The following is a 129502-nucleotide window of genomic DNA, read 5'->3' as shown; positions in this document are numbered from 1 at the left end:
ATTGTAGAGCAGCATGATCTGTGCGGATGATAAATGGAAGCCCACATAGTAGATGTTTAAATGCTGAGGAATGACCACTTCAGGTCAGGAGGAGCCAAAACAGGAGCCTGGCTGAGGGCTTGTTTAAGGCCACTAAAGGCCTCTTTACATTCCTCTGTCCAGTGACAGGGCACATCCGTGTGCAATAGATTATGTAGAGGTGCTGCAATTGTGGCGAATCTATACTAATTAAAGGCAAAGCCCTCACTGACTGACTGACTGACTGACTCACTCACTCATTGACTCACTCATCACTAATTCTCCAACTTCCCGTGTAGGTAGAAGGCTGAAATTTGGCAGGCTCATTCCTTACAGCTTACTTACAAAAGTTAGGCAGGTTTCATTTAGAAATTCTACGCATAACGGTCATAACTGGAACCTACTTGTGTACATATATACCGGCCATAGCCTGCAGCTCAGTCGCTGTGTGAGGCGGAGTTGCATCCCACATTATCACACCTTCCACATAATTGAGTGCCTGCCCATATAAGGTAAATATTCGCGGGTGAAGGACTGTGCTTATGCAAATAGAAAGCAAATGTTACGTTATTTTTAAAATGTTTCCTTTTCTTTTTCATAACTTCTTTAACACACTTCTTCTCTGCTGCGAAGTGTGGGTATTTTGCTAGTCCTGGGATAAATCTGTGGTAATATGAGGCCAAGCGCAGGAATTCTTTAACTTGACATCAGTCACTCGGTTCTGGCCACTGCTTCACAGCATTTACTTTTCCCTACCTTTGTGGCTGACTTCATGACCCAGAAATAAAGTTTATTGTCGCATCAAGTGGTATTTTTCTGGGTGAAGCTTTAGTCCTGCACTCCGTACCCTCTGTAGAACATCCCCTAGGGTTTTAAGCGGATCTTCAAAAGTATTCCCATGCACTAGGAGAGCATCCAGGTACCCTAAACACTGTGTAGGTGGAATCTCAGCAAGCACTCACTCCACCAAGGGTTCAAAAGTCGCAGGAGCATTGCATAGTCCAAAAGGCATGACCCTGAACTGCCACAAACCTAGCCCTGTAGAGAAAGCAATTTTTTGGTTGTGCTTGTGGGGTAAGAGCCACCTGCCAATACTCTCTGCAAAGATCCAATGATGAGAACCAAGCAGACCCAGCAAGCAGTTCAAGAGACTCATCAATCCAGGGTAGAGAATAGGAGTCCTTAAGTGTGACACCATTTAGCCATCGGTAATTAACATAAAACCTCTAGCTGCCATTTTTTTCTTTACCATTACTATTGGTGAGGCCCAATGGCTTTCAGAAGGTTCAATAATACCTGCATTCTTCATCTCTTCCAGGATCTAATTTGCTGCCTCCAGCCAGCCCAATGGGATTTTGCATGGAGTCTGTCATATACGGGGGGCATCACCAGTCACGATATCATGCTGGACTAGGTGGGTTTGTCCAACATCAACTGAATTGGTAGCAAAACAATCCTCATACCTTGTTAACCTTGCCTGCAGGCGCTGGCTTTATTCAAAATCAAGACCCTCCTTATTGGCCTCCCAGATCACTTGAATAATTTTCAACACATGAGGTACCACAGTTTCTTTGCAGCATGAGGAAGGGCTGTCTGCCTGAACGGGACAATGTGGAGGTTCTGGTGCGCCTCCCGCATCAAGAGGCTGGAATGTGGTTGTACAGCAGAAAGGGCATCCAGTTGTGGTGATTTTGTGGTAGGAGATTGGTTTTCAGGTGTGACAGGCTGGACCAAACTTAATATAGCAGCCATGGATGATTTCTACAAAGATCTTGAGGAAGATGTTAAAGGTAGGATAGAACCCCCAGCCAAATGCAGTGTTTCTGTCTGTAAATTGATACTGGCACCAAGGTTCCGCAGAAAGTCCAGTCCCAAAATATATGAATCCTCCACTTCAACTACCCGAACTTCATGTTCTCCGGTCTAGCCAGTCAATTCCAACCGAGCAACCCTAGTAATATTTCTGTTGTCTGTCGTATCTTACGTAAAGTTTTTCTTATACCAAAATTCCCAATTCCTAGGGCCCCAAGGTGATCTTTGGAGAACTTGCCCCATGATGTCTTTTGGAACCACAAGTTGCCACTGCAATTCACCAGTGGCAGGTACACACACACATATATATATATATAAAGTCAATGAAACTTATGGGATATTAATCCGGTCAGTTAAGTAGCAGAGGGGGTTGTTAATCAGTTTCAGCTGCTGTGGTGTTAATGAAATTAACAACAGATGCACTAGAGGGGCAACAATGAGATGACCCCCAAAACAGGAATGGTTTAACAGGTGGAGGCCACTGACATTTTTCCCTCCTCATCATTTCTGACTGTTTCTTCACTAGTTTTGCATTTGGCTATAGTCAGTGTCACTACTGGTAGCATGAGGCGATACCTGGACCCTACAGAGGTTGCACAGGTAGTCCAACTTCTCCAGGATCGCACATCAATACGTGTCATTGCCAGAAGGTTTGCTGTGTCTCCCTGCACAGTCTCAAGGGCATGGAGGAGATTCTAGGAGATAAGCAGTTACTCTAGGAGAGCTGGAGAGGGCCATAGAAGGTCCATAACCCATCAGCAGGACCAGTATCTGCTCCTTTGGGCAAGGAGGAACAGGATGAGCACTGCCAGAGCCCTACAAAATGACCTCCAGCAGGCCACTGGTGTGAATGTCTCTGACCAAACAACCAGAAAGACTTCATGAGGGTGACCCAAGGGCCCCATGTCCTCAAATGGGCCCTGAGCTCACTGCCCAGCAGCATGCAGCTCGATTGGCATTCGCCATAGAATACCAGAATTGGCAGATGCACCACTGGTGCCCTGTGCTTTTTACAGATGAGAGCAGGTTCACCCTGAGCATGTGACAGAAGTGAAAGGGTCTGGAGAAGCCATGGAGAACATTATGCTGCCTGTAACATCATTCAGCATGAGCAGTTTGGTGGTGGGTAAATGATTGTCTGGGGAGGCATATCCATGGAGGGTCACACAGACCGCTACAGGCTTGACAAAGGCACCTTGGCTGCCATTAGGTATCAGGATGAAATCCTTGGACCCATTGTCAGACCCTATGCTGGTACAGTGGCTCCTGGTGCACGACAATTCCTGGCCTCATGTGGTGAGAGTATGCAGGCAGTTCCTGGAGGATGAAGGAATTGATACCATTGACTGGCCACCACACTTTCCTGACCTAAATCCAATAGAACATCTCTGGGACATGATGTTTTGGTCCATCCAATGCCACCAGGTTGCACCTCAGACTGTCCAGGTGAGCTCAGTGATGCCCTGATGTCCAGATCTGGGAGGAGATCCCCCACAACACCATCCGTCATCTCATTAGAAGCATGCACCGATGTTGTCAGGCATGTATACAAGAACACAGGGGCCATACAAAGTGCTGCGTACAATTTTGAGTTGCTGCAATTAAATTTTGGCAAAATGGACTAGCCTGCCACATAATTTTTCACTCAGATTTTTGGGCGCCTTTGAATTCAGGGCTCTGTAGGTTGATCTTTTTATTTCCATCAAACGATGTGGCATCCTTTCGTTCCTAACACATTACCCAGTCTATATCAGTATACATATCCAGGAGGATTTCTTTTTCCCATTGAGATCTGATGTGTTTTCAAAGTGTTCCTTTAATTTTTTTGAGCAGTTTATATATATATATATATATATATATATATATATATATATATATATATATATATATATATATATATATATATACTGTATATACAGTGGGTACGTAAAGTATTCAGACCCCCTTCAATTTTTCACTCTTTGTTATATTGCAGCCATTTGCTAAAATCATTTAAATTATTTTTTTCCTCATTAATGTACACACAGCACCCCATATTGACAGACAAAAAAAGAATTTTGAAATTGTTGCAGATTTATTAAAAAAGAAAAACTGAAATATCACATGGTCCTAAGTATTCAGACCCTTTGCTCAGTATTTAGTAGAAGCACCCTTTTGAGCTAATACAGCCATGAGTCTTCTTGGGAAAGATGCAACATGTTTTTCACACCTGGATTTGGGGATCCTCTGCCATTCCTCCTTGCAGATCCTCTCCAGTTCTGTCAGGTTGGATGGTAAACGTTGGTGGACAGCCATTTTTAGGTCTCTCCAGAGATGCTCAATTGGGTTTAAGTCAGGGCTCTGGCTGGGCCATTCAAGAACAGTCAAAGAGTTGTTGTGAAGCCATTCCTTCGTTATTTTAGCTGTGTGCTTAGGGTCATTGTCTTGTTGGAAGGCAAACCTTCGGCCCAGTCTGAGGTCCTTAGCACTCTGAAGAAGGTTTTTGTCCAGGATATCCCTGTACTTGGCCGCATTCATCTTTCCCTCGATTGCAAGCAGTCGTCCTGTCCCTGCAGTTGAAAAACACCCCCACAGCATGATGCTGCCACCGCCATGCTTCACTGTGGTGACTGTATTGGACAAGGGATGAGCAGTGCCTGGTTGTCTCCACACATACCGCTTAGAATTAAGGCTAAAAAGTTCTATCTTGGTCTCAGCAGACCAGAGAATCTTATTTCTCACCATCTCAGAGTCCTTCGGGTGTCTTTTAGCAAACTCCATGCGGGCTGTCATGTGTCTTGCCTCTCCTCAGTGTGTGGAGACCACCAGGCACTGCAACAATTTAAAAAATTCTTTTTTTTGTCTGTCAATATGGGGTGCTGTGTGTACATTAATGAGGAAAAAATTAATTTAAATGATTTTAGCAAATGGCTGCAATATAACAAAGAGTGAAAAATTGAAGGGGGTCTGAATACTTTCCGTACCCACTGTATATACTGTATGCCCATAAATATTTGGACAGAGACAACTTTTTTCTAATTTTGGTTCTGTACATTACCACAATGAATTTTAAATTAAACAACTCAGATGCAGTTGAAGTGCAGACTTTCAGCTTTAATTCAGTGGGATGAACAAAAAGATTGCATAAAAATGTGAGGCAACTAAAGCATTTTTTTAACACAATCCCTTCATTTCAGGGGCTCAAAAGTAATTGGACAATTGCCTCAAAGGCTATTTCATGGGCAGATGTGGGCGTTCGTCATTATGTCATTATCAATTAAGCAGATAAAAGACCTGGAGTTGATTTGAGGTGTGGTGCTTGCATGTTGAAGATTTTACTGTGAACAGACAACATGCGGTCAAAGGAGCTTTCCATGCAGGTGAAAGAAGCCATACTTAAGCTGCAAAAAGAGAAAAAACCCATCCGAGAAATTGCTACAATATTACGAGTGGCAAAATCTACAGTTTGATGCATCCTGAGAAAGAAAGCAAGCACTGGTGAACTCAGCAACGCAAAAAGACCTGGACATCCACAGACGACAACAGTGGTGGATGATTGCAGAATCATTTCCATGGTGAAGAGAAACCTCTTCACAACAGCCAACCAAGTGAACAACACTCTCCAAGAGGTAGGCGTATCGATATCCAAGTCTACCATAAAGAGAAGATTGCATGAAAGTAAATACAGAGGGTGCACTGCAAGGTGCAAGCCACTCATAAGCCTCAAGAATAGAAATGCTAGATTGGACTTTGCTAAAAAACATCTAAAAAAGCCAGCACAGTTCTGGAAAAACATTCTTTGGACAGATGAAACCAAGATCAACCTCTACCAGAATGATGACAAGAAAAAAGTATGGAGAAGGTGTGGAACAGCTCATTATCCAAAGCATACCACGTCATCTGTAAAACAAGGTGGAGGCAGTGTGATGGCTTGGGCGTCCATGGCTGCCAGTGGCACCAGTGTTTATTGATGATGTGACACAGGACAGAAGCAGCCAAATGAATTCTGAGGTGTTCAGATACATAGTGTCTGCTCAAATCCAACTAAATGCAGTCAAATTGATTGGGTGGCGTTTCATGATACAGATGGACAATGACCCAAAACATACAACCAAAGCAACCCAGGAGTTTATTAAAGCAAAGAAGTGGAAAATTCTTGAATGGCCAAGTCAGTCACCTGATCTTAACCCAATTGAGCATGCATTTCACTTGTTGAAGACTAAACTTTGGACAGAAAGGCCCACAAACAAACAGCAACCGAAAGCCGCTGCAGTAAAGGCCTGGCAGAGCATTAAAAAGGAGGAAACCTAGCATCTGGTGATGTCCATGAGTTCAAGACTTCAGGTTGTCATTGCCAGCAAAGGGTTTTCAACCAAGTATTAGAAATGAACATTTTATTTCCAGTTATTTAATTTGTCCAATTACTTTTGAGCTCCTGAAATAAAGGGATTGTGTTAAAAAAATGCTTTAGTTGCCTCACATTTTTATACAATTGTTTTGTTCAACCCACTGAATTAAAGCTGAAAGTCTGCACTTCAACTGCATCTGAGTTGTTTCATTTAAAATTCATTGTGATAATGTACAGAACCAAAATTAGAAAAAAGTTGTCTCTGTCCAAATATTTATGGACCTAAATGTATATATGTATATACACATATAAATATACATACATATACATACATATTTATATACATAAACTGCTCAAAAAAATTAAAGGAACACTTTGAAAACACATCAGATCTCAATGGGAAAAAGAAATCCTCCTGGATATCTATACTGATATAGACTGGGTAATGTATTAGGAACGAAAGAATGCCACATCATTTGATGGAAATGAAAATGATCAACCTACAGAGCCCTGAATTCAAAGATGCCCCAAAAATCTGAGTGAAAAGATTATGTGGCAGGCTAGTCCATTTTGCCAAAATTTAATTGCAGCAACTCAAAATTGTACGCAGCACTTTGTATGGCCGCTGTGTTCTTGTATACATGCCTGACATCATCGGTGCATGCTTCTAATGAGATGACAGATGGTGTTGTGGGGGATCTCCTCCCAGATCTGGACCAGGGCATCACTGAGCTCCTGGACAGTCTGAGGTGCAACCTGGTGGCATTGGATGGACCAAAACATAATGTCCCAGAGGTGTTCTATTGGATTTAGGTCAGGAAAGTGTGGTGGCCAGTCAATGGTATCAATTCCTTCATCCTCCAGGAACTGCCTGCATACTCTCACCACATGAGGCCAGGAATTGTCGTGCACCAGGAGCCACTGTACCAGCATAGGGTCTGACAATGGGTCCAAGGATTTCATCCTGATACCTAATGGCAGCCAAGGTGCCTTTGTCAAGCCTGTAGCGGTCTGTGTGACCCTCCATGGATATGCCTCCCCAGACAATCATTAACCCACCACCAAACTGCTCATGCTGAATGATGTTACAGGCAGCATAATGTTCTCCATGGCTTCTCCAGACCCTTTCACTTCTGTCACGTGCTCAGGGTGAACCTCCTCTCATCTGTAAAAAGCACAGGGCACCAGTGATGCATCTGCCAATTCTGGTATTCTATGGCGAATGCCAATCGAGCTGCATGCTGCTGGGCAGTGAGCTCAGGGTCCATTAGAGGACATGGGGCCCTTGGGTCACCCTCATGAAGTCTTTCTGGTTGTTTGGTCAGAGACATTCACACCAGTGGCCTGCTGGAGGTCATTTTGTAGGGCTCTGGCAGTGCTCATCCTGTTCCTCCTTGCCCAAAGGAGCAGATACTGGTCCTGCTGATGGGTTATGGACCTTCTATGGCCCTCTCCAGCTCTCCTAGAGTAACTGCTTGACTCCTAGAATCTCCTCCATGCCCTTGAGACTGTGCAGGGAGACACAGCAAACCTTCTGGCAATGACACGTATTGATGTGCCATCCTGGAGAAGTTGGACTACCTGTGCAACCTCTGTAGGGTCAAGGTATCGCCTCATGCTACCAGTAGTGACACTGACTGTAGCCAAATGCAAAACTAGTGAAGAAACAGTCAGAAAAGATGAGGAGGGAAAAATGTCAGTGGCCTCCACCTGTTAAACCATTCCTGTTTTGGGGGTCATCTCATTGTTGCCCCTCTAGTGCATCTGTTGTTAATTTCATTAACACCACAGCAGCTGAAACTGATTAACAACCCCCTCTGCTACTTAACTGACCAGATTAATATCCCATAAGTTTCATTGACTTTATGCTATACTCTGATTAAAAAGTGTTCCTTTAATTCTTTTGAGCAGTATATATACTGTATACAATAAAGGCCACTAGAAACTAAAATTATTTTGATTTTTGTAAATTCCCGCCAGCATAAGTAGAACAAACTTAGCAGCATTAGTAGAATTGTTCTTTTTTATTGTTAACGTTGTAATTTATAGTGATTCTGAATTTCTCTTTGGGATTAATAAAATTTATCCAATCTAATCTGCTGTGATGTCCAGGGTTTATTCCTGCCTTGTGCCCTATGCAAGCTGGGATAGGCTCCAGTACCCTCTCCCCCAAATCCCCACCCCAACCACCATGATTCAGTTCAGGACTAAGCAGGTTAGAAAATGATTGACTAACTAATCTAATCAAATCTAAGTGATGCTGCTGGATTGTATTTCCTGTTTTGAAAGTATTTAAGAGTGATGATTCTGCCTATCCGTTTTCCAAACCTGTATATCCAGGGGAGGGTTTACAGGGCCACTGGAGCCTATCCCAGCAATCTCTGGGTAAAAGGCCAGAAAACCACCTGGAAAGAGCACCAGACCGCCACGGTAACCAAAACACACACCTACATACACTCACTAAGGCAAATTTAGCAATGCCAGTCCACCCAACCTGAATGTCTTTTGACTGTGGGAGGATACAGACACAGACAACATGCAAATTCCATGCAAGGAGCACCCTGGGTTGCAAACTCCAGTCTCCTTACTGCAAGGCACCAGGCTGCTAATGAGCCACTGTGCCACCCTCTAATGATTCCATTATTCTGATATTCTTTCTGAATTCTATGACGAGCACATTGGTTTTGCTGACATTAAGGGTGAGATTGTCAACAGGTAGACCACTTCTCTAGAAGCTCTCTCATTATTGTTAGTGATTATGCCTATGGTGGTGTTACCAGCATATTTAACCCTTGTAGTGCTGATTTGTTTTTTCTTTTCTCCCGGGACTGAATATTTTTCCAAAAAAAACAAGTTTTCTGAAAAGCGCACAAAGCAATAGTTTCTCATATAAATCAACACAAAATGTCTGTTGCTGTGAGCTATGCCCTATCACAGTGTGTTAAGGGGTCTCTGACTGCTGCTGCCGTGTCAGTGGCTACACGGGGGTGTGGGCGGGTTAGCTGGAGACTGATCAGCTGATGCTGGTGCCTCACTTTCATTTTAGATCTCAATCTCCAGATCACTTGCACCAAAATCAGAGTCCAACAAGTCAGTGTCCAATTCAAAATAATAAAATATACGCAAAAAGTCATCCACCTAGCATTTTGACCTGCGCATTTGCTTTGCTCTCTTGCCAGATGCTGATGCCATTCTACACGTTGTTTATACTACTCACGTACATGCAGGGATTCAACGTCAAATCAACAAGTCTGACATTCTTCCCAGCAATGAGGTTCTTCCTTTAAAGTAAGGGAGCTTTGTCGACGTTTATGACTGGTTGTCACCCTCTATGCAAATATCTGTCCTAAACTCCATTGTCAACAGAAGTTGACATCTGGCCTAAAAGAGTTAATGACAGTGTTAGAGCTGTGTCTGGCCACAAAGTCACAGATGAACAAAGAGTACAGAAAGAGGCTCAGCACACTACCCTGTGGGGTGTCTAGAAGGATTGTAGGGTTTGCGTTTCATTATTTGGGTCTCTTGCTTTCATGGCAAATTGTGCTGTTAGTCTGTACTGCAGTTACAGTTATTTGAGGTCTGCCACAGTGATCCTCTCTTTTGCTAGCACAAAATAGTCTTTTAAGTGTAAGGGATCTAGCAATTCTTTGCTTAGCAAGATGAATGATGTTGTTTTTACGTGAAGTTTCTTTTGCTTTGTGCTGTCAAAAAGTAGCCTTGGGTACTTTTCCTTGTGTCACCCCAACAAAATATCAGCAATTCACCGAGCATTAAACATTGTGTATTACATTTTATTTGTCTGGCTTTGTCATGGCATATACAGCAAATCGCCATCATGTTGCTGACTTAATCAGGACAGAGCATATTTTTAAAGCAGGAAGACCTTGAAATTTCGCCAACCAGTGTGGGTTTCTAATATTTACAGGGACACCCCAAAGGAGCTAAAAATAGGGCAGTTCTGCCACAAATCTTTTTATCTCAAATTATAGAGGCCCTTGCCTCTGAGGATAATAAATAGAGTACATTTGAGAAGGTTACATTTTTTTTCATTACAGCGTTTTATACAAGTGGTTTATTTAACAATATTTTAGATAGATAGATAGATAGATAGATAGATAGATAGATAGATAGATAGATAGATAGATAGATAGATAGATAGATAGATAGATAGATAGATAGATAGATACTTTATTAATCCCAAGGGGAAATTCACATAATCCAGCAGCAGTATACCGATACAAAAAAACAATACTAAATTAAATAGTAATAAAAATGCATGTAAAAACAGACAGTAACTTTGAGTAATGTTAGCATTTACTCCCCCGGGTGGAACTGAAGAGTCGCATAGTGTGGGGGAGGAACGATCTCCTCAGTCTGTCAGTGAAGCAAGACAATGACAAAAGTCTGTCACTGAAGCTACTCCTCTGCCTGGAGATGACACTGTTCAGTGGATGCATTGGATTCTACATGATTGACAGGAGCCTGCTCAGCACCCGTCGCTCTGCTACAGATCTTAAACTGTCCAACTTTATTCCTACAATAGAGCCTGCCTTCCTAACAAGTTTGTCCAGGCGTGAGACATCCTTCTTCATTATGTTGCCTCCCCAGCACACCACCGCGTAGAAGAGGGCACTCGCCACAACCGTCTGGTAGAACATCTGCAGCATCTTATTGCAGATGTTGAAGGACACCAACCTTCTAAGAAAGTATAGTCGGCTCTGACCTTTCTTACACAGAGCATCATCAGTATTGACAGTCCAGTCCAATTTGTCATCCAGCTGCACTCCCAGGTATTTATAGGTCTGTACCCTCTGCACACAGTCACCTCTGATGATCACGGGCTTCATGAGGGGCCTGGGCCTCCTAAAATCCACCACCAGTTCCTTGGTCTTACTGGTGTTCAGGTGTAAGTGGTTTGAGTCGTACCATTTAGCAAAGTCTTTGATTAGCTTCCTGTACTCCTCCTCCTGCCCACTCCTGATGCAGCCCACAATAGCAGTGTCATCAGCGAACTTTTGCACATGGCAGGAATACGAGTCGTATTGGAAGTCCGATGTATATAGGCTGAATAGGACTGGAGAAAGTACAGTCCCCTGTGGTGCTCCTGTATTGCTGACTACAATGTCAGACCTGCAGTTCCCAAGACGCATATACTGAGGTCTGTCTGTAAGATGCCATCAGGTATGAATCTACTCCCATCTCTGTCAGCTTGTCCCTAAGGAGCAGAGGTTGGATGGTGTTGAAGGAATTAGAGAAGTCCAGAAACATAATTCTAACAGCACCACTGCCTCTGTCCAAGTGGGAGAGGGATCGGTGTAGCATATAGATGATGGCATCCTCCGCTCCCACCTTCTCCTGGTATGCAAACTGCAGAGGGTCGAGGGCGTGGCGGACCTGTGGCCTCAGGTGGTGAAGCAGCAGCCACTCCATGGTCTTGATCACATGTGACGTCAGAGCAACAGGCTGGAAGTCATTCAGCTCACTAGGATGTGATACCTTTGGGACTGGGGTGATGCAAGATGTTTTCCAAAGCCTCGGGACTCTCCCCTGTTCCAGGCTCAGGTTGAAGATGCGCTGTAGAGGACTCCCCAGTTCCAACGCACAGGCCTTCAGCAGTCATGGCGATACTCCATCTGGACCCACTGCTTTGCTGGCACGGAGTCTCTTCAGCTCTCTGCTCATCTGTGCTGCTGTAATTGTGGGTGGGGATGTGTCACCTATGCTGGTATCAGCAGAAGGATGGTTGGAGGATGCAGTACTCTGAGGTGAGAATGGGTTAGGGTGGTCAAACCTATTAAAGAAGTTGTTCATCTGGTTTGCTCTCTCCACGTCTCTCACGATGGTGGCACCCCACTTCGAGCTGCAGCCAGTGATGATCTTCATTCCATCCCACACTTCCTTCATGCCACTATTCTGCAACTTCTGCTCCAACTTTCTCCTGTACTGCTCCTTCACTGCCCTGAGCTGGATTTGGAGTTCCTTCTGCACGCGCTTGAGCTCATGCTGATCACCGCCTTTAAAAGCCCTTTTCTTCTGGTTCAAAAGGCCCTTGATGTCACTTGTAATCCATGGCTTGTTGTTAGCATAGCTGCGTACTGTTCTTACTGGAACTACAATGTCCATACAGAAGTTGATGTAATCAGTTGTGCAGTCAACAGCCTCTTCAATATTCTCACTATGTGACCCCTGCAGGATATCCCAGTCCGTAGTTCCAAAGCAGTCTCTCAGAGCCTGCTCTGCCTCAGGGGACCACTTCCTGAATGATCGTGTGGTTGTAGGTAGCCCCCTCACTCTTGGTTTGTAGTGAGGCTGAAGCAGAACCAGGTTACGATCTGCTTTCCCAAGCGCAGGCAGCGAGGTGGCGCTGTATGCGTCTTTAACGTTTGCATACAGTAGGTCGATAGTCCTATTTCCCCGGGTGTTACAATCCACATACTGGGAGAAGGCAGGTAATGTTTTATCCAGTGTTACATGGTTAAAGTCTCCAGAAATTAGCACAAGCGCCTCAACTGCGGAATAGATGATGTCACCCGCTATCTCCGCGTTCGCTTGAGGGGGGATGTAAACAGTAACAACAATGACGAGTCCAAACTCTCTGGGCAAGTAATAGGCACGCAGACTTAGTCAAAATACATGCACTTGAGGCAATGCAAGCATACATCTGTAGGAACTGACATGTGAATTATGTGCCATCAGAAACATTTTTGACGTTATTTACATTTGTTCAATGTTGATCCCCAGTTCTATCAGAATTCTATCTGATCGCCAATTCAATCAGTAACTTTGTTATCTCCATTCTGCATGGTGTTGAATTCATTGTTCTTACCAATGACAAGCTATACTAGTCTGGGTATGTACTGTGTATAAGTCAGGGAGACTGTTCCTTTAATATGAACAGTGACATCCTTTACGTGTTCTATAACGCAGTGAAGGCCAGCGAGATATTCTGTGCTGTGGTGTGTTGTGCTGGTAACATCACTTCAAGAGAGGCCCACCAAATCAACTCCCTAATTAAGAACGCTGAGTTATAGGATACAAACTGGACCCGCTGCAGGTCGCAGAGAAAGAGAGAATGAAGGCGACCCATACCAGTGGTAACACCCCTTTATAATGCCCCAGTGTGAGTGTTCTTTTTATCGTTACCCATGTCAGAAATATTCTTTTCTCTTAGTAATTCCGAAGTGTATTTTTTGCTTTTTGTTTTAATATGTATACATTGACCCTCTGTACAAAGCTAAATTTCTTGGTTGGGACAAACAAAGTACCATCAATCTATCTATCCATCTAAGAGAGCCAAGGCCGGGTGGTATAAGGAGCTGATCTTTAAACCTCAAGGTTGCCAGTTCACTTCCCACATCTGACTCACTGTGAAACCCTGAACAAGTCACATCACCCACCAGGTGTCTCCAATTCTAGAACACCAATGTAAACAACTACTGTATACTACACCTTTGTTCTAGCGAGGCACCGTGAGATGATGTTTGCTATGGAAAGTTGCAATAGAGATAAATAAATCTTAATAAAAACCCCTGTAAAGTGCTGATAGCTGAGCAAAGACACAATCATAGTTCTCCTGAGTGTGACATTAAAATCTTAACTACATGTAGTTTTTCACATTGCTCATCTTCAATGAAAAAAATGTCTTTACATGTGACATAAGTGTGTTTCAAGAAATTATATTTTGTTAACAGATATTTAGCACAAGTACCACAAAGTTGTTTAATTTTTATTAGCTTCAGGATAGATGCATCCACCTAAGAATAAGTGTCTGTGTGTCCATACAGTTGCTGTGTCTCTGGTGTTCCAAAACATGGCAAATCTCAAATATTTTTATTTGTAATATACAGTACATTGCATTTATCATTCCAACAGATGGCGCATTAACACAGCTTTTATGAATCCCATACCAAATCGCATCTAGCAGACACATATGCATTGCACCAGGCACTGTAAACATTAACACTGAGGTCTACCTTGATTACTGAGATTTCAACCCATCTTAGATGGGTAGCACAGCTAATTATCTATAAAACCACAAATACATTTTTGAGTGCCTGCTAATGTCATTTTTTGGAGGAGAAATATCAACAAATAAAGGTAAATTAAGTATTAGGCAATGCAACTTTAAAAACCATAAGCACAACATTCAAACTGGCTTATATATTCTCAGTTTGTCAGAGTCAGAAGCACAAAAAAAGTAGGGGATAAAAGAAGTGTAAAGTTCTAATGTCTTAAAGAAGTTTCTAGTTTTTTTTTTCAGGAGGGAAACTGAAAAACTGAAAGCATCTGCAGAAGGTAGCCAGAAGTTTTTGGGAGATGGGATTACCCTTTCCGGCAACATGATCCAGGGGATTTATAAAGGAATAACTCCACTGAAAGAGCTCTGTTAACTTCAGAACTCCAAATGGAAATGACGTGTGCCAAGAACAAACCCTAAACGTAGTATCTGGAACGTGATGAGAGAGAGGACTGTACGGGAATAGAGAAAAAATGTGCTTGAAACTGCCTGCCTGTTAAACTATGCCACACTGACTTTATTTTAAATGTGCCAGTACAAATGAAGAAGTGAAATTACTGTATACCATTTTAACTTTATATTTTGTTCTCTGGTAACAGTTTATGTATAAAAAGTCTTCCTTCTTTGAACCAGATATCCCCTTAAGATTTTTAATATGTTTAACTAATTTTGGACTTTACATAAAGTTTACATTACTAAAATATACCATTTATCTGTATGCTGACTGGTGTGTTTAAAGTGCTTCCTATTTATTGTATGTAAATAAACCTAGTTGACTAAAGGAAGCTTTCTGTTAAGTTACTTCAATCCATGTTGCATTAAACAAAAGCACATGGGACTCCTCCAGTTGGTGTAAACACAGGACATCCATTTTGGAGTTCACTTATAATGGTGGTTCAAAACTCATCCTTTATCTGCTAAGTATTTTCTGTAACAGGAGCCTACTCTTTAGACCAGTTAATATGCCTGCTTAAATAGCTGTATTTTCTGTTTGAAGTGACTTTGTTACTTGTCCAAAACCTAAAAATAGAGAGCCCTAGTATAGGAGAAGGCCATGATAGTGTGTGAAGACTCAGGATTTCAACTTATAAATTTCCCATATACAGTCAATTCCTGTTAATCGGACCACATCGGGACGCTATCATTTTGGTCCTAATAACCGGCTGGTCCGATTACACGAACATGCCCTATACATGTGCAACCAAGATGGGACGTGCTATAAGTAACATTAAAATGTCATTATGACTTTTATTGTGCTGCACACACGTATGGCGAACGTACAAACAAGGACTACATACATGTACATGTACGGTTGCTTACAGCTTTGTTTATTGAAAAAGAAATCTACAAATTCTTTGAAATGATCTACACAACACTCAGTATGCGAAGCACAATAAAAAAGGTTACATTACCAAATTCCAGTCAACATTTGAAGAACTTGTCTAGTGTGATCTGAAGCATTCTGTTTACGCACTGCACTTGTTTATGCTCGACTTCATGTCACCGGCTACTGGGCGGTCCGTTTTAGGAAAGAAAGGGCAAGCATGTTCACCCCCACTGGTTTGCACTTGGTACAAATTTTCCGACTTCCTGACCTTTGTTAAAAGCATAAATTCTCCTGGGAGCGGAGCAGTAGTGTGTTAAAGAAAGAAAGAAAAGGAAACATTTTGAAAATAACGTAACATGATTGTCAATGTAATTGTTTTGTCACTGTTATGAGTGTCGCTGTGATATATATATATAGCAAAATACCCGCGCTTCACAGCGATGTCATGTGTTAAAGAAGTTATGAAAAAGAAAAGGAAACATTTTAAAAATAATGTAACATGATTGTCAAAGTAATTGTTTTGTGTATTTGGCGGCAGCGTCCACGAAGTTGTTTTCGTCTAGCTGATTCAGAAAATGTACCACGACATCTGACACGCCTCCTTTTTACTGTTTTCTCACAGCTTGGATTGCTGCTGTCATATATATATACACACACACACACACACACACACACACACACATACATACATACATATATATATACACATACATATCTTTATATCTACATATCTATATACATATCTACTAGGGCTGGGCGATATATCAAAAATTTATCGTTACCGAAATTTATGACTCTCATCGACGTCATTTTGCCCATGTCGGTAAATTCGGTATTTTAAAAAAAAAGAAAAGGCATGTGCAGGTTGGCGATGTTCATGTCCCTTTAAGACGCTGTGCTACGTTACAGACTTGACGGGGTGGAGTCACATGACTCTACTACCTGTAACAAGACGAGACACGGGTGAACAAATGGAGGACGATTTAAATGTTGAAGCAGCAGCGACGAAGGTAGAGCTGGTGGAGGAGGAAGAGGAGACGCTTGTTAACAAAAAAAATGCATCTTTAATCGTTTGGCAACATTTTGGATTCAACAAGGATGATATTGATCAAAAAATTGTTAAATGTAAACTCTGCAAAAAGACTGTTGCGTCAAGTCAAAGTAACACAACCAACCTCTTCCACCACCTGCAGCACAACCATGTGATTCAATTCAAGACATAAAAAGCTAAAAGCGAGAAGAGATTAGGAGGACCAGCAAAACGCCTTCCTCCACCAGGCAGCGGTCAATAACCGAAGCATTTGCTAGTACTCAACTATATGAGAGAACTTCAAAAGATGGCAAGAAATCACAAATGCTATAGGCTACCACATAGCAAAAGACATGGCTCCTATTGCTACAGTGGAACGCAACGGGTTCAGACACTTCATGAAAATAATTGACAAGAGATACGAACTCCCATCACGAAAATATTTTTCAAAAACTATCATTCCCAGCATGTACAGCACAGAGAGGAAAAAGGTTGCTGCTGAATTGAGATACGTTAAGCGCGTTGCAGCCACATCCGATCTCTGGTCCAGCCGCACAATGGAGCCGTATATTAGTCTCACAGTTCATTACATCGACAACAAATGGGAGCTGCGTACCAGAGTGCTCGAGACGGCCTATTTTCCATCTGATCACACGGGGGAGATGGTTGGACAGGGGTTGAGAGCGATGCTGTCTGCATGGGACATCAGTGAAGAGGACCTTGTTGCTATAACAACTGACAACGGCCCAAATATTGTGAAAGCTGTCAAGCTCAATAAATGGACACGGGTGCAATGTTTTGGGCACAGGCTGCACCTGGCAGTCGGTAAGTGTGTACATCTTAATATATTTGGGTGGTGACATCTGGTGTGTTTTAAAGTGACTTTAATTCTGTGTGTCATATTCAAAATTGAAAGTATTAATGTTTGAATAATGTTTATATAGGCATAAAAATACTTAAGACTGCTGAGCAGCAGTGTATCCAGAAAGTTTTTACAGAAGACTTATTGTGAGCCAGTGTTGATCATGTTGTGCTGTGAAATGTAGCAAAATACATGATTTTTAAAATGTTTTATTACTGTGCCAACCCTTTTAATTTTGTAAATATGGTCTGAGAGGTCTTATTTAATTTTACTTTATTTTGCTTGCTTTATTTGAGAATTAGACCATGAATTGGGGTGATGTTGGGTGTGAAGATTTGGATAGATATGCTACCTCAAGGCCTTAGCAGAGATAGGCCTTTGTCCATGATGGCATTACATTTGCACAATCATTGTTTACTTTGTGAATAGCCAATGTGAAACATATTTATTATTAAACTATTTTGTTTACAAGGGATACACATTTTTTAGAGAGCATGGTTACATATTGTATCCTACACTTTTTATTTTGTTCAGTTAATAAATCTTAACCACTAAAAGTACTTACTACTATTGTCTTCATTTATTTTCAGTGACATTTTACAGTCCTTTAAAGTGGTAATAATATAATTGCAATGAATAGGTCTAGGGGGAATAATATTATCAAAATAACTGGAGGAACTATGCTGCCTGCCACAGCCCCATCAAATGAAAAAAAAAAAGTTTGTTTTTGGCACTTGGGTGGTTATCGCCCATTTATCGAGGTTAACTATCGAGGTTAACTGCTCAATTTATCGTATATGATATTGATTTTAGGCCATATATATATCTACATATACACACACACATATATATATATATATATATATATATATATATATATATACATACCTATCTACATATATATACACACATACACACACACACAAACATATATATATGTGTGTGTGTGTATGTATGTATGTGTGTGTATATATTAGGCCCCGCCGGGCGGAGCCGGCCGGGACGCAGGAGGACGTGAGGAGGGCTTGTGCCTCCTCCAGACCGCGAGGGCGTCCGTCCCTGGTTCTGTTGGGGCCACGGGTTGAGGGCATGGAAGCCCTTCCCTGTAGGGGCCCGTGGTCACCGCCAGGCGGCGCCCCGATGCCGGTTTATCCCGTGCGGTTGCCGGTCGGGGCAGGAGGCCCGCCGGGGCGCTTGAGGACCGGAGGAGGGCGAGTGCCTCCTCCAGACAGAGTGGGGGCGTCCGTCCTGGTTAGGCAGGGGCCCTCAGGTACAGGGCTTTGAAGCCCAGCCCTGTAGGGACCCATGGCCACCGCCAGGCGGCGCCCCGGTGCCTGATTATCCCGGGGACCCCGACACTTCCGCCACACCAGGAAGTGCCGGGGGGAAGACATTGTGTGGCGCCGGAGAGCTGCCAGGAAGGCAGCCGACACTTCCGCCACGCTGGGGCATGGCCAAGGATGGAGGAAGCACCTGGGGCTCATCCGGGGCATTATTTAAGGGGCGCCTCCCTCCAGTCATTGGTGGAAGTCGGGTGGAAGTGGACTGAGCAAGAGGAAGGACTGGAGGCGGCCAGGAAGGCACAAGAGACTGTGGGCCTGGACTTTGGGGAATTCGGTGCAAGAAGGCACTGGGGGTGCACGTGAGCCATTTTATAGATAATATTAGTGCAAATAAAAGTGTGTTGGGTGAAACAATGTTGTCCGTCTGTCTGTGCCGGGGCCAGGCTTCACAATATATATATATATATATATATATAATCTAGATAGGTGTGTATATATATATATATATATATATATATATATATATATATATATATACACACACATACATATATATACACATAAATACATATATATACACATACTTGTGTGTATGTTTGTATGTGTCTATATGTGTGTTTATAGCTTTGGTCACTGAGTGCAAGGGAAAAATAATAAAATATAGTGTATAAGTTATTAAACAGTAAAACATTAACGTTTTAAGAAGTACAGGTACATTGAGCACTACTGGAGTGGTTATGGTAAACTACATTTTAAAGACTGTGTAACACAACAGGTAAGTAACTAACAGCAGCTAAAATATATATGGATCATCTCTCGGTAGTAGATCCCTTTTGAAAGGCTACACGGCGGCTGTGGTATAGAAATAACATTTTCTATGTGAACGTTCAAATTTGTGCCTCTGGTAATGTGCCTTACCGGCAATTAAAGAAAATTATTTTTGTGTCCTCTGCACTGTTAAGAGAGAAAGGCTTTGGTTTGGGATAAAAGGTGTAAAGAAAGGAAAGTTGCCTTTTTCTTTTATATACCATACCATACCATATTTATTTGTTGAGCGCTTAAAAACACAGCATTACAACTGACCAAAGCGCTGTACAGTTACAACAAGCAGGACTAAAAGCAAAATATTAAAATAAACATTAAGAGAGAATTAAAACAGAGATACTAAAACAGGTCAAGGGACCAAATAAAATAGAAAATAGCAAAAGACAAGTGGAAAATGAAACAGGTTAAGAATTAAAAGCCAATGTGAAGAAGTGCGTTTTTAGGCGAGATTTGAATGTGGCGACTGAAGCGGCTTGCCTAACCACTAAGGGCAGGGAGTTCCAGAGCCTGGGTGCACAGACGGAGAAAGCCCTTTCACCACGAGCTTTAAAACGTGCCTTGGGAACGGTTAGGAGCAGCTGATCTGTGGATCTAAGAACACGAGGGGGATTGTGACAATGGAGCAAGACACTCAAATAGGCGGGAGCTAGACCGTTTAATGCCTTATAGGTTAGGAGGAGAATCTTAAAATCGATTCTGAATCTAACCGCAGCCAGTGAAGGGTTTTCAAAATTGGTGAAATGTGTTGGATTCTGCTACTTCCAGTTAGAAGCCTTGCAGCCGCATTTTGAGCCAGTTGGAGTCTAGAAAGTGTGGCTTTACTGATACCAAAAGGCAGGAATTAGAGTAGTCAAGCCGGGACGTAATGAATGCATGAATTACTGATTCCAGGAGGTGGTTAGAAAGAATAGGCTTGAGTTTGGCGATTTGCCTTAGATGGAAAAAGCAGGATTTTACTGTGCTGTTGACTTGAGCATCCATTTTCAGGAACGTATCCATTTTGATTCCAAGATTGGAGACAGACGAAGTTACTGGAATGGGAAGAGAAACGAGGCCAAGGGGTGGAGCCTGTTTGCAGTCGGGACTAAAAACAATGACCTCGGTTTTGAATCGTTCAGGTGAAGGAAGTTTACAGCCAGCCAGTCCTTAATGTCAGATAGGCAGTCGAGGAGAGGTTTGGTGGAGTCAGTTGGCTTGAGGGAGAAATAAATTTGGCAGTCGTCAGCATATAGGTGATATGAAATTGCATGCTTTCTAAAAATTGCACCTAAAGGCAGGATGTAGATTGAAAAAAGTAGTGGCCCTAAAATGGAACCCTGGGGAACCCACATGGGAGTGGGACTGATTCAGATGAAAAATCGTCTAGCATGACTCTGAGAGTCCTGTTGCAGAAATATGACCTGAACCAGTCGAGGGCTAAGCCAGATACACCAGCCCAGGATTGAGTCGGAGATCATGATGTCGTGGTCGATTGTGTCGAAAGCAGCAGATAAGTCGAGAAGAACCATAACCACGTGGAATCCTGAGTCCAATGCCAAAAGGACGTCATTTAGGACACGTAAATGCGCGGTTTCTGTGCTGTGTTGGGGCCTAAAGCCTGACTGAAAAGATCCATTACCTGATGGTCCTGTAGGTGATGAGTTAATTGCTCATAAACTACTTTTCTAGTATTTTGACAAGAAAGGTAGCTTGGAGATTGGACGAAGATTGGAAAGAATGGCAGGGTCAAGATCAGGTTTTTTCACAATTGGATGTACAACTGCGTGTTTGAAAGCATGAGGAACTATAGCCGAGGATAGACTACTAGTTATGATCTTTAGGACATCATATCGAATCACAGGAAACACATCTTTCAGCAGTCTGGACGGCACCACATGTCCGGAGAGCCCGAAGGCTTCATTGAGGCAACGATTTTTTCCAGATGGGGGAGCGAAATAGGTTCAAAGCTGGTGAGGGAACCGTGCGCAGGAGCGGCTAAATCAACAGAGCCAGAAGAAGAAATGGAGATCTGGGATCTAATGTTCGTGACCTTATCCAGAAAAAACGTGAGGATCTGATTACAAAGAGCAGTGGAGGCAGCAGAGAAAACAGTTACGGCTGGAGAGAGGACAGCATTTAGTGTTTTGTATAAGACACGTTGATCGCCAGAGTTTTTTGAGATGATGTCAGCGAAAAAACGGTTCCTTGCACCTCTGACCACTCTCTGGTATTGGGACCACGCGTCTCTCATGCAGTCGAAGGTAACAGTGAGACCATCTTTCCTCCATTTACGTTCTAGCCGCCTACAGTTTTGCCTGATGGAGCGAGTTTGTTCATTTAGCCATGGGTCATGCTTGACTTTGGATTGTCTCCGTTTGAGTGGGGCTACGACATCCATCACAGAACAGCAGGAAGTGTGGAAAGTTTGCAATAAAACATCAGCATCCGTGGATTCACATGATGTGAAGATTGGTGAAAAAGCAGCTGTAAAATCTTCAGCAGCAGAGGGGAATGACACGGAGGGACGAGTGGTGGTGGATTTACCATGCTCAACAGAGACCAAATCCAGATTAAACAGAACAGGCGAGTGATCAGAAAAGCTGGGAGGTAGAATGTCCAAGTCACTGATTCTGAGACCGAGAAAGAACCAGGTCCAGTGTGTGAACCTGTCCATGTGTTGGTCTGTTCACTAGTTGAGAGAGACCAAAGGAGTCAATAATGTCCAGAAAGTCTTTTGCTAGAGGATTAAGGGGACAGCAGACATGGACATTAAAATCACCCAAACAAAGGAAGCGATCATATCTGCAGGTAATATCAGCCAGGAAAGCTGCAAATTCATCTAAAAAGTTCTTATTGTATTTTGGAGGCGATAAATGAGTGTGCACAGCAGCGGTGGTGAGCAGACTAGTTCAAACATACTGAGCTCAAAAGTTGAAGGGGAAAATGAAAGGGGAAAGGAAGGGCGGTTGCAAATAAAATCAGATTTAAATAAGGTCAATAAGCCACGCCCGCTGCGCTCTCGGCGTGTTGATAAAGGAACATCCCGGAGGCAAAACTTCAGTGAGTGGGAGCGTCTCCCGGTAAAACCAGGTTTCAGCGGTACATAAAAATCCAGGCCATTAGAAAGAAAAAGTCTTTCAGGATGAAAGTTTTGTTCACGACGATCTGGCATTTATCAGCGCGAAACGAACCAGCTGGGAGGACGTCAACAGAGATGTACCAGCCGTGGCGGTTGATATTGTCATGATACGGCGTAGGTTGTTAAAGTTCACCCCGGCAGCGGTGACGGAGCGAGGCAGGGAGGTACATCGAGCGTCCGAGGGCAAATGGCATTCCGGCAACATTACCTCATGTTGGGAGCCTGGAGAGTTGTTCCTAGAGAGGATCCGGGAAGCTCGGGCGAGCCCTGATGCCACAGCGCTTACCCCGGCGGCGGCGTTTCCATCGGCGACCGGCCAAGCCGTAGGCAGTGATGAGGAAAGCTGGGACTTCCTCAAACAGTCGGCCAAAGGCTTGACTGAACTCAGGGGTCAGATGTTGAGAAATCCCCACACTCGTTCGAAGAGCCAGAAGGGTGAGGCGATCATAAGAAATGATCGAGTCAAGAAGAGCATCACAGGAACAGGTAAGCCGAGGAAAAAGCAGGACTAATAAGAAACAAAAAAGCCAGAGCGGCTGGCGTGCCTCAACAGTCGGCCATCTTGTAAATCATTATAGTATATATATAGTATAGAGATGTGTTCATGAGGGCGTTATGATCGCCTTTTGGGGACAGTCGCGTGGGTCTTGTGTAGACTAGTGAGGCGTCCCGCCATTAATCAGCTGTGATGGCACTGTCAGTCCTCCACTCGTGTGTGTGTCTTCATAATCCGTGCCGAGGACCTCATAATCGTATACGTGCAAAGAAAGTGTGAATCGCCTTAATATTATTTTGCCGTGGTGTAGAAAAGGGGTCCGTGTTTGCACTTGTCTGGGCTATAGCTCAGGGGGCGGATGAAAAAAATTAAAAGTGCTCACTTTGACTTAAGGCAGAAGCGCAGTCAGCGTCTCAAAGGCCGGCACAGCTATGCACTTGTGCGCTGGCTGCTCGACTTTTGCTGGGCAGGAGACCCCTTTTGTACACACGTTCATGATATCAAAAGTCTCAGTGCTCTTTGGAGGTAATTCATCTATACTAATAAAAGGCAAAGCCCTCACTCACTCACTGACTCACTCACTCACTGACTCATCACTAATTCTCCAACTTCCCGTGTGGGTGGAAGGCTGAAATTTGGCAGGTTCATTCCTTACAGCTTCCTTACAAAAGTTGGGCAGGTTTTATATCGAAATTCTACGCGTAATGGTCATAACTGGAAGCAGTTTTTCTCCATTTACTGTAATGGAGATGAGCTTCAACGCCGTGGGGAGTTTCGTGTGACATCATCACGCCTCCCACGTAATCACGCAGTACATAGAAAACCAGGAAGACCTCAAAAAAGCGCTCAAGAAAACATGCATTATATAATTGAGAAGGCAGCGAAACAATAAGAAGCGAGCGAGTGACATATAGAACCATATTCATGAGTTCTGCTACTTCGGAAACAAAGCACGATGTAAACCTACACTTTAAATTAAGTTCATAGACAGGCTGCGCTGGCGTTTGTAATTTAGTGCCTGCCCATATAAGGCCGTCCGTCAGCGGCAATCCAATAGCAAACTGCCACGGGTAAATATTCATGGGTGAAGGACTGTGCTTATGGAGAGGAAGATGAGATGGTCAGGGTGGTGTTTGACACAAACTCAGCGAAACTGCGAGAGAAAGTTTTAAGTGCCAGGACTAAGGTAACATTAAATAAAGCTATGGACATAGCACGAGATGGCACCAGCACAGCTGGGAACCTTCGATGCAAGTACACCGAGTGGCTCACGTGAACTGACGCAGTGCACAGATAAAAGCAACAGTTCCAAAGAGCTGAACAAAACCAATTACACAATTGAAAAGGCAGCAAAAATATGAAGCATCTGATAAGCATATTCATAAATGCAGCTGCTGTGGAAACAAAGCACACGGTGGAAAAAGTCAATGTCCCGCTAAAGGAAGACAGTGTAAAAACCCGTGCATGCAGTGTGTCAGGTCTCAGATAAAGAAGAAGACGAGCTGTTTATTGATGCAGTAAGAAACGAATCGATGAATGAAAACTGTCATCTTTACAACGATTGACAAACACGGAATGTAACTTGAACACAACACATCCTACAAATACGAACCTGATTGAAAGAAATAATGATAATCAAATCCTTGATGACAGCAACACTCAGTAACACTCACAAAACAAATACTGTATATTGACAGTCATGTTACGTTATTTTTAAAATGTTCCCTTTTCTTTTCTACCTTTTTTAACACACTACTTCTCCGCTGCGATACGCGGGTATATATATATGTATATATATATATCCCGCTCTACATACTCGAATAATGGATACTGTATTTGCCATCAATGATTGTTTTGGTAAAGCCATACTCAGTGTATTCATTAGATGAACGGTAAAAAAGTAAGAGCGAGGGGAGGATGACTCATTGAGGCATGCAGGCTGTAGTGTCGTCAACTCTATCTGAATTGCGATCACATTTGAAAAATATATCTTTTCAAGTTCTATTTAGTCCATATGTGTCAAACTCAAGGGCCGGGCCACATCCGCCTGGCGTGTAATTATATCCGCCCGAGATCATTTTATATACTGTATTATTGTTATTAAAGCCGGGTATATGAAGCGCTGGTAACACAATAAACTACAGATCCCATAATGCAGCGCTTCAGCTGCCTTGCCGGTACACTTACCGCTTACTAGAGTTATTGCGCACTGAGTTTGCACGGCGCTTTGGTGACTTTGAAGAACAAAAAAAGTCCGTCTACATGCGGCTCGAACCTTGTGCATGTTTGGTAGCACATATCTGTGTGAGAAGCTCTTCTCAGTGATAAAGACTAACAAAACAGCACACAGGAGTCGCCTCACTGATGAGCACCTGCAATCCATCCTGAGAATCTCCACAACACAGAACCTCACACCAAACAGAAACGAACTTGTGGCCAAAAAAAGATGCCAGGCGTCCAGCTCTAAAATGACATATGAGCAAAGACAACTAAATGATTTGATTTGTTATTGCACGTAAGAGCGGGAGTCAACCGTTTTAACAAACAGCGTATTGCACTGATACGAAATAGCTGTGTGTGTATATATATGTAGATATGTATGTATATGTATATATATGTTTATATGTGTGTGTGTATGTATGTATATATATATATATATGTATTTGTGTGTATGTATGTATATGTGTGTATATATGTGTGTGTATATATGTAGATATATATGTATGTATATATGTGTATATGTATAGATATGTATATATATATATATATATATATATATATATATATATATGACAACAACACTCATCACTCACAACAGTGACAAAACAATTACATTGACAATCAGGTTACGTTATTTTCAAAATGTTTCCTTTTCTTTTCATTGCTTCTTTAACACTACTTCTCCTGCGCGCGGTATTTTACTAGTATATTATATATATAGAAAATACCGCTTCGCAGCAGAATAATGTTGAAGAAATGAAAAAGAAAAGGAAACATTTTAATAATAACGTAACATGATTGACATTGTCATGAGTGTTGCTGTCATATATATGCCTGCCTAAATAAGTCACCCTCGCTTCACTCTTACTTTTTACTGTTCATTTAATCATGGCTAATGGTGGAAAAATTATAAAATGGAAGGAGGATGGCTTTATCAAAACAATTATTGATGGCGAACCGATTATTCATAAAGCTTGAATTGGTGATCTGTTTTTCTGTGTTAACCTCATATTTTTTCATACTTCTTCTCAAACTAAGGTGGTGCGAGGGTAAAATGAATCAGGATGCGCTGATCAATGTAATCGGTGTACCAGGAAATCATGAATTGACAGAAGTTCCCCTTTGCTTGTAATGCAAAGTGTGATTAAATGCATTATTTTTAACGCGTTATGGAGCACATGCATCGAAGCTTCTCAGCTGTGCTTGTGCTAAGAAAAGGAAAGATTTTAAAAATAACGTAACACGATTGTCAATGTGACCTTTTGTAAGTAGTGCCTGGAGGATTAAGTGTGGAGAAACTCTAGAGACAGCGTGTGTATTAACTTGTGGATTTTTCTGTGAGTATTTGGTGGCAGTGTGACGAAGTTGCTTCGGAAGACAGCGTTAGCCAGAGCTCAGCTCAGAGCGAAATTAGGTAAATGGGAGGGAGATGATGGCGTGACTCCCCCCCCGCCTTAACTGTCAATCCCCCACAAACACAGTCTCTCGGATTTTGCATAAGCACACCCCTTCACCTGCAATTTTAACTTAGTTACAAAGTGATCAAAACTCTCGTTTATATCCTGCGTCCTCTCATTAAACTTGTATCCCGCATTACCTGTGGGCATGTGAAACGCCAGTGGTAGGCTGTCTATGAACTTAATTTAAAGTTTAGGTTTACACCTTGCTTTCTTTCCGAGGTAGCAGAACTCATGAATATGGTAGTATATGTCACTTCGCTCGCTTCTTATTGTTTCGCTGCCTTCTCAATTATATAATGCATGTTTTCTTAAGCGCTTTTTGGAGGTCTTCCTGGTTTTCTATGTACTGCGTTGACAGTCAGGTCACGTGATTACGTGGGAGGCGTGATGATGTCACACGAAACTCCGCCCCCCACGTCTTTCCAGCTCAACTCCATTACAGTTAATGGAGAAAAATACCTTCCAGTTATGACCATTAGGCGTAGAATTTCGAAATGAAACCTGCCCAACTTTTGTAAGTAAGCTGTAAGGAATGAGCCTGCCAAATTTCAGCCTTCTACCTACACGGGAAGTTGGAGAATTAGTGATGAGTCAGTGAGTGAGTGAGTGAGTGAGTGAGGGCTTTGCCTTTTATTAGTATAGATGATCTGTTTCGGTTCTTTAGGATTCAGTTCAAATAAGCGGCTGGTCCGATTAACCAGTGGTCCAATTAACCGGAATCGACTGTATACAGCAGTAAATACAATAATAGAATCACTGTGGTTGAGACTAAAACATACAGATATGCATTTTTGTTGCCTGAGTGCCCCCTAGTGGTCACAGTGCTTGTGCTATCAAACAGTTTGATAATTACCAGTCAAATATACACTCACCTAAAGGATTATTAGGAACACCTGTTCAATTTCTCATTAATGCAATTATCTAATCAACCAATCACATGGCAGTTGCTTCAATGCATTTGGGGTGTGGTCCTGGTCATGACAATCTCCTGAACTCCAAACTGAATGTCAGAATGGTAAAGAAAGGTGATTTAAGCAATTTTGAGCGTGGCATGGTTGTTGGTGCCAGACGGGCGGTCTGAGTATTTCACAATCTGCTCAGTTACTGGGATTTTCACGCACAACCATTTCTAGGGTTTACAAAGAATGGTGTGAAAAGGGAAAAACATCAGTATGCAGCAGTCCTGTGGGCGAAAATGCCTTGTTGATGCTAGAGGTCAGAGGAGAATGGGCCGACTGATTCAAGCTGATAGAAGAGCAACTTTGACTGAAATAACCACTCGTTACAAACGAGGTCTGCAGCAAAACATTTGTGAAGCCACAACACGCACAACCTTGAGGCGGATGGGCTACAACAGCAGAAGACCCCACCAGGTACCACTCATCTCCACTACAAATAGGAAAAAGAGGCTACAATTTGCACAAGCTCACCAAAATTGGACAGTTGAAGACTGGAAAAATGTTGCCTGGTCTAATGAGTCTTGATTTCTGTTGAGACATTCAAATGGTAGAGTCAGAATTTGGCGTAAACAGAATGAGAACATGGATCCATCATGCCTTGTTACCACTGTGCAGGCTGGTGGTGGTGGTGGTGTAATGGTGTGGAGGATGTTTTCTTGGCACACTTTAGGCCCCTTAGTGCCAATTGGGCATCGTTTAAATGCCACAGGCTACCTGAGCATTGTTTCTGACCATATCCATCCCTTCATGACCACCATGTACCCATCCTCTGATGGCTACTTCCAGCAGGATAATGCACCATGTCACAAAGCTCGAATCATTTCAAATTGGTTTCTTGAACATGACAATGAGTTCACTGTACTAAAATGGCCCCCACAGTCACCAGATCTCAACCCAATAGAGCATCTTTGGGATGTGGTGGAACGGGAGCTTCGTGCCCTGGATGTGCATCCCACAAATCTCCATCAACTGCAAGATGCTATCCTATCAGTATGGGCCAACATTTCTAAAGAATGCTTTCAGCACCTTGTTGAATCAATGCCACGTAGAATTAAGGCAGTTCTGAAGGCGAAAGGGGGTGAAACACCGTATTAGTATGGTGTTCCTAATAATCCTTTAGGTGAGTGTAAAAGCTTAAGCCATGACCCTCATCAGGAAAAGTTATTAAGAAAAAGGAGAGGAGACATAACTGCTTAGATAATTAGCAATGCAATTCAAAACAACAGTGAACAGGAAAGGAACAATAGTTAGGAAACAACAATAACCTGCTGATATTTCATGAAGTCTCATTAAAAAGGTGTTCCCACTTATGCAACTGAGACATTAAAAGTGTGGTTTTATTTTTCTTCCTAAAACATATCTATTTGTTTTTAATTTACTTGCAATGGCTCTGACAGATTCAGAAAGGGTTTCTATCCACAGCTTGTAGAGTTTATGAACAGCCAGTCATACAGAAATAGCACATGTATTGTTGCATGTAAGAGTATATGGTTTATGAATGAACTATAATATTTCTCATAATGGTAGATAGTGCTGTGTTCTGACATTTTTCAGGTAGGGAAGAAAGACATTTAATCACAGTTAATCACTAAGCATGGTGTGACAGAGTAGCAACGTGTTGTTTTTTGATTAACACATGCAAGTAAGAATTTCACTGAACTCTGCACACATCACAATAACGACACTAGAAATTTAAATAGCACCTAGAAAAATACATTTGCCACCTTAAAAGTGTTCACGTTACTGTTATGCAACATTCTATAACCAGTATCAGAAACAGACTTTAGATAAGGTGTCCCTAATACGCTGTACTTACCATGCTTTAAGTGCACAACTGTAATTGTCATTCCACAATTTTTATAAATGTGCATGTATATAAATTGACATGTTTGCTGTTACAATAAATAGTACAAGCCATTATGATAAAACTGCAGTTTTAGCAAGTTTCTTTACCTACAAGCCAGCCATCACATGCAGAACCATCAGCAAGTCTTATAATGAGCACTACATTGTTGATAAATAAATGATTCATGTGTTTACCAAGGTCACCAAGGCATAGATTTTGTCAGCCTCATCTTGGCATCACAAGTGACATGTGCATTAATGGAATATCACTCTTTATGCTAAACAAAAGCAACATCATTTTTGCTAGGTGCCCTCATTGCACTAAGACTGCAGTCAATTGCCACAATTACATTAGGAAATCTGGACACTGCTGTATGTTTCCTTTTTATGTTGATACAGTGCATCCAGAAAGTATTCACAGCGCATCACTTTTCTCACATTATGTTACAGCCTTATTCCAAAATGGATTAAATTAATTTTTTCTCAGAATTCTACACACAACACCCAATAATGACAACGTGAAAAAAGTTTACTTGAGGTTTTTGCAAATTTATTAAAAATAAAAAAACTGAGAAATCACATGTACATAAGTATTCACAGCCTTTGCTCAATACTTTGTTGATGCACCTTTGGCAGCAATTACAGCCTCAAGTCTTTTTGAATATGATGCCACAAGCTTGGCACACCTATCCTCGGCCAGTTTCACCCATTCCTCTTTGCAGCTCCTCTCAAGCTCCAGTTTGGATGGGAAGTGTCAGTGACAGCCATTTTAAGATCTCTCCAGAGAGGTTCAATCAGATTCAAGTCTGGGCTCTGGCTGGGCCACTCAGGGACATTCACAGAGTAGTCCTGAGCCACTCCTTTGATATCTTGGCTGTGTGCTTAGGGTTGTTGTCCTGCTGAAAGATGAACCGTCGCCCCAGTCTGAGGTCAAGAGCGCTCTAGAGCAGGTTTTCATCCAGGATGTCTCTGTACATTGCTGCAGTCATCTTTCCCTTTATCCTGACAAGTCTCCCAGTTCCTGCCACTGGAAAACATCCCCACAGCATGATGCTGCCACCACCATGCTTCACTGTAGGGATTGTATTGGCCTGGTGATGAGCGCTGCCTGGTTTCCTCCAAACCTGACGCATGGCATTCACACCAAAGAGTTCAATCTTTGTCTCCTCATGATCTGAGAGTCCTTCAGGTGCCTTTTGGCAAACTCCAGGCAGGCTGCCATGTACCTTTTACTAAGGAGTGGCTTCCGTCTGGCCACTCTACCATACAGGCCTGATTGGTGGATTGCTGCAGAGATGGTTGTCCTCTCTCCACAGAGGACCACTGACAGAGTGACCATCGGGTTCTTGGTCACCTCCCTAAGGCCCTTCTCCCCCGATTGCTCAGTTTAAATGGCCGGCCAGCTCTAAGAAGAGTCCTGGTGGTTTCAAACTTCTTCCACTTACGGATGATGGAGGCCACTGTGCTCATTGGGACCTTCAAAGCAGCAGATATTTTTCTGTAACCTTCCCCAGATTTGTGCCTCGAGACAATCCTGTCTCTGAGGTCTACAGACAATTCCTTTGACTTCATGCTTGGTTTGTGCTCTGACATGAACTGTCAACTGTGGGACCTTATATAGACAGGTGTGTGCCTTTCCAAATCATGTACAATCAACTGAATTTACCACAGGTGGACTCCAATTAAGCTGCAGAAACATCTCAAGGATGGTCAGGGGAAACAGGATGCACCTGAGCTCAATTTTGAGCTTCAAGGCAAAGGCTGTGAATACTTATGTACATGTGCTTTCTCAATTTGTTTATTTTTAATAAATTTGCAAAAATCTCAAGTAAACTTTTTTCACGTTGTCATTATGGGGTGTTGTGTAGAATTCAGAGGAAAAAAAATGAATTTAATCTATTTTGGAATAAGGCTGTAACATAACAAAATGTGGAAAAAGTGATGCGCTGTGAATACTTTCCGGATGCACTGCACTGTAAGTACAACCACACCACACCATACAGAAACAGAATGTAGCACCCTGGCAGTCATTTATGGCTTCCAGCACAGTGAGTATGATAGAGTTGAAGCTTGGCCAAGATATTCCTGACCTGTCAGCCAGTTTCATCTGGTATGTGCCTGTTGCCAGATCGACAGCCACTGTTAAAACCTGCATATAAACAAGTATAGTTCAATTTCGGGCAGTCTGTCTTTTTAATGCCAGGACCAACTCGATACACTGTGTAGTTCCAACAGAATGGATCTTGAAAGGTCTAGTTCATGGGTCAATGACCATCATAGGCAAAAAAAAAAAAAAAATCTGACAGTTTCCTAAAGGCTCATTCCCTTCATGCAGTATATGACTGTTTGTATACTCTTCGACCCATGCCAAACAAGCCATGTTGTGTCAAATCTTTGAATAAGATATAGGGCAGGGTGGCGAACTCCAGGCCTGGAGTGCTACAGTGGTTACAGGCTTTTATTCTAACCCTTTTCCTAATCAGTGACCAGTTTTCACTGCTAATTAACTTTTTCCCATCACTTTAATAGCTCTGTTAGAAGAGTTCAGTCCTCTGAGTTGATTCCTTTCTTCATTAAATGACAGCCAAGCAGAAATGAGATGTGAAACGAGCTAACAGATGACCAGCTAAACTGGGGTTTCAAACTCCAACCAGTTTCACTCCAATCACTTTCTTAATGAGAACCCAATTCTTGCTGTTAATTAAACCCGTTATTTAATTCCATGGCTTGTTGCTGCTCTCATTCTGCCACAGCACACATTTCGAAAACTGTTGTTTTTCTGTTCTTTCTAAGAGCACCGTCAAAATGTTTTGGTGACCTTAGAGATCATCCTTACCAAGACCATCACCTCTCCTTAATTTCAGATATTGTGTAATGGGCACAGGGGAGCTGGTCATGTGCTGGCTTGTTTTGTGTCTCATTATTGTTTGGCTGCTAATTAAAAAAAAAGAAACAATGGGGCCGGAGTCAAGTTAATTAAAAGAAATAATCAGCAGCACAAACTGGTCACTAATTAAGAAGATGGTAAGAATGAAAACCTGCAGCCACTGTGGCACTCGAGGCCTGGAATTCGCCACCCCTGATATAGGGGATGATATGTATAGTTTTCTGTATGCAGGGAGTGAATTACATCTGTGTTTTTACTGTGCTTTGGTTTCCAATTCTGAGAAATGACAAAAAGTACCCAATATAAACTGATGAAAAATAAATGTTCTTCAGTGAAAATGCGCAGCATTGGTCTATTTAATGAATTAAAATTGAACCTAAATATTATAATCATCACTTTTTTAAGTGTAACATGTTTGTCACAGCAACATACGTTATAATAACGGCTCAGTGATATCAATTATTATACATGTGCGCCATAATTTGGTTTGGCTGCTTTTTCCTTACATAATCAAGGCTGTTGTCATTTCCCAGTTTTCTTGAAATTTTGCTATGGCAAATGCCAAGGTCTGCGGGAAAAGCTGTGTAAGCACATTGAGCGTCTTTTGTGTGTATGTGAGTTTTATAAATCTCACTCCTGAAATGGCCATGCAAAGATTTCATATCAATTGAGAATTGTGGCTAAACATGAAAATGGGCATTTACTCATAATGCCAAGACAACCTGCCAGAACTTGAGCAGTTTTGCAAAAGAGAATGGGAAAATGTTACAGGTCCAGATGTACAAAGCTGATAAGAGACACAAGACTGTCATGGCTGCCTAGGCAAACAATTATTCTGTGTTTTATATTTGTAATTAATTTAGACCACTTTGCAGAGTTTTCACTTTGATAGTGAAAAGTCTTTTTTTCTGTTGATCGGTCAAAAAAGTCAAATTAATTCCAAGTTTATAGAACAATAAAATTTGAAAACATCTAAGAAACTGAATATTTTTATAGGTACTGCACATGTTGTATTTTATGCAAGTTGTTTATGTTATTTGCATTGTCACTATTATGCAATAAATAATTCCTTTGCTACTATGTACTTAACAAGACAAAAGAACATGAACCTGAATATTGTTTTAAGATCTAATTAAAAACTGAACAAAGGGTCTGATTTGATTCGTCTTGATTTTAACAACAGATGAAAAGTCGGTTACATAGTATGAGTTCACTTGTGGCACCCAATGTGTCTGCTTACTTTGACTTTTTTTTTTTTTTTTTAATAAATATGGTATAAGAAAAGTGGCATTTTATGAAAAGCACCCGTTTAATTTTGAAAGTTGTTTTAAGAACCTTTTTAATAAGTGAAATACAAATTATAGTACTGAGATGGAATAAGGCAATACATTTGAAAGATACACATTTAAAACTGTCATAAAGTCCAACATGCTAACTACCATAAATGTTAAGACTGTGTTTGACCACGCTCTAGATCATAGGAACTTAAGTACCATAATTTAACAGGAAAAAAAAAAAAAAAAGATAATGAAAAACTGTGGCCATTTTCAAACTTTTTTTCTACAGTGACAGAACCTCTGCCATTCTCATAGTCACTTTTGTTACATCTCCTACTTCCACACAGTGTGACCCACAAAGTGAATCCTCATCATGTCTTTGTGTATAAACTTGGGACGCTCAGACAGAGGAATCAGATCTTCAATTTGAGACTCTTCAGAGTGACTGACAGTTATGGTCTTCACATCACATACTGTCCAAACACTGCTGTGGAATTTCTGAAGCAGGACACGCAACTTGTGCTCATGGATCAATGGATCCAGACTACAGTTGCTCACAGAACATTTCAGAACAGCTTTATTGTCATCTTTAACAACACGCTCAGTAAAGATAGGGTTATAGTGATGATAACCATGTACATAAACAGCTTGCTGCTGTTCCTGAACAGTGATTCTCTCTCCTATTGGATAGAAAGTAATACTCCATCTTGTCTGCTGTTGGAGAAACCTGGTTGTGAACTGCAGCTGAACAGACTGTTTTGTCAGACTATTATACCCCGATATTTCAAGTGGACTTCCATTGTTGCCGGCCAGGTAATGTCTCATATAAAACTGATCTGATGCAACATCATAACGATTCTTAAGTGTCTCAAAAGGAACACAGTTGGCTTCAAACACAATCATAATGCGTAACTGTATTTTTGATTGAATCCCTGGATCCAGTTTTGTGGAATCCATAAACTGAAACAATTCAACAGGCTGAATCATTGGAAACCTTATCTTTTGTAAAACCTCATCTGCTAGGTCAGGATACCACTCAATCCAGCATACGACAGCCTTGAATAGAGAAAATTCACTTTCTACCACAAGATCAGATCTCTCCAAAAGTTCAATAAGGTGATCAAATTCAATGGATGTCCACTCAGGGGAGTTGATGACCAGGTCCAGATTCCAGGCTACGAACTGATCACATGCTTCTTTGAGGTTTTTTAGGTCAGTGAGTTTGGCATATCTCCTCCATGACACAGCATGGTTAAACTGGCTCAAGGCAGCTATATTTTTCAACATGAACTTCTCACAGCTCTGTTTCAATTCTGGCACATCGTACTTATCAGCTAGAATGTGGAAAGGAAGAACATTGTCAGTACTAATTTCCACAAAGCCAGTGTAGAAGTACTTTAGAAAGTGTTCTAGATAGGGCAAACACTGCTCCTCTTCAGTAAGTGAGATGGTTTTCAGTTTCGAGTCTGTCCAGTGAATGCTGGACAGCATTGTGTGAAAAACACTACTCTGAGTAACCAGCATGAATTTATGGACTTTAAAGCTGAGAGTTTCATTGATGACAATTTCTACATCACTGAAATCTTCTTTATTGAACTGCTGTGAAAGAAGTCCAATAAGATACTGCTGATGATTCAGCATCTTAGATGGCACAGTAGGAAATGATGCCTAGAGTAAAAAAAAAAAAAAAAGGTTTAGCTAAATTCTGTACCAACTACTAAAAATTACTGACAAAACAATATAAAGAAATGTAACATAATCAAGTGGCCCTCAAAGTGGAATGCGTCAAGTAGGATCTAGCAAGTTTTTCAGCTATCAAGGCCACACTGCAATGATTACGGATTTCACAATCATTTAACTTATTTACCGAAGTGGATCATGGTTTGTGGGAATCTCTACTTAAATTAAGAGACTCCATACATCAGAATATGCTTTCGCAACTCCCTTAGCCACATCCCTTTAAGTCAGTACTGTTTCCAATACAGGGTAAGGGTAAAGAAGCTACTTCACAGAACCAGTGTCCTGGGTTTGAATCTTTAACCTGGTTATTGTCAACATGGAGTCTGCACATTCGCCCTGTGTCTATATGGAGTTCCCCTGCACTCCTGATTTTTGGCATATCCCGAAAGCCATGCACGTTAAATTGCCAAATTGTCCCGATTTAGTGTTGGTGTTTGTGTGTGTGTGTGTATGTTTATGTGTCCTAATACAGACTGTCACTTAATCTAGAGCAGGGGTTCTGAACCGGGGGTATGGGAACTAAATGCTGGAGGTATGGGACTTGATCTCTGGGTACTGGAATTTTTTTTATTTAATGTATTAATTTATACTTGGGTAGTACGTGAATGGAATACGATAGAATCTTCGAGAACATGTGACATTTCCTGCAAATGCTTGTATTTAATTTTACACGTGTGTATTTACTACTACTTCAATTTTAAATTTAATAAGTTTATTTACTGAACAAGCTTGTATTTACTCGTTTATTAGCAATGTACGTATCTCGAAGACTAACAGAAGCGCATTTTGCATTGTATATAAAGGAGGCGACTGCACGCCGCCATTCATTCTGTATTTGATTACCGTTGTGTACATAGCTCTTTTTGAAGTTTTTCTTTTTTCCCTTTTACAGATTTTCTGCAAAATGCCATATGTCAAAAAACGGAAGTGGAATGATTCATATGTTGGTTTTGGCTTCACCTGTATGACAGAACAAGATGGAACTGAAACACCCCAATGCATGATTTGCAATTTGGTAATGAGCAATGCAAATTTGAAGCCATCAGGACTGAGGGAACATCTCCAAATCAAACACAGTAATCATTTTGGTACATCGATTGATGCTTTTAAGTTGAGAAGAGTTTGTTATGATCAGAAAGCAACTCTTTCATCATATGGGTTTGCTGCTCCTGGAAAACCTTTTTTGGAAGCCTCCTACAAAGTTTTGTACAGGATTGTCAAAGAAAAGAAACCCCACGATTGGGGAGACCCTTGTGAAACCTTGTGTGTTGGAGATAGCAAAAATTCTGCTGGATGCCGTGAAGCAATTGAGTCAGGTGTCCTTTTCCAACAATACTGTACACCAGAGAATTAAAAACATGTGTCAGGACATAACCCAAGTTGTCAGCGACATTAAACAAAGTCCTGCAAAAATCAGCATGCAGATCGATAAATCAACTGTGTTTCAAACCAGTCAATTGCTTGTATTTGTACGCTACAGTTGTGCTTGAAAGTTTGTGAACCCTTTTGAATTTTCTATATTTCTGCATAAATATGACCTAAAACATCATCAGATTTTCACTCAAGTCCTAAAAGTAGATAAAAATATTATACTTGGTCATTTATTTATTGAGGAAAATGATTGAATATTACATATTTGTGAGTGGCAAAAGTATGTGAACCTCTAGGATGATCAGTTAGTTTGAAGGTGAAATTCGAGTCCGGTGTTTTCAATCAATGGGATGCCGATCAGGTGTGAGTGGGCACCCTGTGTTATTTAAAGAACAGGGATCTATCAAAGTCTGCTCTTCACAAAACATGTTTGTGGAAGTGTATCATGGCACGAACAAAGGAGATTTCGGAGAACCTCACAAAAAGAGTTGTTGATGCTCATCAGGCTGGAAAAGGTTACAAAACCATCTCTAAAGAATTTGGACTCCACCAATCCACAGTCAGACAGATTGTGTACAAATGGAGGAAATTCAAGACCATTGTTACCCTCCCCAGGAGTGGTCGACTAACAAAGATCACTCCAAGAGCAAGGCGTGTAATAGTTGGCGAGGTCACAAAGGACCCCAGGGTAACTTCTAAGCAACTGAAGGCCTCTCTCACATTGGCGAATGTTCATGTTCATGAGTCCACCACCAGGAGAACACTGAACAACAATGGTGTGCATGGCAGGGTTGCAAGGAGAAAGCCACTACTCTCCAAAGAAAACATTGCTGCTCGTCTGCAGTTTGCTAAAGATCACGTGGACAAACCAGAAGGCTATTGGAAGAATGTTTTGTGGACGGATGAAACCAAAATAGAACTTTTTGGTTTAAATGAAAAGCGTTATGTTTGGAGAATAGAAAACGCTGCATTCCAGCATAAGAACCTTATCCCATCTGTGAAACATGGTGGTGGTAGTATCATGGTTTGGGCCTGTTTTGCTGCATCTGGGCCAGGATGGCTTGCATTCATTGATGGAACAATGAATTCTGAATTATATCAGAGAATTCTAAAGGAAAATGTCAAGACATCTGTCCATGAACTGAATCTCAAGAGAAGGTGGGTCATGCAGCAAGACAACGACCCTAAGCACACAAGTCGTTCTACCAAAGAATGGTTAAAGAAGAATAAAGTTAATGTTTTGGAATGGCCAAGTCAAAGTCCTGACCTTAATCCAATTGAAATGTTGTAGAAGGACCTGAAGCGAGCAGTTAATGTGATTAAACCCACCAACATCCCAGAGGTGAAGCTGTTCTGTACGGAGGAATGGGCTAAAATTCCTCCAAGCCGGTGTGCAGGAATGATCAAAAGTTACCGGAAACGTTTAGTTGCAGTTATTGCTGCAAAGGGGGGTCACACCAGATACTGAAAGCAAAGGTTCACATACTTTTGCCACTCACAAATATGTAATATTTGATCATTTTCCTTAATAAATAAATAACCAAGTATATTTTGTCTAATTTGTTTAACTGGTTTCTCTTTATCTACTTTTAGGACTTGAGTGAAAATCTGATGATGTTTTAGGTCATATTTATGAGGAAATATAGAAAATTCAAAAGGGTTCACAAACTTTCAAGCACAACTGTATGTACATAAAAAGAACATCGAGGAAGAGTTTTTATTCTGTGAATGACTTGAAACAACAACCAAAGCAATTGACGTATATATTTGGAAATCATACTGGCAACTAATATAAGGAATGGTGATGATTATTTCGACAGTCCAGTAAAGGGGGTATGGGCCCATATTGAACAATCCATTGGGGGTCTTGAGTCATCAAAAGGTTAAGAACCCCTGATCTAGAGCGATCTCCTACCTTGCTGCCAGGACATGCTCCAGCACACGTGACCCTGAATTGGATTATGTGGATTTGAGAATGTTACGTTATAACTCTAGTGGTCCACTCAGTACATTGAACTTATTCTTCACCCGCCAGAAACCATTATTTAATAAACTAATTAATTAATTAAATTAAGTATTAAGCCCTGTACGTGTATGGAGTTTGAATGTTCTCCCTGTGTCTGTGTAGGTTTTCTTCTCATATGCCAAAATATGCATGTTCAATTAAATTTGATACTTCTGACAACTCTGATCGGCTCTTTGATAGCTCTATACCCATGAACAAGATTAAAGTCCAGGTTCTTGGTTTTCCTGCCCATGCTACAGCTTGCCTACAAATTGAATGTGTGTCATTTATGAATTTACACAATTTGGCTTCACCAATGGCATTTATTCGCATGTCCACAGGCTAAACAAATTCTTGAAACTCTCCCTCTTTACCTTTCTTCAAAACCCCATTCCCACCCAACCTTCCCGTAATTCCACCTGCAATACTACCTTGCTATTTGCACCATCATAAGCTCAATGGGCTTCTTTTATAGTACGGATGAGAGTTGAAAACAGAGCAATTCACAGAATCGGTGTGAGGATGAATCAATCAATGTGAAATCAACAGAGGCCTCCAGACTGACCATCTCTGACTTGCTTCATACTTTATGGAAACAATGCTGTTGTATCCAATAATTTGTTTGCCAAATGTAGGCTTGTATCTTCATTAGTTTTTTGAGATATTAAGACTTTAAAATGGGGATGTGGCCCTGATTTCACTGCAGAAAAATTACAATGCTCCAGAAGTCATAACTTTTGAATTGTTAATGCTAGATGTATGGATATTCAGGTGTTGTTCTTTAGTAGTCTTTAATTTTGAAAACAGTTGCTCCAGAGGTGCACCTTTGCCAATTTATGGCTTTCTGAAAATGGTGTAAAAAAATCTTTTGTGCTATAGAGCAACTTTGGCCCTCTATATAGTGCCCTCCATTATGCTTTCTGAAGGTTCAGTGTAAACAGTTGGAATGAAAGTACATCTCATTAGTAAAGGTTGGTGCTTTTAAAGGTTCCATGTGAGAGGAATGAATGTGACTGTACTGTCGAGGACAGAATACAAGTGCATCATTAAGGACGCCTCAACATTGCATTGTTACAGAAGGAGCTACAAAGCCAAGACACGGACAGTTACTAATCTCCAGGACAATACTCCCAGAAAAGAGACAACTACAATATATGATCTGATGTGGCAGAATGAAAGCACAAATAAGCTAATAATTTAAATAAGTTCCATTAATGTATGGCTGGCTGTATTTAAGTAATTGGGCTGTGCAAAAACCTGCAGCCCTCCTGGACTGAACTTGAGGACTTCTGTATTAAAGTAACAATTTATACTTCTGTGGTGTTCAATCTTGCTTTGCTCCTGTTTGCTTTTTGTGATTGCCCCCTCTCTTCAGTTTAGTTCAGTAATTTGTCAAACTCGGTTCCTCTCCAGTCAAGTGGATTACTGGTCACTACATTGGAATTTAAATTTACTTTGATTTCAACCTGTAGAGAGCTTGGATGTCAAACACAGTTCATAAAGGGCCACAGTGGCTATAGGGTTTCATTCCTGCCACTTTCTTCATTATTAACCAATTACTAATGAGGGAATGCACCATGTTGCCTTAATTTGAACTGACTTTTTAAAATGTTTTCTTTAACAACTAATCAAACAATAATGTGACATAAAGTGAGCCAACAGATGACCAGGAGAACTTAGATCCCATTTGCCACTATGTCTTTCATACAATATCTGTTAAAACAAAATAACTGACAAGAAAAAAAAATGAAGGTCTGCTCTGAAGCACAAAACATTTGGATGGCGATTTTAGAAAAAGTAAAATCAGTTTTGGAAATTACTGGTGTGGCAGAATGGCAGCATTATTCAGCCATATAATTAAATAGCAGGCTTCATCCATCCTCTGAACCCACTTTAGCCTGAGCAGGGTCAAGGGGAAACACAGGTTTTTATGAATGCTTAATTAGGAAATTACTTGGAGTGAAAAGGGTGGCCCTTTACTTTAAGATGCTCAAGTTAGCTGGTCATTTGTGGGCTTACTTTGTTTACCCTTATTGCTTGGCTTCTGGTTAAGGCAAAAAAAAAAAAAAATTAGGCAAGCCAACCATAAGTAAAGCAAAAGAATTGATAAATTAGTAGTACTAACTGATTACTAATTAAGAAAGTGGCAGTAACAAAAACAGTGGCCACCCAGGACCTGAGTTTGACACCTCTGCTGTAGAATCTACCTGTGGCCATTGTAATCCTTTAATTCCACACAGCTTGTGACGTGTGCCACTTCTGCTTCTGGCCCAATATTATTCAAAAATTCAAAAAGCCATCTTGAACATTTTGTAAAATGTCTCTATTTATATAATGCCCCCAAATTTCTGTTAATGGGTAGAATTCAAAAAGATATACAAAAAACAAAGTTCTGAAGATGTACACATTGGACAAGATGTAAAAAAAAAAACTATATAAACATTGGTTCCAATATTTCCAGCATCAGTCCCTAACTAGGATTTAGATTTCTCCAAGATGCCCCGAATATGTTTAAGTAGATAAATTAATAAGTTGTAACAAGTTCTAACATGCGCCATATTAGATTAGAATGATATTGCAATAAATAACCATAGAAAATATTTTTAAACAGGGACAATATACTGTAACTGATAAACCATGAATATCAGGAAGTGTATTTCGGACTCTTCTAGTCGGAACCGTTTTTATAAATGATAATACATTTAATTGTAATTAGACTTTACAAAACATTAAACCATACATTTTCAAAAACTGTTCTTACCATATGGACAATTAATTCCGTAATACAAATCCACCACGATGTTTGCCTGCTTTCACTTACTGGTTCCAGAAAGGTTGTCGACTGACTCCGCCTCTGCCAGCAACCGAAATGAAACTGCTCAATTACTTGGTACTTATAGGGCACGTGCCATGAAGCGCACCAGACTTGTTTCTCTGCCAATGCGTTTGTTAACTCTTAAAACAAGTAAGCTCCTTCAACATGCTGCTCCATTTCTCATAATAATTGTACGAGTTTTCCTCCCAGAGGTGGGGCTATGCTGGTGTGTCCCGCGATTCCTTTATTTCCGCTCTATGGGCTTGGCCTTTACAAGACGGGTGTTGTCCCGCCCACTTTGTGTCTTGGATAGATGTAATTGGCTTAGAAAATTAAGCGCGCTGTGCGAAGGTTGTGAGGAGCTGACGCGATGTGGAAGTCACCTATTTGGGGATCGCTCCTCAGGTATGGGCCTTTTATTACGGTCTTCGTAGGTGTTCCTTCTGTTTGGTCACCATTAATTATGATAAAAAATAATTGCATCGGGCGCCAGTATATATTTAATTTAACTCATTTTAATGGAAACATACGTATATGTAGCTTGTCTAGCTGGGTATGTGCACATATTTCCATTCTTTGGCAACTTGGAGGGCTAGTTGAAGCAAACAGTCTCAAAGCTTCTTAAACTGTATGATGAAATGAACAACTGGTAAACAGCTTACATTCGGTGCCGCAGTTGAGTACTTTTTGCTATTTTGACTTATAAAGCATTAGTCATTTTCCAACCTTAGCTAGCGTAGGTTAAAAGGCAGGAACAAACCCTGGACAGGGAACTAGTCCATCACAGGTCAAACACACACATGATCACACACATACACACGCAAGCCAATTTAGCATTTCCACCTTACACAACAGGCATGTGTTTGGACAGCGGGAGGAAACCTACACAGACATAGGGAGAACATGCAAACTCCACACAAGGAGGACACAGGATGCAAACCCAGGTCTCCTTACTGCGAGGCAGCAGCACTAAAGTAGTAGTGGCTACTTTAACTGGGATGGGATTACGGGAAAAATGTGTAAGGGAAGAAGGGACTAAGGTTTGTCAGTTGGATGAATCAGCTAGCATGCATCAGCTAATGGATAGTGTTTTTCATCCAAATAGGTTTGCTTAATTACAACTTGCATGGTTTTGGTGCTTTTGTATGTTTAAATCTTAAATACACATTCTGCTCCAGTCCTCTGTAAAGAATGCTTTGTAAGAACAGATTGAATTAAAGTCAAATACAGACTGGGTATAAAAGCCACTAAAGATGAAAGTTTATTCCATTATCAGTTTTTTGGCAACACTGAAGAATGAATGGGATGTTTGGCTGAAAAGAACATGCCAAAAGCAGGGCATCACTCTGATAGTAGGCTGTTAGTGGGAGGTAAGCCCAGCACATGTGTGGGATGCCCTAAATAGCAAGATCAAGGTCAAGATCAACTACATGCTTCCAATTTTAATATCAACATTTACTTTTATTGCTTTAGAACACAGCTGTGCATTTGACCTCTACAGTCAGTAGTTTGTTCAGGCAGTGTATAAAGAACTGGACTGTGTAAGGAATGGGTTGGGCACGGGTGCAATGCTTGGGGTACCAGCTTGTCAGTCCCCTTTTAATTGATGCAGAAAATTTGAGTTTTAACAGAAACTTGCATAATTTCTGACAAATAAAGGGCACTGGGTAGAGGAAGTCACTCTAACTCTTTCAGTCAGGTCCTTCAAATGAATGCCCACTTCCTCTTAGCAGGCTGAATATACTGTATAGTGAACATCCCAGAAGGGATATGAGTTTGAAGATCGGGCAGGGGCATGGTCACATATCCTTGGGTGCTTATACTTTGGAACTGCAGGCAAAAAGAAGGAGGAGATTAGCGACAGGGCCCCTTCTTGGTTCAGGGTAGAACTGGTTACCTCAACAGAATTGTGAACATTATTTATGTATCTCTGAATCTCAAATCCTCCATCCTGAAGCTCCAAGTAGGTGAATCTGACTCCAATGAACTCAGACAGAATTTAGCTGCAGAGCTCCGCCTGGTGGTTAAGATTAGAGTTGTGGAAGGGTTATTTGATTTAGATAACTCCAGATACTTGAAGCTCTAGGGTGGAGGCTCAGGGCTGCAGAGATATCAGTCTCTTAAAGATACCCACTAAGTGTATATGTGTGACACCTGTAAATCACCTGGTTGTTGGTTCAGTTTCCCCATTGATTTTGTTCCAATTGTAGAAAAAAATATATTCAGTATATTTACACTACAATAAATATACACACAACCTTTGGAGTGAGGTTGTTACACTCACTGATCATGACACCTCAGAGTGGTGACATTGCATATTGATTAGCACATGCAAGTAAGAATTTTACCATCCTCTGTACACTTGACAATAATTACCCTGTAAACATGGGGCATATTGTCACTGGAGCAAGGTTATTAAAGTTTTGCCTTTTTATATTAGTTATTTTTATACTTTTTCTGACCTTACTTGTAAATTCAGTTTAATTTTAGTTTTCCTTCATCGTGTATTTTTAGTTTTAGTTTAGTTTTTATTTCACAAAGACATTTCTGTTTTATTTTTATATCTATTAGTTTCAGCTTTAGTTTTAGTAATTACTCGCTGTCCCCTGCAACTCTGCCCATGTAGTAGTGAAACAGGACAAACTATAAAAATCAATAAAAAAAATTTTTTAAATGTAATTTGTATTTAGAAGAGCCTATATTGATAGCTTTCATATCCGAGGGCCTCTTCATATGCAATATTTTTGGTTTTGCTGTCAGGGGCTAGAATGTGGCTGTGAGCTCTGGCCAAGGGGAAGGTAAGTACGCTCCAATGTCAAACGTTGCCACTGTATCTGATTGTGTTCACCTCTGATGGGAGAGGGTCCCCCGCGTGGGGAGAAGAGCACCTGGCCATGATATCTCTTGCTATGAGCAGCTACCCTCTAAAATGCATGTAGCTGTGATCTCTGTTTCAAAACGTCAAAAGTTAGTCCTTAACAATCTCTAGATGATAATATCTCCTGAACAAACAGGTATCGCTAGCTAAGTGGAGGCAAGGTACGCTACAACACGTTTCAAGTGGCTGACCAATTCAAACGGAGGTTGGCCTACTCCTGAAGTCCTGCCTCCCCATCTCCTTGGCCTGCAGCATCAGTTTCGGATTTGTGCAAATAAATTGGTGCCACAAGCAAACTATGATACGTAGCGCAATGAGAGAAGTCGCAAAATTGTTCCAGCAAATTATAGAAAAAAACCAATCTACAGTAAATCTGTTCAGTAGTTCTATTGTGGAAAGCAGACAAACATATATTCAGACAGACAGATAGCCATTGGATTTTATATATATAGAGATGGCATGGTTAAAGAGCTACTATGGAGTTTAGTTTTGTGTCACAATCAGACAGAGCTGTAGACTAAATGGATTTAGATATGTTAGTGGAAGCTTACTATACTACATGGTTTACTATCTGGTTTTGGTTTTGACTGATAAAAACAGATACTGAATATGAACAACTTTATACAATTTTATAATTTTTTAAATATTTTCTAAGTCATTTGTGCTGAACAAATGTGTGCTGATTGTTGGCACTTTTTATCTTTTCCTTTTATTGCCCAGGATGGGCCAATTTGTAATGCAATTTAGGTGAATTGTACTCTAAATGTCTATACCAAACAACATATCTCGCTCCAAGACAATGTGCTTATAATGAATGGCTTCAATATTGCATTCAAAAATCTCCCATATTGGGCTTTTTATTTTCTTCCAGCCATATTGAGCTCTGATTTCATCTCAGGCACAGACAATTTATAGACAGAAATGTGCCACCTGCAGGCCTGAAAAGATATAAAAAATTAGAAAACAGATTCTACTGTTTTCTGACAGGTATGATCATGAAAATCATGGGGGCTTAGGAGGATCAGGGCTCTTAGGCTTGAATCAGTGTGTAGACCCCACCTAGCTGTATTGAGGGAAACACAAGTATTTAGTGTCAAGGTTAGGGGCAGTGAAACTTGAATAGCCCATGCATAAGAACAATAAACCCTTAATGAGCAGAGCAAGAGCATGTAATAGGTGTATGGACAGGCACTAAACAATAGGGACAGCATCTGAGATTATTAATAATATATACATTACCTACACCTGTTTATCCAGAGCAGGATGGCAGGAAACCTGGAGCTTACCCCAGCAGGTTTGGGTGCGAGGCAGGAAAAATCCCGGGTATGCAATATGTATGATAAGGCTGATGTTAAGAACAAAAAGAATATGATATTTCAACTATTTGTTTTGAGAAAGAGAGAGAGAGAGACAAATTGAAAAAGGGGGAGAAATATTTTAAAACATAATTCTGCTACTGGATTATTTTCACAATATCAGGTATTTTGAACTGTGAATATAAACTAAAAAAAGATAAATTAATAAATATAGAATAAATACAAAAACACATTAGTAGGTTTAGTTTTTCACCAGTTGGCAGACTCTCTTTGCCTACCTATGTGTAGTTCAGTAGAGACATTGCCATCTCAGGAGTTTTGCAAGGTTTGTATTGCTTCGTTATTAAACAACTTTATTAAAGCAAAAGTGATTGGTCAGCAACAATATGGTGATCTTGTATGATGACCTGTTCAGTGTCTCAATCAGTGCCATTTTATATTCAGAAAAGATTTTTCATGTGCAAAGTGACAGGTGAATTATTGTCAACAAAACACATGCACCTGAGAAATAAACTGAAACGTTCCTTAGTCGTGATTTTTCTGTCCCTGTGGTAAAGGTTTTGTTGACCAGCACAGTTCGATTTCAGCCATTTGAATTACATCTAGCACAATACAACAAGCACAAGAAAGGTGGCAAAGTAAATCACTTTCTATTTCACATGCTTTACACTCCCATATTCAGCTTGCTCTGTCACTGCAAATGCTGTGTGAACACCCGCCCTCTGTCACCAGCCGCCGTTCACTGGATGAATACATGCGGGTGGCTAGTGGTGGATTACTTTCTGTTTTAGAGTTAAAAGTTGCAAGGGTTAAAGACTAATGGCATCAATATTAATTCAAAAATGAAAACTAAATATAATGTGCACTTTTAGAGACTACTATAAATCCCTATATACTACTGAGTTTAAAGAAGACAATATACAATCTAATGCATTTCTGGATAAATTACAGATACCACAAATTGACGCTATTAGTGTGGAGGAGCTCGATAAACCTCTGTCATTATCAGAATTACTGGATGCTATAAAGTCACTCCAAGGTGGAAAAGCAGCAGGCCCTGATGGCTACCCTGCAGAGTTTTACAAGAAATTCTCCGCTCAGCTAGCTCCCCTCCTATTAGCAACATTTACAGAAGCCAGAGATAACCAATCTCTTCCACAAACCTTTCGCCAAGCACTAATCACTGTCTTTCCAAAACAAAATAAGGACTTATTACAATGTGCATCATACAGACCAATTTCACTTCTGAATAACGACGTTAAAATACTCTCTAAAATCATAGCTAGAAGGATGGAGAAAGTGCTCCCCTCAATAATATCACAAGACCAAACTGGATTTATTAGGGGCCGACACTTATCTTCAAATCTTGACGCCTGTTTAATGTAATATACTCACCAACTAAATCAAACACCCCAGAAATATTATTATCATTGGATGCAGAAAAAGCATTCGACATGATTGAATGGAAATACCTTTTACTATTTTGGAGAAGTTTGGGTTTGGCCCGAACATTTGTGCATGGATTAAATTACTGTATACTAACCCAGAAGCTTCAGTTTGCATCAATAACATTTGCTCAGACTACTTTAAACTAGAGCGTGGCACAAGACAAGGATGCCCTTTGTCACCACTGCTGTTTGCAATTGCCATTGAACCACTGGCAATACATTGTCGAAATACTGATCAGATAAAGGGGATTAGCAGAGAAGGACTGGAACAGAAAATCTCATTATATGCAGATGACATGGTACTGTATATATCGGACCCAGAAAATTCTGTGCCTGCAGTCTTAGCAGCACTCACAGAATTTCAAAAGCTCTCTGGTCTCAGAATTAATCTGAATAAAAGTGTACTCTTTCCGGTGAATTCAAGCATATAATATTAGATTAGACACCCTTCCTTTTATCATTGCAGAACAGTTTAAATACCTCGGGGTAAACATCACAAGTAAACATAAAGCTCTTTATCAAAAAATTTATCGTCTGTATGGAAAAAATTAAACAAGACTTGCATAGATGGTCAACCCTTCATCTCACACTAGCTGGAAGAATTAACACTGTTAAGATGAATATTCTTCCTAAGCTCCTTTTTATTTCAAAACATACCAATATACATTAATAAATCGTTCTTTAAGCAATTAGATTCAACAATAACCTCATTTATTTGGAATTCTAAACATCCACGCATCAAAAGAGCGACCCTACAAAGACAAAAGGCAGAAGGCGGCATGGCTCTACCTAACTTCCAGTTTTATTACTGGGCGCAAATATACAGTCGATAAGAACCTGGACACAAATAGAAGAACATACACAGGCATGGACCGCAATAGAAGTAAAATCCTGCAGTACTTCTTTGTATTCCTTGCTTTGTGCTCCAATAAACACACGTTATCGGCAATACACTAATAACCCAATTGTGCTCCACTCACTTAGAATCTGGAACCAATGTAGAAAGCATTTTAAGACGGAGAAGCTTCTTTCTGTGGCACCTGCAAAAGAACCACCTCTTTCAACCCTCACAAACATATGCAGTTTTAATATCTGGAAAAATTTGGAATTAACTTGCTTAGAGATCTTTATATAGACAACGTCTTTGCATCCTATGAACAATTACATTCCAAATTTAACATTCCAGCTACAAATTTCTTTCACTATCTTCAAATCAGGAACTTTGTTAAACAGAACCTTCCAGATTTTCCTCATCTTGCACCCTCATCCACGCTGGAAAAATTATTGCTCAATTTCAAGGAGTTAGACTCCATCTCTACAATATATAAAATCCTTTTACAATCCCTTCCTTTCAAAGATCCAAGAGGACACTGGGAAAATGACCTCTCAATTAATATATCAGAAAAGGAGTGGAAAGTAGCAATGCAGAGAATTCACTCAAGCTCCATATGCAAAGCATACAATTATACAACTCAAAATTATATATCGAGCACATCTGTCTCGACTAAAACTCTCCAAAATGTTTCCAGGGCATGATCCAACCTGCGAACGTTGCAACCAAGCCCCAGCCTCACTAGGTCACATGTTCTGGGCCTGCTCCAAATTAACATTATTCTGGACAAAAATTTTAATTACCTCTCAGACAGTCTTGGACTCACAATCCCTCCTAACCCATTAACAGCTGTGTTTGGGGTTCTTCCAGAGGGTCTTAAAGTGGAGAAAGACAAACAAACTGTGATTGCATTCACTACACTGTTGGCACGCAGACTTATTCTGATAAACTGGAAGAACCCAAACTCTCCTCTTTTAAGTCAGTGGGAAACTGATGTGTTATATTATTTAAAATTGGAAAAAATCAAATACTCAGTTAGAGGATCTGTGCAGACTTTTTCAAAACATGGCAGGATCTAATCAGTAATATTTTGAAATGATTTATAAAGCACAGAGAATTTGTTGATTTAGGTATTTTTAAAAGCCTTAAATTTTACACGTTTGGCTTGCTCTCTCTCTCAAGGGTGGGGATCGATCTGTTCTTAGCATAATTCTTTTTTTTTTTGTAAAACTTGATTGCTATGTATTGATTGTAATAAAATTAATAAATAAATAAAAAATAAAAAAAAAATGAAAACTAAAAATATTTTTAGTATATTATTATTTTATTTCAGTTAGTCTTTCCAGCTACTTTAATAGTTTATTTAGTTTTAGTTTTTCATTTCGACTTTGTTAATTATTTTATTTAAGTTTCTGAAAATGTTTTTTTTAATAATAGTTTCCGTTTTTATTTTAGTTTTCATTAAGTATAATAACCTTGCACCAGAGGTAGCAGAAACTGTTTGTAGGGGAGTTTAGAATGCACTTCAAAACTTTTCAAATTTAAGTATATTTATATTTAAACTAAATAAAACAAATTATGCCTTGAACTATGCCATTTAGCACCTGTGTTTTGCATTTAACAACTGCACTGCTCACTTTTATAAACTCTCTAATTGAAAATGGCAAGTACAGAAGAAGGTTGGATGGATGCTTATTTTTATGAATATGACATCTCTTGCACATTATAACAACAAGGTATGTTCTATATGGAGCAGTTTGTTTGCACAGTATTAATCTAAGTAAACGGAACCACTGGTTCTCTGTCCAGAGCTTATTCCTGACAAGATGCTGACAAGATATTGATTAGGTAAGTATATAAATAGATTGATGGCTGGACCTTCCTGAGTTGTTAAAACAACAATACTGACACATTCTAAAATGAGCATAATATGATCTTTAAGGTTTCAACTGTTAAAATCTTTTAAAGAGTGTTTTGGCCTGCAAACACAACATACTACTGAATGATTGTCCACTAGAGTGCAAACAGCTTTAATGGCATGACTGTTTTTCTATGAACAAACATGATATTCTTGACAAGCTTTAGTCAGGTTTTAGAACAAATCACAATACAGAAACTGCACTGGTTAAAATATTAAATGACTTGTTAATGCAGACAGAGGCCGTTTATCTGTTCTTGATCTCTGAGACTTGAGTGCGGCATTTGACACCATTGATCACAGTATTCTTATAAATCACCTTAGCCAGTGGGTGGGCCTCAGTCTTACTTAACAAGTCAAAGATTCTTTGTTAGTTGTGGTGATTGTACTTCGGAGACCCCGGATATTGTACATGGTGTACCACAAAGATCTATTCTGGGCACACTGCTCTTTTCAGTCTACCTGCTTCCATTAAGTCCAATTATCTTAAAGCACAAGGTGAGCTACAACAGCTATGCAGATGACACACAGCTTTACTTACCGCTAGCGCCTGATGACCCTGATGCTCTTGACCTTCTGATCTGATGTCTTAGCAGTATTTCCAAAAGGATGAGTAATAATTTTCTCAAACTAAATAAGGGCGAAACAGAAATATGAGTGATTGGCAAACATGGGTATACTGAGGATATTAGAAATAAACTTGATCAGGTCAGGTCAGGTCAGGGAGCATGCAATTCTGACAGCTCGGGATCCTGGTTGGCAACCCCCCCAGGCAGACTCGTGGTCCAGTCTTACCACCCATAAATTATAGTCTATCTGCTGCAGCCAGGTGTTATATGGGCGTCCCCTTGGCCTGGTCCAGCTACTTGGGCCGTCAACAACGAGGATCATGTGAGTCGAATCACGCCACATGGCTGTAATGCTGTAACTGACGCTCCCTCACAATGCAGGTAATGTGCCTCATTCGGACAACTGCTCATTGAACACAAAAGTCATACCAGCATTACCCAAGGATTCTCCAAAAAGACACAGTACTGAAGGAGTCCAGTCTTCATCTCAGGTAACTGGACAGTGTCCATGTTTCGCAAACATAAAAAGAGACAGGAAGCACCAGGACTCTAAAGACTTGGACCTTTGTCCTTTTGTGTAGATATCAGAAGTGACACACACCCCTATCCAGCGACCTTATGACTCCCCATACTCTCCCAATCCATCTATAGGAAGAGTCACCAGAGACATGAATGTCACTGCAGAGGTAAGTAAACCTCTCGACGAGGTCGACACTCTCTCTGCAGACATACACACTGATGTTTGTGCCCAAGAGGTCATTAAATGCCTGGCTCTTGGTTTGTATTCAGGACACTCACCAGTCCAGACACACACTCCTCGCTCAGTCTCTCAAGAGCCCCGATCAGAGCCTCCAATGACTTAAAGATCACAGCACCATTAGCAAAGTCAAGATCAGTGAATTTCTCTTCACCAACAGATGCCCCACAGCCGCTGGACCCCACAACTTTGCCCAACACCCAGTCCATGCAAGCATTAAACAGAGTAGGAGCAAAAACAGACCCCTGACCAACCCCAGAATCAACTGAGAATAACACAGAGGTCCTGCCTCCACGCTGCACAGCACTCACAGTACCAGTGTACAGGCCGGCCATGATATTCAGCAACCTTAAGGGGATCCAGCAAAGTCTCAGGATGTCCCACAGGGCAGATCGATCAACTGAGTTGAACGCTTTATGAAAATTGACAAAGGGTGCAAAGATACTCTGCTGATATTTGTGTTTGTGCTCCATGAGAACCCTCAGTGCCAGAATGTGGTCGATGCTTCTTAGATCTAAAACCAGACTACTCCGGTCGCTGGTAGGTGAGCAAGTGATCACAGATCGTATTGAGGACGCCCCTAGCAAAGACCTTACCCGGCATTGAGAGCAGTGTTATCCCCCTGTAGTTGCCGCAATCCAGATAGGTAAGACAAGTTCTGTTTTTCAGTCAGTTGGAATTATGGCCGTTTCCCAAATGGGAGCAAAGACTGCTTGCAATGCCAGGAAGGCAACCTTACCACCAGCCTGGAGAAGTTCACCCGGGATACTACAGATCCCTGCAGCCTTCCCTTCCATCAGCTGGTTCACCACTTGTGTAATCTCAGTGAGATTGGGGGGTTCACAGATAATTGGAGGATCAGCCTCAAGAACCACAAACCCAGAGATATCCAACATCTTTGCTGGAAGATCAACTTTAAACAGCTGCTCAAAGTAGCCAGCCCAGCGGGTCACAACTGCATCGACTGCCACTCTCCGAGGAACAGATTCGGATGTGCATAATGCTTTAATTCCTCTGTAATCAGGAGATGGGTAGCTAGACCACAAATGGTGTGTCACTTGCTCACAGATTCTTCTCTAACAAATGCCTCCTTGTCTGCCCTCAGAGCCGTCCTTCTCAGTTCCTGGTACAGACCAGAGTTTCCAGAAAGCCGAGCGCTGCGATTCCTCTTGATGATATCCATGGTGCACTCTGAGATGAAACACCTCCTTCTGGGAATACCGGTAACACCAAAACAAACCTCAGCATCCTTCATGGTCTTATTATGGAAGGTCTCTCACATCACATTTGGATCAGCAGTCACACCCAAGTCTGCAACTTCCTCACACAAACTGCTTGGAAACTCATTATAAACAGCCTGATCTTGGAGTCTGGCCAGATCCACCCTCATTCTCCTAGTAGGTGGTAGCTTAATGGACCGAAGCTGCATCTTCAGATAAGCAACAACAAGTCTGTGGTCAGAATTCACAAACTGGGCACTTCTGTAGGCTCTTCAGTTCTGTAGGAGCCTCCAGCATCTCTTTCATTGAACCACCACTATTGGAGTACCAAGTCCAACAATGCGGTGCAGGGCGCTTTATCGCTCAAGTTTAAAAATTAAGGTGTAGGAGCTAATTATGGACTCTGACCTAAACTCTAAGTCTCATATTAATCATGTTATGAGGACTGCAAAAGCCTTAAATAATCTGCTCCATCCTACATTTCAGAATGCCTCTCACCTTACAGTCCAAATCGTAACCTTAGATCTTCAAATGAGGATCTGCTTAGAATTCCAAGAGCTAAACTTAAACGAAGTGGTGAGGCAGCCTTCTGCTGTTATGCACCTAAAATCTGGAATAGCTGACTGATAGAAATTTGCCAGGCTAATATGATGGAGCATTTTAAAAACTGCTAAAGACTTCTCATTTGAACACGGCTTTCTCAGAGCTTCATTTTAGTGTAACCCTGATATTCTGTATATCCATTGAATTATCATCTTTATCATGGCTTCACAATCCATACTAACCCCTACTTACTCTGCTGTTCTTTTTCTGTTTTTCTGCGCCACCACCACCTGATCACGGCACCATGCAGTCCCTACACTGATGGATTGAAGGCCAGCGGTCCACATGACCAGCATTCTAATTCTTCCACATGAAGCCTGAAGACCATGAGGACTGATTGAGATCATTGATGTCAGGTAGAATGCACAGTGTGGGCTGGGTGGTCTCGTGGTCTCGGAACTCCTCCAAATTGTTTTTTCCAGCCTTCTGGAGTTTTTTTTCTGTCCTCCTGGCCATTGGATCTTACTTAATTCTTTGTTACTCACCACTGTTTGATCTTATTTTTATATTTATCTTGTTCCATTCTTCATCCTGTAAAGCACTTTGAGCTTCATCATCATTTGAATGAAAATGTGCTATAGAAATAAATGTTGTTGTTGTTGTTGAACATACATCTCTTCTTTTAAAATGTACATTTAAACTTGCCATAGTTCACACTTGATTTCAGAGAACATTATATTCCTAAGATACAGTGCTTGTTGCTGGTAGGTGGCAGAAGTCATAGGTCTAGACCACTGTTCATATAGACCCTGGGGAAAGGATAAAGACCACCACTTTCATTTATACTGCACTCTAAAATTGTAAAAGTAAATGAGGGTGAAACAAAGGGTTGTTCACTTGTATACACAACAGAGAATAAACAGTGGTCACAAACCATACAAATAAAGATTGTACTGGTTTCAAAATGTTAATTCTAACTTATACAGTCATGTGAAAAAGTAAGTACACCCCAAGTACATGTTTAAATTTTTCTACATATTTAAAGAGGCAAACATTAGATTTCATGCACATAAAGTGCCTACTGACAAAGGTGATATCATTGAACAAATGACACATAACATTGATATGGTATATTCATTCTCATAATATAAATGCAGATTTTGTGATCGGAAAAAGTAACTCCATCCCTACATTTATCAACACTTCAGATCGATTAAAACAGAATCAGCCATTCTAGATAAGGCACCAATAATTAGAACCTACTTAGGAAGTATGCAGGTGGACCCTGTCTTATTTAAACCAGACATATCCAGGGTCTGGCATTCTCTTTGCTATTGGTATGTGGGGTGTCATCATGCCAAGATCAAAAGAGCTCTCTAAGGCCCTCAGAAAGAAGTTTGTGAATGTCTATGAGTCTGATGTGGGATTTAAAAAGATTGCCAAATTATTGAAAATCAATCTTTACACTTTAAGTAAAATCTACATGTGGTATAGATTTCAAACAACTGTAATTTGTCCAGGACTGGCTAGCCCAGCAAATTCAGTCCAAGAGCTGGGCTTTTGATACTAAAAGTCTTCAAGAACCCTACAATTTTTTCACAGGATCTACAGGTAACATGTACACGCATGTCAATCAGAATTTGTTCAAATTTGAGCTGCATATAAGGTTTGTCAGGAAAAAGCCTTTGTTGTCCAAAAAGAACATTAGAGCAAGACTGCAGTTTGCCATTGACTATCTAGGCAAAGACCAACAACAACAACATTGACTTATATAGCACATTTTCATACAAATAATGTAGCTGAAAGTGCTTTACATGAAGAAAGAGAAAAAAAGACAAAGTAAGAATTAAAATAAGAGAACACTAATTAACATAGAATAAAAGTAAGGTCTGATGGCCAAGGAGAACAGAAAAAACAAAAAAAACTCCAGACGGCCGGAGAAAAAATAAAATCTGCAGGGGTTCCAGGCCATGAGCCCGCCCGCATTCTACCTAACATAAATGATTAGTCCTCATTGTATTCAGGGTTCTCATGGAAAGCCTTGATGGTGACGGTCACGTGGATTTCTGGCCTTTAATCCATCAATGTAGGGACATCATGGTGCTTTGATTAGGTGGTGGTGGCACAGATCCACCACAGAAAACCAGAAAAAGCACAGAAGAAGGAGTAGGGGTTAGTATGGATTTTGGAGCCACCATGAATAGTAATGATAATTAATTGAATATACTGTACAGAGCATCAGGATTAAACTAAAATTAAGTTATGAGAAAGCCATGTTAAAGTAATGTGTTTTTAGCTGTTTTTTAAAGTGCTCCACTGTATTACCCTAGCGAAGAACAGTCCTTCTGGAATAATGTGTTCTGGACATATGAGTGAAAGGTGGAACTGTTTGGCCACAGTAACAGTAGACATATTCAGCGCATACCACGGACAGCATTTCATAAGAAGAACCACCTATCAACTATGAATCATGGTGGTGATAATGTTATGGTTTGGGATTGCTTTGCTGCTTCAGGGTCTGAGCAGCTTGCAGTCATCAATTCAACTGTGAATGCTGCATCATACAAAAGTGTGCTTGATGAGATTATGAGACCATCTGTCCAAAAGTTGAAGTTAAACCAGAAATGGATCTTTCAGCACAAAAATGATCCAACATACACCGGCAAATCCACCAAGGAATGGCTCAAAATGAATAAATAGAGGATTATAAACTGGCCTAGTCAAACCCTTGATTTAAATCCAATTGAAATGTAGGGGGATTTGAAATGAGCAGTACACAAATATCATGAAACTGAAGGAATTTTGCATGGTTGAGTGGTCAAATATTTCATCAAGCCAGTGCCAAAGACTAGGGGGCAGTTATGCAAAATGCCTACAAGAAGTAATTTTTGCTAAATTTAGCAATACCAGTTTCTGAGGCCTAGGGTGGACTTATTTTTTCCCCTGTAGAACTTTATATGTTTTTAATTTTTTGTTGAATAATTGGTTGAAAATGCCAGTTTTCCTTGTGGTTCTGCTCACATACATCACCTTTATCTGTAGGCACTGTTTGCATGAAGATCTACTGATTATCTGTTCAAATATATTGAAAAGGTCAACAATTTCCATGGGGTGCATTTACTTTTCATATGACTGTGATACTTTAAACTTTGGCCCTAACAATTGAAAATTGGATATTGTGCATACCAGCGAGTACTGCACGTTAAGCCACATTTACAAGTTAGAAAATGTATGCACAGCTAGGGTTACCATCTTTCTCGAGCCACAAAAGAGGACACAAAAAAAAAGAAAAGACTGGGTCTTCCCCCTTGGAGCTGTCCTCATGTCAGAGTGGGGTTTTTCTGTGTATAAGAGCAGCGGATAGGGTTGATGTGTCAAACTGGCAGTTTTATTAAATCTGCATAGACTCTCAGATAGGCATCTAAACAGAGGAAAACCTGGATGTATGGTGACCTCACATACGGCATAACATTCAAGTGCATTTGGGGACTTACTGTAGTTAACTGATTTGAAATTTGGAGCATTTTACATTTTTTAGTTTAGTTTAGACTCAGTATCACATTTTTGTTTATTATGTTTATTAAATATTTCAGTGACAATGAGTCATTTTCAAAAATTACAGCAATAATCGTGAATACAATTATATGTGTTAGTCGAGTACATTAAATGCATGCCTTTTCTTTTAAACTTTTTCTTCTTTTATACCTGTGGAACTAAAACAAAGAGTAAAAAAATAGTTTCAGGAATGTCTCCATTAATCTAACCCTCTGGTTGAAATTGATTTATCATCTATTTCTAAAACTAAGAACAGAAATCTACAGATACTTTATCTCCTTCTTTGGTACATTTTCCTATTAAGGTAGATAAACTACACAACTGGATCAGCAACTACCTCTGCTGGATGCTTAATGCTTAATGGATTGGGTCCTTATAAAATAAATAATAAAATTAATGAGCAAATGCTTACCTTGCCTCTTTCTTTATATTCTCCTGCCCACTACTGTGGATATGGAGGAGCTGAGATGAGATGTCCACCAGTACCATAAGAAATTAAAACTTTTAGATTATTTTGATTGTACAGCAGAACTTCTTTGTTTATGGATCCCTCTACACAAGTTCCTAAAATTCTATGATTAGCCAGCCAATATTTGATTTCAATAAAAATAATTGGCATTCTTTAGACTATATGACATACCACAGTACTACAACGGATAACCTAAATGAACAGGAAAGGGCTTCTTTGAAATACTTACGCATAAATAAAAATATCATAAAAAAACTGGCTGACAAAGGTTCAATTACGGTTATTTTTGCCAAATCACAATACTTATGAGGTGTGATCATAAAATATGGTGAAAGTTTAAAAAAATATATAAATATTAATGTAAATGATACATTGCCATTAATCCCCCTCAACATACTCCCTCTCACTTTGAGCAGACTTATTCCATCGTTCTTGCCACTTTCTGAAACAGTTCTGGAAGTCCTCTTTTGTGAGTGTCTTTAGTTGTGCTGAGGCATACAGACAATTAAATAACAGAATGCATTATTTATCTCTCTCTAAACCATTGCAAGAAATAACTAAACAGAAACTTTCAGTGATTCTGTCTAAACTTATGGAACAACGATATATCAACCTCAAAAAAAAGAACATTTTTATAACCTTAATTCATAATTTTGTGGGCTAAAATCCATAAATCACCAGATTCATGGACAGTCCCATATCAGATCTCCTCAGGTAGGCCAATTGTATTGGAATGTTCTTCCAACTCTTACTGCATATCAGAATATACTGATTATTTTCTAAATCCATTGTCGCATAATAGTTATAATAGGGATACTTTTCACATTTTGCAGGTTATCAAACAACATTGTCTCCCGTCTCACTCCTTAATGTTCACATTAGATCCTGAATCATTATAGATGAATATTGATATTCAGTTAGGATTATAATCAGTTTCTAATATTTTTCATAGGTTTCTTGATCCAGAACAACTTGATCAATTATTACATGAATTGTTGGAGATAAGTTTAACAAACAATGATTTTGAATTTGATGGAGAGATGTTTCTTCAAATACATGGGACAGTTATGAGGAAGTTATTTGCGCCCACTTACGTAAACATCTACATGCCCGAGTGAGAACAAGAAGCCTTTCAGAAATGCCCCCATCTTCCTTTTATCTATTGTACAATACAATACAATACAATTTATTTTTGTATAGCCCAAAATTACACAAGAAGTGCCGCTATGGGCTTTAACAGGCCCTGCCTCTTGACAGCCCCCCAGCCTTGACTCTCAAAGAAGACAAGAAAAAACTCCCAAAGAAAAAAAACCCTTGTAGGGAAAAAATGGAAGAAACCTTGGGAAAGGCAGTTCAAAGAGGTAAGTTGGGCGTGCAGTAGGTGTCAAAAGAAAGGGGGTCAGTACAATACAATACACAGAACAGAGCAAATCCTCAATACAGTATAAAAATAAAACTTTTAGAAGTACGGAGCAGAATTTAACAGTAGATGATATCACATAATACGATTTGGATTTGTTTAGAGTCCTGGAGACCTCAGCCATCAAGCTGCCACCCCCATTTGGCCATTCCACAGCTGAAACAGCGCTGGGCCAGCCTACCCGATGAAAGGACCGCTCTTTCCCATGATTCCTGTGATCCTCCATCAGGGATGACTTTATCTTAGGCAGGTAAAACAACTTGGCAGGTGGGCTGTGGCACCAAGTGCCACATTTGAGTACCGAGAAGAGAAACAGAATAGGTGAAGGTTAGTATCCAATTATACTGTAATTATCGTGTTTCTTATGTTTTAGTGCTAATGACTAACAACAGAGATGCAGTCTGTACAGCTAATCAGCAGCTCTAGTCAGGATATGCTAAACTGAAGTAGTGAGTCTTCAGCCAGGATTTAAAAGCTGAGACCGAAGGGGCATCTCTTATAGAAGCAGGCAGACCATTCCACAGTTTAGGGGCCCTGTAACTAAAAGCTCGACATCCCACTGTTATTTTATTAATCCTTGGAATCATAAACAAACCGGCATCTTGAGATCTTTATGTGCGCTCTGGTTTTTAAGTCAAGATTAGTTCAGACAATTAAGCCGGACCTTGGCCATTTAATGCTTTATATGTTAAAAGGAGGATTTTTAAATCTGTCCTAAACTTAACCCGGAGCCAGTGTAAGGATTTAAGAACTGGAGTTATGTGTTCGTATTTTCTTGTTCTTGTAATAATTCTTGCAGCAGCATTTTGGATTAACTGGAGGCTGTATAAAGAACAGTTTGAACATCCAGTGAACACCGCATTGCAGTAGTCAATCCTACTAGAAATAAATGCATGAATTAATTTCTCACAATCCTGTTTATTTAGAAAGCACCTTCATTTCCCAACATTTATAAGATGGAAGAAACATGATTTGGACAACTTTGTAATATGCGCTTTAAATGACATGTTAGAGTCAAAGATAACTCCCAGATTGCGGGCTGATTCAGTGAAATTAATGGGGATTCCAACTGAGCTAAATGATGACAGAATATTATTGTGATCAGCGTCATTCCCTCCAACAATTAACATCTCTGTTTTATCTGTATTTAAAGACAAATAGTTCTCATCCATCCACTCCTTTAATTCACTAACACAACTAATTAAAGACAACATCGGAGAAACTTCATTTGATTTAAACGAAAACTATATCTGGGTGTCATCTGCATACAAGTGAAAATTAATATTATGTTTTCTAATGAGAGATCCCAGTGGAAGCATGTAAAGTGAAAACAGTAAAGGTCCCAGTACTGAGCTCTGCGGGACACCATATTTCAGCTCTGTGTATAACATTGTCGGGCAACCGGTGCGGCGTGAAATTTTTTAGGGGCGCCGCGAAAACTTTTGTAAAATATTTAAAATTGCTAGTGTTTTTGAACTTTTGGTTGATTAAAAAGATAATGTTTAAAAAGAAAATTTTATGTTGGAAAAACAGGGCAGTCCCTCAGGTGCACTACGAAAGAAAATTTTTGGACTTAGTGCGCCACAACTCAAAAAAGGTTGCCTTTCACTGGTGTATAATGATGGAATACTGTCAGCACATTTCTGTACATATTGGAATCGATTTGATAAATAAGAACTAAACCAAGCAAGCACAGTGCCTGTAAGCCCAACATCATTTTCTAGCCTGTGCAGTAAAATAGAATGGTCAGTGGTGTCAAATGCTGCACTTAAGTCTAACAATATAATTACATTGGAGTTTCCTTCATCAGAGTTTATCAGAATATCGTTTTCAACCTTCATTAGTGCCATTTCTGTACTATGACCACTGCGGAAACCAGACTGGAATTTCTCAAATAAATTGTAATGCGTAAGGTGTGACTGAAGCTGATTGGCGACTACTTTTTCTAGTATTTTAGAGAGAAAGGGTAAATTTGAAATAGGCCTATAATTATTTAGTATGTGTGGGTCTAGATCTGACTTTTTAAGTAATGGTTTAATGACTGACACATTTAGTGCATCAGGTATCGTGCCATGCAATAATGAAATATTGATAATGTTTAGAATAGGCTCTGCAAGAACATCCATGGCACTTTTTACTAGTTTTGTTGGCACTGGATCTAGGGAACAAGTAGTGGGCTTCATTTTAGAAATTAAAGTTAAGACTTCCTGCTCAGTTACAGGCTTAAAATGACTAAAGTGCTGAATGCAATGTGCGGCAGGGTCTGCTAAGCTAGTATTTGATTTGTACTGTGATGCTGAGATCTAGGATCTTGTATTTTTAATTTTCTCATTGAAGAAGTTCATAAAGTCTGTACTACTAATTTCTGTTGGTATTTTGCACTGTAGATCTGAATTCCCATTTGTTAATTTAGCCACTGTTCTAAACAGTACCCGAGGATTTTTATTATTGCTATTTATTATTGTAGAATAGTATTCTGAGCGAGCTTTAAAGAGGGCTTTTTTATATTTATTAACACTCTCTGTCCATGCAATTTGAAAGACATGTAGCTTTGTTGTTCTCCATCTGCGCTCTAGTTTTTGACACTCTAATTTAAGAGCTCGAGTGTTTTCATTAAACCAGGGAAAGAGTTTATTGTAAGTATCTGGATGATATTTTTGGAGTATGCACTCATGGTAAACAGGAATTTGATACTTTTTCTTAGAAGTCCTTAATTCCCATCATCTATCAACTTGCAGGCAAGAATTGGCTTTGGTTTGATACCTTTTCTGGATACAGAGATTGTTTTTCAACTGATTTCTCTTACCCAATTTATTTTAGAACAACAGATATGCATGCCCTCTTGCAGACATCAAGGTTTCACCCTAGACATACCTTAAGAGAGATCATCAAATCACAACTTATTCAGTTTTGTAGAATTAATATTTTCCTTTCATGACACACAACAAGCTACTCATGTTTTATTTGTCTTTAAGGAAGAGGGGTTACTCTCGAAGATTTTTGAGGGAAATGCAAATGGAAGTGGGACAAAAATATTCACAGTATTTGGATAGAGGATATCTTTCTCTCAATAATAAACATGTAGAGATTCCACAAATCCCAATACAGGACGTTTGCTCTTTATCTGATGATAACTACTCATGACTCTTTTTCTAATTCTATGAATGAGTTAACTATGTCTTACAAAAGGAATAATTCTGGGATAAACTCATTTGGACTATTGGTCATCTTTGGCTGTCCTTTCTTCTTTGCTTATCTCCTACTTGCATTTATAAATCTTTGAATATGTTCTCTGATTTAAAATTTGAAAAACAGTCACGTTTCATTCTCAAGCCTCTCTGGGTTCTCCTTTGCCAATTTGGAACATGGGCCTGATCCCTCCTACAAAACACTTTGAAAATTCTCTTGATGCTTTGTCAGGGGCTTTAACTTATAGCCTTACCCTCCCAAATGCTAATCCTAAAAATAATTGGAACAATATCATTCAATTGACCCTTGATCTACTATAAACCTTAACACCAACAGTTCTAGGGTAGGTTTTAACCTTCCTGACTTTTTATTTGACTTTAACTAATTTAAGTTATATTATATTTTCAGTGTGTGTTTGGAACAGCTTTGATCCCAAAACTGGACAAAGGGAGCAAGATTTGAGTTTCTCTGATGTGACTACCCCACTCCCTTCCTCAGACTTTTTTCTGGTGCAAGGCAACAGATTAAACTCCCTATGGTTTTTATTATTTTCGACCCAGGTTCAAAAAAACATTAGCATTACATAAACATTTTCTACATTTCCAGAAAACTTTCCACCTCTTACAAAGGTTTAAATTAATAATAGATCTTCTTATCCATGCTTCATGTATGACCAAAAAGAAAAAATTGCATGGGAGATTCTGTGTATTCATAAAATTATTATTTATAATAGGATGTCCAATATTGAAATACAAATTTTCCAAACTTTTCAGTTGCAGTCTATCAATTTTATCTTTGTCATTCAGTGTAGAGAATGTGTGGCAACTAACGTTAGAGAAAGTAAAAACTCACTCAGTGCTAGATTCATTCAGCATCTGAGGTTGATTGAGAATCAAACAGGCTACTTTATATCAACATTTCTGACAAGACTCACATCATTCAGTTAGGTTACAACATGAGAGCTTCTGGAACAAAACACGACTTCTTAAAAAAGAGAAATTGAATAGAGGAATTAGATACATTTTTTTCCTAATAAATTGAATGAAAGATAAGACTTGGGAAATAAATTATATTTTTATTGTATTGTTAGTTTCCTAGATAATTAAATTACCTTAGGCATATTTAATTTTTAAATCTGAGGTAGTGGTTAAGGGGGTGGCATGGTTGTTATTAGTGCCCGAGCCTAGTTGCAAAGCTATTATCCCCTACCCTAATCCTAACTCTTTTTACAAATTAACAGTTTTTAATTGACAGTAGCTTCCTGTTCTCACTTGAATCTTGTAAATAAAATAGTACTGCTATCTCTAAAATGTTCAACTTATTCTAAAGCTCTTATCATTATATACCATCTGTACAACTTACCTCTGGAGACATAACCCACTAATGCTACAGGATGAAGAATGTACAAAGTTTTTCTCCACAAAGATTGATCTGTTTATCTCAAGAAATATCTGCAGGTAAAGCCCTTGCAAAAAGTTTAGAGAAGGTAACCCCTTTCATAATACATCCAGACCAAACTGGTTTCATTAAGGGGAGACATTCATCCACAAATTCACGTAGATTACTCAACTTAATAGACTTTTCTTATAGCAGAAACATGGAAACCAGTATATTATCTCTCGATGCAGAAAAGGCTTTTGATAGAGTTAACTGGAAGTTCTTATTTGCAACTTTACATAAATTTGGTTTTGGAAACTTCTTCATAAACTGGTTAAAAATATTATACAGTTCACCAACAGCATGCGTCAGGACAAATGACCAAACATCAGATAGCTTTTTTCTTCACAGGGGGACCAGGCAAGGATGCCCTCTCTCCCCCTCGCTATTTGCTATCTTTATTGAACCACTAGCAGCAGCAATCAGGCAAACTACAGTTATTAAAGGCATAAAGTGTAAGAACATAGAACATAAAATCAGTCTTTATGCAGATGACGTGTTACTTTTTCTTCAGAATTCTCAATCCTCTCTCTCCCAGGCAATTGAACTAATAAACTCCTTTTCAAGAGTTTCAGGTTATTCAATAAACTGGTTAAAATCCACAGTTCTTCCAATTAATTTCTCTTTTGTCAATTCCCTTAATACACAATTGGAATCAGGGAATATTACATACCTGGGCATTCATGTCTCTCCCAGGCTGGCAGATCTAACTAAACTAAACTACATCACACTATTATAGAAAGTGGAAGATGATCTTGCTAGATGGAAATCCTTACCAATATCACTTATGGGGAGGGTTGCCACAATTAAAATGATGGTTTTACCAAGAATCAATTACTTATTTTCTATGATCCCAAACAAGCCATCATCTGATTGGTTTAGATCCCTGGACTCCTCCATCACTAAATTCCTTTGGAAGGATAAACCTCCACGAATTAGCTTAAAAACACTACAGAAGACCAAAGATAGAGGAGGTTGGTTACAACATAACCCGCTGGATGAGTCCTGGTTAGATGTAGAACAGACACTTTGCCATACTATAGAGCTTTCGGACCTACCGTTTATTAGCTCAAAAATAAGAAAGCATGAAAGCTTTAAAAGTATTAATATCAGTACCTCACTGACAGCATGGTGGGAATATCTAAAAATGACAGAGTCTTCATTAATTCCATGCAGACGCACACCCATCTGGAATAATCCTGACATATTGCAAAACAATAAAATGATGAACCTCCCATACTGGAAAAGTAAAGGAATTCTATACATGGAACACATATTTGAAGGATTGGATTTCATTCCATTTAACAGAATAGTCTCCCAATTTGGGATAGACAAGAATAGATTTTTAGAATATCTCCAAATTAAATCAGTAGTTAAAGAAAAATTTAAGTTAATAAAGTAGAATTACAAACACCATCATGGGTATTAGACTTCTGTAATCTCAAACACCCCAAATTACTGTCTAAAGTATATAAAACATTGACCAAAATAGATGATACAATAGCAATTCCTATAGGCAAATGGGAGGCGGATCTATTAGTTAGCTTTGATCAGACTTTCTGGTCCCAAACTTGTTTAAAAACTTTTAAAACGATCAGAAACCCCAATTTACAATTAATTCAATACAAAATTCTACACAGAGTACACTATACAGGTCATCGGATGATCAGGATGGGATTTGTGCCATCTGACACCTGCACACACTGCACAGACAACATTCCTGACAGTTATATCCACGCACTGTGGTCATGTCCACCTGTTCAGGGATTCTGGTATAGAGTATGTGAAGACCTGTCAAAGTGTCTGAAATGTGATATCCCAACTTCCCCCTCATTTTGCTTGCTGGGGAACCTAGAGGATGTCCCGATTGAAACAAATTTGGTTCACGTGGTTCTCACTGCCATATGCATCGCTAAGAAAACTATCCTCATAAACTGGAAAAACAAAGATAATCTTTGCATTAACCAGTATAGAAATCTTTTATTGGATCATATTACACTTGAGACAGCCTCTGCCTCCACTTCAAATCAATCTCTCTGGGCTCCTTTGATCGGTTCCATCACATAGCGATGATGGAGGGTCATTGATATGGTCCTGCGGGATGCTGTGGTTGATGTGGTGGAGAGTCTGAGCTTGGAGTATCTGGAGGATCCCTGGGGTGGGTTCACTAGGGGAGTCTTGGGCTGGGGGGCTGCTGCCCGACTCTGGTGGTGCTTGGGTTGCCTCGGGTGGTGGGCTTCGGGTGGATCTGCTGGGGTGGTGTGGGTTGGTGGCCTCAGACTCCGTGGGGCTCTGTGATGCTGCTGCTTTGGCCATGGCTAGATGGGCTGGGGCCTCCGTGCCCCGGGTGGATTTTGGGAGCGGAGGTGCCTATTGGGGCCAGTAGGGGAGCTGGCTCCCTGGAGGGCTCAGGCCCCTCAGCCGTTCCTCCCCATCCTCAGACATTTCCCTCCTCCTGCTCCTTCACATCATCACACAAACATGCACATAGGGGTGTGGGTAAGTCAGGGGGTGCGGGTATGGATCCCATTTCCGCAGTCCTGTGGCAGCCTACCCCCCAATTTTATTTGCACATTAAACACTTCCACAAACAACATTCCACACAAATGCACACTTAGGGCCTTGGGAGTGGGCACACTCAACGGCATCCGGTGGGGGGAAATTTCAGCCTCACTCCAGTGCGGTGCCCACTTCGATTTTAAACTGCGCCTAGTCACGGAGAGTTTTGGGGGGGAAGTGGGGCTGTGTGTTGGCATCAGCTGGTGTAGGCCACATGGTGCCGGCACTGCCCACGCCCCCCCAACCACAAAATGCACCTTATCAACACACATCAACATTACATTAGAGCAGGTGGAGGGAGACTAGAGGTCTTATTACACCTCTGTTCTCAGTTAGCTGCCCGGGGCTGGAGGCTAGGAGTGGGAGCTGGCCGTCTGCCTGTGGTCTGGAGTGGTGGGTTGCTTTGCTCTGCGTTGGACGGGGGTGCCTGCTCAGTATTACCCCTGCGGAACGGGGCTAGGTCTGGCGTCCAGGAATGGTTGTACCTCAGGTACGGCAGCACCGGGACCAGAGTTAGTAGGGTGTGTATGAGGAGTGTGAATGGGTGTCTGGCGTACATCCTTGTAAGTCTTGGGTTGTATGTGTATGTGAGAGCATGAGGGAGGGAGTGTATGACTGTGTTTGTGTGTGACTGTATATGTCAGGTGGGGTTTTGGACTCCTCCCCTCTCCTGGGACATCTGGCAATGTTACAACATCTTCGCCTACCCTCCCCCTGCCTTAAGCATCTGTCTGGTCGCTCCCGGTGGCTTCCTGGTGAGATCTGGTTCCCTGGGCTCTGTTGGGTCCTCGGCGGGGTGGGTCGCCATTGGGTCCGGGGTTGCTGGGTTCCGGGCACGGCCGAACAGGACACGGTAAAAAAAAAAAAAAAAAGGAAACGTTCAAAGCATTTCTAAGGGAACAAACCATTTCACATATTTCTCCTAAAAATAAATTGCAGCATAGATAGGTAACAAAGCTGATCAACAATTAGCAAGATCAGTAAACCATGTGCTTTGCAAAAAATAGTTATCACTACAAACACAATTTAACATTGTGACTACAGCATGCCATTATCTTTGTGAACATTGAGCAAAGGCATTACATTGGAACTAAAATCAAAATACTGTATATAAATGTACTAACATTTTTAAGGAATACTGTCTTTATATAGTTTGGAGTGTAAAAAGGAGAGGCTCCTTAAAAATATTTTGATAAAAATACTACAAATCCCTAATGGTCTCTAAAATTTAAAATTTTACACATTCACCACTGAGCAGGAAAGCTGCATGGCCAGACAAATATCCAATGGAATTATATAACATTTTTTCTGGTTGCTGAGCTCCAATAATGCTGATAATATTTCCAGAAGCTAGAGGACACAACAAGACCAGTGCCTCTTTTGAATAATGATGATAAGATCCTGGCTAAAGTTTTAGGTAAAAAATAGAATTTCATTTGCTTTCTCCATGAAACTAAAGTGGTTAAAAATTTGAGAATCATGCCTGTCCCTGTGAGACTTGTGGTGCTAGAACTCAAGCTGGATCTGATTTTAGAAGTACAATATAATTCTAACTTGTATGTGGCTAAAGCCTAGCTAGATAGGAATCAGTAAAGCTGGAGAACTTGAATGATTCATAGTCATTTTTTTCAAAATTAAGTTTTTGCTGTAGTATTTCATTATTTATCTGTAAATGCACCTATGTGTTTATTAAGCCCATTTATTCCACTGAAAGGTCTTGTGTAGCAGATGACTATCTTGACACCATACAACCATGAACAGAGCACTGGTCCATCAGATTATAATACATCTATCTGCTTGCAATGTAGATGCTGCTCTGTCCATCAAATCCCAATACGTATATCTTCTTGTGACGTAGATACTGCTCTGTGTTATATAACAGAACACTAAAGAAGTCCTAAGGTGCAGAGACAGTACCAAAGAGACAACACTGCCAATAAAGGGTACCAATCTGGAAACCATATTATTAGTGGAATAAAACTCTTTATTGTATAAGAAGTCAAAATAGTACAGCTATTAAACATTTGGGTAAACCTCTGAGATTTTAATATGTTTACATGCAAGTACTATTCAATAATTGCTAAATTAATAGTGATAATACAAAATCTCTTTCTGGATCATGACTCTGATTTGAATGCACATATAGAATGAGACTCAGAACTTTCACCATCATGGCAGACTCTTTTTACAAGGTTGGATATCTTGTTCACCCTGGTTCATTTTATATACCAGGTAAGTCTTTCAGTTTCTCTGAATCCCATATAAGATCTTTTTCCTTTCAAGTTAATTTTTCCACTGTGGACAACTGTGGGACCAAATAGAGTCATGCTTATAATGTGAAGCATCCATATCCACCAGCTGGTTTTGAACCCAAATTTGACCTAAGCAGCCTTGGAAATAGTTCCTCCCACTATAGGGACTTTCCCCTCTTGGATCTGAGAATAAAATGTATAAAAAAAGTTAGTCAAATTCAAAACTTCATTGTCTAACAGGATTTAAAAAGGCATAGAAATATGTTTGTTACAATCCTACCTACATGGAGTACAATTAAATTTAGGAATATTTGTGATGAGCTGCCTCTTTGCTTTACGGTTACTGTTATTATAACACATGTACTGAGGTAATTTACAAGCAATTTTACACAAGACCATGGCATACCATAGATATAGTATATGTTGTGTGTATCATGCAGTATATGACAATGGATAGTCTTGACCTATTGCTTGGAATGGAAACATCGAGTAGGCTAAAACTATACATTTAAGAGAGTCCTGAAGCAAGATATCTGGGAGCTGATTTTGTCTCTTCATTTGTAAGATGCAAGAAATACTACAGTACTGAGGCTCAAAGTCACTTTTAAACACTACAATATGGTTATAGCTGCAAAGAAGTGACCAGGTTCAATTGGACGTTTATAAAAGTTACCAGGAGTACAGAATATCCTATACTATGTACATTTTTGTCCTATATGACAATGGATCATCATTGTCCATTTATTTTAATGAGAAGTAACAATGGGCGCTACTAGCATTCTTTAAGTATATACAACTGTGATGGTATGGGTCAGCTCCTTGCTCCCACTTCTGTTTTGGGAGCTTCTTGAACCAGACACCATCAATTGTCATGACTGGGATGAGCTGAGGAGATGAGGACAAACATACCAAGCAAGGGGTTGGTGAAAAAGTGCTTGAGTGCTTTTATTAAAAATAATTCCACAAAACAAGGTTTCCAAACAGAGCAGGGCTCAAAATGTCAATAAATAAATAATCCACTAAAATAAAGGAGAAGTGGAGGTTAAAATCCAAAAATTAAATCCATCAAAATGAGGTTAAAAATAGTGCAAGAAACTGTCTTTAAAATCATGAGCCCTGTGGCCTTCCAGCAAAGGAGGCGTCAATCTGGCAATTCAGCCCACCATCAGTGCTGCTCCTACGGGCCCCTGTAGCCATCTTGAGCTCCCAGCAGGGCTCCAACCCCCAAACCTCCAACTCTCGCTACCAGGCTCACGCCCTTGCAGTCCAAGACTCCACGCAGGGCACCTCACTGAGCCACTCCTTCCTCCGCAGCTGTGCTGCCTCTCTGTGGTGAGTAGCTCCAACTGAGCAGCGTGCGTTGGTCACACCAGTTTCCGGGTCACTCATCTAGAGTGACCATCATTTTCTAAGCACTGTCCCTCAAAGGACTTCCCGCCGGCTGTCTATCTTTTCTCTCTTTCTTTCTCATTCACACGCACTTGATCTCTCTTGCTCCTGCTTTCTCTCTCTATTCTTTAACCTCCTCTCTCTTCATTCCAGTTCTCCCTCATCTCTATCCGATCAGCATTTTTTGACCTTTTGGTTCTTCCCCTCTTTTCTCGTGTTGGCTTGTTCTAATAAGGTTCCGTGGGTACAGCGCGTCAATTGCACACTGTAGCAAGCCAATAAAGCAATTGAGGCAGACTGCATCTTCATGTTCAGGTGCATCTCGCCCCAATTACTTGTCCAACTCCCAAGAACTGAAGAAGCGCGCACTCCAATGGAGAATGAACCGGCCAATTAATTATTTATTAGAAATGGCCACTTTTTATGAGCCGCAGGCCCACTATACCACAACCACCTGTGTTAGTATTGGATGTATGTGAGCTTCTTTTGTATCATCATATTTACTAGTAAGGTAAATTAATTGTTATGAAGCATCAAACAGCACTTTGTGTTTTAAAACATTTTAATGTTTGAAGAAGCTTGTGAGTATAATTTTCTGTCCCTGGGTTTTTATTTTCTGTTTAGTTTCTTATATTTAGTTTTGTATTTAGTATCTCTCTTTTGTTAACCATTTTGAATTTTCTGTGTCTTTTAATTGTAATAATCTGCTTTACACTTCCCCTTAATGTAAAGCCCAGGTATAAGGGCTCTCACTTTGATGCAGGTGGACTTCCATTGGGTCATTCACTTGAGGCTGTCCTATTTGAGGGTTTTGTAGGCCCCAAGGAAACAAGTGTCACATTGAAAATGCCCACTTTCCTTTCATCCCAAAATCTGAATTATTTAGTTAGGCCTTTAAATGCTGTTTGGGCTATATTTCATTTTGGCCTTTTGTATTGCTCCATATAAATGCTTGGCCCCTTATTTTTATACTTTGACTTTTTTTTGCTTGGCCTTAATAGTATTTGTGCCCTTTTTATGCTTTTTGAATAGTATTTAACAAGTTTGTTAGAATAAATGATAAATAAGAATCTCATCGTTTTGGGGCTCATGGTTCTCCTTTCTGCTTTATATCACAACAGTTGTGCTTTGAGAAGTTAGACATTACAAATGTTAGTAAGAGCTCATAATTCCATGTCATGTTTAAATGTATTTAAGTGTTAACACAATAATTTGTTTGAGAAGTACCAGGCACTGCTTGAAATCTGAGGCTATATAATTTTGACAGCATGTATTGATTACATGAATGTCTGTGGGCTTTATTGTGTCATATCAAATTGATCAGTAACATAAAGGAATCACTATTAAGCATCCAGCAGATGTTTGTATGTTTATCTTTTATAAGAAAGCAGTTTAGTCCTAGGACCGAACTTTCAATGAGTAGATTTTTATCTTAGCATGTAACTATTACCAAAGCAACCATGTTGTTTATGTAGAAATGTCACTTGTAAAAAGCTACTGAATGCCCCCATGCTTTATAAATGTTTAAGCTATGAGAATATGGGCTGTCTCTGCCTATTGTCTTAAATGAAACATCACAAAGGACACATCTGAGGAGCAATCAAATAATCGACTTTTGGAGTCTATGTGTAAATGCATTGACCATAATTAATGTGTATTAGGAAATTAAACTCTTATAAACTGCACAGATGTATGGGTAATGCCAAATGTTTACTTTCTGGTTATTCTGAAAGAACATTGACTTCAGCCTAGGACATTTTGCCATAGAATGTAAGACATTAGGATGAAGCCTCATCTGTTCTGGTAGCCAGTTTAACTGGCCAGCTGGTTTGTACATTCTTTTCAGTTAATATTTTTATTTAGTTGAGGATCATTTAGTGATTATGTTTACGTAAAAATAGAGCGTGTAAGTATGGAGGCAATGAACTAATGGGTTAGAAAATGGATGATTTGATAAACAGTTGGGATTATTATTATTATTACCACAAATTCAGCATGCTGGCATGCTGGACTGGTGTGGCAGCCAGAGGTACATAGTACCAGACAGGAGTTTGGCCATAAAATGCCCTGACAGACTATGCACTGACAGTAACAGCTGTGATAATAATTCATACCACACCCTGCATCACATATCAAATTACCAGCCCATACCGGGTGATCCACCGATGAAAAGACTGGCTCCTTCCTGCCAGACCTGCTTCCAGTGAACATAGTCTTCAAAGTCACGCTGCATCTTCAAGTCACTAATCTGTACTTGGATTTCATGTTCAGAGACATTCACAGAGAACCTGATTTCTTGGCATTTATGATATAATGTGTGAGGTAAAATTAACTCCACAGTGCCAGTTTTCACTTGAATTAACTCACTCTGTTCAAAGAAAAAGAAGAAAAGTGCAGTCAGCTGGTTTCTGGAGTGGGCTCATGAATTTTATAGGTTGTAAATTCACTCAGGTTACATACCACACACACACACACACATATATATATGCTGGTTCATCCCGTGTGGCCCTCGGCCGGGGATGGAGCCCGGCCGGGACGCCTTAGAGGACCGGAGGAGGGCGTGTGCCTCCTCCAGAACGAGTGGGGGCGTCCGTCCTGGTTAGACAGGGGGCCTCGGGTACAGGGCTTGGAAGCCCAGCCCTGTAGGGACCCGTGGCCACCGCCAGGCGGCGCCCCAGTGCCTGTTTATTCCGGGAGACACGGACGGCTTCGGGTGCGCAGCGGCACTTCCGCCACACAGGGTGTGGCCACCGTTAAGTGCCGGGAGCAGCTGGAGCCCATCCGGCTCCCCATAAAAGGAGCCGCCTCCCTCCAGTCAGCGGTGGAAGTCGGGAGGCAGAAGGACTGAGCTTGTCGAAGGACTGGAGGCGGCCAGGAAGGCACAAGGACTGTGGGCCCTGGACTTGGGGGAATCAGTGCAAGAGGCACTGGGGCGTGTGAGTGCACGAGACGTTTTATACTGTACATAGTGTAAATAAACAGTGTGTTGGGAGCAAAAATGTTGTCCGTCTGTCTGTGCCGGGGCCAGCGTTCACAATATATATATATGTTATATATATATATATATATATATATATATATATATATATATATATATACATATATATATATATATATATATATATATATATATATATATATCTTGCCTACAAATTCACATGAATTAAAAGCCATGTAAACAGACAGAGTGGGGCAGAATTTAAGATGAGACCTTTGTTCATGCATAGAGGCCTGATGTAGCTAGAAGTCATGCACCGGACCAATTCTTACATACTTGAGTACAATAAAGTCTTACTGCTTTTGAACTGTCAAAGTACACTGTCATCAGGTCTTCTAGGTCTTTCGTGGTAATAGTTACTAAAGTTCCTTGCCACTGATCTGGTCGAATTATCATCTCGATGTTCAATGTCCAGTCCTCCATAGCCTGAGGGAAATCTGCAATAGCAGAAAAATCTATACATAACCAATGACTAATGTTTTTAGTTAAAGCAATTGCTTTTATTACAGTCTATTAGATACATACCTATCTGTCATTAACTAAATCAAATATGTTCTTTAATCTCAACTTACCAAAACTGCATATCTAAAATGTACATATCCCTTTGAGCTATCTTTCTGAGCTTCTGAAGAACAAAAACCGAAGTTTGCTTCTTTTTGATTGGTAAGATAGTTCAGCTTGAGTTCATTTTATTTAATATAAGAATCAGAAAAGAAATAAGTGACTCAACATGCTACACTGGCACTTCTGTCACCAGTTGACTTTTGCTTGGTTACCAAAGTGAGTTTAAAGTGTCTGGAATAGTCCAGAGTAGTCTACTGTAACGTCGGAATTAAAAAACAAGAAACATCCATTTTAAACACTGTTCCTAACCATTGCTGTGGAAAACTGCCAGTCCTTCTCCAGAGAAATAGCTGCCTCTCGAAATGTGAGTAAAGCAAGGCTTGGTGTTGACATCAAGGTTCAAGAGCGAATCTGTGTCTTGGTCCAGCCAGTTCCAGTTTTTCAGACAACCATCCATTTGTGGCTTCAGCTTGAGAGTGAGAGAGAAAGAGAGAAGAAGAGTGACCAAAACTGAAAGTTAAGTGGAAGAAGATGCTTTTTTCATGTATGCATAAATGCTGTGCATATCAGACCTATCTTTCTGCATATTTTATAGCACCCATTACATTTGTCTTGCTTGTTAGAGACAGCTATAGTAATCTATTATGAAGACACACTTTAAGGTTTATCAACATGCTGAACAATACACCACACAGTAAAAACTTACAAGCATAAGGGCTTTTATCTAACAAACCAACCATGGTTGAACTTCAGGAGAAACATGAAACAATAAACAACCTCCTCACTTGGGCCTTGAAAAGTACCATTTGCACATTATAGCCAATGATGTGCTAGCTTACCCACATCTCCACACACCAAACTCCTTATACCATCCTATACTGTTTTCTTTATCACTGGCTGCCCACTGATGACTTTAGCATCTGCAGGTTGATCCAGGTTTGCCTTTTTTGGAGACCTCTTAAACTCTAACTTAGCACCATTTTAGTGTTACTGTACATTAGAGGCTCCCCTCATGTGCTGTTTACTGGAGACCATATTCCTGGTTTGAAACACGCTACAATATTGTTTGGTAGCAGTCCAGAGCCTCTAGGTTTTCTTCACATTATTTTAATGACACATGCTACATTTGCCACACTTAGCTATACAAATGTGTTATGGGTGGCATACTTCTAATTTTTGTGTTGAACTGTACATACTTGTAAAGGTTTTTGCATTAGATAAACTGGGTTGATGGTTTATTAGGTACACCTGTCCAGTAATGTGGTGGGTGTCCTTTATCCTTCAGATTAACATGTATACATCAAGGTTTGAACTCTACAAGATGCTGGATGTGCTTTTAGTTGCAAAAGAACAGGAAATCTAGCAAATCAGAGGAGGCCATTTAGTACAGCAAGCTTGTTTGTTTAGCTAATAGCTAAGCAGATCCATTAACTCATCCAGACACTACTTAAATGTTGTCAAGGTTTCTAATTCAACTACATCTTCGGCAGTTTGTTCCAGAGTCCCACAACTCTTTGCATAAACAAGTGCCCTTCCCTTTAATTTCCTCTGCTGCCCTCAACTACGTGTTCACTGTGTGGATTAGGTCACATTGCATTCTCCTTGTTAATTATCTGAGTATGTCATATTATGATGTTCTTAAATTTGGGGATGCACCTTGTTGCTCTCCTCTGCATGGTTTCAAGTGCTGCTATGTCTTTCTTGTAGTGTAGTGACCAGAACTACACACTATACTACAGAAGTGGTCTTACTAGTACCTTATATAGTTGCTATAATAGGCTGATTGCTGTTTTATTTGTCTCACTTGTTAACAGATGTATTCACTGTTTTAATGGCTCCTTATTTGCAATAATACACAAATGACAAAGGAGCCAACATCCATCTAAATTGTTTCCATTTACACCTGCGTAGATTTATTATGCACTATTTGGTTTAATAAAACATTTCATAGAAAAATGTGACAAACTGAGATAGTTATCCATTTTAGGCTTCAAATCCTTTGGATAATATTCTTGGAAAGGAAAACAAATCTACAGTATGATAAGAACCTAACATTGCAGACTAACAAACTATAAAATTAAATAAGGTCTGAGACTGGGAAGGATTGGTTTCTAATTAAGCCGACTGGGCTGGAACGGGAACCTGCAGCTACTGCGGTCCTCCAAAACTAACACTGCCCATCACTGGCTTAGATTATGAAAATGTATCAACATAAACTTCTAAATCCTTTTCAGAGGTTGCTTCATGTAGGGCAGTGTCTCCCGTCTTGTATTTACAACTGACGTTCCTTCCAGGAACAGTCCAAGAGCAAACCCCCTAGGGACTCCACTGAGGACCTCACTCTAGATGGAGCCGCCTTCTTATCTGTTTTCTTTGTCTCCTACTGGTTCACAAACTAGAGATCCAGTTTTGTAAGTTGCCTCTGATCCCTACAGTTTCTAGTTTTAGAAATAATCTGTGGCATGGGACTGTATCAAAAGCTTTTTGTCAACAATTGTAGTTGCCTGCTCAAAAAAATGTCAAATATTGGTTTGGCAAGATCTTCAACTTATAAACCCATGCTGAATGTTATTTAGAATGTGACTTTCGTATAGTTTTTTTTTTCTAATGTATTTCTTATTATAGTTTCCATAATTTACATAGCACAGAAATGCAGTAAGTCGTATTGGTCTATAAATACCAGGATCCATTTTGTCTCCCTTCTTTCAGACTGGACTCACATTTGCAACTTTACAGCACTCAGGTACTTGTCCTTTCTCAAGTGACTGCCCAATTTTGCCTAATAAATGTTTATAGATGACATCTTTCATTACTTTCAATACAACTGCTGAAATCCCATCAGGTCCAGGGATTTTATTAGTCTTCAAAGTAACAAGGGCATGAAGCACATCTGACTCTCTTTTGAAATCTATGAATGCTTAGCTTGTTTTTACTCCTGCATGGAGCATTCCTTTTGCTACCATGTTTTCAGGACAGTTCATTGCCCATACTTGTCTTGTAAAATAGTGTATGCCTGAATTATCTATCTAGGGTAAATAAATCATAGCCATGAAGGGTTAAAATTGGTCAGCAAAGGTGCACAAATATGTGTCACCATTCAGACATTCTTCAGTGGGTATCAGAAGCCCTAATCTATGTCAGGAAACCATTCCCCATACTATCAGTGTTGCCATCAACCATGTACTCTTGACACTAAACATTTTGGTTCCATGGGCTGCTCATATTGCTTGTGACAAATCCTTCCAACAACATCATTCAAAAGTAACATGACTCAAGAAAGCCTTGTTCATTCCTCAACAATCCAGTTTTGATGCTTCAGTTCCAGCTGCGGACACATTCATGTTGTGTCTCATCTGGGACAAAGTCCAGTAAGTGGCATGTTCAAAGATTACATTCTACACACTAGTGTTTAATCTGGATTGGATTTGCCTGGTTGTGGTCCATCTATTTCTGTGTATGATTGTTGCCATTCTTCTTTGACCCCTCTGATACACAGACTGTTTTTGACCACACTATCCTCTATCACTAATAGTTTTTTGCTTTTCACAATCATTCTTAGTAAACATTTAAAATGCTTATATGTAAAAGTCCATGACAACACACATTTGGCAGATCTTTGAACCAACATATTTAGCGGCAACTATCATGCCATGTTCACAGTCACTAATGTGACTTGTTTTGCCTGTCCAGGTGCTCAATTGAAATGGTGACCTGTCTGATTTATGCCACACAGTGCTATCATGTGAAGTATGACATGATGGAATGGAGAATTGAATTAATGAAGGTTAATTGAATTAATGAACACTACTGAAAGGTTTTCATTTCCTGCAAGTGCCTGTTTTAATAAATAGCATACAGATATATGATTTAGTGTTCTATCTTTCCAAAAATTCCTTTGCTAAATATGATGTTTCAAGAGGAGCTCAAGAAAGTGACGCATAAGAGAGACTGTACGATTGTCGCTGCACCACCTGGCATTGTTAATCTTGGGCATAATAATGAATATCAATTATAGTAGTTCTTTGGAATTTGACGTGTTTCATAGATGCTAGATTAAACTGCCATCCATTTTCAAAGCAGCATATCCAGATCAGTGTGGTTGACAGTTGGTGCCTATCTTAGCCATATTAAGCTAAATGGCACATACACACAACAACAACAACATTTATTTATATAGCACATTTTCATACAAACAGTAGCTCAAAGTGCTTTACATAATAAAGAATAGAAAAATAAAAGACACAATATATATAATATATTACACACTAATGTACGATATAAGACACACACACTGACCCACATTCCACATCGGGCTAATTTACACCTGAGTTAGATACATTTGCATACATCATCACAAGACAGATTGTGACGTTTGATATCTGGATCCTCATTGGCACTGCTCCATGGTTCAAGAATGGCTCATCAGATATGGCCTGAAATACTGATACTTGATACACTACTTTAGTACCTGAGATTCTGTACATGCACATAATAAATGGTTCCTTTGGATTTTTTGGTGGTGGCCTTTGCCTTATTCATTGTCAATTAAAAGTCACATTGATCTTTTTCTGTAAAACTCAAGTTAAGGATGCATTTGAGCTTCATCAGAATCTTAAAAGCTGTGCAATTCCAGGTTGCACAATTCACACGGCGGCAAAGTATTTATTGAATAATGGATGATGATTGCTGTATCTTAAGATGGGGGTAGTGGAAGCTAATTAGTGAGTACCCCTAATGGTATGCTGCAGTGCAGTGGTCATTAAGGAAGTCTCCAGAGTCTTTGTTGGGAATGCATATTATTCAGTGCTTCTGTCTACAAGACTTCTAGGCCTACAAGCTGCAGCCAATATGGATGTAAATAAAAGAAAAGAGAAAAGACTTGTTCATCAGTTTAAAAACCATCATATCACCATCCCTAAAAAAACTAAGTGTAAAGTCATTGCACAGCACTGTGTCTTTGAAGAAATCTGTAAACACTTACTGGAGTGAACAAGGGAGATGCATTCTGGGGCTGCCCACCTAGAAGAATCCTCATGGCATCCACATTACCTTGTTCATGGCGCATTACATGTAGTTCCAATCGGAGGACTGACTTGTCGTCCACTCTTAAGACAACACCTTCTTGTTCACTTTTTAAGTGGATCTGATGAGAGAAGCATATAATGTTGTTCAAAATTACACAGACTTAGCTCAAGGATCTAATAGACACTTCTATCAGATAAATCTGAATTCTGTGAAGTCTGCTGTGTGCCTCAAAGGTAGATTACTAGGCATTAGGTAATATGGACTTTTCTTTCCTTTCTGAGTAATGGGACTAAAAGTGAGCACCCTGGCCTGAAAAATATCCCTTGCCAGCCATTTATGTGACACATTTTCCATTTTTCCATCACAAATACTTCACTATTAAGGCTGCTGCACCAAGAAACTCACCAGGACATACTGTAGAGCCTGAATGTTGAGAAGATAATAAAAGTAAAAGGAAACTGCAATGTTTATTATAGGAAGAAGTCAAAATCTACTTACCAAATGCCACTGTCCATCATTCACAATTGGTCCACCAGACACAGTTGCCCGGACACCAGATTTCCCGATTTGCATTTCTACAATACCATTTCTCAGGCCTAGTATAAACCACTCCGTGGCATTGTTGCCATCACCATACATGATAATCCCTTCGGGGTCAAAGGTCCGGAATTGGAAGTAAGACCTGACACTGTGAGCAATAGGATATTGGGATGGGGGGTAGGAAGGGAAGAACACATTTGGTTATTTGCTTTGCTGTCTATTTACTTCTTTCCATTTAACACATAGCTGAATTTTGCAAAGGACAACTTCTCAGCCTCTGTTTTACCTTCTTAATTGGATGTTAGTGTCTTTCAATAAATTAAAGGCCTTCCTTTATTAATTGTGTTGTTCCTCGCTGTTACAATTAATAATCTATCAGTTACATCCTTCTTTTTTGGTCCAGGCAACCATTTTTTAAAACCCTCAAGAAAACAGTCCAAACTCAGTGCAGACCAAGAAGTGAAACCAGGTCCATGGAGCTTCGTAGTATCAGTGTTAACCACTGTGTTTCCCATCTCAGATTATGCATTGATGTATTTTCTCAGCCTATTTATTCCAATTCAAGGTCATGGAAAGGCAAAACCTCTCCTGACAGCATTAAATACAGGACTGGAACCAACCCTGGTCAAGATGCCAAGCCAATGCAGTGTTCGAGTACTCAGAGAAAACCTATATGGATGTAAAGAGTGACCAAGAATTTAACCAAGGTCCTAGCAGCTATGTCCCTCCATTTTTACATTTAAATTTACATTGTGATCCTGGGGTGAACTTAGAAGGGAGGGGACCACAGAACCTTTAATATGTAATGTCAGCACGTTGGGAGATGCCTAAACTTGAGTAGGCACTACACATTAGCAGCAAGTAGTGCAAAAGTATACAAAAGGTATATGGATACCAGCAATAATCAAAGAAAGAGAGACAGAGAGTGACAGTATGTAATGCCAAAGTGTAGAATTATGCTTGATGGCCATGAATGCACAGTATGCCATGTCTGATATTAAAAGCAAAGAGAGTCTGAACAATTTCATCTATCTGTTTCGAGAGAGATAGAAGGAAAGAAGGACGGAGAAATATTTAAAAATATTGTTCTAATACCTAGTTATATTCACAATATCAGGTATTTTCAGTGATTAAACTAAAACTATGGGGAAAAAACCCTCAAAAGATTTAGCTTTTTACCAGTTTGCAGGCATGTCAGGCTACCAATAAACTTCAGTAGAAATATGACTGACTCAGTCATTCAGTGGGATAAAGTTTGTATCACTTAATCATCAAACAATCTTTCCAAACAATGTGATTTGTTAACAATAAGATTCTTCTCAGATAGAGAACAATTATATTTTCAAAAAGGATTTGTCACAAATGGTGTTTTGTTAAAAAACGCAAATACCTGAGAAGCTGAAGCGTTTTTCACTCGTGATCTGCATTCCATTAGATGTTTCACATAAAGGTTTTGTTGACCAACATTTCTAGGTCAGGCTATTGAATTATTGTATAGAATAAGTGCAAGGAAAGCCAGCACCTTGCCACGACTGACTTCAGGCCATATGAAGATCTTAGAATTAGGTTTCAGTGAGCAGTGCTGGACATGTTTCTGTGCTCATCTGTACTGTTACTTATGAACAGAAAGAAATTCTATAAGGGATCACAAGTATCTTTTAAATGTGTTTCTCAGTCTTCCTCTTCTGCCTCATATCTCTTTTTCCATTCCATTCCAAGTGTTGGAAGTCATTTCAAAGCACAAGGGGCCATCCAGATGATGTTGCCTCTTGATGGGTGTTGAATTCATTCTGCCCTTTTTCCAAGCTGCACTGCTTAAAGTGCTCAGCCCACTAAGCATCAGAATTTTATGGTCTTAATGTATACAACCATAATGATTGTAGTGCCCATGGTAGTGGGGTTTAACCTTGTATGGCTTTTAGCATGCTGCCATAAAGTTTATGTGCCCTTTGGAAGTACTTCTTGTTCATGGCAGTTATTTGGTGTCTCCTTGTCTTACTATTGTATTGCTCTGCTAACATTTCCTACACATTGTGAATGTAAACCTGAATTCTGTTTTTGCTATTTGGTCATTGTGTTCAAACCTTCTTTGAAGGTGCCTCTTCCAGAAGTACCAGATGAAGCATCTTAAAACATAATTCCTTTTGCTTCTTAAGCTTAATATTAAGATAGTACCACTTTTTTTATTTTGGGCCAGGCAGATGCTTACCTGAATCTGCTTGCCATTTATAATGATTTCCCACCCAATTCCAGAAACGTTAACTCTTTTTAACTCTGCTTGGTCTTTGTATTACTGTGTTCATTTTGTAAATGATTCTGTTCCCTTGTTTTTTATTTGATTAGCACAGTATAAGAAGTAAAACAGTACCCATCGAGAGAGGTGATACGTGACATGTTGGCTACTATTGTGACAAAAGGCTTGTCTGTCTCCCAGGTGCGTCCAAGGTTGAGCAATTCAGGTCCTGCTCCAGGAGTGATGTCGTGAAGGCATTGGCTCACCTTGTAAAAGAGAGAAAAAATGGTTACGATTTTAAGAACTTATATCAGACCTCGTCCCCCTTACCATTCTTGCCAGTCTCAATACTATATTGTGCCATGATTATTACATTACCTTTACATTTCATTATTTAGCTGATGCCTTTATCCAAGGTAAATTACATCATTTTTTTTATCTTACAACAGATTACAACAGATTTTATCATTTAAAAGCATAATCCCAACAATCTATTGGATGGCCTTTAACAGTTCCTGAGAGATGGAGTGACTGTAGGTTTTTGTTCCAATCACTTTCTCCATTAGTAACCAATGACAAATGCTAATGGAGCATGCTATGTTGCCTAGATTTTAATTCACTTGAATTTTAAGTGTTTCATTTTGTATTAAACTAGCTGCCAAGCAATAATGAGATGTAAAGTGAACCAACAGATCAGGCTAACTTAGATTGTGTAATAACTGCAAAACTGATTGAGACTCCAGACTTGTTGGTCGTCAGTTTGCTTGCTTTGCATCTAAATAAAACATGAAATCTGACAAACTGGGGAGACCATTCAGACTGTAACTTAGAATATCTGAACAACATTTAAAGCAATTGTTTGTGGTCATTTCAGTTTTCATAAAGTTAAAGGGACTAAGGATCTTAATATGAAACCTTGAGTGCACAGGATTAGGGCTGTCAAATTAGCCAAAAATTAAGGTTAAAATATTCAGATTAAAAATAAGTAAATATTCAAATATACTCAAACGTAGCCTTAATACTCTGGGAACTGCATATATATTTTACTGTATGTGCTTTTTAAATATCTTATTGTTTATGTTTTTAATTTTCTGCTGGTAGTGCATCTACCATGTTTATGACCTGTGCAGATATGTTTAACATCAGTAGGAGAAAACTGCAACCCTTATTATAACCCATTATTATTAAAATAATGTTAGCAATTTACCTGTAAAATGTGTGGCAAGCAGCCCGGACACAGACAGGCAGACATCGTTATAAGTCACCCAACACATGCTTTATTTACATCTATTATGTACAGTGCCGCACACAACCCCAAAACTCCCCCAAAGTCCAGTCCTATCCAAAATACCCCTCTCTCTTCAGGCTGCCTCCTATCCTCTCCTCCCGAGCTACGTCCTTCTCCACTCCCGACTCAAGCCACTGAATGGAGAGAGGCAGCCCCTTTTATAATCACCCGGATGTGCTCCAGGTGCCTCCTGATAATCTTCCTCCGGCACTCCCCAGTGTGGCAGAAGTACCAGCTGCGCACCCAGAAGCACTTCGGGTGTTCCTGGTCGTCTTCCCCAGGAGGACCAGGCCTTTCCAGGCATCAGGGTGCCCCCTGGCGGTGAGCACGGGCCCCTATAGCGTTGAGCTTTCAAGCTCAGTTCCCGTGGTCCCCAAAGCCACTAGGGCATTTGCCCCCTCATGGTCTGGAGGAGGTGTAATCCCTCCTCCGGTCCTTCTGGGGATCCCGGCTGGGTTCCACCCCCAGCCGCTTGCCACAAATGTAATATACATACCTTAATGAATTTCAAAATAGAAATGATATAAAGTATACATGCTAATATTCTAACAGCACACAGCTCCAAGAGGATAGCCAGTCATAATCATCTGTACGTACACTGTCTCTTCTATTGAACTGAATTGAATTCCTTTATTGTCATTGTATGATACAATGAGATTCAATACGCAACTACTCCATAAGCGTATTTTCCTATAAAATGATAAAAAATAATAATAATAATAATAATATAATAAACAGTGAAAAATATACAATATGAAAGCATAAGTAATATACATGTAAATATAGTAAAGATGGTGTAAATGGTTCATAAAGTTGCTCAGTTTGTGCAATATTACAATTGTAATGCAAGTTTAGAGTGAGGTCATTGTAATTATAAGTACAAACAGTTCTACCAGGAGAATTTGATGGACTAATTGTGAATGTTTATAGCTGTTGGGATGAAACTGTTTCTGAAACTCGAGGTCCATGCAGGAAAGGCTCTGAAGCATTTGCCAGATGGGCGAAGTTCAAATAGACTGTGCAAATGGTTGAGTGGTATCCATGTAGATGCTGGTGGCTTTCCTGAAGTAGTGTGTGCTATAAATGTTCTCCAGGGCTGGAAGCTGCATCCTGATAACTTTCTGTACTGTCAACGCAACCTGTGAAGCTGTGATACCAGACTAAATGCAACAGGTTAAAAAACTCTCAGTGGTGCAATAAGAGTAACAATGCTAAAGCAGCTATGGTATTTGGAACAGTTTGTCCATTCCGTGCACCATTATATTTTTACAGAATGATTACAATCAAGGGCCTTAAATTTGTAATCAATATGCAATTAAGTTCAGTGCATTTGATGCAGCCCGCATCATGATGTGACTCTAAAAAAGAAGGACCACAGAAACAGTAGTACTGCTTTGATGATGGTGGCTGCCAGTTTGAAAAACCAAGCAGAAAAGTGTACGCATAGTGTTAAGGCTGCCATGAAAATTTTTATACATCAAAGAGTGAGCGTGGAAGTGGGAGTATGCAACATTTATATGCATACTCACTGTTTCTACATGAGGCCCACAGTCTTTGGATCTAACAAATTGCAGTCAGCACAACATACAGTTCATTATCTAGGACACCATAGGTTCATCAACCTGCATATCTCTGAGTTTACCCCTTAACAGGGATGGCTAGATGGCGTTGAAAGTCCTGGAGAAATTTTAAAACATAATCCTCACAATGCTTCCAGTTTTGTCCAAGTGAGAATAAGCCTTGTGGAGCAGATAGATAATTGCATCCTCCACTCCAATGATTGTTCAACAGATAAATTGCAGTGGATCCAGGTGGTCTACCCCAAGAGGACTCATATAGCCCAGGACCAGTCTTTCAAAGGTCTTCATGATATGAGATATAAGTGCCACTGGCCTATAATCATTTGGTGAAGAGACATCTGTCTTCTTTGGAACAGGAATAATGCAGTATGTTTTCCTCAGCAATGGCGCTTTCTAAAGCATTACAGACAGACTGAACAGGCGACAGAGGGCACCACAAAATTGGTAAGCACAGGCCTTAAGAACTAAAGGACTAACACTATTTGGTCCCACAGGTTTTCCAATGTAACTTCCTCAGTTGTCTCCTTACTTGGCTGTCCGTTACTAACAGGTCACACTGATGGTAAGAGGTTTACATGTCACTGGCCATTCCAGTTGACATGGTAGGAGTTGTTGATATAGTAGGGATTATGTGGGGAAGATTGGTCGTCTGAAGAAGGTGTAATTGGGAGAGAAATCTACTAGAAAGACTCTTTGTCACTGGATTGGAATTCTTTTCTCTTTTTTCTCATTCAGGAGTCCTTCTAGCTCCTTAGTAATCCAGGGCTTGTTGTTTGGAAAGCAACACACTGTCTTTTTAGGTACCTCTGTGTCGATACAGAAATTAATATAATCTGTGATGCAGTGACATGATTCCTAAATATTGTCTTCATTTGACTCAAACATCATTTCCCAGTCTGTCATTTGGAAACAGTCATTCAGTGCCATTTCAGCCTCTAGGCTCCACTTCCCTACTTTTCTTGTGGTAACCAGCTTGTAGCTGGGAATAAAATTAATCAGGTTGCCTAAAGGAGCAAGTAGATTACATTTTAACATTTGAATAACACAGGTACAGCTTCTTATTTCTTCAAGTGGAACAAAACACAAACTGATAGAAATTTGTCATCATTCATTCCAAAATTACCATATGTTATAACTGCAGGGTCAGAGTAAGTCATCATTAACGTGTTGACAGAATAAATCATTTCTGTTATTAGGTCCCCATTTGCAGAGGGAGGGATACAAACATTAATAAGGATAAGGCAAATTACCTCCCTGTGCAAATAAAGTGGATGAATTTCAACACCTAGAATTTCAATCTCGAAATTACAAACTATAATTTTAATTGTAACATGCTCCCTTTTACAACATTCCTCATTCGTGTAGATGACCAGTTCCCCTTCTGTCTTTTTTTCCACTCCACACTGTGTTTCCATCTTCTTGAATAAGATGAAATCCATACAACTTTAAAACAGTGTCAGGTATATCAGGTTTAAGTCAGCTCCCCATAAAGAGCACTATAAGTGCGCTATAAGCACAGACAGTTTATTTATCTTATTAGAGAGGGATCAAACATTTCCCATTACAATAGATGGTAGACCATTTCTAAAACCTTTTCGCTTTGCTTTTACTCTTGTGCCAGCACATAGCCCTCTCTGTCTGTGGACAAACAGTTCTTGCGATAAAGTATAGCTGAGCTGCTTAGGCACTCACAATCACAGTGAAAGCAGCTGATTACAGGAGTATTTAATACACCCTGCTTTTATTTTCTCAGTGTCTCTTAATGTTTCAGGTGGTACAGACATAAGGGAGCCTTTGGGTCCTCTGCATGACTCCATCCAAGTTTGCAGTATGTTGCAAGTGCAGTCTTGACAAGCCGGCACCTTGGAGAGCATGCATTGCAATTCGTCAGTAAATTTAAAATCCATTTATCAGATTTCTAGTGGCTACTATCAGTGACAAGCCTGAAGCCAGATCAATTCCAAACCATAGAATATGATGTTGCCCACTCTTGCTTTAGAGCAGTAGAATCACTTCTATCGTGACATGTAGCGTTTTCATAACTTTTTTCTAATATCGAAAACACTTCCTACTATTTTCTCATAATCTTCTCAAACACTGCTCTGTGGTCTATTTTTTGATAAATCTTAAATTTTTACTATAAATGTTGTCATCAACTTAACTCTTTCAGGGAGGATGTAGACTTTTCTCAAAAAGAGGGGTTGACAGTGGTAGTCAACCATAAATGGTGATAACCACCATTCATTGTGTTTCTGTAAATGTTTTTCCAAAGAACTTGGATGAGAAAGACTCTGCAGGTGTATGTGAAAACACATTCAAATGTATTTCCTTATTCATCAAATTATCAGTGATCAGCCTATCAGTCAACATTGTTTTAAAACTAGGGGCATTCATTTTGGTTATGTCAAAGTTATAATACCAGTCCAGCATAGGAAAGAATCGTTGCAGGGAGATATAGTGAAGATTTCATTTTTAAATATGAGGTGTGAGACTTGCCCGGACACCACCAGTCGGAGACCACATCTTTATAAAATTCACACGTTTATTAAACATAATAAACACAGTCCCGAAACACCACACAATGCTCACAAAGCAATAATCACCACAATTCTCTTCAATAACTCTGTCCTTGGTCTCCAATCTCCTCCTGGGAGCTTCATCCTGCTCCCTCTCCCGACTCTAGCTCCCAGATTGTTGGCAGGCGGCGCCTTTTATTCCTGCCTGGATGTGCTCCAGGTGCTCTATCCGGCAGCACTTCCTGGTGTGGCGGAAGTGCTGCCCTTTGCACTGGAAGCACTCCGGGCGTCCCTGGTAGGTTCCTCCGCCATCTTGCAGAGTGTGGCGGAAGTAACTATTTCCAGGTCCCACGAGGTTTAAGGCACCCTCTGGCGGTGGCCACGGGTCCCAACGAGTTATAATCTTTCCTCTCTTTTCCCATAGTCCTTTCCTGTTCCAGGGCGGTTGCCCCCGCCCGGAAGCTATTCTTGCCCCCTTCCAGTCCTTTTAGGCATCCCGGCCGGGTAAGAACCCCAGCCATCTGTGACAGAGGTCAATATCAATATATCAATATCTCCTGTATTTAAAATAATTTTTAACCTCTTTTAACTAGGAGTTTTTTTTTCTTTTTTCAGAAACATGTTTTTAACACTGGTGAGTATGGACAGATGTCTGAATTATGTCCTCTTGATTATAATTATATTGATAAGCTTTGGACCAGTGGTTATAAGGCATACATTGCAGCTCTTTTCAAGAACTGCTCTAAATGTAGCAATATTATTATCGTTAGATTTTATTTTTTTGAAGAACTAATTCTTATAATCCTTTAATCAGTGTGGTTGATTTACAGTATTGTCCACCACAAACAAGTACATATTAGGCAAGAGTTTTCAGACTTATTACTTTCTATTATCAGGTATGGTAGAGTTCTCGTTGCAGGAGTGTAATCTCAGTGTAGATTATGTTGCTCATTCTGCTGCATTTATCAGTCTTTTAACCTAAATCTGCATGTGTGGCCCAAGCAATAGTCATGATCTCACTCCTTAAATATATATATATTTTTTTTATATCTTTGTTAATCCAGAGAGAAAATGGTCTTTCATGTGACCTTTGAGGGTCAGAGCACAGGGGCTGTCATGGTATAGCACCCCTAGAGCAATTTTCAGGTTAAGGGCCTTGTTAGGCTTTAATCTGAGACGTTTAATGTTAAATTATTTCTTTGTTTCTGACCGTCATGGTTTGATGTTTTAGGTAGCTTTTCCAGTTAAATCTGTTCATTTAGATCATACCTTTTGTACTCACACCATTACCTCACACACTACATTGAAGTTTATGTCTTTACTGACAGTATCACAAGAACATTCATGGTAGTTATCTTGTACAAACAATCCAGTGCATAATTTCAGTAACATCTATATTGCATATCTTTGGATCATTTTAAAACCATATCCAAGTCAGAAGCAAAGAAATCCCCTTGTAATAAGTAGGACATTCACAATTTTAAAAAGGCTGTATGGGTCAGAAGACTTACAAAACTGAGTGCTGATTACGATCGTTTGAAGCATATTTTAACTTCATATAATACAATGGTTAAGGATGTGAGAGCTAAGCGTCTATTTCACTTAATAGTTTCAAATTATCACACGGGTTTAGGTTAACTGCAGTTAACAGTCTTATTAACTACATGTCAAATCAATCAATCAATCAATCAACATTTATTTATATAGCACATATTCATACAAAAAAATGTAGCTCAAAGTGCTTTACAAAATGAATAGAAAAATAGAAGACACAATAAAAAATAAACATAAGTCAACATTAATTAACATAGAATAAGTAAGTTCCGATGGCCAGGGTGGACAGAAAAAACAAATTAAAAAAAAAAACTCCAAGAGCTGGAGAAAAAAAATAAAAAATGGTGTCCTCGATTACTCTATTGCTGTTTCTGAGGGATTTATAGACATTTTAGGGAAAATATTAACGACGTTAGATCATGATTATTCACTACATGCCTTATGACAATGTACCATACCCTAGTCTCAACATCTTGTCTAACTTTTCACCAGTTTCTATACGTGAACTTTTGGAGATTGTGAATCAAATGAAAACTGACTCCAGCCTCATAAATGTTTTACCCATGAGTCTTTTTAAAGATGCCATTATGTCTGTTGGCCATGAATACTGCAGTTTATTCTATTTGTGTTATTCATTATCATAAGATAACCTCCATTCACCTCTCAAGACTTCATGAATAACTTTAGATCTACCTCTAGGCTATCTTTCATTTCTAAAATCCTTCAGAAAGTGATAGCAAAACAACGTTTAGCATATACGTTTTTGAAGAATTTCAATCAGATATAGAAACTGCCCTACCAAGGATAATAAATTAAGAGCAAATTCGGTGATTATTCTATGAAAGTGTTACTCAGTTTAAGCATAATGTTTAATACTATTTTGACTATAATGTTTAATTAAATAGATTGATCAGCTCTGGAGTGGTTCAGCTCTTATTTAGATAGATAGATAGATAGATAGATAGATAGATAGATAGATAGATAGATAGATAGATAGATAGATAGATAGATAGATAGATAGATAGATAGATAGATAGATAGATAGATAGATAGATAGATCTTTATTGTCATTGTCACTTTTACAAAGGATCAACAAAATTGAAGGTGCAGTCAACTCAGTGTAAAGGCGTAACAGTCAAAAAGACAAGAAGAGAGAATATAATAACAAACCGAATAGTAATAAAAGTACTTTACAAAATATACAAACTGCATTGGTTGACTTAAGGTCTATATTGGACGTTGGGAGAATGATATGGAGCAGTTTTATTCTGAGTTCAGGGCCATGATTGCTTTTGGATAAAGGCTGTTTTTAAGGTGGGTTGTCCTGGTTTTCATTGCTCTGTATCTCTTGCCCGAATGCAAAAGCTGGAAGGGGCAATGTCTGGGATGTGATGAATCCTGAGAAATGTCTATTGCTTTTTTGCAGCATCGGGAGATGTAGATTTGTTTCAGAGTGGGGAGGGTATAACCAATTGTTCTCTCCGCTGTCCTGACGACCCTGTGGTGCGATTTACTTTCTGAGGAAGTGTATCTGCCGTACCACACACACAGTCCGTACGTAAGCACACTCTCGATGGAATAGTGACAAAAGGCAAGGAGCAGATTTTTGGGGAGATGGTTCTTTCTGAGGATTCTCAGAAAATACAGTCTCTGCTGCACCCTCTTCAGCAGCTCCTTGGTGTTGGCGCTCCAGGTCAGGTCATCCTCCAGCTCAATGCCCAGAAACCTGAACACTGGGACCCTCTCCATACAGGCCCCACCAATGATGAATGGCTGGATGTAAGTTTTGTTTTTTCTAAAGTCAATAACAAGCTCCTTCATTTTTGTGGTGTTGAGGAGCAGGTTATTGTCTCTGCACCATTCTGACAGCCGCTCCACCTCGTCCCTGTATGCCAGCTCACCCTCCATGCCCAAGAAGAGTCCAACCACCGTCGTGTCATTCTCAAACTTTATGATCTTGTTGCTATGGTGAGTGGGGACACAGTCATATGCGTGGAGGGTGTAGAGGAGTGGGCTGAGCACACAACCCTGCCGTGTGTTGAGAATGAGAGCAGTGGAGGTGTGGGGACCCAGTCTGACCCTCTGGGAGCGACCAGACAGGAAGTTCAATATCCAACTGCAGGTGAGTGATGGAAGTCCCAGATCTGCCAGTTTTGACACCAGTTGTTGTGGGAAGATGGTGTTAAACGCCGAGCTGAAGTCCACAAAGAGCAGTATGGCATAACTCACCTGCCGCTCCAGGTGGGTCAGGGCAGCATGAAGGGCTGTGGCCACAGTGTCCTCCATGGATCTCTTTGCTTTGTAAGCAAATTGAAATGGGTCCAGGTCTGCTGGCAGGCAGGTGATGATATGACTCCGCACCAGTTTCTCAAAGCACTTCATGAGGACATATGTGAGTGCCACTGGGTGGAAATCATTTAGACTGTTCGTGATGGATTTCTTTGGCAGCGGAACAATGATGGAGGACTTGAGACAGGATGGGACAGTGACCTGGGACAGGGACTGGTTGAAAATCCTAGTGAAGATTCCAGCCAGTTGATCCGCACAGTCTTTCAGCACCCGTCCGACCACACCATTAGGTCCTGCAGCCTTCCTCGGATTCACCTTCCTCATCACCTGCCTCACCTCACACTCTTCCACTGTGAGTATGTTGCTGTTGTGGACAGGCGGCTGTAATGGAGCTGCTGTTGGTGTCGCCTCAAAGCGGGCAAAGAAGATATTCAGCTCCTCTGCCAGAGAAGCGTCTTCCTCAGTGGCCGAGGAGTTGCTAGATTTGTAGCCGGTGATGTGCTGGGCACCCTGCCACACCTGCCTGATGTTGTTGCTCCTCAGATGGTCCTCTATCCTCCATCTGTACGCTGCCTTGGCCTATCGGATGCCTCTCTTCAGGTTCGCTCTAGCTACACTGTATAAAGCCCCATCCCCAGACCTGAAAGCAGTATTCCTGGCTTTCAGCAGACTCTGGACATCCCTTGTCATCCAGGGCTTCCTGTTAGGAAAAATCCTTATGTGTCTGTCCCTGGTGACGTTGTCCGTGCAGAACCTGATGTAATCCAGTCTTGGAAGTCTTGGTGATCGAAAAACTCCCAAACGGTTCTCTGGAAGCAGTCCTGCAACTGTTGGGAGGCCCCCTCCGGCCATATGGTAACAGTCCTGGTCATAGTGGGAGCTTGTTTCCTGAGGGGGGTATATGCAGGGATCAGAAGCGGGGACTTGTGATCAGATTGGCCAAAGTGTGCTAGGGGTTTAGCCCTATAGGCCTGACTGATGTTTATGTAGAGCTTGTCCAGTGTTTTTACTCCCCTGGTTGCACACTTTATATGTTGATGGAATTTGGGGAGAACTGCTTTCAGATCTGCATGATTAAAGAAATGAAGTGAACAGCCTCAGGATACTTGCTCTGTTTACTGCTGATGGTGTCATGCAAAAGATCCAGAGCCGAGTTAGCATTAGCATCTGGTGCTATGTACACAGCGTTGAATTCACTGGGGAGGTATATGGGTCTGCATTTAATTGTCATAAACTCCTCGTCTGGAGAGCAGTGTCTGGTGACTATGGTGAAATTTGTGCACCAGTTATTTTTCACATAAATGCACAGCCCCACTCCTCCTTTCTTACTGGAGCTCTCTGATCTGTCTTGCCGGTGTGCTGTTTAGCCTGCTATCTCGATGGCCTTGTCCGGTATGAGTAGATTCAACCACGTCTCTGTGATCAGCAGTTTGCAGCAGTCCCTGATGATCTTTTCCATTGCAGTCAGCAGCTTCCACTCGTCCAGTCGCCAGAAACCTCACATTTGAAGAGAAAATGCTTGGAAGCGGTGGTTTGTGTGGCTGCTTCCACAGGTATCTGTGTAAATATCTGAACCACCTCAGCAGCTCTACTCCGAACCTCTCGTAGATATCTGTGCTTCTCACCTGTCTCTAAGGGAAAGCCCAGCCAACCTGTGGAGAAAGCTAATTTTGGCCGCTTGTATCCACAATCTTGTTTTTTCTTGTTTTTTTTTGGGTCATAACCCGAAGCTCATGACGATAGGTGAGAGTAGGGACGTAGATCAACTGCTAAATTTAGAGCTTTGCCTTCTAGCTCAGCTTCTTCTTCACCACTATGGATCAGTATAGCTACTGATCTGTCTGTTGATCTCACCATCCCTTTTTCACTTGTTCATGAACAAGACCCCAGGGTACTGTAACTCTTCCAATTGAAGCAGTAACTTTCCTCCCATTCGGACAGAATAGTCCAGATTTTTCCAACTGAGCACCATGGCCCCAGATTTGGAGGTGCTGATCCTCATCCCTGCTGCTTCACACTCCAATATATGCTAGAGTTACAGCTCGATGAATTGTGTATATAGAGATTTGTGTGCCACTGTGACCCTGGGAGCTACAAAACCATTTTACAAAAATGTTGGAATGCTGTGTAAAATTTAATTGAAACAGAAAGCAATAATTTGCTAATTGTTTAAACCCATATTTAACTGAAAATAGAACAAAGCCAGCGTAACAAATCTTGAAACTGAGAAATTTTATTGTTTTATAAAAATTATGTACTCATTTTGAATCTGATGCCAGCAACACATTTCAAAAAAGCTGGGATGAGGGCACAAAAGACTGGAAAAGTTGTGTGTTGTCAGTAAGTAATGCTGAACGATATATACAGGTTTTGGAACAACATATACTGCCATCCAGATGATGATCCAAACTACATTCTGCAAATTACAACAGCATGGCTCCCTAGTAAAAGGGTCTGGGTGCTAAACTTGCCTGCCTGCAGTCCAGACATGTCACCCATTGACAAACTGCTGAGCAGCTGAAATCCTATATTAGGTAAGAATGGGATGGCATCCATCCATCCATTATCCAACTCGCTATATCCTAACTACAGGGTCACAGGGGTCTGCTGGAGCTAATCCCAGCCAACACAGGGCGCAAGGCAGGAAACAAACCCCGGGCAGGGCGCCAGCCCACCGCAGATGAGAGAACATTTCACTTTCAAAACTATACTAATTGTTCTCCTCTGTTCCCAAACATTTACAGAGTGTTCTTAAAAGAAGAGGTTATGCGACACAGTGGTAAACATGTCCTGTCCCAACTTTTTTGAAACTTCTTCAAAACTCAGAAGGAACATGTACTTTTCAAAAAACAATAAAACTTCTCAGTTTCAATATTTGCTCTGTTATCTTTGTACTATTTTCAGTTAAATATGACATGATTTGCAAGTCATCACATTCTGTTTTTATTTATAATTTATACGGCGTCCCAAACTTTTTTGCAAATGAGGTTGTGTGTTGTTTGTAGCAGAAGCTCCTGGTAGAGTCTCTCAAGATAATGGTCCAGGTTGAGGGGGTCAGACAAAGACTGATTCACACAGCCCCTAATGATGATGGCCTACAGGTCATGTCAGGTTAGGGAGCATGCACTGGTACAGTGCGTTGCCACACCCACCACACGACGAAACTGCTCGGGATCCCAGTTGGAACTTTAGGAGGTAAAGGGGCTAGCTGCAAAGTGAGCTGGATGGTGGCAGAAAGCAGACGTCTTAACAGACTGGAACTCAGACACATAAATTAACTCTTGGGATATGGATCTAGTTCATGTTGTTAAGCAATTCAGTGGTATGCTTGGGAGTAGACATCTACTCTCTAACCATGGGCAATAAAAATCGGAGCAATTGATTTAGATCTAAAATTTTAATAATAAGCAAATTAAAAAAAAGTGTCTTCTTTTTGAAAATACTTCAAAACATTGCAAAAGCTAAGTTTGTAGAACATGAAGGATCATATATGGCTTTATATCTTCATGCCATAATTTTCCCTGTCAAATTTTTCAAACTTGATGTGACTTCAACATGTTCACAATTTTTGTTTTTAGATTTCGTACTAAGAGAAGACCTACTGCCCATGTTACTCCTATGCTTGTGTCACTACACTGGTTGCCAATGAGATTTAGAATTGATTTAAGGATTTTATTAACTACTGTACTGACAAAGCTCAACATGGTTGAACTCCAGATTATGTTTTCAGAGATTAAAAGCTCTTATGAGATCCACAGACCACTCAGGCTCTGTTGGCAATTCCTAGATCTAAGTTACAGAGAAGGTTGATAGGATTTTTGCTGTTAAGCCCCAAACTCTCAAATAGCCTTCCTTTAAGCATTCGATCATATGCATTGTTCCTTGTTTTTAAGTCATGCTAAAATACATTTGTATAGACTTTCCTTTTGTATTTGTAATGTGTAATTTAATATTAGGTTACACCATTTTTAAGCTTTAAGTTCCATTGTGTGTTAATTTTGGGGAAACTTAACTGTTTTATATTTTATTTTTTATTGACCTTTTTATTATTGTTGATTTTTGTTTTTGTGTTACATTGTGAGGCATGTTGTGCATTTTGCTTGCAAAGTGCTATTTAATTAAATAAATAAAAATGATTATTATTATCTTTAAAGTAAAGATGAAACTATTATTATCTTAAAAGTAAAGATGAAACTTGTTGTTTGTCCTTATACATTTCAGCATTGTAGGAGCAAATCCAATCTAGACTATATAGGAACCTTACTCTCAGATGAAAAAAGAATTTTACCCAGGAGTCATTGCCTCTCACTCCTGCGCATATCTGACAGTAATTACATTTACATACACACACAAAACTGGGATAAGGTGAGTAACTTAGTTAAGGCAGAAATCTTGGTGCACATTTACATGCACAAGTAATCTTCTGGAGTTCTACAAAACTTGCTGGTGAGGCAATGCAAATAAAGTGAAATAAGAACGTGTCCCATTTTATAGCAATAGGTGTAGACAGGAACTTCATGAACACCTAGCCATATTATTTAAAATGTCACAACCACTACATGTGGTGATATAGATTCTTCTGGCAAGTAATAGAGAAGGCTCATAAAATCCAGTCTTGAATGTTCAGGCCCTGAACTTGCTCTTGGTCACATTGGAGGCTAGATTGGGTTTTTAAATCTGTTATCTTATGGAATGAACATGAAATTCTTAGCCAAATGTGGACACTGCTTTCCTGTTTATTGATTTGTTTTTTGTAAAAATTACTCACTAAAATACAAACACTTCTCTGGTGACAGGAACTTTCACCTTCATGCCATTTCTGTCAGTCACTCTTCCACTAAATTCAGGGATAAGCTCTGTCTACCATTTCTCTGAATTGTTCCTGGAACAACTGAAAGGCGGTCCTAAATAGACACTATGGCTTGGGAAGAAGTGACCCTACCTAGCATAGAGTTGAGAAGAGAGTGGGAAAAATGCAAACAGGAGGGAGGACAGAGTGAGTCGGGAAGTAAAGAAAATGTTTTGTGTGATGCTATGGTGTGCAAGTGTGTCAGAAATGTGCAGCATAGTTGGTAGGTACATAGTGCATGATTCATGTGATCTCTGATACTGTGGCAGCCATAAAGTATAAAATGGCTGCTCACACTAAGCAAGTTTCCATACTGTAAGGCAACTCAAGCCCCAATCACACTACACAACTTTTCAAGTGATTTTCAGTCTTGAGTCTTATGACTTCATTTCCATAATCTCAGAGAGTCAGAGGAGGTTGCGATGCGTTCCCTCGACCCCTAGTTATGTAGTTTAGGGCAGGTCTCTGAAAACTAATGACTGTTGACCCAGATGTACAATGCACAGAATGAAGCCACAAGGAATAAGGAATGCAGTTCTTTCAGACTGTGCTGACAGAAGAGAGGCTCATCTTTCTGATGGGTTGTGTGTGTCGTATCACAACAGACCTGAAAAGGGAAAATAAAAAGGCTGAACCTGACACTGACTCTGTCAGGCAACAAGTTTTTAGCTGTCAGAATGTGGCGTGTTCATCATACTTTGGTAATGTGAAATCGTGTTAAAAAGTCATCCCCTGCAATCCCTAGCCGTGTAATCTGACATCCTGAAAGTGAGGAGACTGAGCAACTAGTGGTTAAATGAGACATCCACTTCGACTAGATGTTGTGTATTGTTCCATCGGCTTTATTATGAAAACTTAAAAGAGACTTGAGCTCAAGCAAATTCAGATTTTTAATTTTTGTTTCTGTCTTTCATCTCTTCTACCACCATGTAAAAGACCCTGTTATAAATTGATCAAAATTATATTTACTGTGTGTATTGTAAAAACAAATCCATAGAAACTAAAAATGTCACAAAATATGAATATTGTGTTTATTGCTTCAGGCATGTCAGTCTGCTATGTTCTATAAAATGTCTTCCATAGTAGACCCTACTTGAAAGCATTTGGATATGAGCAGTGTGTTCTATTATGCTCAATAATCGATGTGTCTGGGTTATACAATATGAGGCATTGTCAAAGTCCAAATTTCTGGCCACCATGTTGCCTATCTACAGACCCAAGCCGGCTGATGTGAGACCTCCTTTTTTTGCCTCACTAAGCCCGGAGTGAAATAACGTTTGTTTTTCATGACTTACCAAATGTTAATATGTGTACTGTTTCCCACTAAACAGATACAAGTGTAGTTGATAACCTGCTGGACTCAAACAAAATTTTCTTTTAAATTTCTGTAATGTTAGCTTTAGATGAAAGCCATTATTTCCTAATAAGTAGTTGCAACACATTATTTAAATATTTGGAAGCATAGTGTTTCAATGAAATTCACATTGAGTAGTCAATAAACTTCCATGACATGAATTAAGTATAAAAAAGAGAATAGGTAAATATTTTTTTTGGTTTCTGTCATCATCATCATCATGAGCATCACTGTTTTAATGGCCATTTTCTATACCCAAGAGTGCCCACCAATCTTTTTCCTTAACTCTGTGGTCCAGGGTATCATTTTGAATGAGACCCATTCTCCTCATATCATCTGACACCACTGCTGACAACACCATTGATTCAAACTCCCTTTGGGCCCATGGCACCATTTCACCCAGTCAACCTCTGCCTTTCGTTCCACATGCCCACACTACCTTAGTCTATTTCTATCACCTTTACATCAGATCTTTCTCCCAACTCGGCATCCATCTTCCTTTAACTCCATAATACTCCACAAATCCACCTGACCATTCTTATCTTTGTCCTTTTTAGCTTTGCTTCTTGTTCTGCTTTCATTGGCCATGTCTCACTGTCATAGAGCATACTGTTTATGCAAACTCCTTACTTCAATGAAGCTTCTTTAGAAGTGATTGTGTGGAACAGCTCCTGAAATTTCTTCCTTGCACCTCTCCCCTTGCTATCACTGTTCCATCTGCACTAAAAATGTCACCTAAGTATCAGAATTTCTTTCCTTTTCCCAAAATGACTCCATTGCTGATATCTAAATTTGCACTTAGCACATCTGGCACTCCTCTAACTCACTAACTGCAAACAAAGGTCACTTTTGTCACCTTCAGGCTACATTTCACAACACATTTTTTTTTTGCATTCACTTCAGACAACCTGACCATTGGACTGAGGCATCCTGCCATATGTCTTCTCCAGATCTACAAATGCATAATGCAGCTTCTTTCCTTTCACCTGGGGCCTCGTGTATAAATGGTGCACATGCACAAAAATGTTGTGTATGACCGTTTCCATGCTAATGTCGAGATATATAAAAGCTAAACTTGACGTAATGCTACACACATTTTCGTGGAAGCCTCAGACCATGCATACGCACAGTTCTGCTCAGTTTTGTAAATGGGCAGCATCCAGCGTCAAAGCAGTGCTACTGTTTCTGTGTAGTTTCCCTTTCTTTTTTAGATTCGCATCCATGACTTGGGCTTTATCAAATACACTAAAATGAATTGCATATCGTTTACAAATTTAAGACACTTGATTGTAATCAATTTCTAACAATATAATGGTGCATGAAATGGCCAAACTATTCTAACTACCATGGTTGCTGTAGCATTGTTAGAAGACATCACAAAGGGATGAATTAGAAGAGAGTATTTAGAGATCATACTGATTTTTTGCTGCATGATGATGACTGGCTTCTAAGTTGATTTCGATTTCCAAGGGCTATCCTTTTGGAGCTGTGTGCTGAACTGGGGCTGGCTTTGCAAATGCAGACTTTGAGGAATTGTGGTCTACCTGCTCCTTTGCAAGGTCTGTCCACCTTTGGTTTTTAGCCACAGAATCTTTTCAATGTGAATTGGCCAGCCAATCAGGTATTTCTCAATAATCACTGAGTTGCACCATGCCAGCTGTGTGGGATGATATTATCCGCTTGTCATTCAGATATATAAGATATCCTTGCACTGTGGTTGAAACGGCAAACGTCAAAGTGCAATTCGCAGTAACGTCCGGTTTTCCAAATGTAATCAGAGCAGTCGACTGCACGCACATTACTATAAAAGTGCCTTCAGAGTAAGAATTTGCTAATGTAAATAAGAAACATTTCCACTCTATTAATGTGCAAATTATCTGTGATGTGAAAATGCATCTTATTAATGTTGTGGAGAGATGGCCTGGCTCAACTCATGATTCATTAATTTTGAGAAATTATAGTGCTGGGAACAAATATGAAAATGGTGTTGTGTGTCATGACTGTTTTTTTTGATAAGACATTTAATATTACCCCTTTGGTCAAAATTGTAAGTTGTCTGTATGATGTAAGCATATAACACGATTACTTAGGTCACAGTGGGTACCCGCTGAGGACATGGCATCTCACCCCACTCATAAACCCACTAACTGAACAAGAGTAATGTTATAATGACCTCCACTCTTGGGCTTGGGCGGTGTTAGAAAATCTATGATGTGCTGCGCTATAGTTAGCAAAAAGCGTGTTTCGTTATAGCAAGCATGTAGCGTGCTGCATAATGTGGCACACAATCGTGGCTTGCCTGTACCTAAAGAGATGCTGTATGATGAACCTGACACACCAAATGATCAAACAGCATTAAAACTTTGAATGCAATTAGCATCTAAAAGCAAATAATCAGATTCAGCATTTTTTAACCAATTCATTTAATTTGGGCTCAGTATCACATAGTATAGCATTTATATTCCTTAGTTCATTGTCTAAATCTCTTGCAGCATCCACTGTTGCATTTTGTAATTCCAGAACAACCTCCATCAGCACATGGCCAGATAGTCAGCCAGCAGTTTTCGAAGCAGGGGTGTTTGCTGGAGTCGTGCACCTGGCACAGAAGTCACCTTTTGTAATATTGTCTGAAATGGAATAAACAGCAATGCCGCATCTGTTGCCTGCTTGTTTTTCCTCCTCACCAACTGATAAAGTGCTGGTTATAAGTGTCTTGCCAATAATTGCAGCAGCTTGCTGCTCAAATGGTGTGAGCCCCAGAATTCTGCTACCTCTTCCAGTGGAGTTGACTCTCACACAGTGGACTGTGACTCACCTTTTCACATCGATCTTTAATATGTGACCACTTCTTTTTTATTTCTGTGTGACTTCCTGTACTTGAGCTTTTGACTGCCTTTCCATGCTGTGCCACTCCATCAGTTTTCTTTTGTTGCTTATTCCACTACTTAAGCCAACAAATAGTACCTTTCCCCTTGCCTCCACTTCAGTGAGCAGGACCTCCATTTTGCATTCCCTGAAATGATTCTTTTTCACATGTGCTTTTGCCTTTGTCTTCTAACAAAACACTATATGGAAGGGGCTATATATATTGATTTTCATATTCAAATAGGCAAAATTATGGAAGGAGTCAGGGTGTAGGCTCATGTATGCGCATTAAACTTCACATTGATTGGGGTTTACAAAGGGTAAGAGTGTAGAATTTTATGCATCTGAATGTTTTTGTGCATACGCATATTACTAGTTTTGTACGTATGCCATGTTTTAGTGTAAATTCTCCGCAACGTGTTCTACATGAGGCCCCTGATGTTTTTTCTTTGTTTGTAGATACTCATACATTTTTCTTTAAACACTATCCTTTATAAAGAATCTGGATGAAATATTGGGATAGCTTAGCTATTACCTAAACATACAGGCTTAATGAACTTAATGGTCTCCTCTCGTTTTTCAAATTTCTTATGTTAATCCACCATTTTATAACTGACACTGGTTTGGTTAAAGCTGCGTGTAAATGAGATTATATACTAACCATGTACTGTATGTGTGTTAAAAAAAATCCCAGAAGCTCCAAAAACACTCCAGCTCACACTTTGCAATCAGCATGAAGTATGTTATAATTGATACAATCATGCAACAGCAAGAATGGACTCAAAGTAAGAAAAGGAAGGAAAAAAAAAACAGAATTTGAAACAGAAAACTCTGTGAGACCTATGCACTTTTGGGCAATTTTATATAATTTAAAAAATTGAATTATATATATGAAACACTATGATGGCACAAGTTTGAATATCTTTTGCAACTTTATCATGGAATCTACTGGTATAATCTAACTCCACTCATTTTAAGGTTCTCTTTTGTTATTAAATATCCAGCTTCTCCAAAATTGCCTTCTATTTCTTGTGTCGTCTGTGTTTTGAAGTGTATGCCTTTTTTTTCATTTCCACTTTACTTCACTATTGCTTCATAGTGATTAGTCCAATATTAAAAGGAATAACTGTGAGGACTGAAATTTCATATACAAATAAATAATGGTTGATTACATTGGGACGTTTGTTATTTTCATCAGCATTAGCTTAATTTTTGGTTTGGAGTTGTCTTCTAATTTAGTGTTTTTGGTATAATATGAAATATGTATAAAAGTATATATCCTAAACATAAAATATTCCAGCATTATTTGAAAAATGACTTCAAGTTATTTAGCCAACTAATGAAGCATCGTCTCGAGTTCTGTGTGCAGATTTGATCTTCTTATTACAAAAAAGGCATAGCAGAACTAGAGCAAGTTCAGAGAAGAGTAACTAGGCCAGTTCAGGTCTGAGAGGTAGAAGCTGTGAGGAGAGACTGAAGAAGTTTAAACAAACAGAGAATAAGAGGAGAAAAGGGTGAAGTGTTTAAAATTCTGAAAGAGTTTGTACAGTAGTTGTTACTGTAAAATAAGTTCAACAATAACATGGAGATATAGTTGAAAACTTGTTAAGGGCAAATTTTGCACAATTAGTAGAAGGTTTTTCTACCATTAGGACTTTAGGGTCCTTCAGATCTCAACAGTGTTATTTTGGACAATCTAAGTTAATAGGATGGATGAGCTTGTTGTGCTAAATGGCCTGTTCTCATCACAGCTGCTCTTATGTTCTAACCCTAGAGAGCCAGTCCATCACAGAGCACGCTCTCCCACCCGCACACCCATACTCACTGTTACCAGGCCAATTCAGAGTCTTCAGTTAACCAAACATACAGGGATCTGTAAGGAAAACTGGGTTTTCCTGTCAAAATGGTGAAAACATGCATGCTGTACACAGACCAGGCAGGTATTCAAGCCTAGGACTCTGTAGCAATGAGGCAGCAACAACAAGCATTAGCCATAATGTTATTTCTAATACTGTCCAGCATGATTGGCCTATCCAGGAGTGAAAGTTCTCATTTTTAGGAATGCATTAAATTGTATTTACTGTGTCTGGTCATTTATTTATAATTAAGTAACTTTCATTCTGACCATATTTAATCATTTAAACAATACTGATTTGTTTGTGGCAGTAAGATATTAATTCAACCAAAAGTACCCTTGTACTTCTATGTGAGGTAACTATGGTGTAGAGCACTCATAAAATTTGTTAGCATCATTTTTTCATCTAATGTATAAAGCTAAGAGTGTGTATGTTTGTTTGATGTGCAGATCACACCAATGAACCTGTCTCTACAAAATTTTGCAGATTCCCCATTTGTACAGGGGAGGACTATAGACTATGCTTACTGCACTTACAAGTCCATCAGTTCAGTCTCTGAAGGAGTCGATTACTGTGGCAGAATTGACATTGTGTAAGCACTTAACAATTGCTTATGGTATAATAAACCTCCAAGTTGCCTTAAACTGGTGCACAATATGGAAAGATACTATATAACCTGAGGAGCCTTCAGATTCAATCATATGCACTAGTGTCATCCTGAGTGTGTCTCTTCAACTTCAGTACTCCCTGTGCTCGTATTTCATAAAGCAGTTGTAGAATGTTGTATACGTAAAGGTCCTGGGGGATGTTCAATATTGCAGAAGGCTTTCTAACATTAGTGGGTTACCAGTTTAACCTCCACTTTTAACTATCCGAGTGAGTCATTTAACAAACAAACAATTTTCCATATTATTGTTTTTGTTGTATTCTTCTTCTAAATAATTGTATTCTTACATTTTTTAGTATGTTTTGATTTTTATTGTCTATGCCTTGTTTAGTGATCTTTACTAAAATTTAATATTACCTCCTGTAATATTCTGTTCAGAATATTCTATTCTGTTCTGTAATGTTACTTTATGTTAGTTTTCCTTATATCTGCGCCAGGTAATGTGACAGGGAAAAATGTCAATTTTTTTTTGGTTTGAAATAGAGTTACATATTTTAGGCATCCCTGGACACTTTCAGAGTCATGTCCATGTGTGATGTGAAATTATGAAAGCAATAAGTCGTATGAATCACTAAGACTGAATGAAAGTTGACACAGGTCTTAGCATTGTAATGGGAAGCCTGACTAGGCTGATTCAGGACTACAAGGTAGTAGCTAAAACTTTTCAGTTTAAGCAAATGCAGATAATCAAAGCATTTAAAATTTTGAAGGGTATTAGCACAGTGGATCCAGACTGTTATTTTAAAATGAGTTCTTCAGCAAGAACACAGACGGAAATATTTCACACAGAAGGAAGTAGTTTTTTTCAACACAGAACCGTAGACACTGGGATAAATTACTAAAGTAGTGTCATTTAGGGTACTTCAAAATTTGACTTTTGGAAATTTTAGGTGAATAGGATTGGCAAACTTTACGGGGCTGAATGGGTCGTCAAATTGTTTTAATGCTAGTAGCCTATTGATCTTGAGTAAATGTGATGGGATCAAAATTCTAATTTTGAATTCTCTTGGGAATTATATGTTTTAAGCATCGCTGAAAACAAACTGACCACTAATCTGTGTCTTTGTGTGTGCAAATCAGGATGTGAGTCTAGAGACATAATAATTTAATAACTTAGTAATAATGATAGTTACATAGGTACAGTATGCATTCATTAATATATGTATTGCTTATTTATTGTCATTGATTTAGTAAACTTGGTCTACCACATTTGGTCATTGCACTGTGTAATATATTGCTGCTTCTGTTTCACGTTCATCAGACATACTCTTGGTATATTTACAAGGAAAGCATGGAGAAGTCAACCAAAATGGCACCTTTTAATGGCTAACTAAAAAGATTACAATATTGCATAATGTAATCTTTTTAGTTAGCCAATGTAAGGTGCCATTTTGCTTGACGCTTCACTACATTCATAATGGCTAACACGGTACAACACCCTAGTACTACAAGGAAAGCATTGTGACAGTGAATTACTGTACGTGTTTTAGGCATCTGCAAACACATTTTGATCATTTTTGGGGTGACGTATGTCTCTCTTGTAACGTTATGGACAAGGTAACTCAATTCAAATTGAACTTGGCACGATTAATATTATTTATAATGCTAGCAACCTACATTTTTCTAAGCACAATTGCCGTTTTTATGTTTCTGCCCCAACAGAACACACAGTATGACTGCACTGTAAAGTATACTTACAGTAAAGTAAATTTAAACAGGAATAATCTAATTGCATTTTAACTTTTAGGTCAGTCATTCATTTTCCAACCTTTAGTCCTGAATAGGGTCATGGGAGTCTGCTGAAACTTATCGCAACTAGCATAGGGTGCAAGGCAGAAAAAACCCTGGACTGGGTGCCAGGACATCGCAGGGTGAACACACACACACACACACATGGGCCAGTATAGGATCGCCAATCCACCTAACCTGCATGTCTTTGGATTGTGGGAAAAAAACCCACGCAGACACGGGCAGAACATGCACATAGGAAGTACCTGGGACACGAACCCTGGTTTCCTTAATGTGAATCAGCATTACCAGTGCCCTAATTTTTTGGTATTAGTTAGGTTTGCTTTAGGATAAAAGTAATTTTGTTCATAAAACCAACCATTTCAATTCATATTAGGTAACCCTAACCCAGACCCAGGAGGGATCAAATGTGTTACTGTGAACTAACATATCCTTTTTTTGTATTTCCAGTGGCATCAACCAGTCATAACAATGAGTTGCATTGTCTTTCAATGCTTCTCAGAGGGGATTTCTTTCATGGAATTGTATACTACTAGTCTTAACTCTTAATTCACAAAACCGTTAGATCTTCTGTGCAAGCAGTGCCAACTCTCAAAGCTTTAATAGTTTAAGACAATCCATATAAATTCATATGTATATATTGCTAGCAGCTCCACAAGCATCCATTTTTAAGCCTATATTTATCAAGCTATGCAGTCTCAGGGAACTGAAGGCAGGAAACTTCCCTGGACGGAGCACCAGTCACACACTTACTTGACCAGTTATACCTTGAGAGACACCAGTCAACCCAACCTGAATGCCTTTTCAGAGAAAAAACCCACACAGACATTCCATGTAAACAGCAAGTAGGTCAGGATTTGAACCCAGAGCTCTGGAGCTGTACCACCAGTAACTTTAAAATTAACAAGTGGTTCATATTCGAAGTGCAATTATGCTTCTTTTACATATATATTATATATATGTTTGAGTTGGTACAAAGAGATCTTCAGGTATCAGATCATTTTGTTTGAACAATTAAAACTATCATCTGTTCACTTCATGCCATTGATTTTAATAAGTAAGGTTCTTACCTCCTTGTTGTCTTTCAGCCTGTTGTTTAGAGTTAAACTATTGCAGTCAGAAAGAAGACAGATTAGCAGAAGTAATATCCAAAAAATCATGTTCATGCAGTTTGAGAAAAGACAAAACTAAAAGGTAAAAGGAGAGATATCCACAAATCCCAATTCAGGACACTCTCTCCCTGTTGCAATTCAGAACTCAGGTCTTTTTGTTGTTATATTTACTTAAAACCAAGGTTGAACAAACATATTTTTTTATCAGGCTCATCTGGAGCCATTGATTTTAAAAGCCTTCCCCAGGGCACAAGAGGGTAAATGATGACCTTCCACAAACCTCTCCTCTAAAACATTTACTTTTTTATCGTTAATGGTGATTTTGTTCTGTCCATTTGAATTTCACCTTTTTATTGATTTCAACTTTATGTTCTGAACACACTCAGTTAGTGTTGGACTAACACCCTGCCCAGCCTGTACCAGCCTTGTACCCAAGGTTTTAGAACAAGCAGATTCAGAAAATGGATAGATGATTGTCGTCTTGGTCTTGCTTCAAGTTTACAGAGCTCCCTCAGTGTGAATTTTGCCCTGCATTTTATGTAAAATGAGAACACAGAATGTAATGGGCAGAAAGTAAGCACCATTTAGGAAAAGAAATCATGATGTGAGTATGCAGAGGTAGTGAAAGCCAAAACAGAATATAACTGTTAAAAAATAGAATTGAAGAGGCTGGATTGTGTTATGTAAACAGAACATTATATTATATAAATATATACATTATATAAACAGAACGTAACGGGAGCAGCCGAAAGAAGAAGATAAACAGAATACAGCTTGGCACTGGTTGCTTGTTGGGTTTTCATAACTCCATCCACAATGGAGGCTGTGAGCAGACAAGCAAAAAGTAAATGCATTATATTTTTATTTAATTTATTAAAAACAAATAACATTCCATACAATCAAGTTAAACTTTAAGATTTTAAGTTGAAAAATTGAATGTTTTGCACATCTGCAGCTCAAGTGAATTCTATGCATGGCTGCCTTCCACTCTTTCTGAAATATTGAGTAAGAGATTCATTTCCTACTGTGCTCTGGGATCTTTAAAAGGAAGGGACTTTGAAATATTTAATATATTATAGAAATGCTGTCTCAGTCCGCAAGACTAATTAATATCTCTTCTGGAATAGAAATAGGTGGGAGGTGAGAAGAACTGGGCAGATTTCGTTTGGCAAAGTTTCTTACTTGGAGATGATGAAAACATGTAACAACGCTAAAGCAGTTATGGCATTTGGAATACTATGGCTGTTCCCTGAACCATTATATTGTTACAAGTTAATTACAATCAGATGCATTACACTAATAAACAATATGTGGTTAGTTTCAGTGTATTTAAAAAGCCACGTCAGGAAAATAAAGTGTAACCACACAGGAACAGTAGCACTGCTTCGACGCTGGGTGCCGCCAGTCTGCAAAACCGAGCAAAGAACTTGCGTACGACAAGGCATGAGGTACCGTGGAAAAGTGTGTGGCTTTACGCCAAGTGTAGGTTTTATACATCGCGATTTGAACGTGGAAAAGTTCTTACGCAACGTTTCTGTGCGTACGCACCGTTTATACATGAGGCCCCAGGTTTTTATAGCTTGTATGTTTGCCGCCCAGTAATAAGTGGATTTTTCGAATTCCAAATAAATGAGGCTACAATTGAATCTAATTTCTTAAAGGGGATGTTCTGAAATAGGAACAGAAGCTTAGGGAGGATATTCATCTTCACAACGTTAATTCTTCCTGCTAAAGTAAGATGGAGGGCAGACCATAATTATTTCTGTTCACCTTTCATTATCACAAGGATGCCTCATAAACACAAAAGACATATTTTCTTAAATCGAAATCTTGCTGATTAAAATGGACATAATTGGTAAGTTTTAAGGCTTTTTCATTCACCTATGGACCAGTGTTTCCATTAGTAAGCTGCACAAATAGACAGTATTTTTTACATTTGTAAAAAGCTCTTCAATTCAGAACATAATTTCATGTGGCAAATTAATATTGTGATAATAATACACAAAAGACATCATCAATGGTTGGGGCAGTCACCTGTATATTGTGTTTCCCGGCTGCATAAGTTTTAAGCTTTTGAAGCACAATGTGCATAAAACAGAGTCCACAACAGAACAGACTATAGCAGCCCAAGATGGAGGCTTTAAAGGCCAGTAGAGGCTTCGGAAGAGACGTCATCAAAGAGGCCGGCTCCGGAAGTGATGTCTTCTGAGGCGCTGGAACCTTGCAGGATTTCCCGGGAAAGGTCTGTAGGGAACTGAGAAAAAAGTCCGCGCACTCCGCCACCCCCGGTCGGATGTTTTATTACACTTACACTCAGACCCTTTAGCTGCCTCCTACTCGCACGTGTGTGACAATATATACCATGATTGTGAAGAAGTAAAACTTCAACTTGAAAAATACTGAACTTATACTTAAGGATGAGATCACTGAAATTCATAAAACACTTCTGCATGGCTGTTCTTATGTAACACAACAAAACAAACATTACAGAATTTTTTGGAACTCAAAGCTTAAGGAGTATTAGTGCATTTCCAACAATTAAATCATTGGAATGCTCCACCAAAGGTTTTTTTTTTGCTTTGAAAAAAAAAACACCAAGGCAAACATATTAATGCTCTGCAAGAAGATACTGGGGAGGACCTGAGTGAGCCTGAAGACATCCAGAACTTTGCAGTTTCCTGCTAAGAGAATTGATTTACAAATGAACAGGTGGATGTTTCTTCTCTATATATATTGATGTATGGTTTGCCTCAAATTCCAATGATTCTGCACAGTTTTTGGACAATGCTATTACTTTTCAGAACATCACAGCTGCTATTGAAGGACTTAACACCAGGGACATATCAGGAGCTGTTCGATTGCTGGTATAGTTTTATAAGCTGTTCTGGCCGGTATTTGGCATGGATTTTTATGTACGTTCTACAAGATGAAATTCATCCCTGCCTTACTCCTTATTTTTTTGCAAAGTATCTGCAGTTTCCATTTGACGTTTTAATGCAGGCCTCCTCATTCCAATAGAGATAGATAGATAGATAGTGTGAAAGGCATTATATAATAGACTAGCAAAATACCCGCGCTTCGCAGCGGAGAAGTAGTGTGTTAAAGAAGCAATGAAAAAGAAAAGGAAACATTTTGAAAATAACATAACATGATTGTCAATGTAATTGTTTTGTTACTGTTGTGAGTGATGAGTGTTGCTGTCATATATATATATATATATATATATATATATATATATATATATATATATATATATATATATACACATACATATACATACACACATACATACATACACACACATATATACACACAATACATATATACATACATACACACACACATATATAAACATATATATACATATACATACATATCTACATATATACACACACAGCTATTTCAGATCAGTGCAATACGCTGCTTGTTAAAACGGATGACTCCGCTCTTACGTGCAAGTCTGCGTGGATATTATGAACTATCGTATTTGTTCAAGTTCTATTTAAATTTTAAATAGAAGGAATTTTTATTTAGTCGACAGAAATATCTTTGGTAGGAATGGTAAAACAGACAGGAATATTATTCTGAATAAATCAACTCAAACCTTAAACAACTTATAATATTTTGCTCTCCATAAAAATATATCCTGTCTAAATTATACAAGTTAGAAATAAAGTAAACGTTAAAAGAACAAACATTCAAATTTCTTTACTCTTATGTAATTTTATATAAAAATAAACTTAGATTTTAAATATCCCAAAAGATTTTGCTCTCCATAAAAATATATCCTGTCAAAATTATACAAATTCAAATATGAACATGCTGCATAACAAAACCTAGAAATATAAATAAAATGTGTTCCTTTCAGCAATAACAAATCAAATCATTCAGTTGTCTTTGCTCATATGTCATTTTAGAGCTGGACGCCTGGCATCTTTTTTGGCCACAGGTTCGTTTATGTTTGGTGTGAGGTTCTGTGTTGTGGAGATTCTCAGGATGGATTGCAGGTGCTCATCAGTGAGGCGACTCCTGTGTGCTGTTTTGTTAGTCTTTATCACTGAGAAGAGCTTCTCACACAGATATGTGCTACCAAACATGCACAAGGTTCGAGCCGCATGTAGACGGACTTTTTTGTTCTTCAAAGTCACCAAAGCGCCGTGCAAACTCAGTGCGCTCAGTTTATCAGCAAAGTGCGTGTTTGGGAACACCGTAGTGACGACTTGGTTTAACATTACTTGGCAACAGGGAAAGTGGGGCAAATTGCACTGGTGCATTTGTGTCTCCCATAAAAGCAGCTTCACTTGAAATCACTTTGTGATTGTGCACGGGTAAAACGTCCGCTGAAGTGTCAGATTCTTATTTAATTCTTCTGCTTTCTGTATCTTCTGCATTGCATTCAGGTTACCCTGATGTTTTGTCTCATAGTGCCGTCTTAGATTAAATTCTGTAATTCCAGCCACATTAGCTCCACAAATGAGACACACGGGTTCAGTAAACATATACTCAGCCTCCCATCGGTTTTTAAAGGCTCTATTTTCAGAATCAACTTTTCTCTTCAGCATCGTGTGAGCTAGCTTCGCAATAACTTGCAGCATCATAAGCTAGACTTGATTAACGCGTAAGTGTTGGCAAGGCAGCTGAAGCGCTGCATTATGGGATCTGTAGTTTATTGTGTTACCAGCGCTTCATATACCCGGGCCATTAATAACAATAATACAGTATATAAAATGATCTTGCGGGCCGGATATAATTACATGCCGGGCGGATGTGGCCCGCGCCCTTGAGTTTGACACATATGGACTAAATAGAACTTGAAAATATATATTTTTTAAATGTGATCGCAATTCAGATAGAGTTGACGCGCACTACAGCCTGCATGCCTCAATAAGTCATCCTCCCTCGCTCTTACTTTTTACCGTTCATCTAATGAATACACTGAGTATGGCTTTACCAAAACAATCATTGATGGCGAATAAAGTATCCATTATTCGAGTATGTAGATCGGGTATATATATATACATATATATATACCCGTATATCGCAGCGAGAAGTAGTGTGTTAAAAAGCTAGAAAAGAAAAGGGAACATTTTAAAAATAACGTAACATGACTGTCAATATACAGTATTTGTTTTGTGAGTGTTACTGAGTGTTGCTGTCATCAAGGATTTGATTATCATTATTTCTTTCAATCAGGTTCGTATTTGTAGGATGTGTTGTGTTCAAGTTACATTCCGTGTTTGTCAATCGTTGTAAAGATGACAGGTTTCATTCATCGATTCGTTTCTTACTGCATCAATAAACAGCTCGTCTTCTTCTTTATCTGAGACCTGACACACTGCATGCACGGGTTTGTTTTACACTGTCTTCCTTTAGCGGGACATTGACTTTTTCCAACGTGTGCTTTGTTTCCGCAGTAGCTGGATTTATGAATATGCTTGTATGTATCAGACGCTTCATATTTTTGCTGCCTTTTCAATTGTGTAATTCGGTTTTGTTCAGCTCTTTGGAACTGTTGCTTTTATCTGTGCACTCGTCAGTTCACGTGAGCCGCTCGGTGTACATGCATCGAAGGTTCCCAGCTGTGCTGGTGCCATCTCGTGCTATGTCCATGGCTGTATTTAATGTTACCTTAGTCCTGGCACTTAAAACTTTCTCTCGCAGTTTCGCTGAGTTTGTGTCAAACACCACCCTGACCATCTCATCTTCCTCTCCATAAGCACAGTCCTTCACCCGTGAATATTTACCCGTGGCAGTTTGCTATTGGATTGCCGCTGACGGACGGCCTTATATGGGCAGGCACTAAATTACAAACGCCAGCGCAGCCTGTCTATGAACTTAATTTAAAGTGTAGGTTTACATCGCTTTGTTTCAAGTAGCAGAACTCATGAATATGGTTGTATATGTCACTCGCTCGCTTCTTATTGTTTCGCTGCCTTCTCAATTATATAATGCATGTTTTCTTCAGCACTTTTTGGAGGTCTTCCTGGTTTTCTATGTACTGCGTGATTACGTGGGAGGCGTAATGATGACAGACGAAACTCCGCCCCCACGGCGTTGAAGCTCATCTCCATTACAGTAAATGGAGAAAAACTGCTTCCAGTTATGATCATTACGCATAGAATTTCGATATAAAACCTGCCCAACTTTTGTAAGGAAGCTGTAAGGAATGAACCTGCCAAATTTCAGCCTTCCACCCACACGGGAAGTTGGAGAATTAGTGATGAGTGAGTGAGTGAGTGAGTGAGTGAGTGAGTGAGTGAGTGAATGAGTGAGTGAGTGAGGGCTTTGCCTTTTATTAGTATAGATAGATAGATAGATAGTGTGAAAGGCATTATATAATAGATAGATAGATAGATAGATAGATAGATAGATAGATAGATAGATAGATAGATAGATAGATAGATAGATAGATAGATAGATAGATAGATGGCGGCACGGTGGCGCAGTGGTAGCGCTGCTGCCTTGCAGTTAGGAGACCCGGGTTTGCTTCCCGGGTCCTCCCTGCGTGGAGTTTGCATGTTCTCCCTGTGTCTGCGTGGGTTTCCTTCGGGCGCTCCGGTTTCCTCCCACAGTCCAAAGACATGCAGGCTAGATAGATTGGAGATTCTAAATTGGCCTTGGTGTGTGGGTGTGTAGGTGTGTTTGTGTGTGTCCTGCGGTGGTTTGGCACCCTGCCTGGGATTGGTTCATGCCTTGTGCCCTGTGTTGGCTGGGATTGGCTCCAGCAGACCCCCGTGACCCTGTGTTCAGATTCAGCGGGTTGGAAAATGGATGGATGGATGAATAGATAGATAGATAGATAGATAGTGTGAAAGGCACTATATAATAGATAGATAGATAGTGTGAAAGGCATTATATGATAGATAGATAGATAGATAGATAGATAGATAGATAGATAGTGTGAAAGGCACTATATAATAGATAGATAGATAGTGTGAAAGGCATTATATAATAGATAGATATACTTTATTAATCCCCAAGGGGAAATATATGATTAATTTTCGTACAACTTGTTGTATACTAATCTGGAAACCTCCATTAATTTAAGTTTTATTTTATCAAATGCTTTTCTCTAATTTATATATCACAAATAGAAGGTTTTACTTCTTTCTGAAACTCTTTTGCGGAACATTCTAATTGAGAAAATGACATCTGTCATTCCTTTTCCCTTTCTGAAATCTACTTGATTCTCTCATAGATTTTGTTCTTATGTTTTTTTCCATTCTTTTCTTTGTCAGGTTATCCCGTCAGGTTAAGCCGATCACTCAAAAGTCACCACAATCTTTGGCTTTGGCTATTTTGGGAATTGCACTAAATTTACAATTCCAAAGTGTTCTGGAATTATCCCTATATTGTATACTTTATTCATCAGTTCTGTTAGTAATTCTATCCCTCTTTCACTTATTTCCTCTAGGAATTCTGCTGGGTACTGGTCAATTCCTTGTCCTTTTTTGTCGGGCTACTTGTCTGACTTCCTCTTCATATATTTAATTTTTGATTTTTAGTTTCTGTCTGATTCTTCCCTTCCTTCCCTATAAATGTTCAGCATACTCTACCCAGCTTTCCAAAATTTCTTTGCCATCATTGAATATATTCTCACGCTTGTCCTTGGTGCCAGTTGGTGTATTCTTTTTCTTGGGAGCTATTTTTTTAATTGTTTATATAGTAATTGGCGGCATATGACATAAAAAATAAGCCATATGAAGACTAAAATACTCAAACTTGGAAGAATAAACTAAGCAGTTTACAATTCAAAACTGAATGTGTAGCCTAAATTGAATATCATGAAGCTAACACTAATTAACCTGCCAGTAATATGGACAACCGGAGTAAACAGCTGGCAAACAGGAAACCTGGACCTTCTGACTTTATTTAAACAGAATCTCCTTAAACTTTTAAATGCTGGACTCTAAATCCCATTCTTAACAGACTCTTGTGTATGAATTTAAACAACTGCTATAGATTAATTTTAAATTATGCTCCTTTACTGATATGAACCTTTTAGATCATTCTTTTAGAGTCCATAAAAATAGATTGTTTCAAATACTTTTTTAATTTCTTAGACTTGGGGTAATTAAGATCTGACAGGACAAACAGCCTGAGAAAGGCAAACATGTTGATTATTCTTCTAATCATTGTTAACCCGATGTGAAGTCAGGCCTTTAAGTTTGGGGTGTATGAGAAAAACAAGAAAGAGCAGAGCAGGAGAGAGAAAAGCAAACAGAGCAGAAAAGGGAACAACAAAAGGAAGACAAATCCAAAGAAATTGACAACCACTGCAGAATGAACAACAATCTGAAGCAACTGCGCACCCAGACTTGAAAAGACTCATCTTATATCACCTTTATTTTCTGCATAAGTGTTTTCAAATACATTTTCTAACCTTTTATGTCTCTTCTCAAATACTTTTCTACTTTTGATACCATTTGTTTTACTGTGCTTTTATTAGTGTTGCTTTATGATAATATTAATATTATACTATTTGGTTGGGTCAAAGTATAGTGATAAGAGCACCTGGTGTCAATGATTGCCATATTCTCACAGGGGTCAGCAGCAGCACAGTGAGTGGGCACCTGATATGTTGAAGCTCAGGTCTAAAGACAGTCGTTTCGTTTGCTTGTGCAGACCTAATACGCCTCTTTGCTTGAGGCAGCTGCCCATGTGCAGGTACATCTGTACATGTGGGGCGCTATAAAGTAGATACATAACATTTACATAAATAATATAGTTAACAGTGACTATAGCATAGGTGAAACAAAATAAGAAATATAGGAATCTCCATGATAATATACTCAAGATATAGTGATAAGTGCACATGATGTGGGTGATTGCCTTATTCTCACAGAGGTTAGCAGCTGGGCTCTTCTACTGTACATTCCGTTTGAATTAGTTTATGTAGATCTTCATGGATTTCCTAATGCTCCAGTGAAGAAGAGTTTTTATATTTATTTATTGGTCCTATCAACTCAATATTTTTATGTCTTCCAGTCCTGCTTTTTATCTGAGTTTATTCCCACACAATGTATTTGCTACTTTACTGTATGATTTTTTTAGATTTTGCCAAATACCTTTGAGATCTGCTACTGTTAGAACCTCCTTGGCGTTTTTTCTATTTTTTTCGCAAGTCGTGTTGTAAATTTTATTCTTATTTCTTTCGTTTTTAATGAGTTTTTATTCCATGATTTTCTGCTCTTCTTTTTCTTGGTTTTCTTTAGTTGTGTTCTAGTTGATGCAATTGTTGGGTTGTGGTCAGGTCCACAATAAACTCCTGGTCTTGTCTACTATGATGTAGTCTATCTGATTTCTTGTTTTGCCATCTTGTGTCTTCTAGGCGTATCTTGCATTTTCTTTCTATTGGAACCTTGTGTCTGTGACTGTTAAATTATGTTGCCTTGAGAATTTCTCTCTTTTTGATTTCTCTCACCAAGTCCTTATGGCTCTATTACCAAATATTCTCAGAGTTTTCCTATCTTTGCATTAAAATCCCCCATTATCATTAGGAATTCTTAATGGTGTTACACTCTTTTTATAAACAAATCAAGCTTCAGTTTCTTCCTCGCCTTCATCTTCTATTGGAGAGTAAATATGGATTATTAACAATGGCACTGGTCTTATGTGTATTTTTGTATACTTAATTCTATTAAATATTGTTTCACACAAGATTAATGCTTTTTGAGTTCTTTAGACTTAGAGCAACTCCTCTCTTTTTGTGTTCTTCTCCCTAGTACAGGGTCAGGCAGATAGGACGGACATCTTTAAAATGGCTAGAACTCACCACTAGGTGGAGTGACAGATGTGCAGTAGGTGGCGTTAGGTTCGCGAAGTCTTAGCATTTTTTTATTTTCTTTTTAGTTGAAGCCATGGAGCCGTGGACGATAGAACACCGCATTTTTGCGTACGACTGTTTTGTCAAGAACAACCAATCTATTACCGCAGTTCAGCGTGAGTTTCGTTGCCATTTCAATATCCACAGAAATAAAGCTGTTCCCGCTCGTAACACTATCCTAAGTTGGGTTAAAGCACTTCGTACACGAGGTACACTAATGAACAAAAGACCGCCGGGGGCTACACGAACGTACCTCTGAAAATGTGGAAAGCGTACGACAAGCCCTGCTGCGCAATCCAAGCCGATCTGCTCGGAAACATTCTTCGGAACATGGCCTCAGTAATCATTCGGTAAGGCATATTTTGCATTTAGACCTGCATTTCCATCCCTACAAATTGTCAAATGCTATTTCAATATCAACTCAAATCCTTCAATAAATTTCTTTGTAAGAAGAAATTAACAATTTTGTGATTTTGTAAAAAACGTCCGTCCTTTCTGCCTCACCCTGCATATTACTCTGTATTTTCTTTCTGTGCCTGTGTAGAAATTTTTCCAGGTTTCTGAAACCCCCATGATATCTACCACTCATAGACTCCATCTCCTAAACTACATTTGTTGCAATAATCCCAGATGTTCCTTGTTCTAAATACCCTTATGTAAAATTATTCACCCCTTTGTAATCAGCACACGCTCCCAACCTCCTCGTCTGTATTATTATATAGCACAGTGTCTCTAGGTGTTATATTTTAGCCAGGGTTCCTCCCCAGCTAGGGTTTAAATGCTGTATCTATTGTATGTTTGTTTTGTTCATTGTTTGATTCCACTACATTTACTGACCATTTAGTTCCTATGTATCTGTGTATCTTGTTGTATGTACCATGTGTTTTGTTGCTGGAGGCGGAGCCACCTGCCCATCACTGCCATGGATTCCCTTCAGCCCACATTCCTTTGTGGTTCATTCTGACTGCGCCTGAGGTATGGTCAATACTCTTCTGATTATTCTTGTGCTTTTGTGATTTTTCTATATTTTTCAACCTGTGCTCTGCTTTTTGACTTTGCATCTTGGATTTTGGACGAGGATTTTGTTTGCTTTTGATATTTTCTTTTCTAGGCTTTTCCATTTGTGTTTTTTGGGGGTACACAGTGTCATAGAGCCTTTTTGTGAAACAAACCTTTTTATTCTATAAAGATCCCATGTTCTTGCTCTGGTAACTAGCCGGGTTTTTACAGTTTTCCCCTCTAGTAGGGGAATTGTTGGGAACTTACACACTTTGGCAATTTCAAGTGTCATAACACTGGGAAATGTAATTACATACCATTGTTTGATATACCAAAGCATGTCTATAAATGTTATGACAATAAAGCCCATTAGACTTGACTTGACTAGGATGTGAGCGTGCAAAAATTGATGGCTTAAGTCATTAACAAAATCAAAAAGGTTTTCCAATATAATTGGTGCTTCTTGTGAGTATCTATCCTCTTGAGATGTGAATCCTAAAACGAACATCCAATTCCAGTGGGTGATGGGTTTAAATAACAGTCAGGCTGGCATCCCTCAGAACTGCAGATGGAAAAGACGATTATGCTAGCTCAGCACCCCTTTGGGTGGTTTTGCTAACCTGCTATCAGCCCTGAAATTGTCTCCTAAGTGCAAGTGCTGGATAATATACTATATACAGTGGTGTGAAAAACTATTTGCCCCCTTCCTGATTTCTTATTCTTTTGCATGTTTGTCACACAAAATGTTTCTGATCATCAAACACATTTAACCATTAGTCAAATATAACACAAGTAAACACAAAATGCAGTTTTTAAATGATGGTTTTTATTATTTAGGGAGAAAAAAAAATCCAAACCTACATGGCCCTTTGTGAAAACGTAATTGCCCCCTTGTTTAAAAATAACCTAACTGTGGTGTATCACACCTGAGTTCAATTTCCGCAGCCACCCCCAGGCCTGATTACTGCCACACCTGTTTCAATCAAGAAATCACTTAAATAGGAGCTGCCTGACACAGAGAAGTAGACCAAAAGCACCTCAAAAGCTAGACATCATGCCAAGATCCAAAGAAATTCAGGAACAAATGAGAACAGAAGTAATTGAGATCTATCAGTCTGGTAAAGGTTATAAAGCCATTTCTAAAGCTTTGGGACTCCAGCGAACCACAGTGAGAGCCATTATCCACAAATGGCAAAAACATGGAACAGTGGTGAACCTTCCCAGGAGTGGCCGGCCGACCAAAATTACCCCAAGAGCGCAGAGACGACTCATCTGAGAGGTCACAAAGACCCCAGGACAACGTCTAAAGAACTGCAGGCCTCACTTGCCTCAATTAAGGTCAGTGTTCATGACTCCACCATAAGAAAGAGACTGGGCAAAAATGGCCTGCATGGCAGATTTCCAAGACGCAAACCACTGTTAAGCAAAAAGAACATTAGGGCTCGTCTCAATTTTGCTAAGAAACATCTCAGTGGTTGCCAAGACTTTTGGGAAAATACCTTGTGGACTGATGAGACAAAAGTTGAACTTTTTGGAAGGCAAATGTCCCGTTACATCTGGCGTAAAAGGAACACAGCATTTCAGAAAAAGAACATCATACCAACAGTAAAATATGGTGGTGGTAGTGTGATGGTCTGGGGTTGTTTTGCTGCTTCAGGACCTGGAAGGCTTGCTGTGATAGATGGAACCATGAATTCTACTGTCTACCAAAAATCCTGAAGGAGAATGTCCGGCCATCTGTTCGTCAACTAAAGCTGAAGCGATCTTGGGTGCTGCAACAGGACAATGACCCAAAACACACCAGCAAATCCACCTCTGAATGGCTGAAGAAAAACAAAATGAAGACTTTGGATTGGCCTAGTCAAAGCCCTGACCTGAATCCAATTGAGATGCTATGGCATGACCTTAAAAAGGCGGTTCATGCTAGAAAACCCTCAAATAAAGCTGAATTACAACAATTCTGCAAAGATGAGTGGGCCAAAATTCCTCCAGAGCGCTGTAAAAGACTCATTGCAAGTTATCGCACACGCTTGATTGCAGTTATTGCTGCTAAGGGTGGCCCAACCAGTTATTAGGTTCAGGGGGCAATTACTTTAACACACAGGGCCATGTAGGTTTGGATTTTTTTTCTCCCTAAATAATAAAAACCATCATTTAAAAACTGCATTTTGTGTTTACTTGTGTTATATTTGACTAATAGTTAAATGTGTTTGATGATCAGAAACATTTTGTGTGACAAACATGCAAAAGAATAAGAAATCAAGAAGGGGGCAAATAGTTTTTCACACCACTGTATATCATCCTGTTTAAACTGAAATGTTCAATGTGCAGTGTTTAGATTAAGTAATTAGAATTCATGATCTTACAGAAAACAATTTTTTGACACTGTGGGTGGAAATGTGTAGTGTTGGGGAAGAGGCTTCGGGTTTGTATTTTTTATTTAAAATTGTAAACAATTAAACTGTGTAGAGAAACTGTGCTAGTCACAGTTCGTCCATAATGAACCCTCGTGTTTAATCATAACTGTGTTCATAAGTGTATTTGGCGCCAGAACACACTAAGCCATATGTTGATGACAGATTTTGTAGTCATATCATCAAATCCTGTGACCGTACATTTTTGACACTTAGATGAAGAGAGGGGATGAGCTGTCAATTGATCACAACCTGGTTCAAGGCAGAGAACCATGTTGGAGAGACTAGATAGACCCAAATGTATAGTGAGGGTATGCTTAGAACGTTGGGTAGAGGCCTCCATCTGGAAGATCTTCAGCTCACACCTCCAGATATTTTTTTCTTGCATTCCAAGGGAGGAAGGTGACATGTCATGTTCTGTGCCTCAGTTGCTTAGATGGCTGTAAGGTAAGGTTTTGATACCTGTCATGGAGGCAATCCCCGAATGCAGTAGTGGACATATGTGGTAAAGGGAGTTATCAGGTAGAAGAAGTATGGTTTGTTATTTTGTGAAATCTCAGAGGCGCAGGCACCAATAGGCCAAGTGGAGAGTGGTGATGGCAATTGCAGAGGCAAAAACTTGGGTGAGGGAGGAGAGCAGTGAGTCCATGGAAAATGACTACAGGTTGGCCATGAAGTGATTCTGCCAAACTAACAGATGACTCAGGAGGTAGAAGCAGTGTTTCGTCCATGTTGTTTATAGTAGGGATGAAGTACTGGTGAACTTACCAGAGAATATGATTGGGTAGTGGAATGAGTACTGTCAGGACCTTTAAAATTCCACTTCTTTTGAGGAAGCACGTCAGGGGACTTGGAGGAGGACTCTGCTGTTATTGGAGCTGAGGTCACTGGGGAAATTAAAGAACTCTTCAGTGGCAGGGCACCTGAAGTGGATGATATTTGACCTGAGTCCTTGAAAGTTCTAGATGATGTCGAGCAATCTTGGCTGACATGCCTGTTTAACATTTGGAAGTCAGATACAGTGTGTCTGAATGGGCAAACTGAAGTGGTGGGCTCCTTTTTTAAGGGTGTGTTCTAACTTTAGGGGAATCACACTTGTCACCCTCCCTGGGAAGGCCTGTGTCAGGGTCCTGGAATGAAGTGTCTAGGTGTTAGTTGAAACTCAGATTCAGGAGGAATAATGTGAATTTTGCCACAGTCAAGGAAAATTGGCCCAACTTTTTACCTACACAAGAATTCTGGAAGGTTCTTCTGGACCCAACCAGTCTATATGGACTTGGATGCTTCCTGTGGTGGGAACTTCATGAATATAGGGTACATAGCCAGCTGTTGTGAGCTATTTGGTCGCTCTTCATCCAGAGCAAAAACTTGGTTTACATTATTGGCAGTAAGTCAGACTCCTTTCCGGTGTGTGTGGGATTCCACCAGATCTGCCCTCTGTCACAGATTTTGTTCATAATTTTTATGGACAGAATTTGTAAGCACAGGGAAGGAGTGGAGTTCAATGACCTCATGATCACATCCCTGCTTTTTGCAGATGATATGGGACTGCTAGTTTCACTGGGCTGTGACCTCAAAAACACCCATGTGCAGTTTGTAGCCAAGTGTGAGGGGCCCGGATGAGGATCAGCACCACCGAGTCAGAGGCCATGATTCTCAGCCAGAAAAGGGTGGAGTGCCTTCTCCAAGATGGGAAAGAGGTGCTGCTTTGCTCACAAGTTAGGGAAGAAGGGAGCAGGAGATCAACAGGCAGATCAGAACAGCGTTCACAGTCATATAGACGTTGTCATTCATGTTGAAGAAAGAGCTGAGCCAAAAGGCAAAGCTCTCTGTTTACCATTTAATCTACGTTCCTGCTTCCACCTATGGCCACAAGCTTTAGGCCAGCATTTCTCAACCTTTAAGTATTTGCGACCCAAGTTTTCATAACAGTTTTAATTGCGTCCCCCTAACGTTTTTTTGAAAGGAGCCCACTAATACCAATTTGTTCTTTTTTAATTAATGGTATATCATAGAGGGCGGCACAGTGGCGCAGTGGGTAGCGCTGCTGCCTCGCAGTTAAGAGACTCGGGTTCGCTTCCCAGGTCCTCCCTGCATGGAGTTTGCATGGTCTGCGTGGGTTTCTTTCCACAGTCCAAAGACATTCAGGTTAGGTGTATTGGCGATCCTAAATTGTCCCTAGTGTGTGTGTGTGTGTGTGTGTGCATGCCCTACGGTGGGCTGGCGCCCTGCCTGGAGTTCGTTTTCTGCCTTGCATTCTGCGTTGGCTGGGGTTGGCTCCAGCAGACCCCCGTGACCCTGTAGTTAGGATATAGTGGGTTGGATAATGGATGGATATATCATAGATGCATATTTTATTATACCTACTTAACTTTTATCGACATTTATCTAACTCTATATTTATTTTTCTAGTATCAGAATGTAGTTTAAGTTAATTTGTTTTGGTTTCAATAGATGTATTTTTCATATTTTTAATTCTTGTTTTCTTTTTTTCACATCTTCGCACCCCCCTTTTTGTTACTTCGTGTCCCCTTAGGGGGGCCTGCCCCACAGTTTGAGAACCGCTGCTTTAGGCAGTGTCTTAAAGAACTAAATTATGGATGCAAGTGGCAGAGGAGGAGTTCAAAGAAGAGCTGCTGCTTCACCAGATCGAAAGGAGCCAGCTGAGGTGGTTCAGGCAGCTGATTCGGATGCCTTCTGTAGGCCTTCCTGGGGAAGTGTTTCAGGCATGTCCAACCAGAAGGAGACTTCGGGGCAGACCCAGAGCACACTTGAAAGATTATATCTGGCTTGAGAACACCTTGGGGAAAAGGGACATTTGTGCAGCTTTGCTTAGACTGCTGTTTCTGCAACCTGGAACAGGATAAGTGGCAGGAAAATTGATGGATGGGTGGATAGATAAATATACTTCCTCTCTATGTATATTGTGATGGATGGCACACATGGGTAGGTGTCCCAAATGGGATAGTGCAAGGTTCCTTACCTAGATGGGAGGTGCAGAAGAAAATTTTAAACACAGACAAACACTGGAATGTTCCGGTTTAAGCAATAAAACACAGGCAGGACAAAGCGTCAACCATTGCAAGAGGAAAAACTTGTCATGTTAGTGTTTTTGCAAAGAAAAGTGTGTCCTCTGCGCTCTATTTATACCATCCATTGATTAGGTCACTACTCAAAAAGGAATTCAATACATAATCAGAAAACTTTTACCATGATTGGTTACACCCAGTTGCTAACGGGACATTGCAAATGCTGATACCTTAAATGATCACAATTTGCTTGATAGTCTTAGCTTAGGGTGTATGTGACTTTTTAAATGTATTATTTTTTACTGTTATTTTAGGAGACGTGTGAGTTTCTCCACGTTCATCCTGTTTCTAATGGTTTAATAAGAACAATGGTCTAATTTTTTTACGATCCAGATGGGTATAAAAACAGGAAACTTAGTACTATAGAAGAGTGGTTATGGCATACTGTAAATATAACATTTTCTCTTACAAAACAACAAGAAATTCATTTTTCATAGTAGTAAATAATAAAATAACAGCATTAGCTTTTCAGCATAAGCTCAGAAGGATATGAGACTCAGACAAATGCTGGGTGCACATTGGACCAGGATTCAGATTCAATTCTTACAGAGGCCAGCCCTTTGGAGGCACGAGAAATAAGGCGAAGATCGTCCTATCTTAGCCAGGAGAAAAGCAAAGGAGCCAGTATGGCAGTGGGTATGCTGGCATTGGGGTTGGACTAAGGGCTAATACCCAGCTTGGAGGCCAGTGTAATGAAAGGGCAGGGGGAGACAACATGTCAGGACTACATACCTGTACAGACACCCATAAGACATGCTGGGAACTGTAGTCTCACGGGGCAGCCTTGTTGGGCTCCATGCGTGTCACCACGGGTTGCTGCAGGGATCCATGATCCTTACTTTGTGGGGCTTCCACTTGACCTGGAAATACTTTCACAGGGCAATGCCCGGGTCCAAGATAAAAGAATTTGCTTGACCTTATCCAGGCAAGTCAGAGTCAGATGGAAGAGGATGAAGCTCTCCTGGAGGAGTGGAAGGTGAGAGGAAAAGAAAAAGAGAAGAAAATCAGAGGTTTTGTGATTTTGTAAGGTATCTGTGACAATAAACCTTTTCATTGTATCGGGCCTTGTGTCTAGGGTGTGAGGTGCTGCAACACCCCATAGTGGTTCCCACTATTTACAGTCATATGAAAAAGTTTGGGAACCCCTCTTAATTCATTGGATTTTTGTTTATCATTGGCGGAGCTTTCAAAGTAGCAACTTCCTTTTAATATCTGACATGCCTTATGGAAACAGTAGTATTTCAGCAGTGACATTAAGTTTATTGGATTAACAGAAAATATGCAATATGCATCATAACTAAATTAGATAGTTGCATAAATTTGGGCACCCCAACAGAGATATTACATCAACACTTAGTTGAGCCTCCTTTTGCAAATATAACAGCTTCTAGACGCCTCCTATAGCCTTTGATGAGTGTCTGGATTCTGGATGGGCTTCAAATCATCCATTAGATTTTCAGTGATATTCAAGTCAGGTGACTGTGACGGCCATTCCAGAACATTTTACTTCTCCTTCTGCAGGAATTCCTTTGTAGATTTTGAACTGTGTTTTGGGTCATTGTCTTGTTGGAATATCCAACCCCTGCGTAACTTCAACTTTGTGACTGATGCTTGAACATTATCCTGAAGAATTTGTTGATATTGGGTTGAATTCATCTGACCCTCGACTTTAACAAGGGCCCCAGTTCCTGAAATGGCCACACAGCCCCACAGCATGATGGAACCTCCACCAAATTTGACAGTAGGTAGCAGATGTTTTTCTTGGAATGTGGTGTTGTTCTTCCGCCATGCAAAGTGCTTTTTGTTATGACCAAATAACTCAATTTTTCTCTCATCAGTCCAAAGCACTTTGTTCCAAAATGAATCTGGCTTGTCTAAATGAGCATTTGCATACAACAAGCGACTCTGTTTGTGGCGTGAGTGCAGAAAGGGCTTCTTTCTCATCACCCTGCCATACAGATGTTCTTTGTGCAAATTGCGCTGAATTGTAGAACGATGTACAGATACACCATCTGCAGCAAGATGTTCTTGCAGGTCTTTGGAGGTGATCTGCGGGTTGTCTGTAACCATTCTCACAATCCTGCACATATGCCGCTCCTGTATTTTATTTGGCCTGCCAGACCCCTGGGTTTAACAGCAACTGTGCCTGTGGCCTTCCATTTCCTGATTCCATTCCTTACAGTTGAAACTGACAGTTTAAACCTCTGAGATGGCTTTTTGTAGCCTTCCCCTAAACCATGATACTGAACAATCTTTGCTGTCAGATTTTGGAGAGTTGCTTTGAGGATCCCATGCTGTCACTCTTCACTCTTCAGAGGAGAGTCAAAGGGAAGCACAACTTGCAATTGACTTCCTTAAATACCTTTTACCACTCATGATTGGACACACCTGTCTATGAAGTTCAAGGCTTAACAAGCTAATCCAACCAATTTAGTGTTACAGGTAATCAGTATTGAGCAGTGACATGCATTCAAATCAGCAAAATTACAAGGGGACCCACATTTTTTTTACATTTGATTTAATTTCACACAACTAAATACTGCTTCACTAAAAATCTTTGTTCGGAAAACACCCCAGTACTCAGATGTTCCTAGGAAATGAAAGACATGCCACTGTTATCTCTTTTTGTTGAAAGTAAATTATTATGCAGGCTGAGAGGGGTTCCCAAACTTTTTCATATGACTGTATGTGTATAATTTGTTATATTTTGCATGATGTTTCTTTTTTTGTAGTATATTTATATCGTGCAGCACATTGGGCTCATAGATGGAAATATGCTGAATAAGAATAAATTGATTTGAATAAATTGAAATTGAAAAAATGATTGAAATCAATACATTGAATTGAGTTTTTGGTACCAGAAATAGTAATGAGCAGCATGCTGTGTGTGATGATGTAGATGAAGCTCTACAATTGTGAACTTAAATTCTTTAGTGCCATTTTTGTTATTTACAAGTAGATCCTCAAACCTTGTCTCCATTATTAATTTTTTAATACCGCCAGTGACAGATTATACCTTAATCCTAATGGGTTTTATATCTACAGTCAAAGTAAAAAGTATGTGAACCCCTAGGAATTATCTATATTTAAGTCTAATTCCCATATAAAACATGGCCGTATCTTCATGTCAGTCACAATAATGAGTAACACGGTCTCGTGTAACTAAAGATACACAGATTGTCAGAGAATTCTTGACCATATTGAATAAATTATTCAAACTGTGAAACTGAATGTTGGAAAAAGTAAGTGAACCCTCAGCTAATGACGTTTTAAAAAGCTCGTTGCAGTCAGAAATTAGCACACCTGGAGTCCATTTAATGAAACGAGTTCAGAGGTGTGGCCTAGAATTACTGATTGATAGCAAACACTATAAAGTTTGAGCTTTTGACAAGAAGCATATCCAGATGGGAATCATGCCTCACACAAAAGAGGTCTGAAGAGCTACAACTGAGAATTGTTCATCTACATAAGGCTGGAAAGGGTTACAAAGTCCTCTGAAAGATCTGACATATTCATCAGTCTACTGTTAGGCAAGCTGTCTATAAATGGAGACAACTTGGTATTGTGGCAACTCTGCCCAGAAGTGGGCGCTCTGCCAAGATGACCCCATGAGAACAACGCAAAGTCAGCAATGAGGTAAAGAAGAACCCTAGAGTGACAGCAAAGGACTTGAAGAAGTCATTAGAACTGGCTAACATCTCTGTTCATGAGTCAGCTATACGCAAAACATTGAACAAGAAAGGAGTCCATGGCAGGACACCAAGAAGGAAGCCACTGCTCTCAAAAAAGAACATTACTGAATGCCTGAAGTTTGAAAATTCGCACTTGGACACCACAACGGTACTGGGAAAATGTTTTGTGGAGTGATGAAACCAAAATTGAACTATTTGGGAGGAACAAGCAGAACTTCATTTGACGTAAAAAGGGCACTGCATATCAACATGAAAACATCTTCCCTGCAGTAAAGTATGGTGGAGGGAACATCATGATTTGGGCCTGCTTTTCTGCATCAGGGCCTGAAAAGCTTGCCATCATTGAGGGGAAAATGAATTCACAGGTTTATCAACAAATTCTCCAGGATAATGTGAGGGTGTCTGTCCATCAACTTAAGCTCAGAAGAGGCTGGGTGATGCAACAGGACAATAACCCCAAACATCACAGCAAATCCACAGCACAATGGCTACAGAAGAACAAACTCCGCCTTTTGGAGTGGCCCAGTCAGAGCCCAGATCTCAATCCTATTGAGATTCTGTGGAATGACTTGAAGAGAGCCATACACAGAAGACAACCAAAGAATATGGAAGAGTTAAGGCAGTTCTGCAGAGAAGAATGGGCTAAAATTCCCCTCACGTGATGTGCAGGTCTGATTTGCAGTTACAGGAAGCGCCTGGTTGGAGTCATTGTTGCTAAAGGAGGGTCAACCAGTTATTAAATCCCAAGGTTCACTTACTGTTTCCACTGCCACTGCATTTGTAAAATAAAGACATGAAAGAGTAGAACGTTTTGTGTGTCATTGGCTTAAGCTCATTGTGTATATCAGTACCTGTGCCTTTGATGAAGATCAGATCACTTTTTATGGCCAATTCATGCAGTAAACCAGATAATAACAAAAGGGTTCACATACTTTTTACTTTGACTGCATATTTAAGTGACACTTTAACTTCAGTAAATTAGATCAATTTTGTGCTTGTCCCCATGCATACAGTACTACCAAGTGAAATGACTCACTCAGGGTAGTATAAGTAGACAATAGGTTGTAATTATTTTGTAATTTCATACTGTGTACTGTAGCAGCTTCTCATAGTGAACAGCTACCTCAAGATACTTTACTAATGGAATACTCTTGTCTCCATATTTGTTTAAGTGTAGGACCAGCAAAAGATGTGATTCACTCAGGTTCATCCAGATAGCCTATGGAAGGTGTGGACGCGGCCCAGACACAGACAGGCAGACATGTTGTTAAACACCACCACACGTTTCTTTTACAACTATTTACAGAGTCAAAAGTGCACACACAAACCCCAACACAGTCCTGGCCACACAATGCCTTCTCTTCGGGCTGCCTCCACTCTCTCTTCTCCTGCCTCCACCCGACTCCAGCCTCGACTGATGGCCCCTTTTATCTCATCCCGGATGAGCTCCAGGTGTTTCCCGGCATTCCTCCCTGGACACGCCCCAGTGTGGCGGAAATGCCGGCTGTTCTCCCGGAAGCTCTCCGGGTGTTCCTTCTCTTCTTCCCCCCAGCACTTCCTGGTGTGGCGGAAGTGCTGAGGTCCAGGGTCTCCAAGGCATTGGGGCGCCCCCTGGCGGTGACCACGGGTCCCTACAGGGTTGGGCTTCCAAGCCCTCTACCCGTGGCCCCCAAAGCAACCAGGAAGGCAGCCCCCACGTGATCCAGGGTGGGCATTGACCCTCTTCCGGTCCCTCAAGGCGTCCCGGCCGGGTCGTTGCCCCAGCATCCCTGACAAAGGTATTTAACCAGCAGTTTTGAAATTTGATGTAGCATCTGTCCATATATTGCCTTGTTTCTGTGTGCTTCACAGTTACAATACAATGGTTTCCGTATTTTTATAGCTGGTGTCCTGTGAATGTCAGTGGATGGGATTTAACCGGCAGGCTGTGTAAGGCTATGGCTTTGGACTGTTGGCATCATTTTGTTATTTCAATCACACCATTGGCTGTAGCAGTATGCAGGTCACGTGACTTGCTTGTTTTCCAGTTTAAAACATATTAAAGTATTTATATTGTGAAAATTTGGAGATGTTCAATAAAGAAAGGTCCTATATATTTTAATGATTTTCTTTTTTTTATTGTAACCATCTAGGTCACTAAGCATGTCAGATCATTGCAGGTCGCATTTCCCAGAAGCTGTGTTCTCAGACCAGACAGCTGTCGTATTTTCTTACCATTCCTGCTGTCTGATAAGATAAATCCAGTCAGTTTTCTAGTTAAAGTTCTGCTGTGATGGACGCCAATTAAACACAACCCCGAAACTTAAGAGCATCAGAAATTTGACAAACGAGAAGCGGCCATTCAGTCCATCAGGCCTGTTTCGCTAATAGCTAAGCTATCCCAATATCTCAGCCAGGTTCTTCTTGAAGGCTGGACTCAGTAAACATGCAGATTGCATGAACTGCTGACTGTTACAGGCTTGTTTGCTTGCTTGCTAAATTTTGTGTCGGCAGCGTGGGCCCCAATTGATGATTAAGTCTGCAGGGAAATTCTGTTAAACTCTTTGTTGAAATTCCAATCAGCTGTAGACCTTTATCTTTTGTGTGTTTTTCTTTATTCATTTTGCTGTTGTCTGTTAATTCAAGGAAAAAGGAGAATTCCAAGAACTCAAGAGAATTTGACAGCCCTTTAGGCATGCAGGTGGGGAGTACTAGTGACTGGACTGTGTGGAGAAGACATTTTCTTAATATTTATTCTTTCAGCATGTATGAGTCTCAGTAATTCAATCCTGATTCTGGATCCTGTACTCTTAAGTTCTTGACTCAAAGCCAAAGTCTGACTCGTTTCTAAAGTAACTTACAAATCAAGCATAACCAACATGTTGTTCAGGGCAGTATTTTAATAGAGTGGAATATTCTAGTAGCTTTCCACAAAGAAACTTTTTAACTGGAACTCCATAATCTGTCCTCAGCCTTAATATATTCTAGACTAAGTATTTTCAATAAAACAGTGACTGCTTTTAACTTACACTCAGTAGCCACTTTATTAGATCCCCCTACTCATTAACTTAATAGCCTGTACTTAAAAACAGTGTAATGCATGTGCCTCAGAGGGTCACCTTCTGGGCTAAGCAGAGGTAAGCACTACCACCCCAGGACACCAGGGGACGCGATCGTTTACTCTTCTGTCTCTTTTGTTACCCTCAACACTAAGAAGATTGAACCCGTTCCTTCTGGGCTTACTGAACCTTGGCCTTGCCATTCTCTGTTTGCTTTTCTATCCATGTCTATAAAAGTTCCACTTCCGTATTCAAATGTCTACCCTAAAACTGCTGTACTAAAACTGGCATTGCAGCTCTGCAGATTGATGCACTTCATTGACTTCCAGAAAGCAGCATCAAGAATTCATTCATTATTTTTCCAGATTCTATCTTTCTCTCAAGTTCACAGCCACCACACCTTTATTCCTTCTTGATGTTAGACTTTCCAGGACCTCCATCTATTACAAGCCAAAGGACTCCCCCACTTAGCCTTCTGTCATCAGCACACTAAAAACTTTCTTCCTTTCATTCCCCACGGATCCTCAGCCTTTGTGAAATGAACTTAATAAAGCAATCAGAAGGAGGAGTTTACTTGCCATTAAAGGTTTCCTTTTAAATACTGCCTACCACCAAGCCAGGAACAGACCTTGGAACATTCACCCCAACATCTATTCTGCTTGTCCACCTTTTTCACCAAATTCAACAAAATGTTTCAGAAGGACGCTTCTACAGGAGCCTTTTTTCCAATTTCACCTGTGGAACTGGACCCGGACACAGACAGGCGGACATCGTTTCTTCACCCAACACACGTTTTATTTACAAATATATTTACAATACTTTAAGTGCACACCCAGTGCCTCCAGCACCGATTCCCCAAAGTCCAGGCCTCATAGTCATCAAATGCCTTTCCTTCTGGCCGCCTCCACTCCTCTCTCGAGCTCCGTCCTCTTCCACCCGACTCTTGCTGTCGACGGAAGGGAGGCGGCCCCTTAAATAGCAACCCAGATGGGCTCCAGCTGCTTTCCCGGCAATCCCCTGCGGACACACCCCCGTGTGGCGGAAGTGCCGGCTGCGCATCCGGAAGCCCTCCAGGTGTCCCCAGTCTTCTTCCCCCCAGCACTTCCTGGTGTGGCGGAAGTGCTGGGCTCCAGGTTTCTTCAGATACCGGGGCGCCGCCTGGCGGTGGCCACGGGCCCCTACAGGATTGGGCTTCCAAGCCCTCTACCCGTGGCCCCCAACACAACCAGGGCGGTCGCCCCCTCACGGTCTGGAGGAGGCAGAAGCCCTCCTTCGATCCTCCTGGGCGTCCCGGCTGGGCTCCACCCCCAGCCGCATGCGACACACCCCTGATCTCTTTGTTTAAATCAACTAACTTATGGAAAATTCTAGTCTGCAGCTCACTTCACAAAGTAGGGTCCATTTTCCCACCAGGAACTTTCTATTTTAATTGGAGCTAGTATATCACTTGTAAATATGTCACCAACAATACAATTATATGTGGCCTTTATGGAAATTTTTTGGTTCAGTGGCAACTGGGCGACAGTCAACTCGGCAAAAAGACAACTCGGCGAAAGATAATTTGGTGAAGAAACAACTTGGCGAAATACAACTTGGTGACATCCTTTACCAGTTAGGTAATAGATAGGTTCAAAGAGATTTTTTAATTATATTTAAATATCAATGTGATTTAACATGTTGTAAATAAATTTATATAATTGACAAGCAAACTTTATTCTGTAGATTGAACAAACTCTACCGTACATTATCTTCTGCAACCAAACTTGCTGATCCTTTATATAAATTGTATTCATTGTAATCGTATGATAATGCGCGGTGGTGTGCTGGGGTGACAGCATAAAGATGAAAGACTCCTCACGCCTGGACAAACTTGTTAAGAAGGCAGGCTCTATTGTAGGATTAACGTTGGACAGTTTAACATCTGTGGCAGAGCGACGGACATTAGGCAAACTCCTGTCAA

At 39.9% G+C, this 129502-nt stretch overlaps 2 protein-coding genes across 2 annotated transcripts; both read right to left on the bottom strand.

Moving 5' to 3' along the window:
- Positions 1-33808: 33808 nt before the first annotated feature.
- On the bottom strand, positions 33809-41963 carry LOC120525048 (BTB/POZ domain-containing protein 17-like). Its single transcript, XM_039746999.1, has 2 exons — positions 41641-41963; positions 33809-35431 (listed from the first exon to the last, which is right to left on the bottom strand). The coding sequence occupies exons 1-2, from the start codon at positions 41641-41643 to the stop codon at positions 34097-34099; spliced, it is 1338 nt and encodes a 445-aa protein (XP_039602933.1). The 5' UTR covers positions 41644-41963; the 3' UTR covers positions 33809-34096.
- A 25807-nt stretch (positions 41964-67770) lies between these two features.
- On the bottom strand, positions 67771-104649 carry shbg (sex hormone-binding globulin). The gene is made up of 8 exons (XM_039746998.1): positions 104443-104649; positions 80941-81071; positions 78531-78720; positions 77989-78150; positions 73317-73476; positions 72741-72880; positions 71597-71813; positions 67771-68239 (listed from the first exon to the last, which is right to left on the bottom strand). Exons 1-8 carry the CDS (start codon positions 104536-104538, stop codon positions 68088-68090), a joined length of 1248 nt encoding a protein of 415 aa, XP_039602932.1. The 5' UTR covers positions 104539-104649; the 3' UTR covers positions 67771-68087.
- Between the last annotated feature and the right edge of the window lie 24853 nt (positions 104650-129502).

This window comes from Polypterus senegalus, chromosome 3, assembly GCF_016835505.1.
Source record: "Polypterus senegalus isolate Bchr_013 chromosome 3, ASM1683550v1, whole genome shotgun sequence".
In the NCBI taxonomy this organism is placed as follows: Eukaryota; Metazoa; Chordata; class Cladistia; order Polypteriformes; family Polypteridae; genus Polypterus; species Polypterus senegalus.
Note: the sequence above shows the minus strand (reverse complement) of the source record. Positions and strands in the feature narration are given on the sequence as shown.

Bases quoted from the DNA above. Each gene is read 5' to 3' on its own strand.
- shbg (XM_039746998.1), bottom strand. From the start codon at position 104,538: ATGAACATGATTTTTTGGATATTACTTCTGCTAATCTGTCTTCTTTCT. The intron at 73,477-77,988 runs GTAAGTGTTTAC...CTCACTCTCAAG, and splicing joins CATCTCCCTTGTTCACTCCA to CTGAAGCCACAAATGGATGG. The intron at 71,814-72,740 runs GTAAGACTTTAT...TTCTTTGAACAG, and splicing joins ACTTTGACAGTTCAAAAGCA to AGTGAGTTAATTCAAGTGAA.